The sequence below is a fragment of the Heterodontus francisci genome, chromosome 28 (genome assembly GCF_036365525.1).
Source record: "Heterodontus francisci isolate sHetFra1 chromosome 28, sHetFra1.hap1, whole genome shotgun sequence".
NCBI lineage: Eukaryota > Metazoa > Chordata > Chondrichthyes > Heterodontiformes > Heterodontidae > Heterodontus > Heterodontus francisci.
This window is the reverse complement of record NC_090398.1, coordinates 27701527-27845705: the sequence shown is the minus strand read 5'-3', so window position 1 is coordinate 27845705 and position 144179 is coordinate 27701527. Positions and strand designations below refer to the sequence as shown.

The following is a 144179-nucleotide window of genomic DNA, read 5'->3' as shown; positions in this document are numbered from 1 at the left end:
TACATTTGTGGGTTCAGCTCAGAACACAAAATCTAGGCTGATGCCACCCAAAAGAAAATCAGCACAGACCAGCGAGACTCAGAAAAGGAAACAATTGATGCTGAACCACTTGCTAATTTTAGAGTTTGAGTAAAATTTTAATATATGCTGATGATACCAAACTTGGAGGAGATGCAAACAGTGAGGATGATACCAATCGACTGCAACAGGACATAGATAGGCCATCAGACTGGGCAGACAAGTGACAGATGGAATTTAATACAGGCAATTGTGAGGTGATGTATTTTTGCAGAAGGGATCGGGAGAGGCAATATAGACTTAATGGCACAGTTCTAGGGAGTGTGCAGGGACAGAGGGACATGTACATAAATCTTTGAAGGTGGCAGGACATATTGAGAGAGTAGTCAGCAAAGTATATGGGATCTTCGGCTTCATAAATAGAGGTGATGAGTACAAAAGCATGGAAGATATGCTGAACCTTTACAAAGCTCTGGTTAGGCTACAACTAGAATATTGCATCCAGTTCTGGTCACCACACATTAGGAAGGATGTGAGGGTCCTTCAGGGGGTCAGAGGAGATGGTAGTTCCAGGGAGGGGAGGGGTTAGCAAAGTGGATTGGGAACAGCTACCTGAAGGTAAATGTGTGTCAGAGCAGTGAGAGTTAGTGAGGGTTGAGGACAAATATTTTCCCACAAAGACAAACAGAGTGAGACTCCCAAATCTAGAGCCCCTTGGATGTCAAGGCTCAAACCGGGTAGCATAAGGCACAGCAGGGAAGCTAATGTCAGATACCGAGAGTTCAATATCACAGAAAGCCGAGAGGAGTGAAGAAAGTTCAGGGATGAAATATAAAAGCAAATTAGGAAAGCAAAGGGAGGGCTGGAAAATAATATTACCAAGTAAAATCAAGGAAAACACAAAGATGTTTTATAAATACATGAAGAGCAAGAGGATAACTAAGGATAGAGTATTAGGGACCATAAAGGGAATGTGTGTATGGAGATGGGAGATGTGGGCATGGTTCTTAATGAATACTTTGTGTCTGTCTTTATAAAAGAGGGGGAACGATGCAGACATTGTAGTTAAAGAGGAGGAGTGTGAAATATTGGATGGGATATTGGATGAGAGAGAGAGAGAGAAACAGGCTGAGGGAGTGGGAGAGGGAGAGAGAGACAGGGTGAGGGAGTGGGTGAGAGAGAGAGAGAGAGAGAGAGAGACAGGGTGAGGGAGGGAGAGAGAGAGAGACAGGGTGAGGGAGAGATAGAGGGAGAGACATGGTGAGGGATAGAGAGGGAGAAAGAGAAAAACAGGGTGAGGGAGTGAAAGAGAGCGAGAGAGAGAGACATGGAGAGAGAGGGAGAGACACAATTGAGGGAGAGAGAGAGAGACAGGGTGAGAATTAGAAAGAGAGAGAGTCAGGCTGAGGGAGAGAATGGGAGAGACAGGGTGAGGGAGGGAGAGAGAGAGAAAAAGAGTGAAAGGATGAGGGAGAGAGAGAGAGAGACTGGGTGAGGGAGAGAATGAGAGTCAGGGTGAGAGAGAGAGAGAGAGAGAGAGAGACAGGGTGAGGGTGAGAGAGAGGGACAGTGTGAGGGGGAGAGATATAGGCAGGGTGAGCGGGGAGAGAGAGAGAGAGAGAGTCTGAGTGAGGGGGAAAGAGAGAGAGAGGGAGACAGGGTGAAAGAGAGAGAGGGAGATTGGGTGAGGGAGAGAGAGAGAGAGAGAGGGAGAGGGTGAGGGAGAGAGAGAGAGAGAGAGGGAGAGGGTGAGGGAGAGAGAGAGAGAGAGAGAGACAGGTTGAGGGAGAGAGAGAGAGAGAGAGACAGAGACAGAGACTGGGTGAGGGAGAGCGAGAGAGAGAGAGGGTGAGGGAGAGAGAGAGAGAGACAGGGTGAAGGAGAGAGAGACAGCGACGGGTAAGGGAGAGAGAGAGTGAGACAGGCTGAGGGAGAGAGAGAGTGAGACAGGCTGAGGGAGAGAGAGAGATACAGGCTGAGGGAGAGAGAGACAGGCTGAGGGAGAGAGAGAGACAAGTTGAGGGAGAGAGAGACAGGGTGAGGGAGGGAGAGACAGGCTGAGGGAGAGAGAGAGAGAGACAGGGTGTGGGACAGAGAGAGAGAGATGGGGTGAGGGAGAAGGTGAGGAATAAAATGTCCCAAAATGCTATGCAGGGTACATTATAAAACAAAATTTGACACCAAACCCACATAAGGAGAGATTAAGACTGATGACCAAAAGCTTGGTCAAAGAGGTTAGTTTTAAGGAAAGTCTTTAAGCAGGAATGAGAGGTAGAGAGGCAGAGAGGTTGAGGGAAGGAATCCCCCAGTGTTAACAGGCAGTGACATTAATTCCTGATTGTCGGGAGAGATTTGTTAGGAAAGGGTATTAATGCTTACGGAGCCGAGACAGCTCGATGTGGATAAGGAGCAAATCAGTCGTGACCTGAGTGAATGGGTGGGACGAGCTGGAGGGGCCGAATGGCCTCCTCCTAAGGGTTTTAGTAATATCACTGCCAATGCATTGATGGTTTTCTGTTCGAAAAAAGCTGACCAGGTCGGGGTTCTCTCTGGTCTCCCCTAAACCCTCCCGCCAGCCTTGGAACGACTCATTGATTCATGTCTAAGGGAACTGGTCAATGGTCCTGGTAGAATTTCCCTCTTTGCTGATGGGTTAATAAAGCAGATCAAATCCTGAGCTTTATAAACAGAGGTCTAGAGTATAATAGACTGCATGTTAACTTTGTGTGTTCCTTGTACAATTACCCCCAAGTCTCTCTGAACATCAATACTTACCAGTTTCACAACTTTTAAAAAATAATCTGCTTTTCGATTTTTATGACCAAGAAGACAGGCAGAGACAGAGATAGAGAGAAAGATAGAGAGAGGGAAAGACAGAGGGATGGACAAAGAGAGAGAGATAGAGAGAGGGAGATCCAGAAAGAGAGAGAGACAGACAGACAGACTGAGAGAGATAGAGACAGGGATTGGGAAGACAGGGATTGAGATAGACCGAGATAGAAGGAGAGACAGAGAGAGACAGACAGAGATAGTGAGAGAAAGGGATTGGAAGAGATAGAGATCGTAGGAGAGACAGAGACAGAGAGTGGGAGAGAGAATGGGAGAGACAGAGGGGGCACAGAGACAGAGAGAGAGGGAGAGACAGAGATAAGGAGAGAATAGGGGGAGAGATGGCGAGATATGTGAAGAGAAAAAGATTAGTGAAGACAAATGTAGGTCCCTTGCATTCAGAAACGGGGGTACCACAGGGATCAGTGCTTGGGCCCCAGCTATTCACAATATATATTAATGACTTGGGTGAGGGAACTAAATGTAACATTTCCAAGTTTGCAGACGACACAAAGCTGGGGAGGTGGGGGGGGGGGGGCGGGGAATGTGAGCTGTGAGGAGGATGCAAAGAGGCTGCAATGTGATTTGGACAAGTTGGGCGAGTGGGCAAATGCATGGCAGATGCAGTATAACATGACAGGTGCAGTATAATGTGCATAAATGTGAGGTTATCCACTTTGGTTGTAAAAACAGAAAGGCAGATTATCTGAATGGTGATAGATTGGGAAAGGGGGAGGTGCAGCAAGACCTGGGTATCCTTGTACACCAGTCGCTGAAAGCAAGCATTCAGGTCTAGTGAGCAGTTAAGGAGGCAAATGGTATGTTGGCTTTCATTGAAAGAGGATTTGAGTACAGGAGCAAGGATGTCTTACTGCAGTTACACAGGGCCTTAGTGAGACCACATCTGGAGTATTGTGTGCAGTTTTGGTCTTATCTGAGGAAGGATGTTCTTGCCATGGAGGGAGTGTAAAGAAGATTTACTAGGCTGATTCCTGGGATGGCAGGATTGACGTCTGAGGAGAGATTGTGTCGACCAGGCCTATATTCACTGAAGTTTAGAAGAATGTGAGGGATCTCATAGTAACCTATAAAATTCTAACAGGACTAGACAGGCTAAATGCAGGGAGGATGTTCCCAATGGCTGGGGAGTCCAGAACCAGGGGTCACAGTCTCAGGATATGGGGTGTGCCATTTAGAACCGAGATAAGGAGAATTTTCTTCACTCAGAGTGTGATGAGAAGGCAGAGGAGGCCAAGTCATTAAATATATTCAAGAAGGAGATAGATATATTTCTTAATGCCAAAGGGATCGAGGGATATGGGGAGAAAGCGGGAACAGGGTACTGAATTAAATGATCAGCCATGATCGTTTTTGAATGGCGGAGCAGGCCTGAAGGGCCGAATAGCCTACTCCTGCTCCTGTTTTGTATGTTTCTATGAGAGAGGCAGGCTGAGAGAGAGGGGAGAGACAGAGAAAGAGGGAGAGATAGAGGGAGAAACAGAGACAGGGAGAGATAGAGATGGAGAGAGGTGGTTCTGAGACTTTGATACAGACACGGACACAGACACATACACACAGACACTCACAGACACGCACAGACAGACACTCAGACACTCACACACAGACACTCACACACACACATAGACACAGATTTTACAAGCCACACTGATGTCAGTAAAAATGGCCAACAGAACCTCAGTAACAATCCCCAGTGTCTGCCCAGTCCTGAGAGACAGAGAGATAGAGAGTGACAGAGAAAGTGACAGTGGAAGAGGGAGGACAAAACAGCTTGTAGGAGAAACTTTACATTTATTTGTGCTCAAAAGATTTTATTAAAAGTTGAAAGGGACTGGACACTGAAAAAGCTGTCAGTGCACAACAACCCTGAGAGACTTTAGAAGTGAGGGAAGGGGAGACACTTGACAATCTACACTGATGTCAGTAAAAATCCCCAAACACAACCTCAGTAACAATCCCCATTATCTGTCCAGTCCTGTGTTGCGGGTTTAGTGTGAGGGTTTTAGGGGTGAGTGTTGGATCAGTGTTTGATATTTTCAAACTGCAGGGAAAGAATTAAAGGTTCAAAATTAACCAAGAAATGGCTGAAAGTCCTGGGATTAACATATCAACGTACAGGAAGACTCAGGAAGATGTCCTGTCCTGGGAATAACATATCAATGGACTGGAAGACTCAGGAAGGTCCTGTCCTGGGATTAATATATCAATGGACTGGAAGACTCAAGAAGGTGTCCTGTCCTGGGATTAACATATCAATGGACTGGAAGACTCAGGAAGGTCCTGTCCCGGGATTAACATATCAATGGACTGGAAGACTCAGGAAGGTCCTGTCCTGGGATTAACATATCAATGGACTGGAAGACTGAGGAATCTGGTTTATAACTGTGATTTGATTGTATTTGAATATTGCTGATTGCCTGTGTACCTGAGAGAGGAAACACTGGGCTCTTGCTGTGCTATTTTGTTTAAAAATGTCCCTGCTTTGAATTTTAATGCAATTTTTTCTCCTTCTTTCCCCTGAGGAAATTTCATTCTGAAAACTGCATCGTGAAGTTGAAAAGGGGGTAAGTTTGGGATGAAGAATCCTTGGAGAGGAGCTTCCTCCAGAGGGGATGGACTGAGGCCTTGTCCGTGAGTTGTGTCCGTTTATTTATTTAATTAATTTTAACAAGGCTTGTTATAATTCCCGACTCATGCTGGTGTTTTGGGCAGTGCCGTGAATTTTAGGGTTAAGTGAAATGTGCAGCAGCCATTTGAATTGAGAGTGAGGTTCTGAGAGTGGATTTCTCTCTCTCTCTCTCCATCTGTCTCTGAATGAGAGTAACAGGAGGGAGAGAGAGGCAGGAGAGTGAGGGAAACATGGAGAGGAGGGGTAGCCACTGTTATCGCACTACTGTTTGTGGGATCTTGCTGTGCACAAATGGCCTGTAGTGTTTCCAAAATTGCAGCAGTGATGACCACTATAAAAATTAACTAATTCAGTGTCAAATGCTTCCGATTCTTTCAATTCATTTTCCTGAAGTTCTGAGTTTCCATTTCTCTCTCTGTCTCTCTCTCTGCAGCTTCCTTTCCTTCTGTCTCTCTATTTAAACCTTTAATAGTTAAAAACACACGCAGTGATTTGTTATTTTTTTAAATGGTGAGCCAGTAATATTTCCGAGCTCATTTCAATAAAGATTACATATGAAATAGAGGGGAAAAACCGATATGGACAGAGAGAGGGACACAGGGGTGACTGAGATAGAAACAGAGAGATACAGAGACAGGGAGAGAGATAAAGAGACAGGGAGAGAGATACAGAGACAGACACACAGAGGTGGAGGGAACTGTCTGAACCCTTTTAGCCTTTGGTTTATTAACTGATTTGTTTGTATGTGGGAGTTGCTGAGAGAGTGTCTATGTCACTGAGGGCAATTCCTGGGCTCTTGCTGTGCTATTTTGTTTAACAATGCCTTTTAATCAATTTGCTCTCTCTCCCTCTTGCCTTAGGAATTTTCATTCTGAAACTGCATCGTGAAGATGAAAGGAGGGAAAGTCTGTGATGAGGAATCCTCGGACAGGAGTTTCCTCCAGAGGGCACGGACTGAGGCCTTGTCTACAGGCTGCACCCAAAGGGCCCACGTGAGTTGTGTCTGTTTATTAGCCCGAGGTTTAATTTCCTCTTTGGGTCCCTGGGTTAACTAGTTCCTGTTGGATTGGGGCCCTGGAGTTGTAAACAGGTTGACAGCCTGGGGTTAAAGGTACAGCCCCAGGAGGGAGTCCCATTTGCCACTTGCTCCTTCCAGCCCGGTCTGTGAGGTTTGGTGTGAGCTGTGGAGGGAATTGATCAGTTTGACTGGGGCCTGTTCTTGTTGCCCAGGTTTAGTGCAGAGCCTGTGAGTGGGGCCAGCATTGTTATATTATCAAACTGCAGGAATGTTCCTCTCTGTTTGGGCAGGGGGAAAGGGGAGGTGTTTAAGAGACACAGGATCTGGAGCTCTCCAGGGTGTAGTTACTGCCCAGCTCCCAGCCTATGGAGTCAATCCTCTCAGTCACACCCTACCACAAGGTCTGATTTACAAAAAAATTAATCCTGGGACCGGAATGTGGAAAAAGAAATGTTTCCCGAAGGAATTTGAAAAGGGAGTTTCGCCCTTGAGGGGGGACTATTGGCTCTTATCGCATTGCTACTTGTGGGATCTTGCTGTGCATCTAGTGCCCTTCAGCATTTCCTACATAACGACAATGAGGACACTTTAAAATTCAGCTTCCCGAGGGTCTGAGTGTGGATTTCTCTGTGTTTTCTCTCCATCTTCGTCTGCTTTTCTCTCCCCCGCACTTTCTCTTTTTTAACCACAATGTGATGTGTAGTTATTTTAAACGGTGATAGAAACAGAGAGAGAGAGAGAGAGAGAAACAGGTGGAGTGTAGGTGAGGGAGTTAAGGCAGAGAAAGATGGAGAAAGACAGAGAGAGAGAGAGAGGTGGAGTGTGGGTGAGGGAGGGAAGGCAGAGAAAGAGAGACAGAGAGAGAGAGAGAGAGAGGTGGAGTGTGGGTGAGGGAGGGAAGGCAGAGAAAGAGAGACAGAGAGAGAGAGAGAGACAGGTGGAGTGTAGGTGAGCTGCTTAAGGCAGAGAAAGATGGAGAAAGACAGAGAGAGAGACAGGTGGAGTGTGGGTGAGGGAGGGAAAGCAGAGAAAGACAGAGAGAGAGAGAGAGACAGGCAGAGTTTGGGTGAGGGAGGGAAGTCAGAGAAAGACAGAGAGAGACAGTTGGAGTGTGGGTGAGGGAGGGAAGGCAGAGAAAGACAGAGAGAGAAAGAGAGAGACAGGCAGAGTTTGGGTGAGGGAGGGAAGGCAGAGAAAGACAGAGAGAGAAAGAGAGAGAGAGAGACAGGTGGAGTGTGAGTATGGGAGGGAAAGCAGAGAAAGACAGAGAGAGAGAGAGAGATTGAGAGAGTCAGGTGGAGTATGGGTAAGGGAGGGAAGGCAGAGAAAGACAGAGAGAGAGAGAGAGAGAGAAAGACAGGTGGAGTGTGGGTGAGGGAGGGAAGGCAGAGAAAGACAGAGAGAGAGACAGGTGGAGTGTGAGTGAGGGAGGGAAGGCAGAGAAAGACAGAGAGAGAAAGAAATCCACACTCAAAACCTTGGGAAAGTGAATTTTGAAGTGTCAGCATTGCTGGGATCTTGCTGTGCACCGCCTGAATGCAGAATTCGCTGCATTGTAACAGTGACTGCATTTTAGAAGTGATTTCATTGTGTGTAAAACTCTCCTGAAGGTCTGGAATTAAAGTCCTGAGCTTGAAGCCGATATAATTCCCGAATAATACTGGTGTTTTAGGTTCTGGGCTGAATTTGACAGTAAAATGTAACACCTGGGAGTGGGGGGGGGGGCATTTAAATTCACATTTTCAGGATGGTAATGTGAATTTATCTCTATCCTTTCTACGGGAGGGGATGGGGGTCACCAGTGTTTGTGTGTTTTTACAAAGAGGCAGAAACAGATATAGAGAGACAGAGAAATAGAGAGAGAGAGAAATAACTGGAAATAACAGGGTAAACACAGAGGCAGACACACAAGCTCTGGGGGGTCTGCAGTGTTTAGTCACTGCCCAGCTCCCAGCCCCTGTCGAGAAGCTCCCCCGTTCCCCAAACCATATTTCCCACCCTCGAGGGTGTCTTGATTTTCAGTTAAATTAAATTCTGGCCCAGTGATTAAGTTTGGTCACATTCATCTCAGTTTAAAGAGAGAATTTCACAGTTTCTGGGAACAGAATGGAGCTGATTGCTGCAAATGTCTGTCTGTAAATTGCAGCAATGTTGTCCACAGTGGGGTTTGAAGTGAAAAGTTTACAGGTTGTTTGGAAGCAGCTCCTTGTCATGTCTCTGCTCAGAGCTGGCTCTGTTACCTGGATTAACAGGACAATGGGCAGGTATTCAGCTCCTAAAACCCTGTCTCACATTCCAATCACTTCCCATTCTCTGGCTCTGTGTCGGGGGATGTGTCTGTAAGATAGGGAGTCATTGAGAGATTGTTTTATGTCAGTGAGTGAGAGAAAGAGCCCAGAGAAAGAGCCCTGGGCTCTTTCTGTTTTACTTCTGTTCACAAATGCTTTGCTTTGTTTGAATCAATTTTATTTCTCTTTATTCCCAAGGAGAATCTTTTCGGAAGCTGCAGTTTTGATGTTGCAGAGGGAGAATCTTTTGGCACGTGGAATTCTCAGAAAAGAGCTTTAACCAGAGAGGAAAATAATAATAAATATATATGTGTCATTGTCAAATTCATTTCTACATACAGAAAAGAAGACTTTGTGTTTTGGGGGCTGATAGAAAAACAAAGTGCTGGAAATGCTCAGTATTACCAGATCCGTTTTTATTTCAGATTCCCAGCATCTGCATTATTTTGATTTTGTGTTTTTGGGTGTCTCTGGTTTTTTTACCGCAAGGGAGGGGGCTGGAGGGAGCTCCGAAGGAAATAGTTTGGGAAGCTCCAGAGCAGTCAATGTAATCCCGTAGATTTCTCTATCTCCATCTCTGGCTGCATTTCTCTCTTTCAGTTCCACATCTCCTTTCCTGCAAGATTATCTCTGCATCTCCCACCCTCTCCCCGAGACACCCCTCTCTATTCTGAATCTACATCTTAATTTGTATCTCTGCCACTCGACATCTTTCAGTCTCTGCATCTCTCTCTTTGTCTGGGATCTTTCTCAATACCTGCTTCTGACTCCCTGACTCTTTCATTCTCCATTTCCCTCTCCATTTGTTTCTCTCTCTCTCTCTCTATTCCTCACTCAGTTCTGTGTTAATCCCTGGCTCTCTGCTTTCTATGTCTCTGTCCCTCTGTCTGGGGGTGGATTTGAACTCGCTGCCTTGGTGTTGCACAGCGTGATTGTGAACGGGGATCCTGCTTTCCATCTCTGCCCAGTTTTGCTCCCATTGAGGTAAAAACAGGGGAGAGATGCTGAACGGGGAGCCGATTCACAACCACCCTCCTCACCTCCACCCTGGTTTGCACCAATGGCACCAAGTCCATGTCCAGCCCAGTGTTTCTTTGCCTCTCTTTGTGTATCTGCTCCCTGACTGTCTCTGCCTGTCTTCTTGTGGCTCAATTGGGCAAGGGACAGATCAGCCATGGTTTAACATGGGTGGGACAGGCTCAAAGGGCTGAATGGCCTCCTCCTGTCCCTGTGCCAGTCAGCGAGTGTGTGTTTGTGTGTGTCTCCCCCTGTTTGATTCCCTGAAGCCGATGGGGAGAACAGGTGAAACACCTTTCTGCAGGGAGGGATGTGTCTAGATCTGGGATCTTGCTGTGTGTTAAAGGCTCAGAATGCCAGTTAGCCTCTGGGGGTCCCTGCTCTATGCCCGGCCCTGTGTTTGGCCGGACAGGAGTTAAAGGTGCCGAGGGCCTGGGAGCCATTTGATAGAATTACAGTGACTTATCCGGACCAGGAATTAAAGTGAATTAAAGACTGTCGGGAGACAGAGTCACACCCAGGAAAGTGATGGAGGTTGGAATTACACAGTGGGGTGACTGGGACGGGAGTTACACAGGGGGGAGGCTGTTCATGGGGGAGATGATACAGGGTGGGAATTAGTGGGAGGGGGCTTTTACAGAACAGGGAGGGTATTTAGAAAGGGGGGAGTGTTTGCAGTGGGGGCAGGGGGAGAATTAGAGGGCGATATTAACAGACGGAATGAGTTATGTTAAAAATGGGAGGGGGGAGGATTCTCCAGTCTGTTTCTGGGGGGGGGTTTAGATGTGAGACTGTTCACTGGGAGGGCGGGGGGCTAATTACATGGGGGTCTGTTGACAGGAGGGGTATTAGATTACGGTCTGTTCCCGGGGGGGGGTGGTATTTAGATGGGAGGCTTCCCGGGGGGTATTTAGATGGAGGTCCATTCCTGGGGGGGGAGGTGGTATTTACATGAGGTCTGTTCATAGTGAGGGTATTAGATGGGGTCAGTTAACTGTGGGGGGGGGGTCCTGTTCACAGGGGGATATTTTTCGGGGGGGGGGGTGGAATTACAGCAGTGGGAAAAATTTACATGGGGCTAACAATTGTGGGGGGGGGAAATTTGGGCAGGGGGGGAATTTCCAGGGGGGAGTAATTGGCAGGGGGCATATTTGTGGGAGGAATCATTTCCGGGGGAGAATTTTGCAGGGGGAATAATTTCTGGAGTGGGGGGTGGAAATAGTTTCCTGGGGGGTCTTTTGTGGGGGTGGGGGGGTGGGATAAATTAGCAGGGGGTATTATTTGCCGGGGGAAATAAATTGAGGGGGAAATTTTGCGGGAAATATTTAACGATGGGGGGGGGGGAAATTTTGCCAGGGGGAATAATTTCAGGGGGGGGGGATCATTTGGTGGGGGGGGGGGAAGAAAATTGAGTGGGATATTTCCCGGGGGGCTAATTTGAGGGGAGAATTTTGCACGTGGGTGGGAGGGAATTTTGCCAGGGGACATTTTTGTGGGGGGAAATAATTTGAGGGGGAATTTTGCGGTATTTAGATGGGTTGTCTTTGAACAGGGGAGGGGATAATTTGATAGGGTCTGTTCATAGTGAGGGTATTTGATGGAGGTCTGTTCACAGGGGGATATTTTCCGGGGGGGGTGAACTGCAGTGGGAAAGATTTGGGGGATAACAATTGTGGGGGGAAATTTCCAGTGGGGAATAATTTGCAGGGGGTGAATGATTTCCGGGGGGGATTAATTTGAGATGGGGTATTATGTGGGAAATATTTTGCGGGGCTGGGGGGGGTGTTAATTTTGTGGGAAATATTTTGCGGGGGGGGGGTAATTTTTGCAGTGTGGGAAATATTTTGCGGAGGTGGGGGGAGGTGTGGTGGGGGGCAATCCAGAAAGAGAGAAAATGCTGCAAAGTGAGAGAAGGCCAGAGAGAACCAAAGAAAGAGAGAGAAGTAGAGAAAAAGACATAAAGAGTCAGAGAGATAGAGAAAAGACTGAAAGAGAGAGAAATAGAGAAAAGACAGAAAGAGAGAGAAGTAGAGAAAAAGGCAGAAAGAGAGAGAAGTAGAGAAAAAGACAGAAAGAGAGAGAAGTAGAGAAAAAACAAAGAGACAAAGAGATAGAGAAAAGACAGAAAGGGATAGAGAAAAGACAGAAAGAGAGAGAAATTCAGAAAAGACAGAATGAGAGAGAAGTAGAGAAAAAGACAGAAAGAGACAGAGAGTCAGAGAAAAGACTGAAAGTCAGAGAAATAGAGAAAAGACAGAAAGTCAGAGAAGTAGAGAAAAAGACAGAAAGAGACAGAGAGATAGAGAAAAGACTGAAAGTCAGAGAAATAGAGAAAAGACAGAAAGTCAGAGAAATAGAGAAAAGACAGAAAGTCAGAGAAGTAGAGAAAAAGACAGAAAGAGACAGAGAGATAGAGAAAAGACTGAAAGTCAGAGAAATAGAGAAAAGACAGAAAGTCAGAGAAGTAGAGAAAAAGACAGAAAGAGACAGAGAGAGAGAGAAAAGACTGAAAGAGACAGAAATAGAGAGAAGACAGAAAGAGAGAGAAGTAGAGAAAAAGACAGAAAGAGACAGAGAAATAGAGAAAAGACTGAAAGAGAGAGAAGTAGAGAAAAAGACAGAAAGAGACAGAGAGAGAGAGAAAAGACTGAAAGAGACAGAAATAGAGAGAAGACAGAAAGAGAGAGAAGTAGAGAAAAGACAGAAAGAGAGAGAAGTAGAGAAAAAACAAAGAGACAAAGAGATAGAGAAAAGACAGAAAGAGAGAGAAGTAGAGAAAAAGACAGAAAGAGAGAGAAGCAGAGAAAAAGACAGAAAGAGAGAGAAGTAGAGAAAAAGCAAAGAGACAGAGAGATAGAGAAAAGACAGAAAGTCAGAGAAATCGAGAAAAGACAGAAAGAGAGAGAAGTAGAGAAAAAGACAGAAAGAGACAGAGAGATAGAGAAAAGACTGAAAGAGACAGAACTAGAGAGAAGACAGAAAGAGTCAAAGAAATGGAGAAAAGACACAAAGTCAGAAATAGAGAAGACAGAAAGAGACAGAGAAATAGAGAAAAGACAGAAAGAGACAGAGAAATAGAGTTTTCTAGGGCTGCTTGATGCCATATTCTGTCAAATGCTGCCTTGATACCAAGGGCAGTCACTCTCACCTCACCTCTTTAGTTTAGCTATTTTGTCCATGTTTGAAACAAGGCTGTCATGGGGGTCAGGAACTAGGTGGCTCTGGCAGAACCCAAACTTATCAGTGAGGGGGTCATTGCTAAGCAAATGCTGCTTGATAGCATGTTCGACAACACCTTCCATCACTTTACTGATAATTGAGGGTAGACTGATGGGGCAGTAATTGGCTCGATTGTACTTGTCCTGCTTTTTGCATACACGACATACCTGGGCAATTTCCACATTGCTGGGTAGATGCCATTGTTGTGGTTATACTGGAACAGCTTGGCTAGGGGCACGGCAAGTTCGGGATCATAGGTCTATGGCAGAATGTTGTCAGGGCCCTTAGCCTTTTCAATATCCAGTGCCGTCAGTCATTTCTTGATATCACGCACACATCAACAGCATTGCCCTCATCAACCCTCGCTGATACCTCTTTAACAATCTTCAGCAAGTTAGTTAAACACGATTTTCCCTTGTCAAATTCACGCTGCCTTTCTTTAATTATCCTGCATTTGTCCATGTGGCGATTACTTTTGTCCTGAATTATTGTTTCTAGAAGTTTCCTCACCATCGAATTTCAACTTATTGGCCTATAGTTGCTGGGCTTATCTTTATATGCTTTTCTGAACAAGCCTGTGACACTTGCAATTCTCCAGTCCTCTGGCACCAGCCCTGATTCTAAGGAAGACTGGAAAATTATGGCCTATACATCCACAGTTTCCACTCCCACTTTCCTCAGTATCCTTGGATTTTTCTTGAATGAACTGCAGGTATAGACAGCCTATACAATACCTCATTAAATTTAAATCGTTCTAGTGCATTAATTACCTCCTCTTTCACCATGGCCTGGGCAGCATCTTCCTGCTTGGTAAAGACAGACACAAAGTATTCATTTAATACCTCAGCTATTTCCCTGCCTCCGTGTATAAATCTTCTTTTCATCCCTAATAGGCTCTACCTCTCTTTTTACAACATTTTTACCATATATATGCCTTTTGAGGACTTTTAGATTCCATTTTATATCAGCTGCCAGTCTCTCTTGATTCTCCCTCTTTGCTTCTCTTAGCTGCTTTTTTGCTTCCCCTCTGAACCTGCTACATTCAGCCTGGTTCTCCATTGTATTATCCACCTTGACATCTATCATAAGCACATCTTTTCTTCTTTATCTTCATCTCTATCTCTTTTGTCATTCATGGAGCTCTGAGTTTGTTTACTCCACCTTTCTGCTTCGAGGAATATACCTTGACTGTGCCTGAACTATGTCTTCTTTAAAGGTAGCCCATTGTTCAAGTACCGTTTTTCTTGCCAACCATTGATTACAGTTTATTCAGCCCAGATCCATTCTTACCCCATTGAAGCTGGCTTTCCACCAGTTAATTATTCTTACTCTAGATTGTTCTTTGTTCTTTTCCATAGCCGACCTAAACCTTATGTGACTGACTCCGAAATGGTCTCCTATTGATATTTGATCCACTTGGCCCACCTCATTCCAAAGAATCAAGTCCAGCAGTGCCTCCTTTCTGGTTTAACTGGGAACATACTGCTGTAGAAAATTTTCCTGAACAAATTCTAGGATTTCTTACCCATCTCTACCCTTTATACCACTACTATATTTGGATAACTAAAGTTCCCTATTATAAATACTCCATAATTCTTGCACTTCTCTTAATTTCTTTGCAAATTTCTTCCTCTACAACCTTTCCACTCTATTGTCACCTATCGACTACACCAGGCAATACAACTGCACATTTTTGTTCCTTAGCTCTTGCCAAATATATTCTGTCCTTGACCCCTCTGGGATATTCCTTCAGCACGGTAATGATCTCCTTAATCAAAATCACACCTCTTCTCACTTTTCTTCCTTTCCTATCTTTCCTGAACACCTTCTATCTAGGAATATTTAACACCCAGCCCTGCCATTCTTTGAGCCAGGTTTCTGTTATTGCTACAACATCATACTTTCACATGTCAATCTGCACCTTTGATGCCCGTCAGAATTCACCAGGTAGTTTAACGGTACTGTTATTGCTTCTTAACTCTAACCAAATGAACTCTGTCCTTGACACCTTGAGGACAGCCTCTTTCCATTTCACTGCTACATTCTCCTTAATACTCCCACGCCATCTGAATGTGTTTCCTTCTATATCTTCATTTTAGTACTCAGTCCTGCCCTTTTTTCAACAAGTCTCCGTTATCACCACAACATCATTTTCCCACATAGAGATCTTCGCCTGCAGCTCACCAATCTATTTACCATGCTCAATGAATTCATATACATGCATATTAAACCTAATTTGGTCAGTGTTACATTGTCTGTTACTCTGACCCCACTAATACCTTAATATTCTACTGCTGTTTGTAAGTCCAAATTTCTTGTTTCCCTCCCCCACCAATTTATTTCAAACCCTCCCCAACAGCACTAGCAAACTGCACCACAAAGACATTGGTCCCAGCTCTGGTCCGGTGCAATTGTCTGGCCTTTACAGGAACTGGTCCCAATGTACGAGGAATCTAAAGATTCCCCTCCTGCACCAGCTCTCCAGTAATACATTCTTCAGCACTGCCCTCCTATTTCTATACTCACCAGGGCCTGACACCTGGGTAGTTGGAGACTGCTACCTTTGAGGTCTTGCTTTCTGGTTTCTTTCCTTGCTCCCTGAAATCTGTGTGTTGGACATCATCCCTTTCAAACCTGTCTTCACGGCCTTATCGCTCTTTAAACAGGCGCGACGAGCTGAATGGCCTACTCCTGCTCCTATTTCATATGTTCCTCTGATCCTCAGCTCAGTGTCAACTGCTATCTTGGTGCCAACAGGTGTGGAGATAGACTGGTCTCAGACACCTGATTTGATCCCAATTTAAATGCAATTGAAAGATCATGTCTGTTCAAAGCATCAACTATAAAATACATGCTTGATTTTCATGTAGTCACCAAAAACTAATCTACAATTCCTAAATTTGCGGATGAAATCAATTTTGGGGGAGGGGGAGTCAATACCGAGGAGGTTTGCAACAAATTACAGGAGGACATTAATAAACTTGCAGAATGGGTGAATAATTGACAAATGAAGTTTAAAGCAGATAAATGTGAAGTGATACATTTTGGTAGGAAGAATCGGGAAGTCACCTATTACTTAGAAGGTGCAAATCTCGGTTGGGCAGAAGAAAAGGCAACTTGGAGAACAAATACACCAATGGCTAAATGTTGTCCTACAGGTCAGCTACACTATTAAAAAGCAAAGCAACAAAGGTTCATTTCCTGAGGGATAGCTTTGTCAATTTATGCTAAACTTGTATGGAACCTCGATTAGACCACACAGCTCCAAATTGGTCCCCTCATCCAGTACAGATCCATGATGAACTTCTAAGTACCCTGCCATAACCTCCTTGATAATGGATTCTAGTAATTCCCCTGTGACAGATGTTAGACTAACTGGCCTATAGTTTCCTGCTTTCAGTCTCCCTCTTTTCTTGAATAAAGATGTCCCTGAATCTAAAGAATTTTGTAAGATTATAACCAAAGCCTTGACTATCACTGCAACCATTTATTTTAAGACCATAGGATGAAGGCCATCTGGTCCTGGGGACTTGGTAACCTTTAAGTCTAATAGTTCTCCCACCACCTTTTCCGTGGTAATGGTGATTGTTTTAAGTTTCTCCTTCCTATTCACCTCTTGATTTTCAAGTATCTTAGGCAGGTTTTTTAAAAACTTTTCTCTTGTACTCTACTTTCTACCCCTTATTTTATTTATTTTTTTGTCATTCTTTGCTGGTTCTTAAAATCTGTCCAATCCAGCTCATCTGCTCTGAGCTGAAGCTCCTCGAGCCATAAACATTTACTGCAGACGTGTTTGCCGTGGATCACATTGGTGTACATGAGCTCCCATGTACTGCAGCTGCACCACATCACCATCTCTGCCATCCTGATTGTGCTTTAAATATGATTTTTTTTAAATTAATGCCTCTCCTCACCAGCATTTGCTGTACTGATCCAAATCTTAGTAATACAATAAACCTTACTGCTCAAAATCGAAACAAAACAGTACTCACTTCCCTTCTGTTTGTGTGGCTTAATTAATTACAAAGTAGCAACTGAAATTTTACATTTTTCTAATTTGCAGCAATTAGCAAACACACATGAACAACAGTGCAGGAACCTCGCTATTTACAGACACTCCCTAAGAGCAGTTACTCACCAACCAACCAGCTTACAAGTTTTCTGTGGTGTCACTGCCTCAAGGTTGCCCTCTATTTCTGGGAAGCAACTTGTATCTTCTGCAGGTACTGGAGGGTAAAAAAAGGACCTCTTTCCCCCTTTCACTGAATTCCCACATGAACCAAATTCCCACCTTCACATTCTGACTGCATCTCACTCAGGCAACGTCTTCTTTCCCTTCATCCTTTACTCCTTGTGGTTTGAAAACCTGATTGTTTTTCTACAGCCTCTGATGAGTCACTGGCTCGCTGCTACAGCAATTAACACCTATTGAAACAACTACTGTCAGCTGATTGACAGGTGACTGCCACTACCAGGCAGCTGTCTGTTTAACAAAGCAATTTAACTAACTTGAAGTTTGAAAGTTCTATATCAAAGCTCGACTCTAAATCTAAAGTGAACTTGAGAAAGTCTTACCAGTACTTACCACGTGATGTAAGTTCCCACCTTCACACTCTACGGCTCACGCAGGGAAAGCCTCCTCTTCATGCGTTCCTTGCTCCATCAGTGAGCATGTTATTGCTGAGTAATGCCATTTGATAGTACTGTCGACGACACCGTCCAACATTTTGTTGATGATTTACGTTGATGGGGCTGTAATTGGCCAATAAAAACAAGAAATGCTTGAAATACTCAGCAGGTCTGGCAGCATCTGTGGAGAGAGAAGCAGAGTTAACGCTTCAGGTCAGTGACCCTTCTTCAGAACTGGCAAATACTAGAAATGTAAAAGGTTATAAGCAAGTAAAGTGGGAGTGGGGGCAAGAGATTATAAAGGAGAAAGTGTAAATAGGACAAGGTCACAGAATAGCTGACCAGAAGGTCGTGGAGCAAAGGCAAACAATATGTTAATGATGCGTTGAAAGACAAAGCATTCGTACAGATAGGGTGTTAATGGACTGAAAATTGAACAGCCGCAAGTACAAACATGAAAAAAACAGTGGGTATGCAAAGTGAACAAACTAGGATAAAATAAAATAAACAGAAAAGAATATATATAAAAAAAGGAAAAAGAAAAAAAATAACTAAAAATAAAAGTAAAATGGGGGGCCCGTCATGCTCTGAAATTATTGAACTCAACTTTCAGTCCGGCAGGCTGTGGTGTGCCTAATCGGTAAATGAGATGCTGTTCCTCGAGCTTGCGTTGATGTTCACTGGAACACTGCAACAATCCCAGGACAGAGATGTGAGCAGGGGGGAGTGTTGAAATGGCAAGCAACCGGAAGCTCGGGGTCTTGCTTGCAGACTGAGCGGAGGTGTTCCGCAAAGCGGTCACCCAGTCTGCGTTTGGTCTCCCTAATGTATAGGACACCACATTGTGAGCAGCGAATAATTGGCGAATGTACTTTGTCCTGTGTTCTGTGAATGGGACACACGTGGGCAATTTTTCACATCGGTGCGTAGATGCCAGTGTTGTTACTGGACTGGAACACTTGGCTAAAGTTTAGGGCTAGGTTTGCAGTTAGCTTTAGTCTTAGAGTTGGGGTTAGCATGACAGTTAGTGTTCAGCTACAATATAGTTCAGCGTTATGTTTACAGCTACTTTCAGGCTTATGGATAGTGTTAGGTTTAGCATTACAGTTAGTGTTAGTCATACCAATAGGATTAGGGTTAGGTTTGCAGTTTTGTTTCGGATTCGGGGTAGTGTTACAGTTAGAGTTCAGGTTAGTGTTACATTTAGGTTTCGGGCTAGTGTTAGTGTATGGGTTAGTGTTACATTTAGTGTTAAGGTTAGTGTTAAGAATTGGGTTAGTGTTGCAGTGGAGGTTAGGGTCAGGCTTACAGTTAGGATAAGAGTTCAGGTGATATTTGCGATTTGTAAGAGCCATCCCTCATGCTGCAATCCAAATCCGCAGACATTACATTTTTAAGTGCAAGCCAAGTCTGTAAGACGTTACACATTTAAGTGCAAGACACATTTACAGGTTTCTGGGTTTGGATCCCTATTTGCGATGAACAACACCAGATACAGTTTCAGGGCAAACTCCTGACCTTTACTAAGCACAAAGCTTAATCAAAGGCAAGTTACAGGCTACATTACAGTACAACGCTCAAAACTCCTGCATCATTCTTTAACACAATTTAAATCAAGGACAAGTTACAGAGAACGTTACAACACAAAATAAAAAAGAGTAGGTTACACGAGCAGTCACACCAGCAATTGATCAGCTTGGTGGCTGGTGGAGGTGTTGCTTTCCATATGGCTGCTCAGGTCGGCTGACTCATTGTTGCAGAAGAGTGACAGTTCTTATACCCATTTTCTTCAAGACGTGTATGTACCCCAAGCCACATCAGTTATTATCCGCTGTAGGTATATCTTACCCTTATTGGCGATCAATAGACCCCATGTTTACTGAAGTAATATCTGAGGGGTTTTGCAGAGTTTGCAACAGTTCGATAATTCTGGACAGCTGGATGCTTGTTTTCACAGAAATCTCGAGACCCATATCTTTATTTTGGTTGCAGATATCTCAAATATAGCATTGTGGCCCCATTCAATCTGATATAATTGCCTGGTTTTTGTAAGCAGGTCGAAAAGCAATGTCACCCAATAAATGCTTTAGATCAGCAAATTGTAAAGAAGTTTACCAATTGAAAGCATTCTCAGCTTCTCAAGGTATATTTTTCATCAAGCTTTAGAATGAACTCATTAATCTCTTCGAAAAACTCTACTGTCTTATCGTTTATGTTTAATGTTTGGGTTAGTGTTACAATCAGGGTTAGGATGAAGTTTACAGTTCGGATTAAGTTTGCAGAAAGGGTTTGTGTTAGGGCTTGTATTACATTTACAGTTAAGTTGAGTGTCAGTGTTAGGATTAGGATTAAGGTTCCAGAAAGAGTAGATCTTGGATTAGGGTTATAGTTAACTTTAGGACTAGGGTTAGGGAGAGGGTAACAGTTTTAGGACTAGAGTTAGGGTTGCAGTTGCAGTAAGGGGTAGGATTAGCGTTTGGGTGAGTGTAGCAGTTGCTAATAGAGGTAGGGTTGTAGTTGCAGTTAGGGATAGGGTTGGGATTGAAGTAAGGTTAGTGTTCGGGTTATTTATAGTTATAGTTTAAGGGTTAGAGTTAGTTTTGGGACTGAGAAAGAAAGGCAACAAACGTGCCTGAGAGGGAGACACAGACATAACGAGATAGATAGATAGATAGATAGATAGATAGATAGATAGATAGATAGATAGATAGATCGATAGATAGATAGATAGAGAGCAACAACAACATATATTTGCATAGTGCCTTTCGCACAATAAAACATCTCAAGACACTTCACTGGAGCATTGCAAAATTTGTCATCAAGCCAGGTAAGAATAAATCAGCTCAAGTGACCAAAAAGCTTGGTGTTAAGATTTTAGTTCTTAGTATTGTCTTATAGCAGGAGAGAGAGAGAGAGAGAGAGAGAGAGGCAGTGAGGTTTAGGGAGGGTATTCCAGAGCTTAGGGCCTAGGCAGCTGAAGGCACTGCCACCACTGGTGGAGAATATTAAATCAGTGATGTGCATGAGGCTGAAATCAGAGGATTGTGGAGATCTCTGATGGTTATAGACGCTGCAGGAGGCTTCACATAAAGGAAGATTGTTGGGGCTGGAGGAGTTTACAGAGAGAGAGGGCAGTAGGGCAGGAGGAGATTACAGAAACAGGGAGCAGTGAGGCCATGGAGGGATTTCAAAACAAGAAGGAAAATTTTTAAATCGAGGCATTCGATGACAGGGAGACAATGTCGGTTAGGTGAGAGAGGTGAATGGAACTTGGTGTGAGGTCAGACATGGCCACAGGGGTTTGGGTTTCCTCAAGATTGTAGAGGGTAGAGTGTGGAAGACCAGCCAGGAGTGAGGTGGAATTGGCAGGTCTAGAGGGAACAAAAACATGGATGAGGGTTTCAGCAGAAGATCAGCTGAGGTAGGGAGGGAGTTGGCCGATGTTACAGAGATGGAAATAGGTGATATTTGTGATGGTGTGGATATGTGGTCAGAAGCAGATCTCGGCAGAAAATATGACATCAAGGTTGAGAATTCTGACAGTTGCCAGGGAGAGAGATGGAGTGGGTGGCTATCACAGGGATTGTTGGAGGAAATTTCTGTTCATCCGGTACCGGATGTCAGACAAGCAGTCTGATAATTTAGAGATGGTGAAGGTGTTGAGAGAGTTGCACTGAGGTAGAGCTGGGTGTGGTCAGTGTACATTTGGAAACTAATGCTGTGTTGTCATATGATGTCACCGAGTGGCAGCATAGAGATGACAAATAGGAGGTGGTGACAGATAAATCCTTGGGGACACAAGAAGTAATGTAGTGGGAGTGGGGAGAGAAGAAATTTTCAGCAATCTTCTGACAATAGAGAAATGAGGAGGGATAGATTACATTTGTCACAGTCGGATGACAGTGGAGAGATGTTAGAGGATGATGGAGTGTTCAACAGTGACAAAGGCTGCAGACAGTTCGAGAAGGACGAGAAAGGATTGGTTATATTTGCTACAGTCACAAGGATGACATTTGTGAATTAGTTAATAACATTTTTGGTACTGTAGCAGGGCTGGAATCCTGATTGAATGATTCAAACATGAACCTCTGGGAAAATGGGCAGGGATCTGGCAGAAAACAACACTTTTAAGGCATTTGGAGAGGAAAGAGAGGTTGGAGTGCTTTTTTATTCGTTATGTTGGATGTGGATGTCGCTGGCTGGGCCAGTATTTATTACCCATCCCTAATTGCCCTTGAACTGAGTGGTTTGCTCAGATATTACAGAGGTGAAGTTAGTGTCAACAACATTTCTGTGGGTCTGGTATCACATGTAGGTCATCAGATTTCCATCCTGAAAGAATATTCCAGAAAAAGATGGGTTTTTACAAAATTCAATAATGGTTTCGTGGCCACCCTTAAACTAGCTTTTAAATTCCAGATTTTAATTAATTGAATTTAAATTGCACCATTTGCTGTGGTGCGATTCGAACCCATGTCTACAGAGCATGGAAGCAACTTTGCTTCCAATTTCCACCCTTCTCTCACCTTTACATGGTCCATCTCTGACACTTCCCTTCCCTTCCTCGACTTCTCTGTCTCCATCTCTGGGGATAGGTTGTCTACCAATATCCATTATAAGCCCACTGACTCCCACAGCTACCTCGACTACACTTCTTCACACCCTACCTCCTGTAAGGACTCCATTCCATTCTCCCAGTTTCTCCGTCTCCGACGCATCTGCTCTGATGATGCTACCTTCCATGACGGTGCTTCTGATATGACCTCCTTTTTCCTCAACCGAGGATTTCCCCCCACTGTGGTTGACAGGGCCCTCAACCGTGTCCGACCCATTCCCCGCACCTCTACCCTCACCCCTTCCCCTCCCTCCCAGAACCGTGACAGGGTTCCCCTTGTCCTCACTTTTCATCCCACCAGCCTCCATATCCAAAGGATCATCCTCCGCCATTTTCGCCACCTCCAGCGTGATGCCACAACCTGTCGCATCTTCCCCTCCCTTCCCCTGTCAGCATTCCGAAGGGATCGTTCCCTCCGCGACACCCTGGTCCACTCCTCCATTACCCCCACCACCTCGTCCCCGTCCCAGGGCACCTTCCCTTGCAATCGCAGGAGGTGTAATACCTGCCCATTTACCTCCTCTCTCCTCACTATCCCAGGCCCCAAACACTCCTTTCAGGTGAAGCAGCGATTTACTTGTACTTCTTTCAATGTAGTGTACTGTATTCGCTGCTCACAGTGTGGTCTCCTCTACATTGGGGAGACCAAGCGCAGACTGGGTGACCGCTTTGCGGAACATCTCCGCTCAGTCCGCAAGCAGGACCCTGAGCTTCCGGTTGCTTGCCATTTCAACACTCCCCCCTGCTCTCATGCTCACATCTCTGTCCTGGGATTGCTGCAGTGTTCCAGTGAACATCAACGCAAACTCGAGGAACAGCATCTCATCTACCGATTAGGCACACTACAGCCTGCCGGACTGAACATTGAGTTCAATAATTTCAGAGCATGACAGCCCCCCACTTTACTTTCATTTTTAGTTATTTTTTCTTCCTTTTTTTTTGCATTCCTTTTTACATTTTTTGCATTTATTTCATTTCATCTTAGTTTGTTCAGTTTGCTTACCCACTGTTTTTTTCAGGTTGTTTTTCTTCAGGTTCGCACTTGCTGATGTTCTATATTCAGTATATTCACACCTAATCTGTACTAATGCTTTGTCTTTCAAAACACCATTAACATATTGTTTGCCTTTGCTCCGTGACGTTTTGGTCAGCTATGTGGCCTGGTCCAATCTGCACCTTCTCCTTTGTTATCTCTTTCCCCAACCCCCACCTCACTTGTTTATAATCTGTGACTTTTCGAATATTTGTCAGTTCCGAAGAAGGGTCACTGACCCGAAACGTTAACTCTGCTTCTCTTTCCACAGATGCTGCCAGACCTGCTGAGTGAATCCAGCATTTCTTGTTTTTGTCTACAGAGCATTAGCCTGGGCTCTGGATGATTAGTCTACTGACATTACCACTATGGCATTGCCTCTCAAGCAGAGCAGTCACCAAGCTGAGGCACCAGGGCTGCTGGCCCTTCAGCTGAACCCTGCCATGTTCCCTCACCCAAGGTGCCGTTTACAATGCCAAGCACCTCGGCTGGGTTTGCCCAGATGCAAGCATATCACCATGTCCCCCACCCCTGCCCACTCCCACCGATGTATTTCGGGTCATCCAGCTGTCAGTCACCTCTTGCCTGCTGCCCCACTGCTCTTTGGTGTGTGTGATCCCCCACCCCACCAGTGTACTTCTGGTCATCCAGCTGTCAGTCACCTCTTGCCTGCTGCCCCACTGCTCTTTGGTGTGTGATTCCCCCACCCCACCAGTGTACTTCTGGTCATCCCGCTTTCGGTCACCTCTTGCCCATTGGGGATAAACTTTACATTAATGGAGTGCAAACACTGGGATCCGCCTCTAGGTTGTTCTCAGTTGTTTTATTTATTCATTAATTGAATAATTGATGCAATGGGATATTTCACCGCGCTCTTGAACTGCTCTCTGAACTTACACTGAGTCGCCCCATAAATAAATGTCTTTGTGCAACAATTTAAAGTCCGCAGCATTAATCCAGCTCGTCGAAATATATGTTCGGAATCACTGTAATCTGTGGGAACTCTTCCTGTAATATTCTAATATAAGAATTGTACAACATATACCAACCACAGAAGTATGAAGCTGCCAGATATGCTGAACAGTAAAATCACAGACTTCCTTCTGCTCTCCATCTCTGGGTCACTGCAATTCTCTCCCTTCCTCTCCCCCCTCAGTCCTTTACGGACTCGACTGGCCACGAAAATATGTCGGACTGTCAGAGCATTGAGGAACAGAATTAATGCGAATGGGAGTAATGGGATTAAAATCTTATCAAACCTGTCAAATCCCACCCATCCGGGCTCAGTAAAATATGCTGTAATTAGATAACAGCCCAATGGAACATTGTCAATTATGTCTCCATGTTCAAATACAAAGTAATAGGGGACATTTTCTAAACAGAGCAGAATGCAGGTTGTTACTAAAACCACACCTGCCGTTTTCTCAGTGCAATATTTTGTTTTCAGCTTCTGACAACAAATGGCTACAAATCGATCAAAGGAGAAAGTGACGGTGAACCAGACAGAACACTCTGTGGCTGTCCGACTCAGGACAATAATAACACTACACACAGGAGTGATGTGCAGGAAACATCGCAGGGAATGATAATAACCGATCCTGAACAGTATCACCTCAGTTATAATGAACAGTAGATCCGCTGTTGCCATGGCCACCAGGTAGCGAGTGGTACAGGTGGAGAGGCCGCATTTTCCCTGGGACAGGATCACAATCGCCAACAAATTAACTGTGAGAGAGAGAGAAGGGAAAAGAGACTGGAAATTACTGATCAAACATTCTCCGTGTCTGAATCAGAGATAAAAGGCAGGATTTTAGCGATAAAAACAGGTGAGTTAGGGCGGGTCAGAGATTAAATTTTTTAAAATATCAACACTGAACCCAACGGACCTCCACTCGCCCACTTCCGTGTTTAATGGAGTCGGGACAGGAGTCGAGCAGACAGTCACTCCCAGGAGGCGGCTTGGCAATTGAAAGAGTTTAATGAGGGGGCAAGTCTCTCATTTCATCTGTCTTACAGGTCTAACTCTGGCCGGCCTGGTTTCCACATGAGAGCCCACACCACATACAAAGACGCCTGGGTTTGGCAATTGGAACAGTTCCCTGATCCAGGATCGGACTGCGCCTCGGGAATAGGTGCCCCCAATCTCAGATCACACCCCACTTTCCCTGGAATCGGACCACAGCACCACCAGGATCAGAGCCCCCCCCCCCCCCACCTCTTATTGGACTCTGCTCCCTGGATCAACCCTCCCCCCCCTGCCCACACCCACCCCTCTGGCTCGGACCCATCTCCTGGGATCAGACCAGCCTCCTGGGTTCGGGCGCACTGGGAATCAGGTTCCCACCCATTGTGTCTTGGATCAGAGGCTCCCCCACGCCCGCTCCCCCGAACTGAACTTGAACAATCTCGAGGATGGGAGACCTCACCCTGGGGTTGTGATCAAACACTACTCCTCCACTAACCCGGTCCGCATTCCACGAAAGGAGACTCCTTCACGGGATTGGGGATCAGACTTTCCCTCTTACCCTCCCCACACTCAGCACACACTACAGGATAGTAGACCCCTCCTGGAGTTTGGGATCGACAGCCCAGCGATCCGAGAAGTCACCACTCTTTCCCCGTCTGGAGTTGGGGAATGAACATTTCCCCAATAACAGGCAGCTTTCCCCCAAATACCTCAGGGCCCGCACTTTGACCGTCCTGGTCCTGTAGCCTATTCCAGTGTCCTGCCTGTCCGACTGGACGCCAAACCTGTCAGTCAGGTGGATTTTAGGGAGGAGAACATGTCAAAGATTAGATTAGAAGTGAGATGAGGATTTTCTTTCCACCCAGAGGGTGGTGGGGGTCTGGAAATCACTACCAGAAAGGGTAGTAGAGGCAGAAACCTCAAGGGATTAGGCTGGTTGACAATGGGCCAAGTGACCTCTTTCTGTGCCGTAAACTTTCTATGATTCCATTCTATTTAAGATAAAACAGGACTCAGTACTGGAGTGAAAACAAAATACTTTTACTGCTGTAAAACTGATAAAAATAGACGAATGTTGAAGACATTCAGGAGGTCAGGCAGCATCTGTGGGGAGCAAAACAGAGTTAACATTTCAGGCTGGTAGCCTATCATCAGAACTGGAAGATATCAGACATTAACAGGTTTAAAACAATGATAGAGGCAGTGAAAAGTGGGGTATCGTGTCAGGAAAGAACAAAGGGGAAGATATGTGATTGGGTGGAGGGCAGGAATGATTGGATGACAAAAGGAATGACGGTGAAAGGCGAATGGGACAATTAAAGAAATAGAGGATGGGCCCAGAGGAGGCATAAATGGTGACATCAGGGGAACACGGACTCACTGCATTCCACAAACAAAGTGATTCCTGACAACGCTGACCACCACTGACATCATCAGGCTGCGCCGCGGTGTGCACATGCACAGACGGTCTCCTGCTCTCTGCGCATGCGCTGCGTTCCGGCTTGCCAGGACTGGTTAGCGTATGCACCGATGGTGTCATCGCGTGACGTCTGCATCTTCGGGCAACGCGCCTGGTCGGCCTCTGCGCATGTGCTTTATGCAACACCAACGGGTATTCACGCATGTGTCAAGCTTCGGTGCGAGTTTCTGAAAGTGGAAGGAGGAGAGGTTTTGTCGGGCATTTTCTCGCAATTATTTAGTCGTTTTGAAGATTTCAGTCTGCTTCATTTTAATCAGAAAGAGGAGATTGCTCCAAGGTAAGTTGTTCTGAAAACACATACCAAAATTCGGGAGGAGCTGGGGAATGTAGATTGGGAGCAGCTGTTTGAAGGTAAATCCACATTTGATATGTGGGAGTCTTTTAAAGAGAGGTTGATTAGCGTGCAGGAGAGACATGTTCCTGTGAAAATGAGGGATAGAAATGGCAAGATTAGGGAACCATGGATGACAGGTGAAATTGTGAAACTAGCTAAGAGGAAAAAGGAAGCAAACATAAGGTCTGGGCGGCTGAAGAAAGACGAAGCTTTGGAAGAATATCGGGAATGTCGGACCAATCTGAAACGAGGAATTAAGAGGGCTAAAAGGGGCCATGAAATATCTTTAGCAAACAGGGTTAAGGAAAATCCCAAAGCCTTTTATTCATATATAAGGAGCAAGAGGGTAACTAGAGAAAGGATTGGCCCACTCAAGGACAAAGGAGGAAAATTATGCGTGGAGTCAGAGAAAATGGGTGAGATTCTAAACGAGTACTTTGCATCGGTATTCACCGAGGAGAGGGACATGACGGATGTTGAGGTTAGGGACAGATGTTTGATTACTCTAGGTCAAGTCGGCATAAGGAGGGAGGAAGTGTTGGGTATTCTAAAAGGCATTAAGGTGGACAAGTCCCCAGGTTCGGATGGGATCTATCCCAGGTTACTGAGGGAAGCGAGAGAGGAAATAGCTGGGGCCTTAACAGATATCTTTGCAGCATCCTTAAACACGGGTGAGGTCCCGGAGGACTGGAGAATTGCTAATGTTGTCCCCTTGTTTAAGAAGGGTAGCAGGGATAATCCAGGTAATTATAGACCGGTGAGCCTGATGTCAGTGGTAGGGAAGCTGCTGGAGAAGATACTGAGGGATAGGATCTATTCCCATTTGGAAGAAAATGGGCTTATCAGTGATAGGCAACATGGTTTTGTGCAGGGAAGGTCATGTCTTACCAACTTAATAGAATTCTTTGAGGACAGGTTTAGATGGAGGATCTGGATCGGCCTAGGCTTGGAGGGCCGAAGGGCCTGTTCCTGTGCTGTAATTTTCTTTGTTCTTTGTTCTAAGTGACAAAGTTGATTGATGAGGGAAGGGCTGTAGATGTCATATACATGGACTTCAGTAAGGCGTTTGATAAGGTTCCACATGGTAGGCTGATGGAAAAAGTGAAGTCGCATGGGGTCCAGGGTGTACTAGCTCGATGGATAAAGAACTGGCTGGGCAACAGGAGACAGAGAGTAGGAGTGGAAGGGAGTTTCTCAAAATGGAGACGTGTGACCAGTGGTGTTCCACAGGGATCCGTGCTGGGACCACTGTTGTTTGTAATATACATAAATGATTTGGAGGAAAGTATAGGTGGTCTGATTAGCAAGTTTGCAGATGATACTAAGATTGGTGGAGTAGCAGATAGTGAAGGGGACTGTCAGAGAATACAGCAGAATATAGATAGATTGGAGATTTGGGCAGAGAAATGGCAGATGGAGTTCAATCCGGGCAAATGCGAGGTGATGCATTTTGGAAGAACCAATTCAAGAGTGAACTATACAATAAATGGAAAAGTCCTGGGGAAAATTGATGTACAGAGAGATTTGGGTGTTCAGGTCCATTGTTCCCTGAAGGTGGCAATGCAGGTCAATAGAGTGGTCAAGAAGGCATACGGCATGCTTTCCTTCATCGGACGGGGTATTGAGTACAAGAGTTGGCAGGTCATGTCACAGTTGTATAAGACTTTGGTTTGGCCACATTTGGAATACTGCGTGCAGTTCTGGTCGCCACATTACCAAAAGGATGCAGGTGCTTTGGAGAGGGTGCAGAGGAGGTTCACCAGGATGTTGCCTGGTATGGAGGGCGCTAGCTATGAAGTGAGGTTGAGTAGATTAGGATTATTTTCATTAGAAAGACGGAGATTGAGGGGGGACCTGATCGAGGTGTACAAAATCATGAGAGGTATAGACAGGGTGGATAGCAAGAAGCTTTCTCCCAGAGTGGGGGATTCAATTACTAGGGGTCACGAGTTCAAAGTGAGAGGGGAAAAGTTTAGGGGGGATATGCGTGGAAAGTTCTTGACGCAGAGGGTGGTGGGTGCCTGGAACGCGTTGCCAGCGGAGGTGGTAGACGCGGGCACGATAGCGTCTTTTAACATGTATCTAGACAGATACATGAATGGGGAGGAAGAAAAGAAATACAGACCCTTAGAAAATAGGCGACAGGTTTAGATAGAGGATCTGGATCGGCGCAGCCTTGGAGGGCCGAAGGGCCTGTTCCTGTGCTGTAATTTTCTTTGTTTTTTGTTCTTTGTCTGGGCCACTGCATGTGCTCCAGTCCCTGTTGTAAGTTGCTCTGTTCCTGCACCCATCCGAGCAGTGCACATGGACACACAGCCACCTGTTCCTGCACCCATCAGAGCAGTGCACATGGACACACAGCCACCTGCTCCTGCACCCATCAGAGCAGTGCACAAGGACACACAGCCACCTGCTCCTGCACCCATCAGAGCAGTGCACAAGGAGACACAGCCACCTGCTCCTGCACCCATCAGAGCAGTGCACATGGACACACAGCCACCTGCTCCTGCACCCATCAGAGCAGTGCACAAGCACACACAGCCACCTGCTCCTGCACCCATCAGAGCAGTGCACAAGGACACACAGCCACCTGCTCCTGCACCCATCAGAGCAGTGCACATGGACACACAGCCACCTGCTCCTGCACCCATCAGAGCAGTGCACATGGATACACAACCACCTGCTCCTGCACCCATCAGAGCAGTGCACAAGGACACACAGCCACCTGTTTCTGCACCCATCAGAGCAGTGCACATGGACACACAGCCACTTGCTCCTGCACCCATCAGAGCAGTGCACATGGACACACAGCCACCTGCTCCTGCACCCATCAGAGCAGTGCACAAGGACACACAGCCACCTGTTTCTGCACCCATTGGAGCAGTGCACAAGGACACACAGCCACCTGTTTCCCCATCCGCCCTTGAAACAACCATGGGGAGCCTTGTGAGCCTCCGCAATTGCCAGCTGCTGCCTGTCAAGCAGAGAGGGCATCAAAAGGGGTCAAGCACTTGGGGAACATTCAGCAAGCAGAGACTGAGCACTAAAAGAAACAAGCATGCTGTGTCTCGTGGTCACACAAATGTGAATGCTCTTGCTGTGTACACAACTGGTGAGGTGAGAGTGCAGCCACACCGTTCTCCATCCTCAATGTTGCTTTAAGGCAAAGGTAGATAAGAGCGAAAGAAATGGGTGGGGGTGTAGTGGGAGGGAGTTAAATTCAGAAGTTCCTGAAGAGGGGGATGCAAAAGGCAGAGACCAGACAGCTGCAATGCCTGTTGAGAAGTAAGAGAGAAAGCTGCTGGATGGGGGATCTGCAGCTGGAGAGAACGGCTGGCTGGAGAGGGCCGGAAGTGAGCAGCCGTAGAGAGCCGCGGGGAGAGAGCGGCCGAAGACCTTGGTGTTGCCAGGTGCGGGGACCGGCCGGTGCAAGTTTATGGCGCATGCGCAGAAAACGCAGTCCACCTCCCTTTCCGCTCCCTCCCCTCCCCCTGCTGTCTCCGGCTCCGCTCCCTGCGCCCCAGCCGCCTCCCTCGACCTCTCACTCCACCATTGTGTGCTGACATGTGTTTAGGTTCGGTTGTCTCCGTGTGATTATTTGAACAGCGCCATCTTTAGTCTTGGCAGCTGCCGAAAGTCGCAGTCGATGACGTTTTAGTGGCACATGCTGCATTTGCGCATGTGCTACAGCAGCGCCACCTGGCGGTCGCGTTGTCTGCAAATGCAGCTTTTTTTGAACAGTCGGAATTCTCGGTTCTTCCGCTGCCGCGCAGGCGCAGTCAGAACCCTGCGACACTGCAGGTTGAGCCTTGCCACTGCGCAAGCGCACAATAAAGCCTTTCTTCCGGGTTTTCTCCGCGGCTGGTCTGTGAGTGACGGTGAGGAAGAGATAGAACATTGTATAGTATTAATACCGAGTAAAATAGCATCAATATAGAGAGATAGAGTATTAATATAGTAATAATACAGTGATATAGTATTAATATAGTATTAATACAGTGTTAATAGAGGGTTTGGTCTGATTGTGTTAATCTACAGTTTGTAGAGAAGGACCACTGACCACCTCCAGGCGCGTATCCATTGTCTCTCGAGATAAGGAGGCCCAAAAAAAAGAAAAAAAAAAGAAAAAAGAAAGAGAAGATGGAGAATTTCCGGCTCCACCGATGAAAACCCGGAAATAAAATAAAATAAAATAAAATAAATTAATAAACTGACAGGTTTTAACCAAAATCTGGGTTTTACTAATCACTTATTTCCCATTGTTACATCTGTTTCTCAATTTAACACAATATTGGATGTAATGATTGATCATTAACTGGTGATAAAATTATAATCATGTTATTTTTACAGGATATATTTTTAAACTTGATTTAAATGTAATTACTTTGTGTTCTGTCAGAATAAAGAGTTCTCAATGGTCACCTGATCCAGCTCCCAGCCTCGACCGAGGGTTTTTATTAAACTGAGAACAGTGTTTGTTCTGCTGCATTGTAGATTCATTGCTGTACTCGTTCAACACAAATCACCTGGTTATTGTTGGGACCTGATTTCAACAGGAAATGAAACGACCATGTTTCAGCCCTTTAAACACTCACTGGAGTTTTATTCAAGGAATGTTTCGACTCCTGGACTCCTGAAATGTATGTTGTGATACTCACAATCCTGTCACTTCTGAAATATTAGATGCTTTGGAATTGAATTCAGTATGTTCGCAATAACTTAAATAGCAACTGCTACCAATTCGAAGGTTAGATGCACCCAGTGAGATCAGACAGTGTGTAACACGGGGAGGATGGACCCAGTGAGACCAGACAGTGTGTAACACGGGGAGGATTGTTCCAGTGAGACCAGACAGTGTGTAACATGGGGAGGATGGACCCAGTGAGACCAGACAGTGTGTAACCTGGGGAGGATGGACCCAGTGAGACCAGACAGTGTGTAACCTGGGGAGCATGGACCCAGTGAGACCAGACAGTGTGTAACACGGGGAGGATTGTTCCAGTGAGACCAGACAGTGTGTAACACGGGGAGGATGGACCCAGTGAGACCAGACAGTGTGTAACACGGGGAGGATTGTTCCAGTGAGACCAGACAGTGTGTAACACGGGGAGGATGGACCCAGTGAGACCAGACAGTGTGTAACCTGGGGAGGATGGACCCAGTGAGACCAGACAGTGTGTAACCTGGGGAGCATGGACCCAGTGAGACCAGACAGTGTGTAACCTGGGCAGGATGGACCCAGTGAGACCAGACAGTGTGTAACACGGGGAGGATGGACCCAGTGTGATCAGACAGTGTGCAACCCAGGGAGGATGGACCCAGTGTGATCAGACAATGTGTAACCTGGGGAGGATGGACCCAGTGAGACCAGACAGTGTGTAACCTGGGGAGGATGGACCCAGTGAGACGAGACAATGTGTAACCCGGGGAGGATGGACCCAGTGAGACCAGACAGTGTGTAACCCAGGGAGGATGGACCCAGTGAGACCAGACAATGTGTAACCCGGGGAGGATGGACCCAGTGTGATCAGACAGTGTGTAACCCAGGGAGGATGGACCCAGTGAGACCAGACAGTGTGTAACATGGGGAGGATGGACCCAGTGAGACCAGACAGTGTGTAACATGGGGAGGATGGACCCAGTGAGACCAGACAGTGTGTAACATGGGGAGGATGGACCCAGTGAGACCAGACAGTGTGTAACCCAGGGAGGATGGACCCAGTGAGATCAGACATTGTGTAACCTGGGGAGGATGGACCCAGTGTGATCAGACAGTGTGTAACCCAGGGAGGATGGACCCAGTGTGATCAGACAGTGAGTAACCCGGGGAGGATGGACCCAGTGAGATCAGACAGTGTGTAACACGGGGAGGATTGTTCCAGTGAGACCAGACAGTGTTTAACCTGGGGAGGATGGACCCAGTGTGATCAGACAGTGAGTAACCTGGGGAGGATGGACCCAGTGTGATCAGACAGTGTGTAACCAGGAGAGGATAGACCCAGTGAGATCAGACAGTGAATAACCCGGGGAGGATGGACCCAGTGAGATCAGACAGTGTGTAACCCGGGGAGGTTGGACCCAGTGTGATCAGACACTGTGTAACCCGGGGAGGATGGACCCAGTGAGATCAGATAGTGTGTAAGCTAGGGAGGATGGACCCAGTGTGATCAGACAGTGTGTAACCTAGGGAGGATGGACCCAGAGCGATCAGACAGTGTGTAACCCGGGGAGGATGGACCCAGTGTGATCAGACAGTGTGTAACCCGGGGAGGATGGACCCACTGTGATCAGACAGTGTGTAACCCGGGGAGGATGGACCCAGTGTGATCAGACAGTGTGTAACCCGGGGAGGATGGACCCAGTGTGATCAGACAGTGTGTAACCCGGGGAGGATGGACCCAGTGTGATCAGTCAATGTGTAACCCGGGGAGGATGGACCCAGTGTGATCAGACAGTGTGTAACCCGGGGAGGATGGACCCAGTGTGATCAGACAGTGTGTAACCCGGGGAGGATGGACCCAGTGTGATCAGACAGTGTGTAACCCGGGGAGGATGGACCCAGTGTGATCAGACAGTGTGTAACCCGGGGAGGATGGACCCAGTGTGATCAGACAGTGTGTAACCCGGGGAGGATGGACCCAGTGTGATCAGACAGTGTGTAACCCGGGGAGGATGGACCCAGTGTGATCAGTCAATGTGTAACCCGGGGAGGATGGACCCAGTGTGATCAGACAGTGTGTAACCCGGGGAGGATGGACCCAGTGTGATCAGACAGTGTGTAACCCGGGGAGGATGGACCCAGTGTGATCAGACATTTGCCTCAAACACAGAGGGAAACTGCCACATTTCCATGTTAAATTGTGAAGGTTTGTGGGAATTCCAGGTGGGTGATCTGGGGATCTGAGGTTGGGACTAAATTCACCAGACACACGTGGCCCTGATCCTGAAGACCTGGAGGATCCCGGCAGCTATTGGTCCTTCTGTTACCTCAGCAATCCAAGAGACAGTTTCTGATACAGTGTCAGTTTGTCCACGGTGCTGAGAAAATAGGCTCATTTCTGCCGCAAACACGGGTTGTTTTCCTGTAGCCCAGGCGGATGGACCGGGGATCTGTGGAAAGGAACAAAATCAAACAGAAATATTTGTCCCTTAAATTTCACTTTGATGGTTAAAAGACAAGTGTACATTACATTACCTCACACCGCCTACATCCTTCTCATTTTCTGCCCTGCTGTAGTTAGATCTCCTGGTGAATGACGGAGTGATGAGAAAGGTCCACAGCTGGAAGTAAACAGGGATTGTAGACTGAGGAACAACAGCAGGTGAACCAGCGCAGGATTGTGAGAGCACCAACCAGAGAGAACCCTTCCCATTCAAAGAGCTGTCATAGATCGACTGGGGAGAAAGGTAAGAGAAAGTCCCATTTACTCTGAGAGACACTGGTCCTGTGGACAGTACACAAAGGTGACAGGGTGAGGCAGGAAATGGTGAGAATGAGACTGGGAGTGTCTGACCACCGAGAACAATTAACCAGAATGAGGCCGTGCAGTGGAATGTGAAGTGAGATCAGTTTCTGTCTCAAAACACACAAAACCCAGAAGCAGCTTCATAACAACACAGAGGTCCAAGTCAACTTTGTGTTCAATTTTGAGTAAAGGGATTTGATCTGAGGGGTGACTCCAGTCTGCGTCAGAGCCCAGCAGATGGACAGTTGTCTGTTTATTAGGTGGGGCTGAAATCACACCAAGTGTTAAAATGTCTCAGATTTGGGGACAAATCAAATGGGAGATTTGAAGTGAAAAGTAATTCCTGTCAATTCACTGAACACGATGCAGAGATGAACCTCAAAGATCCCAAACCAATAAAAACACAGAATATAGTCTGAAATGGGGATGAGTCATCATATTAGAAATAAAGCAGAAAATGCTGGAAATACTCAGTGGATCAGTCAGTTTCTGTGGAGAGAGGAAAGTGAGGTTAATGTTTCAGATCCTGATCCTGTTCTCAGGAATCGTCATCAACCTGAACCATTAACCTCACCGTCCTCTCCCCACAGACTGTCTGATCCACTGAGGATTTCCAGTATCTCTGAGGTGCAGAGAGATCTGGGTGTCCTGGTGCGTGAATCGCAAAATGTTAGAATGCAGGTTCAGCAAGTAATTAGGAAATCTAATAGAATGTTATTGTTTATTGTGAGGGGAATTGTATATGAAATTAGGGAGGTTTTGCTTCAGTTATACTGGCTATTGGTGAGACCACATCTGGAGTATTATAAAAGCAAAATACTGCGGATGCTGGAAATCTGAAATAAAAACCAGAAATGCTGGAACCACTCAGCAGGTCTGGCAGCATCTGTGGAAAGAGAAGCAGAGTTAACGTTTTGGGTCAGTGACCCTTCTTCGGAACGAGCAAATATTAGAAATGTCAAAGGTAAAAAGCAAGTGAGCCGGGGGTGGGGCAAGAGATAACAAAGGAGAAGGCGTAGATTGGACAAGGCCACATAGCTGACCAAGAGGTCATGGAGCAAAGGCAAACAATATGTTAATGGTTTGTTGAAAGACAAAGCATTAGTATAGATAGGGTGTTAACGGACTGAAGATTAAGCAGCAGCAAGTACAAATATGAAAAAAAACAGTGGGTAAGCAAACTGAACAAACTACAATGAAATGAAATAAACAAAAGAAAAAAAATTGTAAAAAGCGTAAAAAAAGAAAAAGAAAAAATAACTAAAAATAAAAGTAAAATGAAAGGTCCATCATGCTCTGAAATTATTGAACTCAATGTTCAGTCCGGCAGGCTGTAGTGTGCCGAATCGGTAAATGAGATGCTGTTCCTCGAGCTTGCGTTGATGTTCACTGGAACACTGCAGCAATCCCAGGACAGAGATGTGAGTATGAGAGCAGTGGGGAGTGTTGAAATGGCAAGCAACCGGAAGCTCAGGGTCCTGCTTGCGGACTGAGCGGAGGTGTTCTGCAAAGCGATCACCCAGTCTGCGTTTGGACTCCCCAATGTACAGGAGACCACATTGTGAGCAGCGAATACAGTATACTACATTGAAAGAAGTACAAGCAAATCGCTGCTTCACCTGAAAGGAGTGTTTGGGGCCTGGGATAGTGAGGAAAGAGGAGGTAAATGGGAAGGTATTACACCTCCTGCGATTGCAGGGGAAGGTGCCATGGGACGGGGACGAGGTGGTGGGGGTAATGGCGGAGTGGACCAGGGTGTCGCGGAAGGAACGATCCCTTCAGAATGCTGACAGGGGAAGGGAGGGAAAGATGCGTTTGGTAGTGGCATCACGCTGGAGGTGTCGGAAATGGCAGAGGATGATCCTTTGGATATGGAGGCTGATGGGGTGGAAAGTGAGGACAAGGGGAACCCTGTCACGGTTCTGGGAGGGAGGGGAAGGGGTAAAGGTGGAGGTGTGGAAAATGGGCCGGACACGGTTGAGGGCCCTGTCAACCACAGTGGGGGGAATCCTCGGTTGAGGAAAAAGGAGGTCATATCAGAAGCTCCGTCATGGAAGGTAGCATCATCAGAGCAGATGGAGAAACTGGGAGAATGGAATGGAGTCCTTACAGTAGGCAAGGTGTGAAGAAGTGTAGTCGAGGTAGCTGTGAGAGTTTGTGGGCTTATAATGGATATTAGTAGGCAACCTATCCTCAGAGATGGAGACAGAAAAGTCGAGGAAGGGAAGTGTCAGAGATGGACCATGTGAGAGAAGGGTGGAAATTGGAAGCAAAGTTGATAAAGTTTTCCAGTTCAGGGCGGGAGCAGGAAACGGCACCGATACAGACATCAATGTACCGGAAAAAGAGTTGGGGGAGGGGGCTTGAATAGGACTGGAACAAAGAATAAAAACAAGAAATGCTGGAACCACTCAGCAGGTCGGTTCCGAAGAAGGGTCACTGACCCGAAACATTAACTCTGCTTCTCTTTCCACAGACGCTGCCAAACCTGCTGAGTGGTTCCAGCATTTCTTGTTTTTATTACAGATTTCCAGCATCTGCAGTATTTTGCTTTTATTTTACTGGAACAAAGAATGTTCGACATATCCCACAAAAAGACAATCATAACTAGGACCCATGCGGGTACCCATAGCAGCACCTTTTACTTGAAGGAAATGAGCAGAGTTGAAGGAGAAGTTGTTCAATGTGAGAACAAGTTCAGCCAGACAGAGGAGGGTGGTGGTGGATGGGGACTGGTTGTGCCTCTGTTCCAGGAAGAAGCGGAGAGCCCTCAAACCATCCTGGTGGGGGATGGAGGTGTCGAGAGATTGGACGTCCATAGTGAAGAGGAGGCGTTTGGGACCAGGAAACTGGAAATTGTCAAAATGACGTAGGGCGTCAGAAGAGTCACGGATGTAGGTGGGAAGAGACTGGACCAGCGGGGAAAAGATAGAGTTAAGATAGGAAGAAATAAGTTCAGTGAGGCAGGAGCAGGCTGGAGTATTATGTACATTATTGGTCTCCTTATTTAAGGAAGGATGTAAATGCATTGGAAGCAGTTCAGAGAAGGTTTACTGGATTAATAGCTGGAATGGGTGAGTTGTCTTTTGAGGAAAGGTTGGACAGGCTAGGCTTGTATCTGCTGAAGTTCAGAAGAGTAAGAGGCAACTTGATTGAAACATATAAGATTCTGAAGGGTCAGGACAGGGTGGATGTGGAAAGGATGTTTCCTCTTGTGGGAGAATCTAGGACTAAGATTCACTGTTTAAAAATAAGGGGTCGCCCATTTAAGACAGAGATGAGGAGAATTATTTCTCTGAGGGTCATGAGTTTTTGGAACTCTCTTCCTCAAAAGGCAGTGGAAGCAAGACTTTGAATATTTTTAAGGCAGAGGTCGATATTCTTGATAAGCAAGGAGGTGAAAGGTTATCGGGGTAGGTGGAATGTGGAGTTAGAATCAGATCAGCCCCTTGATCTTGTTGAATGGTGGAGCAGGCTCGAGGGCTCTTGGGTAATTTGTATGTCCATGTAGTTATCAATGACATAGGACTAGGAAAGAGCTTCTACATAGAGAGTATGAGGAGGTAGGCACTAACTTAAAAAGCAGAACCTCAAAGGTAATAATTTCTAGACTATTAATCGAGCCACGTAAGATAAATAAGATTGGAGAGTTAAAATAAAAACAAGAAATGCTGGAAATACTCAGCAGGTCTGGAGCATATGTGGAGAGCAAAGCAAAGTTAATGTTTCAGGTCAGTGATCCTTCATCAGAACTGGCAAATATTAGAAATGTAATAGGTTTTAAGCAAGTAAATCGGGGGTGGGGGAAGAGCTAACCAAAAAGAAAGTGTTGATAGAACAAGGTCACCGAGAATAACTGACCAGAAGGTCATGGAGCAAAGGCAAACAGTATGTTAATGGTGTGGTGAAAGACAAAGCATTAGTACAGAGAGGGTGTTTATTGACAGAAAAATGAACAGCCCTGGCCCAAAGCACAAACATGAAAAAAAACAGTGGGTTGGCACAGTAGAAACATAAAGTAAACAATCCTAAACAAAGAAAAAGAAGAAAAATAACTAAAAATAAATAGGGGGGCCATCATGCTCTGAAATTATTGAATTCAATGTTTAGTCCGGCAGGCTGTAGTGTGCCTAATCGGTAAATGAGATGCTGCTCCTCGAGCTTGCGTTGATGTTCACTGGAACACTGCAGCAATCCCAGGACAGAGATGTGAGCATGAGAGCAGTGGGGTGTGCTGAAATGGCAAGCAACCAGAATCTCAGGGTCCTGCTTTCGGACTGAGCGGAGATGTTCCGCAAAGCGGTCACCCAGTCTGTGTTTGGTCTCTCCAATGTAGAGGAGACCACATTGTGAGCAGCAAATATAGTATACTAAATTGAAAGAAGTACAAGTAAATCACTGCTTCACCTGAAAGGAGTGTTTGGGGCCTTGGATAGTGAGGAAAGAGGAGGTAAAAGGGCAGGTATTACACCTCCTGCGATTGCAGGGGAAGGTGCTGTGGGAAGGGGACAAAGTGGTTGGGGTAATGAAGGAGCGGACCATGGTGTCACGGGGGGAAAAATCCCTTCGGAATGCTGTCAGGGAAGGGAAGGGAAGATGCGTTTGGTAGTGGCATCACGCTGGACGTGATGGAAATGGCGGAGGATGATCCTTTGGATGTGGAGGCTGGTGGGGTGGAAAGTGAGGACAAGAGGAACCCTGTCGCAGGGAGGGAGGGGAATGGGTGAGGATAGAGGTGCGGGAAATGGACCGGACATGTTTGAGGGCCCTGACAACCACAGTGGGGGGTAATCCTCGGTTGAGCAAAAAGGAAAACATATCAGAAACGCTGTCGAGGAAGGTTGCATCATCAGAGCAGATGCGTCGAAGACAGAGAGACTGGGCGACTGGAATAGAGTCCTTACAGGAGGCAGGGTGTGAGGAAGTGTAGTCGAGGTAGGTGTGGGAGTCGGTGGGCTTATAATGAATATTAGTAGATAACCTATACCCAGAGATGGAACAGAGAAGTCGAGGAAGGGAAGGGAAGTGTCGGAGATGGACCATGTAAAAGTGAGAGTTAGGTGGAAATTGGAAGCAAAGCTCATTTTAAAGTTTTCCAGTTTGGGGCGGGAGCAGGAAATGCCACCTATACAGTCATCAATGTACCGGAAAAAGTCGGGGGAGGGGCCTGAGTAGGACTGGAACAAGGAATGTTTGATATATCCCACAAAAAACAGGCATAACTAGGACCCATGTGGGTACCCATAGCGACACCTTTTACTTGAAGGAAGTGAGTGGAGTTGAAGGAGAAGTTGTTCAATGTGAGAACAAGTTTAGCCAGGCAGAGGATGGTAGTGGTGGATGGGGACTAGTTGGGCCTCTTCAGGAAGAAGCGGAGAGCCCTCAAACCATCCTGCTGGGGGATGGAGGTGTAGAGAGATTGGATGTCCATAGTAAAGAGGAGGTGGTTAGGGCCAGGAAACTGGAAATTGTCAAAATGCCGTATGTGTCAGAAGAGTCACGGATGTAGATGGGAAGAGACTGGACCAGAGGAGAAAAGATAGAGTCAAGATAGGAAGAAATAAGTTCAGTGGGGCAGGAGCAGGCTGACACAATGGGTCTGCTGGGACAGTCCTGTTTGTGGATTTTGGGAAGGAGGTAGAAGCAGGCTGTCCGGGGTTGTGGGATGAGGAGGTTGGAAGCTGCAGAGGGAAGATCTTCGGAGGTGATGAGGTCAGTGACGGTCCTGTGGACAATAGCTTGATGTTCGATGGTGGGATCATGGTCCAGGGGAAGTAGGAAGAAGTGTCTGAGAGTAGGCGCTAAGCCTCTACAAGGTAGAGATTGGTACGCCAGACAACAGCACCACCCTTATCTGCAGATTTTATGACAATGTTGGGATTAGACCTGAGAGAACGGAGTGCAGCAAGTTCAAAGGGAGACAGGTTAGAGTGAGTGAAGGGAGGGTGAAGGGTGGGCAGAGAAATTGAGATGGCTGATATCTCGCCGACAGTTTTCAATGAAAAGATCAAGAGCAGGTAAGAGGCCAGAGGGAGGGTTCCAGGTGGTGGGTGAATGATGGAGGTGGGTGAATAGGTCTACTGGTCAGTGGGAGGACTCCTGGTCAAAGAAGTGAGCCCGGAGGCGAACGAAGAAAATTACAGCACAGGAACAGGCCCTTCGGCCCTCCAAGCCTGCGCCGATCCAGATCCTCTATCTAAACCTGTCGCCTATTTTCTAAGGGTCTGTATCTCTTTGCTTCCTGCCCATTCATGTATCTGTCTAGATACATCTTAAAAGACGCTATCGTGCCCGCGTCTACCACCTCCACTGGCAACGCGTTCCAGGCACCCACCACCCTCTGCGTAAAGAACTTTCCACGCATATCCCCCCTAAACTTTTCCCCTCTCACTTTGAACTCGTGACCCCTAGTAATTGAATCCCCCACTCTGGGAAAAAGCTTCTTGCTATCCACCCTGTCTATACCTCTCATGATTTTGTACACCTCAATCGGGTCCCCCGTCAACCTCCGTCTTTCTGATGAAAATAATCCTAATCTACTCAACCTCTCTTCATAGCTAGCGCCCTCCATACCAGGCAACATCCTGGTGAAGGCGACAGAAGAAGAGCTCAACGACGTGCCGAGAGCGAAATTCATTGAGGTGGCGACGTACGGGGATAAAACCCAGTCCTTTGCTGAGTACAGAACGTTCCGCATCAGAGAGGGGAAGGTCAGAGGGTATAGTGAATGCACGGCAAGGGATCAGATCAGAAAGGTTGGGGTCAGAGGGAAGTGAAGGGGAAGAAGGATCTGGGGGGGGGCATTTGTCCCCATCAGCTACCGGAGCTTGCCTTCCTTAATATTTAAAAGGAAGAGGTTTTTTGTTAATGCTTCGGCTAAGACGAAGGATGAGATGAAAATGCAAAGTAGAACAGCTTTGAGTTAAGGTGAGGCGGTGCTTCTGGAGAGAGAGGTTCAGTGTGTACATGTGGCGGCACATAGCACTGAGTGTGGATCTCAGGATGTGGCGAGAACAGCAGTCTGAGGAACGTTGTATTTCTCGGAGCTACCTGTAATCCTGGGTGGATTCAAAACATTCGATCCTGGGTGGATGAAACTTCAGTTGGAATCCACATGGAATAAGTCAGAGCCGGAGACAGTCACTGAGGAAGGAGATGTGGCTGTGAAAATGAGTTTTGGTCGACACTTTATCAAACACCAGGAGGGAAATGGAAAGCAATGAAGGTGAACAAGGTAAAAGAGACAAACAAAAATCCCGTCAGAGCGAAGAGCAGAACTTCTTCAAGGTGGGCATTCCTGGAGAAGTGGCAGTGAATTAAACACTAAAATAAAAGCAAAATACTGCAGATGTTGTAAATCTGAAATAAAAACAAGAAATGCTGGAAATCTTCAGCATGTCTGGCAGCATCTGTGGAGAGAGAGAAGCAGAGTTAATGTTTCAGGTCAGTGATCCTGTATTTTATTTTGTTTGTTTTAGTCCAGCAGCTGTTGGTGTTGACTCTCCATGTTCCCATTGACATTTCCTCCACAACATCCAACTTTGTTTTCAACTTTCTTTTGGAATTCCAGATTCTTTCACAGCCTCCTCTGTCGCGCAGGCGCAGTCAGAGCCCGACGACGACAGCGACGCAAGTGTAGCCTTGCCACTGCGCAGGCGCACAGGAAAGCCTTTCTTCCGGGTTTTCTCCGCGGCTGGTCTGTGAGTGACGGTGAGGAAGAGTTAGAACATTGTATAGTATTAATACCGAGTAAAATAGCATCAATATAGAGAGATAGAGTATTAATATAGTAATAATACAGTGATATAGTATTAATACAGTGTTAATAGAGGGTTTGTTCCGAATGTTTTGGCATTGAATTCAGTTTGTTCGCAGCAAGTTAAACAGTTACTGCAAACAATTCGAGGGTTAGATGGACCCAGTGTGATCAGACAGTGTGTAACCCGGGGAGGATGGACCCAGTGAGATCAGACAGTGTGTAACCCGGGGAGGATGGACCCAGTGAGATCAGACAGTGTGTAACCCGGGGAGGATGGACCCAGTGTGATCAGACAGTGTGTAACCCGGGGTGATGGACCCAGTGAGATCAGACAGTGTGTAACCCGGGGAGGATGGACCCAGTGTGATCAGACAGTGTGTAACCCGGGGAGGATGGACCCAGTGAGATCAGACAGTGTGTAACCCGGGGAGGATGGACCCAGTGAGATCAGACAGTGTGTAACCCGGGGAGGATGGACCCAGTGTGATCAGACAGTGTGTAACCCGGGGAGGATGGACCCAGTGAGATCAGACAGTGTGTAACCCGGGGAGGATGGACCCAGTGTGATCAGACAGTGTGTAACCCGGGGAGGATGGACCCAGTGAGATCAGACAGTGTGTAACCCGGGGAGGATGGACCCAGTGAGATCAGACAGTGTGTAACCCGGGGAGGATGGACCCAGTGTGATCAGACAGTGTGTAACCCGGGGAGGATGGACCCAGTGAGATCAGACAGTGTTTTAACTTTGGGGAAACTTCTAGAAACAGTAATTCGGGACAAAGTTAATCGATGGACAAATTTGGGTTAATTACAGGAAAAAAACAGGCTGAATTCGTTCAGATAAAATCATGTTTAACTGACTTGCTGGAGTTGTTGAAGTGGAAACTGAGATGGTTCATGAGGGATCATAGGAAATAGGAGCAGGAGTAGGCCATTCGGCCCGTCGAGTCTATTCTGCCATTGAAATGGATCATGGCTGATCATCTACCTCTCTGCCATTTTCCCCATTATCCCCATTTACCTTGCTGTTAGTATTCAGAAATCTATCGATTTGTGTATTGAACATGTTCAATGACTGAGCTTCCACAGCCTGCTGGAGTAGAGAAGTCCATAGATTCACCACCCTCTGAGTAAAGAAATTCCTCCTCATCTCAGTCTTAAATAGCCAGCCCCTTATTCTGAAACTGTATCCCCTTGTTCTAGACTCACCAGCCAGGGGAAACATCCTATCCACATCTACCCTGCCACGTCCCGTAAGAATTTTGTCATTTTCAATGCGATCACCTCTCATTCTTCGAAGCTCGAGAGAATACAGGCCCAGTTTCTGCAATCTTTCCTCGTCAGACAATCCCACTGTCCCAGAGATTAGTCTGGTGAATCCCCATTGCACTCCCTCTATGGCAAGTATATCCTTACATGAGGAGACCAAAATTGTACACAATACTCCAGGTGCATTCTCACCAAGGGTTTATACAAGTGAATCAATACATCTTTACTCCTGTACTCAAATCCACTTGCAATGAAGGCCAATGTACCATTTGTCTCAGTCGCTTGCAGCACCTGCATACTAGCTTTTAGTGACTTGTGAACAAGGGCACCCAGGTCTCTTTGGACATCAACATTTCCCAACCTTTCACCATTTAAGAAATGCTCTGCAATTGATCCCCATATCCAAATCATTTATGTAGATTATATAGAGGGTAATTCTGTTGATGTAGTCTACATCGACTTCCAAAAGGCCATTGATACAGTGCCACACAACAGACTTGTGAGCAAAGTTATATCTTGTGGAATAAATCGATACAGAATTGGCTGAGTGACAGTTGTAGTTAATGGATATAAAAACAAGAAATGCTGGAAATACTCCGCAGGTCTGGCAGCATCTGTGGAGAGAGAAGCAGAGTTAACGTTTCAGTTAACATTCTGAAGAAAGGCTACTGACCTGAAACGTTAACTCTGCTTCTCTCTCCGCAGATGCTGCCAGACCTGTGGTGTATTTCCACAACTTTCTGCTTTTATTTCAGAATTCCAGCATCTGCAGTATTTTGCTTTTATTTTAGTGTTTAATGGATGTTTTTGTCGTGGAGTTCCACAGGAGTCAGTGTCGGGACCCTTGATCTTCCTGATGTCTATTAATGATTTACACCTTGGTGTACAGGGCACAATTTCAAAATTTGCGAATGATGGAAAACTTGGAAGCATTGTGAACTGTGAGGAGGATAGTGTAGAGCTTCAACAGGACATAAGCTGGTGGAATGGGGCACAAGTAACAGATGAAGTTCAATGTGGAGAAAAGTGAAGTGGTTCGTTTTAGCAGGAAGAAAATGGCGAGAGAATATAAAATAAAAAGTACAACTCTAAAGGCGGTGCAGGAACAGAGGTACCCAGGTGTCCATGTGCTTATGTTATTGAAGGTGGCAGGATAGGTTGAGAATGAGTAATAAAGCAAACAGAATGCTTGGCTTTATGAATAGGGGAAGAGAGTACAAGAGCAAGGAGGTTATGTTGAACTTGTATAATATACTAGTTTGGCCTCAACTGGTTTATTGCTTCAGGTTCTGGGCGCTGCATTACAGGAAAGATGTGAATACGTTGGAGAGAGTGCAGAAAAGATTCATGAGAATGGTTCCGGGGATGAGGAACTTCATTTACATGGGAGCAGGAGTAGGCCATTCAGCCCAACGAGCCTGCCCCGCCATTCAATACGATCATGGCTGATCACCCATTTTAATGCCTTTTTCCCACACTATCCTGATATTCCTTTCTGTCATTGGTATTTAGAAATCTGTCAATCTCAGCTTTAAACATACTCAATGAACGAGCATCTACATCCCTCTGGGTTAGAGAATTCCAAAGGTTCACAACTCTCTGAGTAAAGAAATTTCTCCTCATCTCTGTCCTAAGTGGCTTCCCCCTTATTTTAAAATTGTGTCCCCTGGTTCTAGACTCCCCAACCAGGGGAAACATTTTAGCTGCATCTACCATGTCTATCCCTTTAAGTATTTTGTAGGTTTCAATGAGATCACCTCTCATTCTTCAAATCTCGAGAGAATACAGGCCCAGTTTCCCCACTTTCTCTTCATAGGACTGTTCTGCCATCCCAGGGAACAAGTCTGGTGAACCTTCATTGCACTCCCTGTATGGCAATAATATCCTTCCTAAGGTAAGGAGACCAAAACTGCACACAGTACTCCAGGTGTGGTCTAACCAAGGTTCGATACAATTGAAGCAAGATTGCACTACTCCTGTACTCAAATCCTCTTGCGATAAAGACTAATATACCATTAGCCTTCTTACTTGCTTGCTGCACCTGCATGTTAGCTTTCAGTGACTGATTGACCAGGGCACCCAGGTCCCTTTGTACATCTACATTTTCTAATCTCATACTATTTAAGAAATACTCTGTACATCTTTTCCTCCTACCAAAGTGGATAACCTCACATTTTTCCACATTATATTCCATCTGCCACGTTCTTGCCCATTCACTAAGTCTGTCCACATTCCCTTGAAGCTGCTTTGCATTTTTATCATAACACACATTCCCACCTAGTTTTGTGTCATCCACAAACTTGAAAATATTACATTTGATCCCGACATCCAAATCTTTGATATATTTTGTGAACAACTGGGGCCCAAGTACTGATCCTCGTGCTACCCCACTAGTCACAGCCCGCCAACGCGAGAATGGCGCGTTTATTCCCACTCTCTATTTTCTGCCTGTTAACCAATCCTTAATCTATGCCAGTATATTACCTCCTATCCCATGTGCTTTAATTTTGCTAACCAACCTCCTGAGGGGGAATTCATCAAAAGCCTTCTGAAAATTCTGCAAATATTACGTCCACCGACTCCCCTTTATCAATTCTGTTAGTAACAGCCTCATAAAACTTCAGCAGATCCGTCAAACATGGTTTCCCTTTCATAAATCCATATTGACTATGCCCAATCAGATCATTGCCTATGTACTGTCATACCTTTTAATGAATTTTCCCAATCCACCTTATCGAATTTGTCCCTCATGCCTTCTTAATTTCCATTGTCAATTTAAACCCTGGCTTCAGATTCAAATACCTCACTTTCAAACATAATGTAAAATTCTAGCATATTATGGTCGCTCATCCCTAAAGGTTCTTTTACTACAAGATTATTAATTAGCCCTTTCTCATTGCATAATATTAGATCTAAAATAGCCTGTTCTCTCATCAGTTCCTCAACATACTGCTCTAGAAAACCATCCCAAACGTGCTCCAGGACCTCGTCCTCCACAGCATTAGTGCTCATTAGGTTTACCCAGTCTATGTGCAGATTGAAGTCACCCATGATTACTGTATTACCCATACCATATGCTTCTCTAATCTCCTGATTAATACCTTACCCCACACTACCGCTACTGTTTGGCCTGTCAACAACTCCTACCAATATTTGCTGTACCTTGCTGTTTCTTAGCTCCACCCAAACAGATTCCACATTTGTTCTTCCGATCTGAGATCCTCACTTACTAATGTACTAATCCCATCCCTGATTATCAGCGCAACACCACCTCCTTTTCCTTTTTGCCTGTTATTCCTAAAAGTTGAATATCTTTGAATATTCAGTTCCAATCTTGGTCACCCTGTAATCACATTTCCGTTATGGTGATTATTGCCTCTATTTGGGCCTTTAAATCATCTATCTTGTTGTGATTGCTGCATGCATTCAAGTAGAGTGCCCTTAAGCTTGTCTTCTTGACATTATTCTGCATTCTAAGCAAAGTTGACGCTTGCCTTTGTTTTGCCTGCCTTCTGATGTCACTTGCTATTTTTCTACCTCCTGTTACCAGCTTTACTTCCTTCCTACGAAGAGGGATTGGAGAAGTTGGGACTGTTTTCTTTGGAGAACAGAAGGCTGAAAGGAGATTTGATAGAGGTATTCCGAATCGTGAGAGGTCTGGGCAGAGTTGATGGGGAGAAACTGTTCCCACTCCTGAAAGAATCAAGAACGAGAGGGCACAGACCTAAGGTAATTGGCAAAAATAAACAATGGTGACACGAGGGAAAACTTTTTCATGCAGCAAGTGGTTATGATCTGGAATGCACTGCCAGAGAGTGCGATGGAGGCAGGTTCAATTGAAACATTCAAAAGGGAATTATATAGTTATCTGAAAAGGAAGAATGTGCAGGGTTATGGCGAGAAGGCAGGGGAATGACACAAAATGAATTGTTTACTCGGAGAGCCAGTGCAAATGTGATGGGCTGAATCCTTCAGTGCTGGACTAATTCTGTGGTTATTGGGCAAAGGCAGTTTGTATAGAGTGAAGTCACAGATCAGCCATGATCATATTGCATGGCAGAAAGGGCTCTCGAGCTGGAATGGCCGACTGTAGGTGAGATCAGGGAGGGAGATTGTGATATACTTGAACTAATTAGCATTGAAAGGGAGGAGGTTTTAATGGGCTTAAAAGTGGATAAATCGCCAGGCCCAGATGAGATGTATCCCAGGCTGTTATGTGAGGCAAGGGAGGAGATAGCAGAGGCTCTGACACAAATTTTAAAATCCAATCTGGCCACAGGAGAAGTGCCAGAGGACTGGAGGACAGTGAATGTGGTACCATTATTCAAGAAGGGTAGTAGGGATAAGCCAGGTAGTTACAGGTCAGTGAGTCTAACTTCAGTGGTAGGGACACTATTGGAAAAAATTCTGAGGGACAGGATTAATCTCCACTTGAAGAGGCAGGGATTAATCAAGGATAGTCAGCATGGCTTTGCCAGGGGAAGATCATGTCTAACAAATTTGATTGAATTTTTCGAGGAGGTGACTACATGTGTCAATGAGGGTAAAGCAGTTGATGTAGTCTACATGGACTTCAGTAAGGCTTTTGATAAAGTCCCACATGGGAGATTGGTCAAGAAGGTAAGAGCCCATGGGATCCAGAGCAAGTTGGCAAATTGGATCCAAAATTGGCTTAGTGGCAGGAGGCAGAGGGTTGTGGTTGAGGGTTGTTTTTGCGAATGGAAGCCTGTGACCAGTGGTGTACCACAGGGATCGGTGCTGGGACCCTTGCTGTTTGTAGTGTACGTTAATGATTTAGACATGAATATAGGAGGTGTGATCAGTAAGTTTGCAGATTACACGAAAATTGGCGGTGTCGTAAATAGTGAGGAGGAAAGCATTAGATTACAGGACGCGATAGATGGGTTGGTAAGATGGGCGGAGCAGTGGCAAATGGAATTTAATCCTGAGAAGTGTGAGGTGATGCATTTTGGGAGGAATAACAAGTCAAGGTAACATACAATGAATGGTAGGACTCTAGGAGGTATAGAGGGTCAGAGGGACCTTGGTGTACTTGTCCATAGATCACTGAAGGCAGCAGCACAGGTAGATAAGGTAGTTAGGAAGGCATATGGGATACTTGCCTTTATTAGCGGAGGCATGGAACATAAGAGCAGGGAGGTTATGATGGAGCTGTATAAAACGCTAGTTAGGCCACAGCTGGAGTACTGTTTACAGTTCTGGGCACCACACAATAGGAAGGATGTGATTGCACTGGAGAGGGTAAAGAGGAGATTCACCAGGATGTTGCCTTGGCTGGAGCATTTCATCTATGAAGGGAGACTGAAAAGGCTAGGGTTGTTTTCCTTAGAGCAGAGAAGGCTGAGGGGGGACATGATTGAGGTGTAGAAAATTATGAGGAGCATTGATGGGGTAGATAGGAAGAAACTTTCTCCCTTGGCCGAGGGATCAATAACCAGGGGGGCAGGAGGTTTAGAGGGGATTTGAGGAAAAATGTTTCCACCCAGAGGGTGGTTGGAATCTGGAACACACTGCCTGAAGGGTGGGTAGAGGCAGGAACCCTCTCAACATTGAAGAAGTATTCAGATGAGCACTTGAAATGCCATAGCATACAAGGCTACGGGCCAAGTGCTGGAAAATGGGATTAGAATAGGTAGGCTTGATGGCCGGCATGGACACAGTGGGCCGAAGGGCCTGTTTCTGTCTATGACTCTAATGCTGTTCCTATGAGTTCCAGATACCCTGGGTATAGTTTCTTGACTAATATTTGCTGAGTTTGGAGCAGAGATTGTAGTGAATGAGGAACAATTTTATTCCACAGGAACGTTCCGAGGAGCGGACAGTATAGACAGTGACATATGGCTGGAAGAGATTAAAGAGATAGGGAGGATATCAGGCAAGAAGGATTTGTAATCGGCAGGGAAAAATCTTCAAACCAATTTACTGGCAGATTGGGAGCCAGCGGGTCTTGGCACAAAGGCAATGAACAGGTATGAGGGACTTTATCCAGGTCAGTCATTGCAATGTGACACTGAGAATCATTTCCAAAATTGGCTCAGTGACAGGAAACAAAGGGTAATGGTCGACGGATGTTTTTGTGAGTGCGAAGCAGTTTCCAGTAGCATTCCGCAGGGCTCAGTGTTGGTCACTTGCTGTTTGTGGTACATATTAGTGATTTGCACTTTAATGTGGGAGGCATGATTGGGAAAATTGCAGGTGACAGAAAAATTGGCCATGTAGTTGATAGTGAAGAGGATAGCTGTAGACTCCAGAATGATATCAATGGTTTGGTTGAGTGGGCAGAAAAGTGGCAAATGGAATTCAATCCGGAGAAGTGTGAGGTAATGCATTTGGGGAAGACACATAAAACAAGGAAGGATATTGAAAGGGGTAGAAGAAGTGAGAGACCTTGGAGTGCATGTCCACAGGTCCCTGAAGGTGGCAGGACAGGTAGACTGGTGAAGAGGGCACATGGAATGATTTCCTATATTGGCTGAGGTATAAAATACAAACGCAGGGATGTAATGCTGGAACTGTATAAAACGCTGGTTAGGCCACAGCTGGAATATTGCGTACAGTTTTGGTCACATTACAGGAAGGACATAATTGCTCTGAAGAGAGTACAGAGGAGATTTACAAGAATGTTGCCAGGGCTTGTAAGTTGCAGCTATGAGGAAAGATTGGATAGGGTAGGGTCGTTTTCCTGAGAACAGAGTGACTTAATTGTGCTGTACAAAATTATGAGGGGCCTAGATAGAGTAGACAGGAAGGACCTGTTTCCCCTGGTGGAGAGGTCAATTACCAGGGGGCTCAGATTTAATGTGATTGGTAGAAGGATTAGAGGGGACATGAGGAAAAACTTTTTCACCCAGAGGGTGGTGGGTATCTGGAATTCACTGCCCGGATCAGTGGTGGAGGCAGAAACCCTCAACTCATTTAAAAGGTACCTGGACCTGCACATGAAGTGCTGCTGTCACCCACAAGGCTGTGGAGCAGGTGCTGGAAGGTGGGATTAGATTGGAGGCTAGTTTTTTTTCAGCCAGTGCAGTCATGATGGGCTGAATAGCTTCTTTCTGTGCCTTACCCTTTCTCTGGTTCTGTGGTTTTATGGGAGAATTAGGATTGTAGGAGGTGAGGGAAGAATGAAAACTTCGGAAGTTAGGACCATAATAGGTAGACAAACCTGGAAGGAGTAACACGGAGACAGAGGAAAGGGAATTAGACATGGGGGAGTCAGGAGAAATATAATTTTAAGTAAGAAATTAATTTTCAAATTCCTTGAGATTCTAAATTGAATCATCCGTCAGATTTTTAAAAATGAAATTAAATTATAAATTTACAGTCACACAAATAATAAGGAATTAGTCAATGTTACAGTTGTTTCACTTATTTATGACACACATTTGCTGATTCAGTTGCAGTAAGTGAGACTTGGAGTATAATATTCATGGGGGTGAACATCCTGATCAAGGCTGATCAATAAACTGAAGACTGTCTGATGAATTTTATAATCATTGCTCTATTGCTAATAAATTACAATGATTGGTTGACGGTGCATTTTATTCTGGTGTTTGATTCCAACAATCGCGACCTTTGTCCCTTGCGATCTGTGCCCTTTTATAGTCCAATAATAATCAGACTTTGTGCTGAACAATGAAATTGGAAACATCCTTTTTCTGTGGCGTTTTCTGAACCACAGATCACAGAATCGTTACAGTGCCGAACGAGGCCATTCGGCCCATCGTGCCTGCAGCAGCTCTCTCAACGAACAATTCACCTGATACCGTCCCCATGCCTTCTACCTGTAACCCTGCACATTCTTCCTATTCAAATAACAGTCTAGTTCTGGTTTGAATGCCTTGATTGAATCATCTTCCACCACACTCTCAGATAGAAGAGTTGAGGGAGAATTTAGTCATTGTTACCATACATAGAATCCATGACATTGGATAAAAGCTCAGTAATTCAGTTCGAATTTGACTGAGACCGTGTGGGATTCAGATTCTCCTTGCTCCAAACAACAGGGCGTGTTGTGTTGTGATGAAAAGTCTGAAGGTCGTGTTTATGACTGGAATGTGGGATTAATCTTTAACTAGGGTGTGTGCAGAACACACAACTCTAACCCACCAGGCATTCTGCAACCAGAATCCAGAGACACAGCACAAGGTAAGGACCCTGAATTTACTGAACACAATTATAGACTTTTTATGTACCCGAATGGACTCCTCGCCTTTTCTCTGCGTAGTTGTTCAATGTTATTGATAAGTTGTAATATCCATAATGGATCGAGTTACAAAGAATTGTTTTATTCGGAAATTAACTTACTGGAAACAGTACCATTTAACAAAATAAAACTGCCAAATATAGTCTCGCTCGCTAAAATTCTACTGTTGTAAATAATGTTTAAATATATTTCTAGTGTTTGAACAGTGTAAGTCTATAATTGTGCAAAGATGGGAGGCAGGTCAGAAGATTGGACAGAATATTAAAAAAAAGCAAAGTATGACTAAAAGATTGATAAGGAAGGTAAAATTAACATACGAGAGAAAACTAGCTGGAAATATAAAGAAAAATTGTAAGAGCTTCTATAGATATTAAAGATTTAACAAAGTGAGTGTTGGTCCTATCGAAAGTGAGTCTGGGGAACTAATAATGGATAGTAAGGAAATGGCAGATGAACTGAACAGGTATTTTGCATTGGTCTTCACTATTGATGATACAAGTAACATTCCAGAATTAGTTATGTTAGGAAATAGAAGGGAGGGAGGAACTTAAGAAAATTACAATCACCAGGGAAGTGATACTGAACAAATTGTTGGAGCTGCAGGCTGACAAGTTCCTGGGTCCTGATGGACTTCATCCTAGGATGATAAAAGAAGTGGCTAGTGAGATAGTTGATGTGTTAGTTTTAATTTTCCCAAATTCCTTAGGTTCGGGGAAGGTTCTGTTAGATTGGAAAATAGTGAATGCAACTCCTTTATTCAAAAAGGGAGGGAGACAGAAAGCAGGACACTACAGGCCAGTTAGCATAACATCTGTCTTCGAGAAAATGTTAGAAGCTATTATCAAAGATGTTATAGCAGGGCACTGAGAAAAATTCAAGGTAATCAGGCAGAGTCAACATGGTTTTGTGAGAGGGAAATCATGTTTAACCAATTTATTGGAGTTCTTTGAGGGAGTAATGTGTGCTGTGGATGAAGGGGAACCGGTGGATGTACCGTACTTCGATTTCCAGAAGACATTTGATAAGGTGCCACTTCACAGGTTATTGCAGAAAATAAAAACTCATGGTGTTAGGGGCCAACAAATTGGCATGGATAGAAGATTGGTTAGCTGACAGGAAACAGAGAGTAGGCATAAATGGGTAATTTTCTGGTCGGTAAGAAGTAACGGGTAGTGTGCCGCAGGAATCAGTGCTGGGGCCTCAACTTTTTACAATTTATATAAATGACTTAGATGAAGGGACCAAAGATATTGTTGCTAAATTTGCTGATGAAACAAAGATAGGTAGGAAAGTAAGTTGTGACGAGGTCATAAGGAGGCTACAGACGGATATAGATAGTTTAAATGAGTGGGCAAAGACCTGGCAAATGGAGTACAATGTGGAAAAATGTGAAATTGTCCATTTTGGCAGGAAGAATTAAAAAAACAAGCACATTATCTAAATGGTGAGAGGATGCAGAGGGATCTGGGTGTCCTAGTGCATGAATCACTAAAGGTTAGTATGCAGATAAAGCAGGAAATTAGGAAAGCAAATAGAATGTTATTGTTTATAATGAGGGGAATTGAATACAAAAGTAGGGAGGTTGTGCGTCAGTTATACAGGGCATTGGTGAGACCACATCTGGAATACTGTGTACAGTACTGGTCTCCTTATTTAAGGAAGGATGTAAATGCGTTGGAGGCAGTACAGAGAAGGTTTACTGGACTGATATCTGGAATGGGCAGACTGTCTTATGAGGAAAGATTGGACAGCCTATGCTTGTACCCGCTGGAAATTAGAAGAGGAAGAGTCGACTTGATTGAATCATATAAGATCCTGAGAGGTCTTGACCGGGTGGATGTGGAAAGGATGTTTAGGATGTTTCCTCTTGTGGGAGAATCGAGAACTAGTGGGTCACTGTTTAAAAATAAGGTGTTGCCCATTTAAGACAGAGATGAGAATTTTTTTCTCTGAGGGTCGTGAATCTTTGGAACTCTCTTCCTCAAAAGGCGGTGGAAGCAGAGTCTTTGAATATTTTTAAGGCAGAGGTAGGTGGATTCTTGATAAGCAAAGGGGTGGAAGATTATCGGGGGTAGGTGGAAATGTGGAGTTGCAGTTTAGCCATGAACATATTGGATGGCGGAGCAGGCTCGAACGGTCGAGTGGCCTACTCCTGCTCCTAATACACGTTCGTAAACGGTAATGACCGCAAAGCTAGAGTTCGGGACTCTTCAACATAATCCCTAACTATCACTGAAATTTAAAGTTTCCAGCCCTGAGTTTGGGGGAGGGGGTATGGGGTGGTGGGAGTGGAGAGGTTGATGGTTATGGGGTTGCGGTTGGGGGTATTCTTTTATCCGTATTGAGTTCAGGATTCTTCGGTCCCAAAGTGAGTGAAATGCTGCCTTGTTAAAGGGGAGTCGCGATCAGCACTTCTCCAGAATTTAACTCTTGCATTTGTGAATAAGTCTGAAGATTTCAGGTACAATATGAACTGAACACCCATAAACAGGTTATTGTTGGGTCAATGCTGACATTTGATGGCACTATTGATGAGTCCATCTATCACTTTGCTGACCATTGTGAGGTGGCTGATAGGTGATAAGTTTAGACTTTGTGGATAAGATGCTGCTGGTCAATGTTTTATATTGTCCAATATGTCAGTGTCAGATGCTTTGGAATTGCTTGGCTCAGACAGCTTGTTATGGTGCTCAGCTCTTCAGCTGCTACTGGTGGAATGTAGTCACAACCCGGAGTATTCACTGTGTTCCACCATTTCAGCATCATCTTAATATCAAGTACAGTGAACTGAATTGGAGGGACAGTGACTCTGTAAGTGTAGCAATCTCTTACAATTCTCTTTTAAACTCATGTGTTGTTGCCCCTTTATTTCAGGATAAGCATGTTCATGGATCCACAGAATCAGGGCTAGTTCCTTGGCTTGCAGGAATTGAAGAACTGGGCAGGAAGACGACAGATTATGTGGGAAAGATTATAAACAGCAGCAGGTTTCATGGCGAGCATTTAAATTGAATTGATGACACAGAAATTATTCAGGCAAGGGAACCGGATTTCCCTTCTGAACAACAAACAGAAAGAACTGGGAGAAATGCAGTCACTGTTACCACGGTTAAAAGATCAGTAATTTCAGTGCTATTTAACATTATTAGGACAGTGTTGTACAGGGCGGGGAATGTAGGGACGATGGATCAAAACAATCGAGTCATGTGATAAGTAAAAGAGATATGTAAGCTTAAAGAAAGAAATATTGAAGAGGAACATTAGCCAATTTCTAGTCCAGTATTGTAGGTACCATTTTCCCAAACAGGTAACTGCATTCAGTGATGATATAAGATAGACTGTAAGTTACAGAGGATCATGCATGGACTTGGTGTTACGCTGGAGTTCTTTAAATAGCTTTGATGTATCCTTTACAATGGATGGGAAGTCAAGCATGCAGCAAGATGGAGAGGGAAGCAGGGACAGTGATCAGACTTGGGAAAGGGAATCAGATAAAGAGCTGGAGAGCAAACGTATACAGGGGCAGAATCAGTAACAGTGTAAGAGGAAAGGAAGACAAAGTGGGGAATTAAGATTGTTGTAGGTGGGGGTGTGTAGGTAAAATCAGGGGTGAGAAACAGAATAGGTGGGGAATCAGACAGCAAACACTGGAGAGAGCAACAAGGAGAAGGAGGAAATGGAATCAAACACAGAGGACCTGGGAACCATATTATAAAGTTTTATTATTTATCAAATGTAAATTTGAGTATTGCTGAAAATAGAGACATATTGTTGAAGCTTTTCATCTTGCACTCATTGCATTCGTCAGGATTATCTGCAAGAATACCTATGTAAGGGGAAGCGAGTGCTGGTTGCTTGGCAACTGAACTCTGTTTGGTCGAGCCATTGCCATGGAGGATGCACCAGTTTACAGTGACAAACAGTAAACTGCCAGGCGTTGTTTGAAAGTTAAACCAAACAGCTTGACACTGGTCAAGGCATTGCCCTGAGGAATTAGAATTAGAATATTACAGCGCAGTACAGGCCCTTCGGCCCTCGATGTTGCGCCGATCATCTGACCTACACTATTCCATTTACATCCATATGTCTATCCAATGACCACTTAAATGCCCTTAAAGTTGGCGAGTCTACTACTGTTGCAGGCAGGGCGTTCCACGCCCCTACTACTCTCTGCGTAAAGAAACTACCTCTGACATCTGTCCTATATCTTTCACCCCTCAACTTAAAGCTATGTCCCCTCGTGTTTGCCATCCTCATCCGAGGAAAAAGACTCTCACTATCCACCCTATCTAACCCTCTGATTATCTTGTATGTCTCTATTAAGTCACCTCTCCTCCTCCTTCTCTCTAACGAAAACAACCCCAAGTCCCTCAGCCTTTCCTCGTAAGACCTTCCTTCCATACCAGGCAACATCCTAGTAAATCTCCTCTGCACCCTTTCCAAAGCTTCGACATCCTTCCTATAATGCGGTGACCAGAACTCCACGCAATACTCCAGGTGCGGCCTCACCAGAGTTTTGTACAGCTGCATCATGACCCCGTGGCTCTGAAACTCGATCCCCCTACTAATAAAGGCTAACACACCATATGCCTTCTTAACAGCCCTATTAACCTGGGTAGCAACTTTCAGGGATTTATGTACCTGGATACCAAGATCTCTCTGCTCATCTACACTACCAAGAATCTTCCCATTAGCCCAGTACTCTGCATTGCTGTTACTCCTTCCAAAGTGAATCACCTCACACTTCTCCGCATTAAACTCCATTTGCCATCTCTCAGCCCAGCTCTGCAGCCTATCTATGTCCCTCTGTACCCTACAACACCCTTCGACACTATCCACAACTCCACCGACCTTCGTGTCATCCGCAAATTTACTAACCCACCCTTCTACACCCTCATCCAGGTCGTTTATAAAAATGACAAACAGCAGTGGCCCCAAAACAGAACCTTGCGGTACACCACTAGTAACTAAACTCCAGGATGAACATTTGCCATCAACCACCACCCTCTGTCTTCTTTCAGCTAGCCAATTTCTGATCCAAAGCTCTAAATCACCTTCAACCCCAAAACTTGCGTATTTTCTGCAATAGCCTACCGTGGGGAACCTTATCAAACGCCTTACTGAAATCCATATACACCACATCCACGGCTTTACCCTCATCCACCTGTTTGGTCACCTTCTCGAAAAACTCAATAAGGTTTGTGAGGCACGACCTACCTTTCACAAAACCGTGCTGACTATCGCAAATGAACTTATTCTTTTCAAGATGATTATAAATCCTGTCTCTTATAACCTTTTCCAACATGAACGTCACTTATTTTGTTCAACTGGAACAGGCGCAATGCGTGTACATGTTCTTTCTGTCTGCAAATAACAGGGCCCTGTGGGTTAATATATGCAGTGTAGAGTACACACAAATGCACCACACTGTGAGCCCTACTGACCATCTTGAATTGGTTGTCTGCGTAATTCTTAGCACACTGAGGATTATTTAGCAAACGTTGCCCAATCACGGAATCACATCTAATGTTGGACCATGTGTTTTGAGTTTTGCAAGCATGGGCTGGTTGGGTATGGCTTGTACCTTTATGGACAGCAGAAGGCACATGTTGTTGGATACGCTCTGCCAGTCTTTGGGATGTACAGCCGATATATCTAGCATCACACTGGCATTGAAATTCATCTGTCAAGTTACTCATTTGTATGATAGGCAGGACGTCTTTTCGGTTTGACGGCAGCATCCTGTTAGTGGCAAGCACCACATGCGTTGGTACGACATAGTAGCAGTGTGAAACAGCTAGCTTCACCTGTCTATCACACAAATGAGTAATGTGATATATGAATTTCAATGCTAATGTGATGCTAGGTATATAGGCCATACATCACAAAGAGTGGTGGATCGGATCAAACAACATGTCCCTTCCACTGTTCGCAACAGTCAAGGTACGGGCTAGCCTGTGCTTTCAAAATTTAAAACACAGTATCCAACATTGGATGTGATTCTACGATTCAACAACATTTGCTAAATAATCCTCAGTGTGCTAAGAATTACACTGACAACCAGTTTGAGATTGTCAGTAAGGCTCGCGGTGTGGCGCATTTGCATGTACTGGAAGCTATATACATTAATACACAGAGCCCTGTTCTTTGCAGACAGAAAGAACATGTGCACACATTGCGCCTGTTTCAGCTGAACAAAGTAAGTGACAGCCATTCGCTGGTTCATTTCTTGGGGCAATCCCTTGACTAATCAGAGTTAAGCTGCCTGGTTTACATTTCAAACAAAGTTTGGCAGTTAACTGTCAGTCACCATAAACTGGTGCATTCTCGGTGGCAACAACTTTAACAATCGGAGTTCATTTGCCAACAAATAAGAACTCTCTTCTCATACAGTATAAAGTTGTTGCTTCCCTTTACAATGGTATTCTTTCAGATTGTCTTGATGAGAGAAAGACGTAAAGCTTCGATAACATGGTTCTATTTTCAGTAATACTAAATGTAAATTATGATTCTGAAATTCATTAGCATTTCAGTTTCACAGTCTCATAATGAATTGAATCTGCTGCCAAATCTTTCTTTAAATGAAATGAAATAGGTAAATTTGCGATACCACCAATAAAAGTTAGCCAGCCAATGATACAAAGGATTTGCTTGTTTACCACATACATTTGCAGATTAATTTCCAGTAAGTGAAACCTGGAACCTGATAATGGTGGGTGTGAACATCCTGATCAGGGCCAAGACTATTACTTATTAACTGGAGATTGTCTCTCTGATTTTATGATCATTGCTCTCTTGCTAATAACTGACCAGCTTTATAAACTAACTGTAATGATGGAGAAGGGGATTGAAGTACTCCATGGCAATCCAGATCAGGGGAACATTGTAAAAAGCCTGATACTGAGATTAATAGAGCTGGGATTCGAAAGACTTGCATTTATGGTGAATTAGAATCAGCTCCAAGAAACAGCTCAAGATCTAAAGGGGAGATAATTCCAAATAAATACCGTGTTAAATCAGATGGTTCACTTTACCCTTCTCTCTGATGTGTGATCCCAATAAACTAACCACAATCTTTGCCCCTTCCTCTCTCTGCCCATTTATAGTTTGGTAATAGACAATTTATGGTGAGCAGTGAAACTGATTTCAGGATAAAGATTTGATTCCAGCTACAGAACCTGGCTTCAGTGTGGGGTCTTCGGAACAGTTTGGGGGCAGTTCAGTCATTGTGTATGCAAGTAATTTTAATGACTGGTTAAAGGATCAGGACAATCTAATCTGAATGAGACGGTGTGCGATTCAGATTCAGCCCTGTGCCAGAGAATAGGGCGGGGGAGGATTGAACTGATCAAGCTGAAGGTTGTGTTTATGACTGCATTGTACAACTGATCTTTACCCAGGGTGTGTTCATTACCTGCAGAACCCACAACACTGACTTACCCGGCGACTCTGGGGCTAGAATCAGGATAGTGACCAGACCAGCAATATGCTGAGAACAGTCATTGTGCTTTACTGAAGAGAAATGGACACATCACATTTTATGTAGATTTCCCCTCATATTTTCCATCTGGGATTCAGATGAGCCGACGAGCTGCAGCTACTTCTGTAATTATTTAAATACTTCTCCCATTATATTTAAATAACCACCCCCTTCCCTTCCTGGTCCCCATGTTAGTTGATATTGTGAATGGCTTCCTCTCTTCAGGAACTCTCCTCCTCCGCTTCTGTTGTCATTAGCCTCTCCTCAATATAAACACCCTTGAACCCTCTGTCGTTGCAAACTACCATCCTCTCTCCAAACTCTCGTTGCTGGAATTATGGGCATACATTGTGGATAAGCCCCCCAACTCTGGAATCAATCTAGTGAACCTCCTCTGAACTGCCTCCAATGCAACTACGTCCTTTGTCAAGTAAGGTGACCAAAACTGTACGCAATACTCCAGGTGCTGTCTCACTAATGCCTTGTACCGTTGTAGCAACACTTCCCTACTTTTATACTCTATTCCTTTAGCAATAAATGCCAAAATTCCATTTGCCTTCCTTATCACCTGCTGTACCTGCAAACTAGTTTTCTGCGATTCATGCATGAGGACACCTAAATCTCTCTGCACCTAAGCACGTTGAAGTTTCTCTCCACTTAGATAATAATTTGCCTTTCCGACCAAAATGGTTAACCTCACACTTATCCACGTTAAAACCCATCTGCCAAATTTTGGCCCATTTATCTAATCTATCCATATCCATTTGTAGATTTCTTATTTCTTTATTGCAACTTACTGTCTCACCTATTTTAGTGTCATCTGCAAATTTGGCTATAGTACCTTCTATCCCTGCATCCAAGTTATTAATATAGATTGTAAATAGTTGGGGCCCGAGGACTTAACCCTGTGGCACCCCACTAGTTACATCCTGCCAACCAGAAAAAGACCCATTTATCCCGACTCTTTGTTTTCTGTTGGCTAGCCAATCCTCCATCCAAGCTAATAAATTGCCCCGAACCCCATCTGATCTTACCTCCTGTATTAACCTTTTGTGCGGCACCTTATCAAATGCCTTCTGGAAGTCCAGATAAACGACATCTACAGAATCCCCATTATCCACTTTGCTTGTTACAGCTTTGAAGAACTCTAGCAAATTAGTAAAACTTGATATACCCTTCTTAAAACCATGCTGACTCTGATGGATTGCGTTTTGACTTTCCAGATGTCCTGTTATTACTTCCTTAATAATGAATTCTAACCATTTCCCAACGAAAGATGTTACACTAACTGGTCTATAGTTTCCTACTTTCTGCCTCCCTCCCTTTTTGAATAAAGGCGTTACATTAGCTTTTTTCCAATCCACTGGAACCTTTCCCGCATCCCAGAGAATTTTGGAATATTATAACCAATAGGTCCACTATCTCCGCTGCCTCTTCCTTTAAGACCCTAGGATGTAGGCCATCAGGCCTTGGGGACTTGTCTGCCTTCTATCTCAATAGTTTGCTCAGTACCTTTTCCCTCGTGGTGGTGATTGTTCTAAGTTCCTCCCTTTCTATAACCTCTACATTACCTGTACCATTGGGATGGTACTAGTGTCTTCCACCGTAAAAACTGAAGCAAAATATTGATTTAGTATCTCTGCCATTTCTGTGTTCCCTTCTATTAACTCCCCAGTCTCATCCTCCAAAGGATCATCATTCACTTTAGCTACTCTCTTCCCTTTTATATCCTTATATAAGCTTTTGTTATCCGTTTTTATATTTTGCGCTAGTTTTCTTTCATAATTTACCTTTGCTCTTTTTATTACATTTTTGGGAACCCTTTGTTGATCTTTAAAAATTTCCCAGTCTTCCAGCCTGTCACTGGCCTTTGCAATATGGTATGCCTTAGTTTTTGTCTTTATGTTATCCTTAACTTCCTTGCTTAGCCATGGATGTTTCTCCCCCTCTTAGAATCTTACTTCCTCTCTGGAAAATATTTTAGTTGGGATAAATTGAATATCTCCTTAAACATCTGCCGCTGCTCGTCAACTGTCCTACCTTGTAGTCTTCCTGTCCAGTCCACTAGGGCCAAATCTGTCCTCATACCTTTATAATTACCTTTGTTTAACTCCAGAACGCTCGTGTGAGACTCCAGCTTCTCGCCCTCAAACTGAATTTGAAATTCTAGCATGCTATGATCACTTTTCCGTGGAGGATCCATAACAATGAGATCATTAATTAATCCCACCTCATTACACAACACCAAATCTAGAATAGCTTGCTCTCTGGGTGGTTCCACAACATATTGCTCCAAAAAACTTGTGCAGATAAGCAACAAAAACTGTAACTGGACTTGAAAGGTTGTTTGAAAAGTACATTAAGATTGGAACCACGTACTGGAGGTGGTGAGCCTGAGATTGTTACAATAGAAGTTAGTGATTGTTTGGTCACTAGTTAAACAGAAACCCATGGAGTTGTGTCCAGACAGGTTGTCCCACACTGTACCAGTATCTGTATTGCTTAAAATAAACATAGCATTACCCGAAGGCTCAGAAAATATCATTATACATTACCTAGACTCCTGCTTTACAGGTTGAAATGCTTGCTGCAAATTTATCCAGTGAGCAGCTGAGATGCAGAGACAACAAAGGTCCTAAGTGATTAAATATTATAAAATATATATTCCTATATTAAAGAGGTTGTGCTGTACCTTCGATGGAATCACTCACTGCAGACTAGCGCAGAGTGTTTGGCTGTCACTGGATCATGAGTCCAGGCCTCTGTATTATTAGTTCAGTAATCTTTGAAATGTCTCTCCTTGATATAATATTTTAATCCGGTAGATCAGATTTTGCAAAAAAAATTAACTGATTTACAACAGCTTCGTATTTAGCGGCATCTAATGAAATAAGAAATTAAAATATATTCAAAATTATCTTTCAACTGTTAAGTACCAATGCCCAGATTTGTATATGAGAAATGCCTCTTAATTTCATTAATTATCCATAAACACTGAGGCCACATTAAACTAAAAACAACGATTTATCAGGTCTGACAATTCATTAAATATATTCCAAATTCAAAGCCTAATTAGTTGTCTTTCCCCTTTAAATCTCTTAATTTACCTGACAAGCCTCCTTTATTTTCTTTATTCAATACAATATGTTTTGAGGCAGGCACGAGAAGTCTTTCCAACCCCTAACGAGATGCAGTCAATTCATTTGAAAACTGTGCAATTAAAGAAAAGGGCCAAGTTCCTATTAATGCAGATTGAAGCTGGTAAGCTGCTTTTGTCACCAAGTATTCGAAGCACGAAGGAAAACCAAGAGATAAACCAAAACACAAAAAGGTTAAATTTGTGTCAATGAAAAATAGAACTCATTAAAAACATCTTATTACATAACAGTGCAGCAACTGATTACATTGTAAATATTTCATTAAGATTAAAACGGCAAAGACTTTCAACACCCCTAGAATCAGGAAAGGGCAAGAAAGGGCGAACCGGATAATTATGAGCCTGGGGCTGAGTTCTACTACAATGTAGGTAAGAACCGTTTATTTATTAGTACACAGTAAGTTGAAATACCAAGCAGAGTAGGAAGCACACTTCAAAAGATCTGCAGTTTCCAGTGTTTCACAAGCACAATTGTAACACAAGGCTGTTAGAGTGTGTCTGACCTGGCCCGACCCCACCCCATCCGAACCCAACACATGTCGAGAAATAAAAACAAGAAATGCTGGAAATTCTCAGCAGGTCTGGCAGCATCTGTGGAGAGAGAAGCAGAGTTAACGTTTCAGGGCAGTGACCCTTCTTCAGAACTGGCAAATATTAGAAATGTGAAAGGTTTTAAGCAAGTAAAGTGGGGGTGGGGCAAGAGATAACAAAGGAGAAGGTGTAGATAGGACAAGGTCACAGAATAGCTGACCAGAAGGCCGTGGAGCAAAGGCAAACAATATGTTACTGGTGTGTTGAAAGACAAAGCATTAGCACAGATAGGGTGTCAATGGACTGAAAACTGAACAGCCGCAAGAATAAACATGAAAAAAAAACAGTGGGTAAGCAAACTGAACAAACTAAGATAAAATAAAATAAACACACGAAAAAAGAAAAAAGAACTAAAAATAAAAGTAAAATGGGGGGCCTGTCATGCTCTGAAATTATTGATCTCAGTGCGCAGACCGGCAGGCTGTAGTGTGCCCTAATCGGTAAATGAGATGCTGTTCCTCAAGCATGCGTTGATGTTCACTGGAACACTGCAGTAATCCCAGAACAGAAATCTGAGCATGAGAGCAGTGGGGAGTGTTGAAATGTTGTCGAGTCCCGTCAGGTTGGGTCGTGTAGCCATGCTGTCCGGACAAATAACATTCGTGCCACACAAGTGCAAGGCAAAGAGCATCTCCAGGAAGAGAGAAACTAACCATCTCCCCTTGACATTTAATGGCATTATCATTGCTGCATCCCCCACCGAGCTAGACATACAAAATTAGAGCAGGAGTAGGTCACTTGGCCCCTCAAACCCGCTCTGCCATTCAACAAGATCATGGCAGATCGGACTGTAACCTCAACTCCATATTCCCATCTACCACCGATAACCTTTCATTCCCTTGTTTATCAAGAATCTATGTACCTCTGTCTTAAAAATATTCGGAGACATTGCTTCCACCGCCTTTTGAGGAAGAGAGTTCCAAAGATTCACGACCCTCTCCTCATCTCTGTCTGAAATGGGTGAGCTCTTATTTCTAAACAGTGACCCTTAGTTCTAGATTCTTCCACAAGAGGAAACATCCTTCCTCCATCTACCCTATTGAGACCCCTCAATACTACTTTTGTATTCAATTCCCCTCGCAATAAATGATAACATTCTATTAGCTTTCCTAATTACATACTGTACCTGCATACTAACCTTTTGCGATTCATGCACGAGGACACCCAGGTCCCACTGCATCTCAGAGCTCTTCAATCTTTCACCATCTAGTTAATATCCTTTTTTATTCTTCCTGCCAAAATGGGTAATTTCAGTTTTTTCTCCATTTGTCAGATCTTTAGCCAGTCACGTAACCTATCTCTATCCCTTTGTTAGTCTCCTTATGTCCTCTTCACAACTTATTTTCCTACCTTCCTTTCTGTTATCGGCAAATTTGGTAACCATACCTTCGGTCCTTTCATCCAAGTTGTTTATATAATTACAAAACGTTGTGGCTCCAGTGCTGATCCTGTGGCACACCACTCATTACATCTTGCCAACTAGAAAATGACCAATTTCTGCCTACTTTCTGTTTCCTGTTAGCAAGCCAATCTTCTATCCATGCCATTATGTTATCACATGCCTTCTGGAAATCTACGTACAGTATATCCATCGATTTTCCCTTTATCCACAACACCTTACTTCTTCAAAGCACTCCAGTAAATTGGTGAAACATGATTTCCCTTTCTCAAAACCATGTTGACTCTGCCTGGTTACCTTGAATGTTTCTAAGTGCCCTGCTAAAACATTTTTAATAATAGCTTCAAACTTTTTTCCTGTGGAAGATGTTAAGCTCCGCAGACTGCAGCTCCAACAACACCCAAGAAGCTCGACACCATACAGGACAAAGCAGCCTGATTCATCAGCACCACATCCACCACTTTAAGCATTCACTCCCTCCACCACTGGCACGCAGTGGTAGCGGTGTGTACCATCTACAAGATGCATTGCAACAACTTGCCAAGGCTGCTTTGACGGTACCTTCTGGACCCATTACCTCTACCACCGACAAGGCCAAAGGAAGCAGATGCATGAGAACACCACCATCTACAAGTGTCCCTCCAAGTCACACATCATTATGACTTGGAACTCTATCGCTGTTCCTTCACTGTCGCTGGGTCAACGTCCTGGAACTCCCTGCCTCACAGCACTGTGGGTGTACCTACACCACATGGCCTGCAGTGGTTTATCAAGAGGCTCATCACCACCTTCTCAAAGGCAATTAGGGATGTGAAATAATTGCTGGCCATAACCGCGATGACCGCATCCCATGAAAGAATTAAAAAAGAGCTGCGTAATGCAGTGCTGGTCAAAAGTGTGAGCGGGGCTTTAGGCTCCCTGTTTGCAGATTGATGGGAGGAGCTGTCAATCTCCTGATCATAGGCAGTGGGAGGAGCGGACTAACTGAGGATCATTAATTGATGCAGAGCTCTGGCTCAGTGGTGACAGTGAGCATGCTCCACCTCAGTCACCAATTGTACACAGCTTCAGTTAAATATCTGTTTAGGTAAATTAAATGTCCCGGAATTTATCTCCAAATAATTCATCATGGATCAGTAAAGAAAGTTTCTGCAGATGAAATCGGTCAGTAACTTATTGATTTATACTGACTTATTTATATAAACACCCAAAGATTGAAGGGATTCTATCTGCATCAATAATTTATTACGCGATTGAATCTTCGAACTCCAATTCCCCAATTACATCTATTGTATCTCGAGAGTGATCCCGAAAAATCCTCAAACTCCAATTCCCCAATCACATCTATTGTATCTCGAGAGTGATCCCGATAAATCCTCAAACTCCAATTCCCCAATCACATCTATTGTATCTCGAGAGTGATCCCGAAAAATCCTCAAACTCCAATTCCCCAATCACATCTAATGTATCTCGAGAGTGATCCTGATAAATCCTCAAACTCCAATTCCCCAATCACATCTATTGTATCTCGAGAATGATCCCGATAAATCCTCAAACTCCAATTCCCCAATCACATCTATTGTACCTGGAGAGTGATCCCGATAAATCCTCAAACTCCAATTCCCCAATCACATCTATTGTATCTCGAGAATGATTCTGATAAATCCTCAATCTCCAATTCCCCAATCACATCTATTGTACCTCGAGAGTGATCCCGATAAATCCTCAAACTCCAATTCCCCAATCACATCTATTGTATCTCGAGAGTGATCCCAATAAATCCTCAAACTCCAATTCCCCAATCGCATCTATTGTATCTCGAGAATGATTCTGATAAATCCTCAAACTCCAATTCCCCAATCACATCTATTGTATCTCGAGAGTGATCCCAATAAATCCTCAAACTCCAATTCCCCAATCGCATCTATTGTATCTCGAGAATGATTCTGATAAATCCTCAAACTCCAATTCCCCAATCGCATCTATTGTATCTCGAGAGTGAACCTGATAAATCCTCAAACTCCAATTCCCCAATCGCATCTATTGTATCTCGAGAGTGATCCCGATAAATCCTCAAACTCCAATTCCCCAATCACATCTATTGTATCTCGAGAGTGATCCCAATAAATCCTCAAACTCCAATTCCCCAATCGCATCTATTGTATCTCGAGAATGATTCTGATAAATCCTCAAACTCCAATTCCCCAATCGCATCTATTGTATCTCGAGAGTGATCCCGATAAATCCTCAAACTCCAATTCCCCAATCACAACTATTGTATCTCGAGAGTGATCCTGATAAATCCTCAAACTCCAATTCCCCAATCACATCTATTGTATCTCGAGAGTGAACCCGATAAATCCTCAAACTCCAATTCCCCAATCACAACTATTGTATCTCGAGAATGATTCTGATAAATCCTCAATCTCCAATTCCCCAATCACATCTATTGTATCTCGAGAGTGATCCCGATAAATCCTCAAACTCCAATTCCCCAATCACATCTATTGTATCTCGAGAGTGATCCCGATAAATCCTCAAACTCCAATTCCCCAATCACATCTATTGTATCTCGAGAGTGATCCCGATAAATCCTCAAACTCCAATTCCCCAATCACATCTATTGTATCTCGAGAGTGATCCCAATAAATCCTCAAACTCCAATTCCCCAATCACATCTATTGTATCTCGAGAGTGATCCCGATAAATCCTCAAACTCCAATTCCCCAATCACATCTATTGTATCTCGAGAGTGATCCCGATAAATCCTCAAACTCCAATTCCCCAATCACATCTATTGTATCTCGAGAATGATCCTGATAAATCCTCAAACTCCAATTCCCCAATCACATCTATTGTATCTCGAGAGTGATCCCGATAAATCCTCAAACTCCAATTCCCCAATCACATCTATTGTATCTCGAGAGTGATCCCGATAAATCCTCAAACTCCAATTCCCCAATCACATCTATTGTATCTCGAGAGTGATCCCGAAAAATCCTCAAACTCCAATTCCCCAATCACATCTATTGTATCTCGAGAGTGATCCCGATAAATCCTCAAACTCCAATTCCCCAATCACATCTATTGTATCTCGAGAGTGATCCCGATAAATCCTCAAACTCCAATTCCCCAATCACATCTATTGTATCTCGAGAATGATTCTGATAAATCCTCAATCTCCAATTCCCCAATCACATCTATTGTATCTCGAGAATGATTCTGATAAATCCTCAATCTCCAATTCCCCAGTCACATCTATTGTATCTCGAGAGTGATCCCGATAAATCCTCAAACTCCAATTCCCCAATCACATCTATTGTATCTCGAGAGTGATCCCGATAAATCCTCAAACTCCAATTCCCCAATCAAATCTATTGTATCTCGACAGTGATCCCGATAAATCCTCAAACTCCAATTCCCCAATCACATCTATTGTATCTCGAGAATGATTCTGATAAATCCTCAATCTCCAATTCCCCAATCACATCTATTGTATCTCGAGAGTGATCCCGATAAATCCTCAAACTCCAATTCCCCAATCACATCTATTGTATCTCGAGAGTGATCCTGATAAATCCTCAAACTCCAATTCCCCAATCACATCTATTGTATCTCGAGAGTGATCCCGATAAATCCTCAAACTCCAATTCCCCAATCACATCTATTGTATCCCGAGAGTGATCCTGATAAATCCTCAAACTCCAATTCCCCAATCACATCTATTGTATCTCGAGAGTGATCCCGATAAATCCTCAAACTCCAATTCCCCAATCACATCTATTGTATCTCGAGAGTGATTCTGATAAATCCTCAATCTCCAATTCCCCAATCACATCTATTGTATCTCGAGAGTGATCCTGATAAATCCTCAAACTCCAATTCCTCAATCACATCTATTGTATCTCGAGAGTGATCCCGATAAATCCTCAACCTCCAATTCTCCAATCACATCTATTGTATCTCGAGAGTGATCCCGATAAATCCTCAAACTCCAATTCCCCAATCACATCTATTGTATCTCGAGAGTGATTCTGATAAATCCTCAAACTCCAATTCCCCAATCACATCTATTGTATCTCGAGAGTGATCCCGATAAATCCTCAAACTCCAATTCCCCAATCACATCTGTTGTATCTCGAGAGTGATCCCGATAAATCCTCAAACTCCAATTCCCCAATCACATCTATTGTATCTCGAGAGTGATTCTGATAAATCCTCAAACTCCAATTCCCCAATCACATCTATTGTATCTCGAGAGTGATTCTGATAAATCCTCAAACTCCAATTCCCCAATCACATCTATTGTATCTCGAGAGTGATCCCGATAAATCCTCAAACTCCAATTCCCCAATCGCATCTATTGTATCTCGAGAGTGATCCCGATAAATCCTCAAACTCCAATTCCCCAATCACATCTATTGTATCTCGAGAGTGATCCCGATAAATCCTCAAACTCCAATTCCCCAATCACATCTATTGTATCTCGAGAGTGATCCTGATAAATCCTCAAACTCCAATTCCCCAATCACATCTATTGTATCTCGAGAGTGATCCTGATAAATCCTCAATCTCCAATTCCCCAATCACATCTATTTTATCTCGAGAGTGATCCCGATAAATCCACAAACTCCAATTCCCCAATCACATCCATTGTATCTCGAGAGTGATCCCGATAAATCCTCAAACTCCAATTCCCCAATCACATCTATTGTATCTCGATAATGATCCTGATAAATCCTCAAACTCCAATTCCCCAATCACATCTATTTATCTCGAGAGTGATCCCGATAAATCCTCAAACTCCAATTCCCCAGTCACATCTATTGTATCTCGATAATGATCCCGATAAATCCTCAAACTCCAATTCCCCAATCACATCTATTGTATCTCGAGAATGATTCTGATAAATCCTCAAACTCCAATTCCCCAATCACATCTATTGTATCTCCAGAGTGATCCCGATAAATCCTCAAACTCCAATTCCCCAATCACATCTATTGTATCTCGAGAGTGATCCCGATAAATCCTCAAACTCCAATTCCCCAATCACATCTATTGTATCTCGAGAGTGATCCCGATAAATCCTCAAACTCCAATTCCCCAATCACATCTATTGTATCTCGAGAGTGATCCCGATAAATCCTCAAACTCCAATTCCCCAATCACATCTATTGTATCTCGAGAGTGATCCCGATAAATCCTCAAACTCCAATTTCCCAATCACATCTATTGTATCTCGAGAGTGATCCCGATAAATCCTCAAACTCCAATTCCCCAATCACATCTATTGTATCTCGAGAGTGATCCCGATAAATCCTCAAACTCCAATTCCCCAATCACATCTATTGTATCTCGAGAGTGATCCCGATAAATCCTCAAACTCCAATTCCCCAATCACATCTATTGTATCTCGAGAATGATTCTGATAAATCCTCAAACTCCAATTCCCCAATCACATCTATTGTATCTCGAGAGTGATCCCGATAAATCCTCAAACTCCAATTCCCCAATCACATCTATTGTATCTCGAGAGTGATCCCGATAAATCCTCAAACTCCAATTCCCCAATCACATCTATTTATCTCGAGAGTGATCCCAATAAATCCTCAAACTCCAATTCCCCAATCACATCTATTGTATCTCGAGAGTGATCCCGATAAATCCTCAATCTCCAATTCCTCAATCACATCTATTGTATCTCGATAATGATCCTGATAAATCCTCAAACTCCAATTCCCCAATCACATCTATTGTATCTCGATAATGATCCTGATAAATCCTCAAACTCCAATTCCCCAATCACATCTATTGTATCTCGATAATGATCCTGATAAATCCTCAAACTCCAATTCCCCAATCACATCTATTGTATCTCGGAAGTGACCCCAATAAAATAAATTCTCAACCTCCAATCCCCAAGTCCTGTTCTAATTCTAGAGATAGTGATTTGATTTCACTTCAGACTAAAAGTAGGCTGTATTTAATTATGCAATCTACTGTAAATTATTCAGTTACTGATTCTAATTTTCACTCATAGATACTTTATTACATACATGTAAATGTATATTGTCCGGGTGTGCCTGTAAATTACCATTCATATTAAAAGAAAAGCAAGTTCATTGCTGATGGTATCTAACTTTATAATTCATTGCATGCACTGTCTTTAAATGGGAACTGAAGACAGAGACATGGGGAATGAACTGTATCTAACCAGGGACTGAAGATCAAGACATGGGGAATGAACTGTTACGAACTGGGGACTGAACCGAGAGTCATGGAGAATGAACTGCCTCTAACCAGGGACTGACTATCGGGAGATGTGGAATGCACGATCTCCTCGAACCAGTGACTGAAGAATTAGTTTCTCACATGTTGTGGCTGCAGCTTTAAAGAGACATAGAATGTTGGAGCACAGATACTTGAGGCTGTTTATTCAATTCAATATTGTATTTAAGTTTGTTACTTTTGTTATTATACATTAGGGAACAAATGAACATTGCATTAATCTTGAAGGAAGCGATGTTATTCTAATTTTCTGCCCTGCTATAATTAGATCTCCTGGTGAATGGTGGAGTGATGAGAAAGGTCCACAGCTGGAAGTAAACAGGGATTGTAGACTGAGGAACAACAGCAGGTGAACCAGCACAGGATTCTGAGAGCACCAACCAGAGAGAACCCTTCCCATTCAAAGAGCTTCCATAGATCGACTGGGGAGAAAGGTAAGAGAAAGTCCAATTTACTCTGAGAAACACTGGTCCTGTAGACAGTACACAAAGGTTACAAGGTGAGGCAGGAAATGGTGAGAATGAGATTGGCAGAGTCTGACCACCGAGACAATTCTCCAGCATGAGGCCGTGCAATGGATTGTGAAGTGAGATCAGTTTCTGTTTCAAAACACAGGATTGAGTGAATTTTGGTTGTATTTTAGATTTCAGATCTTTCCCATCTAGTGGTATCTAGAACTAGGGGGCACAGTTTAAAAATAAGTGGTTTCCCATTTAAGATGGAGTTGAGGAGCAATTTCTTCTCTGAGGGTTGTTTATCTTTAGAATTCTCTACCCCAGAGAGCAGCGGAGGCTGGGTCATAGAATATATTCATGGCTGAGTTAGACTGATTTTTGATCTACAAGTGAGTCGAGAGTTATGGAGGACCAGCAGGAAAGTGAAGTTAATGTCACAATCAGATCAGCTCTGATCTTACTGATTGGCGGAACCGGCTCCAGGGGCCCAATGACCTACTCCTACTCCTGTTTATTATGTTCAGGGATTGTTTAATTCAGCAGTTAAATGGTTAATGTGCTCATGTACAGAAACAGCCTTTCCCTCAGCTCACAGACAAGACACTAGTCCCTGGCTCAACCCGCAAACCTCAGGAATTCAATTGGGATTTAAGCAACCAGTCTCTCAGAGGGAAATGTAACAATTTATTTCTCACTATTTGTCTGTTTCATTGCATTTCCCTGGAAGAAGAAGAGATAAAATAAATTGAACGTTGTTCACAGCTGAATTGGCCACAAGTTGTCTGACTGATTGGATTCGGTTTCACTAGAAAGACCTTTCCCTGTTCTGAAGCAAATGAGGAATAGTTGAGTTGAAATCCATCCTGAGGACAGGAAGCATCTTTCACACCGAGGCTGGAGCTCGGAATCTCACAGAGTAAGGATCAGATCAAATTCACAGTTTGTAATTTGTTAAAATCAAACAAGGAACTTCTACCTGATTGGTTAATTCAGTATAACTAGGATAGAGCTTTCAACATCCACATGTAAATAAAGAGATATAAACTCCCTGCTTCATCAAGGTGAGGTTCATGTAGCAGCAAAGCCTCATTTGTGTGTTTACTCTTTCATTTCTCTCTCGTTTCTTCCTCTCTGAAGCCTGTTGCATTGCCCGGCTGCCGGGGATGCAGCTATTCTGCAGCTGTGGGCTCACAGCATGCCTGAGGCAGTACATTTTAAACCAGGGATGTCAGGGTTAAACCCTACTGGGCTCCAGCTGTCACAGACACATTTGAAGGGCAGTTGTGAACCAGAAAGCAGGAAAAAGAACTCTGGGGATTTACCCCATTCTGGTCCAGAGGCGCCTCATTCCTACTGTTGGTATTCACAGTTCAGACAGACAGTGTTGGGAACCTTGTCCTTCCAACTTGGTACATTTTCTTTTATCTTTTTGACTCACTGAACTGTTCATTACCCGGTACGTTTTAATTTAACTGATCAAAGGCGGGATCAGAAGTTCAGACCCACCACAATTTTCAGCTCAGTAAACTATTAACACATTTGCACTGGCAAATTATCCCTCTCTGCCAAGCACCTGGAAAATCAGCCTATAGTTACTTGAGGCCGGAATGAACACAATCCAGTCACAGAATAGGAGTAACTTCCGAGAGAGAACTTGTTCCCAATTCATTATTACAATGAATTATTGTTTAACACAGCAATGTTTGTCAGTTTCAGACAGTTAGGAATGGATGTGAATGAGCTGAGAATGGAGCAGGGACTTGTGTTTTTACTGAAATAAGTTCATGTTAATGAGATCATTTGTCAAACTGACTGAATAAAAACAGACGCCAGAGACAAACAAACTTCAGGAATGTTTTAGATGCCAAGTGGTTCAGGGCTGAAAAACCGTCTTTCACACAGATAGGAGGATCCTGATGATTAAACTTCAAACAATGAACTGCCCAAATTACTAATGGGTAGGGGGTCCCATCACTGATCTTTTTATACAAAAACAGAAAATGCTGGAAATACTCAGCAGGTCAGGCAGCATCTGTGGAGACAAAAGTGGCGCAGTGTTAGCACTGCAGCCTCACAGCTCCAGCGACCTGGGTTTGGTTCTGGGTACTGCCTGTGTGGAGTTTGCAAGTTCTCCCTGTGACTGTGTAGGTTTCTGCCGGGTGCCCTCGTTTTCTCCCACAGCCAAAGACTTGCAGGTTGATAGGTAAATTGGCCATTGCAAATTGCCCCTAGTATAGGTAGGTGGTAGGAGAATGGTGGGGATGTGGTAGGGAATATGGGATTAATATAGGATTAGTATAAATGGGTGGTTGTTGGTCAGTACAGACTCGGTGGGCCGAAGGGCCTGTTTCAGTGCTGTATCTCTTTAAAAAAAAAAGGGTCACAGAGCTGAAACGTTAACTCTGATTTTCTCTTCAGAAATGCTGCCTGACCTGCTGAGCATTTCCAGCATTTTCTGATTTATTTCAGATTTCCAGCATCTGCACTATTTTGCTTTTGTACTAATCGTTCTGTTTAACTCCTTTCATGGTCTCCTTCCTCCTCCAGCTCAGCAAGACGCCCTCTGAGAACACTCCATTTCTCAAATTCTGGTCTCTTGTATATTTCACCCTCTCTTCACTCCAACTATGGTGGTCGCACCTTCTGCTGGTCCTGATCTCTGCTCTACAATTCCCACCTAAACCTCTCCACCTCCCTCTCCTCAATTTGGACACTGCTTAAAAATGACTAACTTGACCAATCTTTTGGCCACCCCTCGTTCTACATCCTTTATTCAGCGCCCATCTTTTGTCTGATTTGGCTTCTGTGAAGCGCTTTGGGATGGTTTCTGATGTTTAAAGTGCTGTGAAAATATAATTTGTTGTTAAGTGTTTATTATCCCAGTGTTGGTGAATGAAACAGTAGGTAACTGAATTTTACAAGGTCTCAAATTTGGTTATAAATTATTGCCGGAAGATAACTTCAGCTATAGTTTGGAGAAATTACTGATGTGACCGAGTCACTTTTAGCTTTCCACAGTGGGTAAAGAAAAGTACGCTGACTGATAGTTTTAATTGAACACATGGGTGAGGGCAGACAAACAGTGAGACACACATATAGTTGGAGAATTATGATTGCATATAATTGTCAATGTGTAATTACACATTATTGGTGTTTTCTGAGATTGGAAAACCCGTTAAGATATTCCACATATCAATGGTCTCGTTATCTCACTGTTTAAAAAGGGACGATTACAAACTTAGCGAGACTGTTAATGTTAAAAATATGAGATATAAGCGCCCAAACCAATTTCAAGAATTACAAGACAAAATTTCACATTCTAAGACTTTTTGTATACAACTAAACTAAAAGAAATCCCCATTAACTAAATAGTACTTTGAAAGTAGCTGATACCCCAGAATACAAATGATGACATTTTCATTACTTATTAAAATACTTGAAAACCTCACAACACACTTAGGCATTACACATTCCTCTTTGATGGTGAAATATTTGTTATTAAAAGTCTCAACCTCCTCCCACCTGCAAAGGGTTGTATCTCCCAGACCTCTTCAATATCAGTCTCCTCTTAGAGTACTTCTCCGAGCTGGGCACCTGTGAATAAGATGATTCCTGGTGATCCATCACAAAATCAGTAAAATTTAATGGGAACCTCACATCAACAGTAAATTCTCCTTTTGAAATAAAGATATTACAGAAGTATGATTTTCAGCAGAGATAACGATGTAACAGGGGAGGATGGTCCCAGTGTGATCAAGCAGTGCGTAACCCGGGGAAGATGGACCCAGTGTGATCAGACAGTGCGTAACCCAGGGAGGCTGGACCCAGTGTGATCAGGCAATGCGTATCCTGGGGAGGATGGACCCAGTGTGATCAGGCAGTGCGTATCCTGGGGAGGATGGACCCAGTGTGATCAGACAGTGTGTAACCCGGGGAGGATGGACCCAGTGTGATCAGACAGTGTGTAACCCGGGGAGGATGGACCCAGTGTGATCAGACAGTGTGTAACCTGGGGAGGATGGACCCAGTATGATCAGACAGTGCGTATCCTGGGGAGGATGGACCCAGTGATTTAAAAAAAAAAAATCTTTCACCTAACTCCATACAGCTGCCTTTGCCCGATATCCCTTTAAATGAGATTAGAGAACAAATATGCATTAATTTGAGGTGTAAGTCTATCATTTGGCCCAGCATCAATTGCTGTTTGCAGCAGAGTGTTCCAAATTTCTGCCACCCTTCACATGTCGAAGTGTTACTACACACCTCATTCTCTAATTTGTAGACTCTTTCCCCTCATCCTAAATTCCCCAACCAACAGAAATGGCTTCTTTCTATTTACCATAACCATTCCCATAATATGTTGAAAATTTCACTCAAATCACCTTCTTAATTCCAGGGGATGCAACCCAAACCTCTGGAATCTCTCTTTGAAATTTAACCCTTGAAGTTCCAGTATCACTCCAGTAAATCTGTGCTGCACTCTCTCCAAGGCCAATATATCCTTCCTAAGATGCCCAGAACTAACCACAGTACTCCAGGTTAATGTGTGTCTGGAGAAATGGTGCAGGAGAGAGTTTCAGATTCTGGGGCAATGGGATAAGGTCTGGGGCAGGATAGACCTGGAGAAGATGGAGAGGTGACACCTGAACACAGCTGGGATCAGTGTCCTCACTGTCTAGTTAACTGGTACTTTGGGAGATGGTTTAAGTTAATTGGGCAGTGGGGTGAGCACCAGAATAAAATGTCGTGAGGGGAAACTAGATGCACAGAGGACTGGGAGAAGCAAATGGAACTAGTGTAAATAATAGTGCAATAATACAAGGGAATGGACAGCAGCCAAATGTGAAGCAGTCTAAGATGTGTTTGGAGTGCAGATACCTGAATACATGTGGCATGGTAAATAAGGTCGGTGAGATACAGGCGCAAGTCGCCACATGGAAGAATGATACAATGGCAGTAGCAGAGATACTCCAAGAAGGAGCAAATTGGGAACTTAATATTCCTGATTACAAGGTATTAGGGAACGTTAAGAAGGGATGTGTTTGCTGTATCGATCAAAAAACTATTGTAGCTCTGGAGAGGGTTGATGTTGTTGAGTGGAGAAGGACAAGAATGTATTCGATGACAATTAAACAACAATAGAGGAGCTATTGCATTACTGAGTAATATAGACCACCAAATAATGGAAAAGTGATTGAGGAGCAAATTGCAGGCAATTTATAGGAAGATGTAAGAACTGCAGTGTAGTGATGAAGGGAAATTTCAATCATCCTAATATAGACTGGGATAATAACAGTGTAACATGCCAAAAGAAAAAGAAAGAAAGAAAGAAACATGCAAAGAGTGGGAGAAATTCCTAAAATGTATACAAGAGAACTTCTTTTATCAGTGTTTCCAGCCCAACAAGGAAGGAAGTTTTGCTGAATCTAGTTCTATGAAGATAAGAACATAAGAAATAGGAACAGGAGGCCCCTTGAGTCTGTTCCAGCATTCAGTACGATCATGGCTGATCTTCTGCCTCAACTCCACTTTCCCGCCCACTCCCCATATCTCTCGATTCCCTGAGAGATAAAAAATCTATCTATCTCGGATTTAAATATTCTTAATGAGGGAACATCCACAACTCTCTGGGGTAGAGAATTCTCAAGATTCCCTCTGGGGAATAAAGTGGAGAAATGTAGCATGTTTTAGTGGGAGAGCATTTGTGGAACTGTGATCATAATCTCATCCAGCTTCGAATAATAATAGTAATGGGAAAGGACAAGGTACAATCAAACATAAAAATACTTCAGTACAGGAGGACTCACTTTACTGAGTTGAAAAGGGATCTGGCTCAGATGGATTGGAATCAAAAATTGTCCAGCAAAACAATAATGAAAAATGGGAGGACGTCAAACAGGAGATGCTTCATCCAGAGTAGACACATTCCTATTGGAGCACGGGAAGAAGGAAGGAACGGCATTCACACCTGGAGCAGCCTGGGTAATAAACGATATACAGGTCAAAATGAGATGGAAAAATACAGTACATGGGAATTGTAAAGTTCATACTACAGTAGAGAACAAAACTGAATATAACAAATGCAGAGGAGATCTTAAAGGGAATATGAAGGGCCAAGAGAGCATATGAGAATAGATTAGTGGCAAACATAAAAGGGAATCCAGAATTGTTTTATAAATACATAATAATGAAAGGGTAGTCAGAGGAATAGTGGACCTGATTAGGGACCAAAAAATGAGAATTTGTGGAGGCAGAGGGCATGGCTGAGGTACTAAATGAGTAATTTACATGTGTTTTCACTCGGGAAGAGGATGCTGTCAATGCAGCATGAAAGGAGGAGGCAGGAGTGATATTGAGTAGAATAAAAATAGACGAAGAGAATGTCCTTAAAAGGTTGGCAGTCCTTTAAAGTAGAAAAGTCATCAGGTCTGATTGGGATGTATCCTGAATTACTGAGGGAAGGAAGGGTGGAAATTGTGGAGACTGTGACCACAATCTTCTCATCCTCCTCGGATGAGGGCTGGTGCCAGCGGACTGGAGGATTGCAAATGTTACATCCCTGTTCAAAAAAGGGAAGAGGGATACACCTGCCAGCAACAGGCCAACCAGCCGAATGTCAATGATGGGGAATCTTTTGGAAACAATAATCCGAATAAAAATTAATTGGCACTTGTAAACTTATGGGCCAATAAATGAAAGTCAGTCCGGATCTGTTAAAGGCAAATTAAGTTTGCCTAAAGTCATCAACTTCTTCAATGAAGTCATGGAGTGGGTTAATGAGGGTGGAGTGTTGATTTTGTACACATGGACTTTCAAATGCTGCTTGACAAAGTACCATATAATAGACTTGTTAGCAAAATGAAAGGCCATAGGATACAAAATTGTCGAAGGGACGGAAAGCGGGGAACGGTGGTGAGATGATGTTTTTCAGACTGGAGAAAAAAATATAATGGTGCTCCCAGGGGTTGGTATCAGGACCACTGCACTATTGTGTGTATATTAATGACCTGAACTTGGGTATACAGGACACAAAACCCAGTAAACAGTTTGGGGAATAATGACATGCTTCTGGAGGACATTGACAGACAGGTAAATTGGGCAAACACATGGCAGATGAAATTTAGCAGAAAAGTGTGCATGGTAAATTTTGGCAGGAAGAATAAGGAGAGGCAATATGTATGTAGTGAGGTACAATTTTAAACAAGTGCAGCAACAGAGACATGTTGGTGTACCTGAAGGGCTGGAGGCAGATCACGTTGAGAAGGATGTTTAAAAATCATATTTGTGATCCTTGGCTTTCTTCATAGAGGATTAGATTAAAATAAAACAAGGAGTTTATGCTAAACCTTTACAAAACACTGGTTAGTACTCAGCTGGAATATTGTGTTCAATTCTGGCACCACAATATAAGAAGGATATCAAGGCCTTGCAGAGGATGTGGAAGAGACTTACGAGAATAGGAGAAAGGATGAGGGACGTCATACTCTGCTGTAACCTGGAATACAATGTTTTGCAGATAACATATCAACTGAAATGGAGAATTCATCAAGTAATCAACGTCAGATTCAACACCCTGCTACAAGGGAAGGTGATCAGGACACAGGAACCAGTACCAGTGAACAAAGTCAGATTCAACACCCTGCTACAAGGGAAGGTGATCAGGACACAGGAACCGGTACCAGTGAACAAAGTCAGATTCAACACCCTGCGACAAGGGAAGGTGATCAGGACACAGGAACCAGTACCAGTGAACAAAGTCAGATTCAACACCCTGCTACAAGGGAAGGTGATCAGGACACAGGAACCAGTACCAGGGAAGCGACTCATTCTCCCAGAGATGTAATACTTGAGAATAATACAAGTATTGAACGAAATACAGGTTAGTAGAATTAAACTCATTACAGTTGTTCCAAGAATATCTGATACCTCAATTACTACAGCAAAACTCTCCATTCCTTTACTGACCAACAAAAAATATGTCATTGACATGGAACAGTAGTTCACAGCTGTACTTGGTGCATATTCTGGATTCTCTTTGCTGCACCTGTCTTTTATTATTTCATTTTGTTAAGGAAGAAGTGCTAATGAGGTAGTAATTTCTTTTAACGTGCAAAATAGGCACTGCCCCGATCCTCCCGCGCTCGCACCCCAATCCGCCCCCGCTCGCACCCCGATCCTCCCGCGCTCGCACCCCAATCCGCCCCCGCTCGCACCCCGATCCTCCCGCGCTCGCACCCCAATCCGCCCCCGCTCGCACCCCGATCCTCCCGCGCTCGCACCCCAATCCGCCCCCGCTCGCACCCCGATCCTCCCGCGCTCGCACCCCGATCCGCCCCCGCTCGCACCCGGATCCTCCCGCGCTCGCACCCCGATCAGCCCCCGCTCGCACACCGATCCTCCCGCGCTCGCACCCGGATCCTCCCCCGCTCGCACCCCGATCCGCCCCCGCTCGCACCCCGATCCTCCCGCGCTCGCACCCCGATCCGCCCCCGCTCGCACCCGGATCCTCCCGCGCTCGCACCCCGATCAGCCCCCGCTCGCACACCGATCCTCCCGCGCTCGCACCCGGATCCTCCCGCGCTCGCACCCCGATCAGCCCCCGCTCGCACACCGATCCTCCCGCGCTCGCACCCGGATCCTCCCCCGCTCGCACCCCGATCAGCCCCCGCTCGCACACCGATCCTCCCGCGCTCGCACCCGGATCCTCCCCCGCTCGCACCCCGATCAGCCCCCGCTCGCACACCGATCCTCCCGCGCTCGCACCCGGATCCTCCCCCGCTCGCACCCCGATCAGCCCCCGCTCGCACCCCGATCGGCCCCCGCTCGCACCCCGATCCGCCCCCGCTCGCACACCGATCCTCCCGCGCTCGCACCCGGATCCTCCCCCGCTCGCACCCCGATCCGCCCCCGCTCGCCCCCCGATCCGCCCCCGCTCGCCCCCCGATCCGCCCCCGCTCGCACCCCGATCCGCCCCCGCTCGCACCCCGATCCTCCCGCGCTCGCACCCCGATCCTCCCGCGCTCGCACCCCGATCCTCCCGCGCTCGCCCCCCGATCCGCCCCCGCTCGCCCCCCGATCCGCCCCCGCTCGCACACCGATCCTCCCGCGCTCGCACCCCGATCCTCCCGCGCTCGCCCCCCGATCCGCCCCCGCTCGCCCCCCGATCCGCCCCCGCTCGCACCCCGATCCGCCCCCGCTCGCACCCCGATCCGCCCCCGCTCGCACCCCGATCCTCCCGCGCTCGCACCCCGATCCTCCCGCGCTCGCCCCCCGATCCGCCCCCGCTCGCCCCCGCTCGCACACCGATCCTCCCGCGCTCGCACCCCGATCCGAGTTCCAGGATTTTGACACAGCGACAGTGAAGGAACGGCGATATAGTTCTAAGTCAGGATGGCGTGTGGCTTGGAGGGGAACTTGCCGGTGGTGGTATTCCCATGTGTCCCATGTCCCTGTTCATCTTGGTGGTAGAGGTTGTGGTTTTCGAAGGTGCTGTTGAAGGTGGCTTTGTAAGTTACTGTAGTGCATCTTTTAGATGGTACACACTGCTGCCACTGTACACTGGTGGAGGGAGTGAATGTTTAAACTGGTGGATGGGGTGTTGATCTAGCTGACTGCTTTGTCTTAGATGGTATCGAGCTTCTTGAGTGTTGTCAGAGCTGCACTCATCCTGGCAAGTGGAGAGTATTCCATCAGATTCCTGACTGTAGACAGTGAACAGGCTTTGGGGTGTCAGGAGGTGGGTTACTCACTGCAGAATTCTCAGCCTCCGACCTGCTCTTGTAGCTACAGTATTTATAGAGCTGCTCCTGTTCAGTTTCTGGTCAGTGGTAACTCCCAGGATGTTGATGGTGGTGGGGTGGGTGTGGGGATGGGGTGCTCAGTGATGGTAATACCGTTGAACATCAATGGATGGTGGTTAGATTCTCTCTTGTTGGAGATGGCCATTGCCTGGTGCTTGCCTGGTGTGAATGTTACTTGCCATTTACAGCCTAAGCCTGAATGTTGTCCAGGTCTCGCCTGCAGACACGGACTGCTTCAGTATCTGAGGAGTTGTGAATGGTACTGAAAACAGTGCAATCATCAGCGAACATCCCCACTCCTGACCTTATAATGGAGGAAGGGTCATTGATGAGGAGTTGAAGATGGTTGGGCCTGGGACACTTCCCTGAGGAAGTCCTGCAGCCTCTGGTGCAACCTAACAGTGCGTGAACATTTATGTAATAGTGATAATATGATTGAGTTTAATTCGTGTTTTGAAAGGGAGAAACGCGAAGCAGCTGCTAAGATTCCAGATTTAGGTAAGGCTGACTTCAATATGATGAGACAAAGACTGTCAACAGTAAACTAGGCAAAGCTGTTAATGGGTAAAATGATAGCGAATCAGTGGGAGGTGTTAAAAGAAGAATTTGTGATGCAGAACCAGTTTATATCCCTAAGACTGCAATCGATCAAATGCTGCCTTGATGTCAAGGCCAGTCACACTCTCATCTCACCTCTGGAGTTCAGCTCATCTGTCCATATTTGGATCACGGCTGTGATGAGGTCAGGAGCCGAGCGGCTCTGGTGGAACCCAAACTGAACATCAGAACTGTCAATGATACCTTCAATAACTTTGCTGATGATTGGGAGCAGACTGATGGGGCAATAATTGACTGGATTATATTTGTCCTGCTTTTGTCACAGGACATACTTGGGCAATTTTCCACTTTGTCGGGTAGGTGCCAGTGTTGTAGCTGTACTGGAACAGTTTGTCTAAGCTAGTCTTGGAGGACAGGTCTTCAGTACTACTGTCAGCATATTGTCAGGGCCCATAGCCTTTGCTGTATCCAGTGCCTTTGGACGTTTCTTGCTGTCACTTGGACTGACTCTAATTGCAGATATCCTAACTATAATCTTCCAAAGTTCTCTCGAGTCGGGAACCATTCTTTTAGATTTGAATATTATGCTGCTATTTAAGAAAGGTGAGAGAGTGAAACCAGGGAATTAGAGACCAGTTAGCCGAACATCTGTTATCAGGAAATTACTAAAGTCTGTCATAAAGAAAGAGTGACTGAACACCTTGGAAAATTTTCAGCTGATCAGATAGAGCCTTCAGAGATCTGTAAAGGGTAAGGTGTCATGCTTTCGAGAATTGTGACAATGAAAAATTACAGACTGCAGCAGAAGAGTTATAAAAATTGACTTTGCCTTTCAAGAAAATGGATAATCCTGCAAATGATGGCCACACATGCATTCGGATAGTGGCACATTGTCTGTTTAGAACAAAGAATATCTTCAAAGCTAAGAGCTGTCAATTGTTCCCATCCTACACCCATCCTGAAACATTCCTGAGTTGAATGGAATAAAAACAATAAAGGCCTGAAATACTCGGCAGGTCTGGCAGCATCTGTGGAGAGAGAAGCAGAGTTAATGTTTCAGGTCAGTGACCATCAGAAATGGCAAAGGCTGGAAATAATGCGGGGTTGGGCAAGAGATAAGCAAAGAGAAGTCCCCCTCTGAACTGTCTGCACTCCGTTCTCTCAGGTCTAACCCCGACAGTGCCATCAAACCTGCAGACAAGGGTGGTGCTGTTATTGACTGGTGTACCAACCTCTACCTTGCAGAGGCTTAGCACCAACTCTCAGACACTTCTTCCTACTTCCCCCTGGACCATGACCCCACCACCGAACATCAAGCTACTGTCTACAGGACTGTCACTGACCTCATCTCCTCTGCAGATCTTCCCTTTACAGGTTCCAACCTCATAGTCCTGCAACCCTGGACAGCCCGCTTCTACCTCCTTCCCAAAATCCACAAACAGGACTGTCCCGGCAGACTCATTGTTTCAGCCTGTTCCTGCCCCACTGAACTTATTTCTTCCTATCTTGACAATAACTTTTCACCCCTGGTCCAGTCTCTTCCCACCTGTGGTGGTGCAGTGATAATGTCACTAGACTAGTAATTCAGAACCCAGTTCTGGGGACATGGGTTTGGATCCCACCACCACAGATGGTGAACTTTGAATTCAATTAATAAATCTGGAATTAAAAGCTGGTCTAATGATGACCAGGAAATCACTGTCGACTGCTGTAAAAATCCATTTGGGTCACTAATGTCCTTCAGGGTAAGAAATCTTTTCCTGGTCTGGCCTACATGTGACTCCAAACCCACAGCAATGTGGTTGACTTTTAAAAATGCCTTCTGAAATGGCCAAGCAATCTGCTCAGTCCAAGGGCAGTTAGGGATGGACAACAAATGCTGGCCTCGCCAGCGACACCCACATCCCACAAACAGATAAAAAAACATCCGTGACTCTTCTGACACCCTACATCATTTTGACAATTTTCAGTTTCCTGGCCCTAACCGCCTCCTCTTCAGTATGGACGTCTAATCTTTCTACACCTCAATTCTCCACCAGGACGGTTTGAGGGCTCTCTGCTTCTTCCTTGAACAGAGGCCCAACCAGTCACCATCCACCATCACCACTCCTCCACCTGGCTGAACTTGTTCTCACATTGAACAACTTTTCCTTCAACTCCACTCACTTCCTTCAAGTAAAAGGTGTTGCTATCGATACCCGCACGGGTCCTAGTTATGCCTGTCTTTTTGTGGGATATGTCGAACATTCCTTGTTCCAGTCCCACTCAGGCCCCCTCCCCCAACTCTTTTTCTGGTAAATTGATGACTGTGTTGGTGCCGTTTCATGCTCCCGCCCTGAACTGGAAATCTTTCTCAACATTGCTTCTAATTTCCACTCTTCTCTCACCTTTACATGGTCCATCTCTGTCACTTCTTCCTTTCCTCAACTTCTCTATCTCCATCTCTGGGGATAGGCTGTCTACTAATATTCATAAGCCCACTGACTCCCACGACTACCTTGACTACAATTCTTCACACCCTGCCTCCTGTAAGGACTCCATTCTATTCTCCCAGTTTCTGTGTCTCCGATGCATCTGCTCTGCTGATGCAACCTTCCACGACAGTGCGTCTGATATATCTTCCTTTTTCCTCAACCGAGGATTCCCCCCCCACTGTGGTTGACAGGGCCCTCAACCGTGTCCAGCCCATTTTCTGCACTTCGACCCTCGCCCTGAAGAACGGCGACAGGGTTCCCTCGTCCTCACTTTCCACCCACCAGCCTCCACATCCAAAGGATCATCCCCCGCCATTTCCACCACATCCAGCATGATGCCACTACCAAATGCATCTTCCCCTCCCTTCCCCTGTCAGCATTCTGAAGGGATCGTTAGCTCCGCGACACCCTGGTCCACTCTTCCATTACTCCCGACACCTCGTCCCCTTCCCACGGCACCTTCCCATGCAAATCACAGGAGGTGTATTACCTGCCCATTTACCTCCTCTCTCCTCACTATCCATGGCCCCAAACACACCTTTCAGGTGAAGCAGCGATTTACTTGTACTTCTTTCAATGTAGTATACTGTATTCGCTGCTCACAATGTGGTCTCCTCTGCACTGGGGAGACCAAACGCAGACTGGGTGACAGCTTTGCGGAACACCTCCGCTCAGTTCGAAAGCAGGACCCCGAGCTTCCGGTTGCTTGCCATTTCAACACACCCCCCTGCTCTCATGCCCACATCTCTGTCCTGGGATTGCTGCAGTGTTCCAGTGAACATCAACACAAGCTCGAGGAACAGCATCTCATTCCCCGATTAGGCATGCTGCATCCTGCCGGATTGAACATTGCATTTAATAATTTCAGAGCACGAAGGGTTAGTTATTTTTTCTTTTTTACTTTTTATTTGCTTGTTTTATTTTGTTTCATCATTCATTTTTTTTAACCATGTGCCTACCCACTGCTTTTTTCATGTTTGTGCTTTGGGCCAGGCTGTTCTATTGTTCTGTCAATTAACACCCTCTGCTTTGTCTTTTACCACACCATTAACGTACCATTTGTCTTTGCCCCATGATCTTCTGGTCAGTTATTCTCTGTGACCTTGTCCTATCATCACCTTCTCTTTGGTTATCTCTTGCCCCACCCCCACTTTATTTGTTTGGTAATGCTCACAGGAGGTTTCAGCTGTTTGATATCAGAGGAAATGTAACAGTCTGGATAGAATACCGACAATGTGTTTAGTTTTCTCCATTTGTGTTCACAGATCCGAACTCCACAATCACTGATTTCCTGACAAAGTGCGACGATTACCAGCTGTTCAAGTTGATGAAATTCTACCGGGACAGACTAGAACAGGCGATTGAAGAAGGAGTGGAGGGACTCAGTCTCATATTAAAAGAGGAGGACCATTTCACTGGACAAGAGCATCAAGTAAGTGGGAGGGATACAGAATGAGGTTAATTTGTTCTAATGTCACAGAACTGTTAGAATATAGTCACATGGGAGCAAAGGAAATGCTGGGTAAAAAATGACCAAGGTCTGACTCGCCTTCTAACATTTGGGCAGTCACATACTGCACTGATAATGGAGTTGTTAATTGTTAACTGATCTTTATCAGCTAGTCTACAACAGACCCAGGTATGTGGAAAAGCCCAGAGGTGGAGAGCTTTGGGAACCAGAGGTCTAAAGTCACCTGTTCCTTCCAAGCGTGTTACACTCACCACGTTTGGGTCCAGTGACATAGTGATCATGTTACTGGATTGTTATACCAGAGATCTGGACCAATAATCCAGACACCTGAGATCAAATCTCACTGTGGCAGTTTGTGAGTTTGAATTCATTAAATAATATTGGATATTTGTCAAAACCCAGCTGGTTCAGTAACATCCTTTAGGGAAGGAAACCTGCCATCCTTATCCAGTCTGGCTTATCTGTGACTCCAGACAAAGTGGCGTGGTTGACTCTTAATTGCCCTTTGAAATGGCCTAGAAAGCCACTCAAACTGCTACAAAAAGTATAATAGTAAAACCAGGTGGACTGACCAGAATCGTATTCAGTCACACAGCCAGTTGACCCTCCAAATTCCTCAGTAACATCTGCAGACTTGGAAAAAAAATTGAAAGAACTTATCCCACAGCTCAGTTAAGCAACAGCCTGACCTAGGTATGATCAAGTCTAACCATCAATCAATATCCCAGACTCCTCCATCACTATTCCTAGGTATGTCTTTTCCCACCAGACAGAACGATGGGAGATGGTGGCCCAGTGATATACAGTAAACAGGGTTGGCCACGAGAGTCCTCAACATTGACTCTGAATCCCGTGAAATCTCATGACCTGAGGTCAGACATGGGCGAGGAAACCACTTTCTGATTATTGTCCTCCCTCAGTTGAGGAATCTGTATTCTTTCATGTCACGTGGAAGAAGCAAGGGCCCAGAATTTACTCTGGAGGGGGTGAGGGTGGAGAATCTGTAATGTCCATCAAGAGTGGCTCAGTAGAACCACTCCTGACCGAGCTGGCCAATCCTGAAGGACATATCTGGCAGACTGGGCATGCAGAGGATGGCGAGAGAACCAACACAAGGGAAAAAATCTACTTGTCCTCACCCATCTATCTGTCGCAGATGTATCTGTCCATGACCGTATTGGTAGGAGTGATCACCACACAGTCCCTGTGGAGACTAAGTCACGTTTGGGAACTGAAGACTCCTCCATCATGTTGTGTGCACTACCACCGTTCTAAATGTGATGATACAGAATAGATCTATCATCCAAAACTGAGCATCCATGAGGTGCTGGGAGCCACGAGCAGCAGCAGAATGATATTTCACTACATTCTGTGACCTCGTGGCCTGTCGTATCCTTCACTCTACCATTATCATCAAGCCAGGGGACCAACTCTGGTTCAATGAGGAGAGTAGGAGAGCATGTCAGGAGCAGCACCAGGCAAACTGAAATTGAGGTGCCAACATAGTGAAGCTACATCATAGGACTACATGCTGAACAGCAGAAGTGGCATGCTGTAAACAGACAAGCGATCCCACAACCAACAAATCATAAAACTTTACAGTCCTGTCACACCCAGTCATATAGTGCTGGACAATTAAACAACTAACTGAAGAGGACGTTCCGCAAACATCTGCATCGTCCATAATGGCGAAGCCCAGAGTGCAGAAAACAAAGCTGAAGCATTCGCAGCCATCTTCAGCCAGAAGTTTCAAGTAGATGATCCATCTCTGCCTCCTCCTGAGGTCCACACCTTCACAGATGCCGGTCTTCAGCCGGTTTGATTTACCCTACGTGATAAAAGGAATGGCTGAGTGCACTGGACACAGCAACTTCTATGGGCCCCGGCGATATCACATCTGCAGTGATGAAGTAACCACATCTCTAGGAAGCTGTTCCAACACTGGCAGCTGCCTGACAAATTGGAAGAATTGCCAATGTATGTCCTGCTCCACAAAACGCAGGACAAATCCATCACCCAATCAATTACTGCCCCATAGGCTACTCACAATCATCAGCAAAGTGATAGAAGGTGTCGTCAACAATGCTCTCAAGAGGCACTTACCAATAATCTGCTCATCGATGCTCAGTTTGGGTTCCACCACAGACACCCAGCTCCAGACCTCATTATGGCCTTGGTCCAACTCTGGATAAAAGAACCAAATTCTGGAGGAAAGGAGAGAGTGTTGGCCCTTGACATCAAGACAACATTTGACCGAATGTGACATCAAGAAGCCCTAGTACAATTGAAGTCAATGGGAATCGAGGAAAACTCTCCACTGGCTGGAGTCATGTCTAGCACAAAGGAAGATGGTTATGGTTGTTGGAGGCCAATCATCTCAGCCCCAGGACATCACTACAGGAATTCCTCAGGGCAGTGTCCTTGGCCCAAAGATCTTAAGCTGCTTCAGCGATGACCTTCTCTCCATCATATGGTCAGAAATGGGGATGAAGATTGCACCGTGTTCAGTTCCATTTGCAACTCCTCAGATAATGAAGCAGTCTGTGCACACATAGAGAAAGACCTGGACAACATTCAGGCTTGAGCTCACAAATGGCAAATAACATTCGTGCCATGCAAGTACCAAGGTACAAATCAGGAGTGTGATGGAATATTCTCCACTTGCCTGGATGAGTGCGGCTCCAGCAACACTCAAGAAACACAGCACCATCCAAAACAAAACAGCCTGCTTGATTGGCACCCCATCCACCACCTTAAACATTCGCTCTCTCCACCATCGACGCACAGTGGCAGCAGTATGCACCATCTACAAGATGCACTGCAGTAACTCATCAAGGCTCCTTCGACAGCACCTTTCAAACCCATGACCTCTACCACCTAGAAGTACAAGGGAAGCAGGTGCATGGGAACATCACCACCTCCAAATTCCCCTCCAAGTCACACACCATCCTGACTTGGAAATATATTGTCATTCCTTCATTGTCACTGGGTCAGAATCCTGGAACTCTAACAGCAGTGTGGGTGTACCTTCAACACATGGACTGCAGCGGTTCAGGAAGGCAGCTCACCCCCACCTTCTCATGGGTAATAAATGCTGGCCAGGCCAGAGGCATCCACATCCCATGAATGAATAAATAAAAACTGTCATATCTTAAATTACACTAATAGTGCATCTCAAAATGTTATTTTCTGAAATATATCTGTCTAATTCACAGTTGAATGAATCAATACTAACTCCAACTTCCCTAGGAAGTGTGTCCGACAGATTAACTGTTCACTCACTGAAATATTGTTACGAGAGATTAGTTGTGAATTTACCCCCCTTGATGCTCAGGCTGTGTCCTCTGTTTCTACTGTACTGGACAAAGTGAAACAGCAATCATATCACCTCTCAACATTCTCTTTTCCAATGAGGACATTCCCAGATTACACAATAGTTCCTCAATTCCAACCACTCCCTTCTCTCAGTTATTCTCGTTCCTCTTTTCAGTAGCAACATTAACGTTTTGTACTGAGGCAATCAGAATTATACACAGTCATCTAAGTGCAGTCACATGAATGATTTTCGGAAGTGACAGGATTATCTCATTCTTTCAGCTCAATCTTGCACTGTTAATACACCCTAACATGTAATTTGCTTCCCGGCTGCCACTGAGAATTGTTGCAATGTTAGATCTTCAAATTGCAGATTGTTACAGGATAGAAACCGGGAAATAGGAAAGAAAGGATAAAATGGCAAATACCATGAATCTGAAACAATGTTCTGAAGAGGTGAAAATATCAGTGGATCCATCAGTATCTGTACAAAGAACAGGGTAGTGGTTCGAGTGTAACTGGAGTCTGGACTGAAAACAAAGGGAAAGAGTTTTAGTCGGATTGGAAAAAAGGAGAGAAGAGAGGCAACAGGCAGGAATTGGCGGGAAGGCAATGAACCAGCCAGGAAACTGCTTAATAGTAAATTGGGGAACTTTAGATGACAAAAATAGCCTGTGGGTTAAACAAAAGCCATTTAAACACAAAGAGCTGAAATTATGAAAATGTGAGAAATACAAAACGGGAAAACAACCCAAAAAGAAACTGAAGGGACAGAATAACCTGGTTTCCCAGTAATGCTGTGCATTTAATTCATCACATACTTACAGTTTTGAAGACTTCCATCAACTCATCCCTTAATTTTCTCACCTTGAGGGAATGATTGCTAAATTCTCAAATCCCACATTAACTCCTTAGTCTCTGGTAACATCCTGATGAATCTGCAGGACAGTGTCTCGATTGTTTTATTTCATTCCAAAACTGTCCACAACTTGCTCAGTTACTTTCCCCTGTGCCCTTGGTGTGCAGCGTCACTTCCCAGGTGGAATATCAGGAAATTGAACTCATTCAGTGTGTAATCTTCTGCCCTTGTGCTCTTGGTGTGGAATGTCGCTCTCCATGTTCTCCATTAGATATTGGGAAGATTGACACCACAAACTCCATCTCTTCACCTCTTGATTTTTTCCCCCTGCCAGACAACCAGGGATATTCACCAACATGTTGCAGCACAGACATTTGACAAAATTATTGACTCAGCCATGGACATGGGGACAGTTAATCTGCATATAAAGTCTATAGCCAACCTAATGTCATCAAAACAGAGTAAATTTAAAATACATTTCTCCCGATGAATAAAGTAGCTAAACATCACTGGAAAGCAGTACAACTGTATTCGCTAACAAGCAAGTAAAACAGTATGTGATGCCAGTGTGAATTACTTTTGTTGACAGAATAGAGCTAGCTGCACCATGTACTAACATTACATTTGCATATAGGCAGCGAGCTAAACTATTATGTGATAAAAACCAGACTGCGAGAAGTAACAGTCTCTTTCCCAAGCTGGGTTGAATAATCTCTCATTTCGAATTTAACACCACGTTTTTTTAATGGGTAAGAACAAAAGCAGGAAAAAACTTTAACATAGAATGAAAATTCACAGCTACTTCCCAAGTCCCTCCTTGGTCATTGAGGACACTTAATACATGTTAGACTTTATAAAATATGTTCCAGTCCAAAACTTGAATGAGATGTGACTGTGCAGTTTGATGTCCTTCGCAAAGTTAACACCAGAACCTGCGCAATATTGCTGTGGTCTTTGTGAAACGGTTCATTTACTCAACTTCCCATTCTTCTCCTTTCTCTAATGCTAAACTAGTATTTTTGGGGGAGTTTCTAGTTTGTTTCGGTCAGAGGTGTTTTTTTTAATGAAAGGAATTGTTGTCATTCTGCATCACTTGTTCTCCCTCTTTCCAGCAGGTTTTCTCTAACACACACACCCCACCTGTGCTGTGTCTCAAATCGTTCTTCCCTCCCCTCCCCCTCCCCCAGGCCCCTTTATAACTGAAATAAGTTTCTTTCAAGTTTTGGGGTTTGATGTTACAGTTTATTAATCTTTACTTCCTCCAAAACAGCTGGAACGCTGATGGCCGTTAACCTGGACCTGTCACCAGGAGAAGCTCCGCACTTGCCATCCCGTGGGACCGGGAGCTTCTTATTGGGGGTGTTTCTGAAGCATTACCGCCCACCCACCAGCACTGTCCCCCCAGACCCACACCCCCCGGCTCTGTCCCTCCATTCCTCCACCCTCCAGCTCCAGTACTTTGCTGCATTCTGCCGACCCCCTCTCTCCATCTCCAGCACCTGCTCCAGTCATACACCAGCACCATGCCTGTTCCCATCACAGTCGGTGATCTGCCCCACCCGGAGAGGCCCTGATGCTTTTTAATTACTTTCGCTCCTGATATTTTAAAATATCTTGCTCCAAGCCTTTAAACTTGTGTTTTCAAATAACCGAGCGGCTAAGGTTATTTTAAAACACAAGTTTAAAGGCTTGGAGCAAGACATTTACAATTACCACGGACTTCAACATTTTTAACCACGGACCACTGGTGTCCGTGTGCAGACACATTGTCAACTCCTGCTGGCCACTGCCTGAGGCTAAGTCAGACTGTCTGTGATTTCAGCATCCACCCTCAAGCTGAACTCCATATCCGACATTCTCTCCATCACGATGATCCCCTACTTCTATCTATGTAACATTGCCAGTCTCTACCCCTACTTCAGCTCATCTCCTACTGAGCACTCGTCCATGCTTCCAGACACGACTATTCCAATGTTCTCCTGCCCAGCCTCCCACCTTACACACTCTGTAATCTTCAGCTACTCAGAGTCTTCTGCCTGTACCCTGTCCCCTCCAGGTCCCATTTCTGATATCACATGTGTGTTCACACACCTAGAATGGCTTCCAACCCTCAGGCCTTCAATTTAAAATTCCTGTCCTTCTATTTAAATAGTTTGGTGACCCCATTGCTTCCTTTCGCAGTTCCCTTCTTCAGTTCTCATCCCACTGGAATTTTCCATTGCTCTGACACTGTCCTTTTGTACAGCCCTTCCTTCACATCACCACTGGTGCTCAAACTTTCAGTTATCTTGGGCCTCACACTCTGAAATTCACTACTGAAACCGATCCCCATCCCATTCCTTCTTAAAACTTACCTTTTCTTTAGGTTTTGGTCACCTGTGCCAATTTATCCTGCTCTGTCTCGGGCCCGCTGTCTGATTCAGCCTCTGTGAAACATCTTGGGTTGTTTCTTGACATTAAAAGTCCTATATTAAATATAAGTTGGCGATGGAAGTCCTGACTATCCATTGCTGGATATGTTCTCCCGGTTACTGAGGTTTCATACTGGCAGTGGGTGTACAAAACATTGCGTATCTGACATTTCAATTACTGAGGGGAATATATATGGAGTGATTGGATTTTCAGTATTGTTATTATTGGTTGATTCTCCTGACTGATAAATCAACAGGGGTTGTTTCGATTGGTTGGTGATAATTTCTCAGATGGTTTTCTCGCTGCTTCCCTCAGTTCAGAATCGTCCTTCCCTGTCACTTGAGTTCTGATTCGCTGCTGTTTTATTTCTGAGTAAATCACAAAGTGTGACCGCAGGAAATAAGTGTGAGAAACAAGTGGATCATATTGTCAATCAGTATCTGATGTCATGTTGGATACTGAAGGACAGAGAAAACTAATCCCATTAAAATACTGCAGATTCTCAGTGATTCCTCACTCTCCTAGAACAATACATCTGATTTTGAATTTAGTTTAATCACATTTATTTGCCATTAATGTCTGAATCAGGATGTTTACAGAATATTCAGCCCATGTTCAGAATGTATCAGTACCTGGCCCAGTGACTGCTTTCTGTGCTCAAAACTGAGAATTCAGATATTCATTATTATTCTTTACAGAAAGTCACTGAGCTCGTGGAGAAGGGAAACCGGACAGACAGTTCCAAACTTCTCCTAAATCTGGTGATGGAGAAAGACTCTCGGGTCCAAAGGCTGATGTGGAAATCCTTTGTGAAAATGTGCCACAGGTTACCAAAGTTGTACAAAATGCTGAAAGAAATACAGGAACTCGGTACGGTAAAATCACACACTGAATTCAACTTCAGATTCAAACACTGCAGAATTTACTATAATATTACACAAATCTGATTTCATGGAAATTAATTGATTTTAACAGGTTGTGATTCATTTGATTATATGGACATCGCACGAGGTTTATCTGAAATACCCAGTGACCTGAAAGGTAAGTGATGACATGGAGATTTCAAACTGTTTATTTCACTTCCCAGAATCAGAATGATTGACTGTAGTCGTTTGTTTAAGAGATTGACAGAATCTGGGAATCAGAAAATCAAAGGCTGGAGAAACAAGATTGAACATTGTTTGGATTTGTTGTCAATTCTCAATTATTCGGCATAGATTCAAGTTACAATTCATATGATTTCTGTCATATCCTGTAAATATGTGAACATTGTATTTCACTTAATCCAGCTGCTGATCATTATTATTTCTGAAATCTTACACACATCTGGCAGGATCCTGATAAGCTGTGAATCTTAATACAAACCTCCTGTGTGCTGCACGGATGCTCTGGGCTCACAGTAAAGAGCAGTGCCTTGACCCAGATGTTAAGGGTTCCCTGCACCCCGAGCAATATGTCCCACCAAAATGATGAGCAGGAAGAGACCAGATGGTCCATCAAACCCACCCCATTCCACGAAGGCTCGAGCATTATAGCTAAACACTTCATCCCTCCCTTACCCCTTACCCCCACAAGACACCACTCCCACAGTCAAGCAAAAAACATGGAAACAACGAGAGTCAATATGGGAAAATGTGCTTGGTAATATTCCTCTCTGACTGCCCCCCCCCCCACCGCCCCCGCACCCATCCCCGTGCAATCCAGGAGATCACACGGACCACATTTTACCTATAAAGACACTTACCTTCTACATGATGAGATCTCTGTCCCAGTCAGGAATTGGTCCAGCTCCCTCTTGAAGGTAAACAGAGAGTCAGCAGCCAGCAGCACATTCCAGAGGATCACAATTCTCTGGGAAAGAAGAACCATCGAACATCCAGTTTATTCCTACAATTACATAGTTTAAATGTGTGTTTGCTGGTCCTCCCAATCTGATAAACTAGAATAATCTATCAACAGAGACTCTATCCAGCCATTCAGTTATTTAATAGACCTCTATCAGGTTGCCTGTAAGTCTGTGCTGCTCTAAAATAAATAGACCAAGGTCCTTGACCTTGTCTCAGTAGCTCAGGTTCCCTAAGATAGGAATCATTCCTGAAGATTTCCTCTGTACCTTTTCCAATGGCACTATATCATCCACCATGTGGGGGAACCAAGACTGGGCACAGTATCCAGATGTGGTCTGACCAGTGACCTGTACAGTGTCAAAGTGGAACCTTGTCTTTTATACTGAGTGGTTCGATTAATATAACCCAGTACTTTGGTAACTTTAGCAATGATTTTTTTACATTGGTCATTAACCTTCAGTGATCTGTGTACAGTAACACCAAGATCTTTTTTCCCTCTCACACTCTCTCACTATTGATGCCTCCGAATGATTCCTGTGTTCTCTGATTGCCCGATCAATATGTGTGGCACTACATTTAACTAAATTAAATGCCATTTCCCATGTTTGCTTCACTCTCCTGGCACATCTACAATGTTTTTGGATTTGATTGCCCTCCTCAACCGTTTTAACCATTGCACATATGTTAGTGTCATTTGCAAACCTACTTCCCATCCTCCCAACGCCACTGTCCAGGTCACTAATACAGACTGTGAAGAGTAGCAGGTCTAGGACCAGTCACTTGTAACTTGTCTTCAAGCTGAACCACATCTGTTAATTATAACATTTTGGCTGCAGGATTGAAGACAATTCCCAATCCAGAGTTTCAAATTTCTACTGATACATCAAGTTTCCATCTTCTGAAGTAACCTAGTGTGAGAAACCTTATCAAAGACTTTCTGAAAGTCCAAGTAGACAATGTGCACAGGATTTCCCTCATCCACCATCCCAATGACTTTCTCAAAAAAAAACTCTGCAAAATTTGTTGGGCAGAAGCTATTTTCTCAGAAGCTCAGTTATAAATTTCTATTGGTCCTTCCCTTTCCCTGTAAACATAAAAGACATTTCTTCTGATCCCATTAGCATCTTCCCAATAAGGGATGTCAGCATGATAGGCCTGTAGTTCCCTGGCTCTGATTTGTCTCCTTTTAAACTGTAGGGAAAGAGGTGGAGAAATGTGAAATATTGAAACGTTATCATTTCACAGCAAAGAATGAGACATCAGAGTGTGTTTGATCCAAACTGAGAATATATGTTAATGTTCACACAATAGAACATTAATCTGTGGAGAAATGTGAGGAAAAGACAATGTTCAGAGTGACTGGAAAGTTAGTTATTGGCCAACTTCCTAATGACAGTGAAAGAGAGAATCTCATTCTACTCAAAGAATAATCCTTTAACTCTGGAGTTGTTTTTGAACCCAATGTAATGACTAACAGAAACATATTTTTAATTTCCCAAACCTGCATTATAGGAAATCAAGACCAAAACAAAGCAATGCAGTATAATTATTGGTAGAACAGTTCAGATGAACTGTGAATGTTTTCTGCTCTAACATTACACTGAGAGGTGGGCTGTTGTTCAATTTCTAATTCTAATCAGTAACATGACCGGACTGTTATAAAACCACAATCAATGAATGTATGTGTAAAACTGCTGAATAATTGTTAGCTTCCAGTCGCCTGTAATTTTAATTAGGAGCATAGGAACAAAGGAGCAGGAGTAGGTCATTCTGCCCATTGAGCCTGCTCCACCATTCACTTTAGATCATGGCCGATCATTTACCTCAATGCCACTACCCTACGTTATCTCCATATCTCTTGATGTTATTAGCATCCAGATAGCTATCAATTTCTGTCTTGAACATGCTCAATGATTGAACTTTCACAGCCCTCTGGAGTAGAGAATTCCAAAGATTCCCTACCCTCTGCGTGAAGAAATTCCTCCTCATCTCAGTCTTAAATGGCCTATCCCTTATTCTGAGACCAGGTCCCCCGGTTCTAGACTCACAAGCCAGGAGACATATCCTAGCTACATCCACCCTGTCACACCCTGTAAGAATTTTGTATGTTTCAATGAGATCACCTCTCATTTTTTTGAAAATCTGGAGAATACAAACCCAGTTTCCTCAATCTCTTCTCATAAGACAGTGTCCCAGGGACAAGTCTGGTGAATCTGCATTGTACTCCCTCTATGGCAAGTTTATCCTTCCTTAAATGAGGATACAAAAACTGTACACAATATTCCAGGGTTGGTCTCACCAAGGCCCTATACAATTGCAGCAAGACATTTTTACTCTTGTATTCTCATCCTCTTACAATGAAGGCCAACATACCTTTTATCTTCCTAATTGCTTGCTGCACCTGCACGCTCGCTTTTAATGACTCATGAACAAGGACACCAGGTCCTTTTCGACATGAACATTTCCCAACCTCTCACCATTTAAGAAATACTCTGTTGTACTGTTTTTTCTACGAAAGTGGATAACTTCATACCTATTCACATTGTAGTCACCAAGGTGGGAGTAATGCAGTGCTAATTCAGTCCCACTACTTCGCAGGTCACAACATACCAGTAAAGTATCCCTCCTACTGAAAATTAGCCAAATTAAACACTTTATTTATCCCCCAGAATAAAGTACACCAAACCAGGTTTCTTTAAACAACAACAAAATTAACTATTTACTATTAAACTAAATCTTAAACAGTAATGGGTTAAATCTGTATATAGAAAAAGATTTCATAGCTTCTTATTCTTCCTAGCCCTCATGCACACACACATGCATTCAAAAATCGGTTAACTGGGGGAAAAAGCTTTTTTGTGTTCAACTATTTCTTAGCAATAATGAGATAGTTGGTGGTCATGGGCTGGTAGGATATTTCTAGATCGGAGAGGGATCCCAGAGTCGAATAGTCAGATGCTACTCGAAGTCTCTCCTGGCGGGTTTGATGAACAGTCTGTGATGGGTAGGCGTTCAAGGTAATTCATCTGCAGCAGGCGTCAAACGGGTCTTTCAGCAAAGGATGCAGCAACAGCTCTATCTAAATTTTAAAGTAACAGTCCAGCAATAGAAGCTTTCTCGAAATTTCAAGATCTCCCAAAACACAAACGACAGGAATCACTCTTGAGGCAGAGATTTTCCAGAGAATGGCGACAATAGCAATTTGCTACCTTTAACAATGCAGGGCTTCCTCTTAGCAAAGGAGCCTTTCTCCATAGAGAGCAGCAACTCCTCTTTCTCTGGATCTTTTCCTCTCCAGGGCTGTTTTTCTCTCTCCAGGTAGAACACAGCCACAACTCAGATGTAGGATTCCCTTTCTTAAGAGAGACAAGTCTTCTTTTCAGGAAGAGATCTTTTCCTGGTCTGCAAAAAGAAAAACGAATGAAAAAAAACAACTGCCTGCCTGTTTGTTCTGCCTCCTGCCTTTCCAGCACTGGTCTTTCACAAAGCAAAATTGAAACTGAACTCTTAACAGTAAGTCAGGTGACCTGTCATTTCCCTTGCTGTTGTTTGGAAACAGGTTGCCTTGCAATCTATACCCACCCAGTTCAGCATTCAGTGTTCTCAGAGAGAAATCCCCTTTTCTCCTAGTCTTTCAAAACACAAAACTCCAAGTTTTCTTCTGAAAAATAAAACACTTGTAACACCTCCGCCCTTGGTGAAATGAAACGCCAACTGTATAAACACATTTTCGCATTCATACCCATCATTCATTCTACTGGTAGTTAACACGATTTTTCTTTGTAGCATTTTCTATGTTCTATCAAACGGCTTTTAGATAGGTATATGGATAAAGGAGAATGATGGGGTATAGATTAAATTGTCCTTGACAGAGGACAAAGGATCGGCACAACATCGTGGGCCGAAGGGCCTGTTCTGTGCTGTATTTTCTATGTTCTATTGTTGCTCCTGGAACTGAAATAAGGTTAAATTTGTGACAAAGCATTGGCGATAACATTGTTTTTTTTTCCCGAAATGTGTCCAATCTTCAAATGATAAGGCTGTAACAATAATCTTTATCTTTATATTCTAGCATTTTGGTTTAAACATTTTTTTTTACAAAGATTGTTTCCATCAGCCAATTGCAACCTTCCAAACATAGTCTCCTGGTTTTTTCATGTGTTGTTTCCAAGTATTCCTAAAGACCAGCACCTCAGCAAGATGACCTTCATCGTTAGGAACAATGGCCACTACTGGGTTCACTCGTCTCTGAATTTTTTTTTTTGAGTCATTAATCTGTGTGGTAATACTTGACACTGGAAAACCCCGTCCATTGTAACAAAAACAGTTTCTTTCTGAGCTTGGGGTGTCAAAGGAATTTGCCAGGATCTCTCGAACCAAATTTACCTCTCAGACAAATGGCACTGCCCACTCTGTAAATATTCTTCCAAGCGAGAAATTGAGCAAGTCTGCCTTCATTACTGCATTGACTTTTCTGTAGCCTGAGCAAAGTTGGGTTGACCTGTCAGGTTTAAACACTAATAACTATTGGTGAACTCCAGCTGCTTTGACTCCATTCAGTTACGTTGTTTTCCAGCATGGATTTCTGCTTTTACTTGAGCCTGGACTTAAGCAAAAAGGTTGGTGTTTTATAGGATAAAATAAAAGCAAAATACTGCAGATGCTAGAAATCTGAAATAAAAGCAAGAAATGCTGGAAATACTCAGCAGGTCTGGCAGCATCTGTGGAGAGAGAAGCAGAGTTCATGTTTCAGGTCAGTGACCTTTCCTCAGAACTAGCAAAGGTAAGAAACAGGTTTTAAGCAAATAAAGCAGGGGTGGGGCAAGAGATAACAAGTTTTATAGGAATGGATTCCACTATATCCACATCATGTATGGCTAAGGTTGTACATCCTGGCTTATCCCGACGGACTCTTAAACGCTGTGAAAAGTCTTGTTAGGTCTTCACGTTGTTCTGTCTGTAAGTACAAAAGCATGTTGTCCAATTTTCCTTGCCATTCTGTATTAGCTAACTTGACAGTAGGAGGTTCAATCTGAAAATTGTCTAGGCCTGCTTCTACCTCATCCTCACTATCCTTTTCCTTCTCAATAGTCCCCATGACCTAGCATACCTGTACTGGTTTATCCTCCTCCCTGTGGTAATATTGCATCAACATATTGATATCAAACAGCCAATTCTTTTCCCAGTGATCACGGGTTTCAATCAAGTAATTTACCGTACCCACTCTTTACACCACTTTATACTGAACCTGCTTTTAATAGTTCACCCTGTAAAGGTAATAATACTAATACTTCATCCCCTAGTTGAAAATTTTGGGTCTTTGCATTCTTGTCCGCCCATTTTTTTCATATTGGCTTGGGATGATTTAAGATGTTCCTGAGCGACGTTACAAGCTTTTGTGAGCCTTTCCTGGAACACAGATACATCGTCGCGTATCGAAGGTTCATTCCTTTGTTCTAAGAATCTGTCTTCGATGAGTCTTATTTCTTGTCTGCGGGGAGGCAGTGGTGTAGTGGTATTGTCACTGGACTAGTAACCCAGAGACTCGGTATTTTTCTGGGGACATGGGTTCAAATCCCATCAGAGCAGAAGGTGAAATGGGAATTCAATTAATAAATCTGGAATTAAAAGCTAGTCTAATGATGGCCATGAAACAATTGTCGATCGTTGTAAAAACCCATCTGGTTCACTAATGTCCTTTAGGGAAGGAAATCTGCTGTCCTTACCTGGTCTGGTCTACATGTGACTCCAGACCCACAGCAATGTGGTTAACTCTTACATGCCCTCTGAAATGGCCTAGCAAGCCACTCAGTTGTACCTATTGTACGAAGTCAATAAAACAGAATGAAACCGGAAAGACCACCCGGCATTGACCTAGGCATTGGAAATTACAACAGCAAACCCAGCCCTGTCGACCCTGCAAAGTTCTCCTTAATAACATCTGGGGGCTTGTGCCAAAGTTGGGAGAGCTGTCTCAAAGACAAGTCGAGCAACTACCTGATATAGTCAAACTCACGGAATCATACCTGCCAGATACTGCCATCACCATCCCCGGGTATGTCCTGTCCTACTGGCAGGACAGACCCAGCAGAGGTGGTGGCACAGTAGAATACAGTCTGAAGGGAGTTTCCCTGGGAGTCCTCAAGATCGACTGCGGACCTGATGAAGTTTCATGGCATCAGGTCAAACTTGGGTAAGGAGCGTTCTTGCTGATTACCACCTCCCGCCCTCCCTCAACTGTGAATCAGTACTCTTCCATGTTGAACAGCACTTGGAGGAAACACTGAGGGTGGCAAGGGCACAGAATGTACTCCGGGTGGGGGACTTCAATGTCCATCACCAAGAGTGGCTCGGTTACACCACTACTGACCGAACTGGCCGAGTCCTAAAAGACATAGCTGCTAGACTGGGTATGCGGCAGGTTGTGAGGGAACCAACAAGAGGGAAAAACATTCTTGACCTTGTCCTCACCAATCTGCCTGCCACAGATGCACCTGTCCATGACAGTGTTGGTAGGAGTGACCTCCGCACAGTCCTTGGAGAGATAAAGTTCCGCCTTCACATTGAGGGTACCCTCCATCGTGTTGTGTGGCACTACCACTGTGCTAAATGGGATAGTTTTTGAACAGATCTAGTAATGTAAAACTGGGCATCCATGAGGTGCTGTGGGCCATCAGCAGCAGTAGAATTATACTCAACCTCAATCTGTAACCTCAAGGCCCGGCATATTCACCACTCTACCATTACCATCAAGCCAGGAGACAAAACCTGGTTCAATGAAGAGTGCAGGAGAGCAGGCCAGGAGCAGCACCAGGCATACCTCAAAATGAGGTGTCAACCTGGTGACGCTACAAATGATTCTGTGATTATGAATATCTTAGCCTGTTGCCTGACTAGTCTGTGAGACAGCTCTCTGAATTTTGGCACAAGATGTTGGTGAAGAGGAGTTTACAGGGTTAAGATCATAAGAACTAGGAGCAGGAGTAGGCCGTCCGGCTGGTTATGCATGTGGTGTCAGGAGCCTCCGTCAACACCAGGTGGTTTGTCTGGTTTTATACTGCTTACACTTTTTTTTAACCAATATGATAGAACTGAGTAACTTGCCAGGCCATTTCAGCCAGCAGTTCACAGTCAGCCACATTGTTGTGTGTCTGTAGTCACCGAGAACCAGACTGGATGGACGGCAGATTTCTTTCCCTAAACGACATTAGTGAACCAGGTGGATTTTCATGACCATCTGGTAGTTTTCCTGTACAACATTCTTGATACTAGCTTTATTCCAGATTTATTTACTGAACAGAATTTACATTCCCCAGCTCCCATGGTTGTATATAAACTCATATCTCTGGATCAGTGATCCAGGCCTCTGCCTTACTAGTCCAGTGACGTAACTGTGTTACTCTACCCTTGGTGGAACACAGAGACCTCAGAGTTTTGTCAGGCTGGAGGTGGTTACAGCGATAGGGAGGGTCCAGGCCCTGGAGGGATTTGAAAATAATGAGAATTTTTTAATTAATATGTTGCTGAACTGAGAGCCAATGTCCAGCCAGATAAACTGCTCATTGTCTGATACAATAACAGTGGGATTACTGACAATTCACAGTATAACCCACTTGTGTCCGATGTCAAATTTCCCATTTCTGCAGAAGGTAAACACTGCTGATGGTTTTAAAAATGAATCCAATGTAATGTCTACTGTTGTAAAACCAGGATCACGTGTGGATTTGTAATGAGATTTCTAATTGTACAGGGCAGGACAGATCATGTTAACCATCAGAGGGAAAATATCACCTGTGTCGGCATCTCCATGTTCAGTAAATGTTAGAATCAAATCAGGATTTAAAACTTCTTTTCACCATTCTTCACTTTCAGGTGAAGTTTTCATTAACTGAGTTTTAATTTATACACACACCTCTATTGAAGCTGTGAATTAAATCTTGCAACTTTATTGAATAATAAAATGTTTATCAGAAGTTGTTTTTATATCAATACAGCTAACATTGAAAACCACTTTCTGTCTGTTCTAATTGAAGATGTTCAACAGAAACACAAGGAAACACTCCGGGTACAAACTGAAACACTGAGAGTGAACACTATCCTAATAAAGGAGAAGGTTAAGATTTTCCAGCTGGTTGATCGATACGCTGAGCTAACGGTCATTCCTACTGTTCGAGATCGGACACTTGTAGAACATGAACTGCTGGTAAGCGGCCGAGACCATGAAGAGTGGAGAGAGAAACATCTCCGGAAAGAACTGGAAAAAATTCGAACTGATCAATTGTTCCAGAGCAGTTTTTCCTGGGGAAAATCCAAATCTGGGAGTTCAGCAGCAGTGAGTGGAGCCCCGGGGATTGGAAAAACAACAATGGTACAAAAGATTGTTCATGACTGGGCCACTGGGAAAATATACCCAAACTTTCAATTTGTTTTCAGTTTTAAATTCCGGGATTTGAATACTATTAACTGCAGAATAAACCTGAGGAATCTGATACTGGATCTGTATCCTTACTTTGGGAATGTTCTGGGAGAGCTCTGGAAGAATCCAGAGGGATTGCTGTTTATATTTGATGGCTTGGATGAATTCAAGGACATGATGGATTTTGGTGATGATCGGAGAAATACAGAACCTCAGTACATGTGCACAGATCCCGAATGCTGGTGTGAAGTGTCTGACATTGTGTACAGTTTAATACAACACAAGCTGCTCCCAGGATGTTCAGTGTTAGTGACCAGTCGTCCCACTGCATTGCATTTATTGGAAAAGGCTGAGATCAGTGTCTGGGCTGAAATCCTGGGATTTGTTGGTGATGAACGGAAGGAATATTTCAACAAGTTTTTTGAAGATCAGACGGTGGCAGCAGCTGTTTTCAAACACGTGGAGGAGAACGAGATCCTGTACACCATGTGTTACAACCCTTCCTACTGCTGGATCCTCTGTCTGTCACTGGGTCCCTTCTTTACACAAAGAGACAGGAAACAGCAGCAAGTTCCCAAGACCATCACCCAGCTATATTCCTACTATATTTACAACATTCTGAAAAACCATAGCCGAGAGATTGAAAACCCCCGTGATGTGTTACTGAAGGTCGGTGAGATGGCCTTCACAGGAGTCTCCAGGAAGAAGATTGTGTTTAGAAATGGAGATTTGATCGAGTACAATCTGCAACCTTCCCAGTTCCTGTCTGGATTCCTGATGGAACTTTTGGAGAGAGATGATTCTGTCCAGAATGTGGTTTACACATTCCCGCACCTCACCATCCAAGAGTTTGTAGCTGCACTTGCACAATTCCTGACTGCAGGTCGCGGGGACATCCGGAATCTCCTCAGTGAAGCTCACAGTGAGGAAGATGGGAGATTTGAGATATTTCTGCGTTTTGTCGTTGGTCTCTCCTCCCCACAGGCAGCTCGACCCCTGGAGGAGTTTCTGGGTCCATTTCCTCATCAAACGACCTGTCAAGTGATTGACTGGGTGAAGGAGACAGTTAAAGGACAGATTGGAAAAAACACGAATGTAACTGGTAAAAGGAAGCTCCTGAACACATTGCACTACCTGTTTGAGTCTCAGAATAAAGCACTGGTTCAGGACACAGTGGGATCTATGGACACACTTAAATTTAGTGGATTGCGACTAACCCCAATTGACTATGCCGTCCTGTCACACGTTATTGGTCTCTGTGATACCATAAAAAACATTAATCTATATCGCTGCGACATTCAGTGTGAAGGATTCCAGCGGCTGAGTCCCGTACTGCACAAATTCCAGGTGTTGAGGTAACTGTTTATTTGTCTCTAACTGTTGAAATGTTGAACAGTCACAGATTGTGTTGTTGCTCTGTAATGAAGGGAAAGAAACAGTTCTGTTGACCCTCAAACTTGGGTGTCAACTGACGTGGCAGACAAAAGACACCTGCACGAGATACTTCATATAAACACCTTTATTGATACTTAAATCACTTAGCTACTCATTATTTCACTTGTTAAACTACAATAAATCACAAGACTCACGGCTTGGACTTCAATTCGACCCGTTGTGAGGTGAGGTGATCAGTCTCCCTCTGATGGGTTCTCTTCACTGAACTGGACTCAGGTTCCCTTTCCGTGATGGTCCTGCAGGTCTTCTCCTTTCGGGGCTCCGAGCCTCCCCTTCTTATCCAGTTTCTCCCAGCATTGCGAATGTTCTTTGTCACGTACACTCAGGACCTGGAGTCGTCTGTCTGCTTAGTTTTAAAATCAAAATACGTCTGCTGGCCTTCCTTCTTATCTGTAACCTTGCCTCACAGCATCCCACAGTCTCATTGAATGTTTTATCACCCACTGCCTAGCAGGCTGGAAAAGACTTTACCTGCTTCACAGCTCCGTCTCCTTGTGTAAAGCTGGCAACTTTTACCTTCATGCCTTGCACAGTTTTAGTTGTTAACCTTCGGCTGCAGTTCAGTTGAACCAGAGAGAAACAGATTTGACACAACAATGATAAATAATAAGAGGATTGTTTAGTTTTACCATCAGGACTGGAAAATCTAAAATGAATCCTTGTGAACCATCAGGGATTTTACAATCTGTATGGAATCAGTAAATACAGGTCACTGAAAGGGTCTGATAATTTAATTACAATAAATCATCATTAATAAGGCTGGACAGCGGAATGTAAATATAAAATATAAACCAGCAGTACAGAAAATTAATGTCAAATATTTTCCACATCCAGCATTTTAACTCGAAACAGGACAGAAAACCCAAGTTTAAATAATTAACATTAGCTATTTAATCCAATCCCATGCAGGATGTGTATGTCGAGTGAGATGTTCCCTGGATTGGGAGTATTGGGAAACAGGAATTATTTTAGCTGTAAATGTTTAGGATTATTCACAGTCCTGAACATTTAAGAGTGATTTTTGGGAGGTTAAACTTGCTGATAAAAAGGCTCCAATCTAACATGTTGTGGGGTATTAACCCCGGAGTACAGACACACACCGGTCAGCGGTGGGGCCTCACAGCAGCAGCTCCTGGGAAAAACCTGGGCCTGAACCCAGGGATTTCCCATAATCTGTCCCTTGTGCGTGAGGCCCCAATCGGGAAGGGAACTCCCAAAGATTCCCCAAAAACTGTCGGGCCAGTTAACGTTTGAAATAAATGCAGCACCAGTTTAATGGGGAATAAAGTGAGAGACTCCCCTCCCCTGTAAAATAGGAGCACAGGCACATTTAAAACTTGCAACTGAGGCCATTCGGCCCATCATGTCCTCACTGGCTCTCTGAAAGAGAAACTCCCTCAATTCCATTCCCCTGCCTTCTCCCCATAACACAGCCCATTCCTTCTTTTCATATAACTCTCTAATTTTCTTTTTGAATACTTCAATTGAACCTGCTGCAACCACATTCTCAAGCAGCGCATTCCAGACCTTAACCACTCGCTGTGTGAAAATGTTTTTCCTCATGTTGCTTTTGCTTCTCTTACCAAACACTTTAAATCTGTGCCCTCTCATTCTAGATCCTTTCACAAATGGGAACAGTTTCTCTCTATCTACTGTGTCCAGATCCCTCATGATTTTGAGTACCTCTATCAAATCACCTCTCAGCCTTCTCTTCTCCAAGGAAAACAGTCCTAACTTCCCCAGTCTATCTTCATAACTGAAGTTCCTCATCCCTGGAACCATTCTTTTTCTTCATTTCTGTACTTTCTCCAAAGCCCTCACGTCTTCCTTCAAGTGTGGTGCCCAGAATTGGACACAATACTCCAGCGGAGGCTGAAGTCTTATACAAGTCTTACACAGTCATTTGCTGTGATCTGGATTGCACTGCCTGAAATGACAGTGAAGCAGATTTAATCATAACTTTCAAAAGGGAATACTTGAAAGGAAAGATTTGCAGGTGGATGGCATTAGGTGAATTGCTCATTCAGAGGGCTGGTACAGACACGATGGGCTGAATGGCCTCCTTCTGCACTGTAACAATTCTGTGATTCTGAAATTGTCCATTTTGGAAGGAAGAATAAAAGAAGCATATTATCTAAATAGTGAGAGATTGCAGATGCAGAGGGATCTGGGTGTCCTAGTGCATGAATCACAAAAAGTTAGTATAGAGGTTCAGCAAGTAATTCGGAAAGCTAATAGAAAGTTATCCTTTATTGTGAGGGGAATTGAATACAAAAGTAGGGAGGTTGTGCTTCAGTTATACAGGGTATTGTTGAGACCACATCTGGAGTAATGTGTACAGTGTTGGTCTCCTTATTTAAGGAAGGATGGAAATGTATTGGAAGCAGTTCAAAGAAGGTTTACTAGAGTAATTCCTGAAATGGGTGGGTTGTCCTCTGAGGAAAGGTTGGACAGGCTGGACTTGTATCCACTGGAAGTTTAGAAGAGTAAGAGGTAACTTGATTGAAACATATAAGATTCTGATGGGTCTTGACAAGGTGGATGTGGAAAGGATGTTTCCTTTTGAGGGAGAATCTAGAATCAGGGGTCACTGTTTAAAAATAAGGAGTCGCCCATTTAAGACCGAGATGAGAATTTTTTTTCTCTCAGGTTTGTGAGTCTTTGGAACTTCCTTCCTCAAAAGGCAGTGGAAGCAGAGTCTTTGAATGTTTTTAAGTCAGAGGTAGATAGATTCTTCATTCGCAAGGGGGTGAAAGGTTATTGTGGATAGGCAGGAGATCAGCCTTGATCATGTTGAATGGTGGAGCAGACTCAAGGGGCTGAGTGGCCTACTCCTGCTCCTAATTCATATGTAAGGAGAACAACCCCAGATTTTCCAATCTAACCTTGTCGCTAAAATCCTCCATCCCTGGAATTGTTCTGTTAAATCTCTACTGCACCCTCTCAGTGACCCTCACATCCTTCCTAATGTGTGGTGACCAAATCTGGACGTAATACTCCAATTGTGGCCTAACCAGAGCTTTATAAAGATGCTGCATAACTTCCCTGCTTTTGTACTCAATACTTCTATTTATGAAGCCCAAGATCTCATAAACTTTGCTAACTACTCTCCCAATATGTCCTCCCCTGTTCAAAGACCCATGCACATGAACCCCCAGGTCTCTCTGTTCCTGCACACTCTTGAACTGTGCCATTAAGTCTATGTTGCCTCTTCCTATCTCTTCTGCCAAATGCATCACCTCACACTTCTCTGTATGGCATTCCATCTGTTATTTGTCTGCCCATTCTGATAGCCTATCAATGTCCTGATGCAGGCGATTGGTATCATCCTCATAAGAACATTAGAAATAGGAGCAGGAGTAGGCCATTCAGCCCCTCGAGTCTGTTCTGTCATTCAATAAGATCATGACTGATCTAGTTGTGGCCTTAACTCCACTTTCCTGCCTGTCCCCAATAAACCTTGACTCCCTTGTCAATCAGAAACCTGTCTAACTCAGCCTTGAATATATTCAATGATCCAGCCTCCACTGCTCTCCGGGGAAGAGAATTCCAAACACTAACAACCCTCAGAGAAGAAGTTCCTCCTCATCTCCGTCTTAAATGGGAGGCCCCTTAGTTTGAACCTGTGCTCCCCCCCCACTCCCCCGCCCCCCCAGTTCTACATTCCCCACCAGGGGAAACATCCCCTCAGCATCTACCCTGTCATGTCCCCACAGAATCTTATATTTTTCAATTCGATCACATCTCAATCTTCTAAACTCCAATGAGTATACGTCCAACTTGCTCAACCTTTCCTCATCAGACAAACCCCTTGTTGACCCTTTTTCTCTGTCGGGTATCAACTGATGTGACAGACAAAGATACACTAAAACCAAAGTATCGCATCACTTCACTTTATTAGTACTAGAATCACTTAAACCATACAAAAGCTTACAACAGTTTTATTTAGACACCAAATAAGTACAAGTCTCTCTTCTTGTACGAGATAGTACCCGTCAACACAGCACGTCTTGTCACGGTTGATCACTGAGCCTCCAGACTCAGGGTCCTGTCTTCGAGAGTTGTTCCCGGCTTCTCGCCGAGAATACCCTCCAGTTTTAACCCTTATATATTCTTTGAAGGCTCCTTGTTCAACCCATGACTCACATGATCTTGTTTTGCACAAATCTTCAAGCATTATCTCATCTTTGGACAACATTAGCCATTTAGCCATCTGAACAGAAGTCCAGACTTGTTTACAATAACCACCGTTCATTCCCCTATATCTGTTCCTCTTTTATCTGTTCTTGTTCAACACTCTAGTCTCATGGTCACATATCCCGAACCACAAGCTTCGACATGTCTGTTAGCTTACCAGCCAAAGACCTGCAGGTTGATAGGTAAATTGGCCATTGTAAATTGCCCCTAGTGTTGGTAGGTGGTAGGAGAATGGTGGGGATGTGGTAGGGAATATGGGATTAATGTAGGATTAGTATAAATGGGTGGTTGTTGGTCGGCACAGACTCGGTGGGCCGAAGGGCCTGTTTCTGTGCTGTATCTCTCTATGACTCTTCAGTTCTGCACTTATGTTTAGCTGCCTTCGAGCATGCCGGGTACAAAGCGTTACTTGACCAACTTTTCAGGGCCTACATTCGGGAATCAGCCGAGTGACCTCTGAACTACTTCCAATGCAAATGTGTCCTCCCCCTCCCTTAAATAAGGTGACCAAAACTGTACAGAGTACTGCGGATGTGGACACAACAATGCCCTGTACTGTTGCAGCAAGACTTGCCTATTTTTATACGCCATCCCCTTTGCAATGAAGGCCAACATTCATTTGCCTTCCTAATTACTTGGTGTTCCTGCATGCTGAGTGTTTGTGAGTCATGTACAAGGTCACCCAGGTCCTTCTGGACCACAGCATTCTGCAGTCTCTCTCCATGTAAATAATTGTATTCCTGCTGGCAGATGGAGTATAATGCGAAAAATGTGAGGTTGTCCACTTAAGCAGGAGTAAGCTTATTTACGTGGAGAGAGACTGCAGAATGCTGTGGTCCAGAGGGACCTGGGGTAGCCTTGTACATGACTCACAAACAGTTTTGTCCACCTACTTAACTTATTGATATCCCTTTGCAGACTCCTCACAACTTACTTTCATACCTATCTTCATACTGTTTCCAAATTTGGCTACAATACATTTGGTCTCTTCATCAAAATAATTCGTGTAGATTGTAAGTAGTTACAGTTTGCTGTCCTGAAAATGACCCATTTATCCCGACTCTCTATTTCCTGTCAGTTAGCCAGTCCTCTATCCATGTTAATATATCACCCCCAATACCAGGAGCTCTTATCTTGTGCAGTAACCTTTTATGAGCGATCTTATCGAAGACCTTTTGGAAATCCACATACACTACATCTACTGGTTCCCCTTTATCCACCCTGCTTGATGCATCCTCAAAGAACTCGAAGAACTTTGTGAAACATGATTTCCCTTTCACAAAACCATGTTGACTCTGCCTGACTGTATTGTGATTTTTCCAGATATCCTGCTGCTACCTCTTTAAAAAATGGATTCTAGCATTTTCCCAACGATAGATGTTAGGCTAACTGGCCTGTAGTTTCCTGCTTTCTGTCTCTCTCCTTTCTTGAACAGAGGTGTTATACTTGTGATTTTTCCAATCCACTGGGACCTTTCCAGAATCTAGGGAATTTTGGAAGATTAAAACCAATGCATCCACTATTTCTGCAGCCACTTCCTTTAAGACCCTCGGGTGCAGGCCATCAGGTCCATGGGATTTGTCAGCCTTTAGTCCCATTAGTATTCCCATTACTTTTTCTCCAGTGAGAGTGATTGTTTTAAATTCCTCCCTGCCTTTTGCCTCCTGATTTTCACTGTTTTCCACATCTCCAAGTTTAGTATCATTGGCAATTTCTGAAATTTGACTCTGTATTCCAATATCCAAGTCATTTGTATATATCAAAAAAGCAGTGGTCCCAGTATTGACTACTGTCTACCATCCTCCACTCTGAAAAACAACACGACTCATCGATTTTACAAATCTATGCTGGCTCTCCGTAATTAACATAAACCTCTCCAAGTGCCTGTTATTTTTTTTCCCTGATTATTGTTTCTAAAACCTTACCCACCACTGATGTTAAACTGCCCGTCCTGTAGTTACTACGAATGTCCTTGCAGCCTATTTTGAGTCAGTGTGTCATATTTACCACTTTCCAATCCTCTGGCACCTCCCCTCTATCGAGGGAAGATTGGAAGATTATAACAAGCCCTTCTGCTATCTCCATCCCACTTCCCTGAGCAACCTGGGATGCAAGCCATCCGGACCAGACGACCCATCCACTCCAAGCAAAGCCAGCTTTTCCAGTCCATCCGGCCGAGCAATTTTCATCTGTCCATTACTTCCAGCATCTCCACTTCTGCTATTTTGTCAGCATCATCTTCCTTAGCAGACACCAATACAAAGTACTGATTAGGTATTTTAACCTTACCCTGTGTCTCTGAATATATATCACCTTCTTAGTTACTAATAGACACCACCCTGCCTCTGACTATCCACTTACCATTTACATGCTGGTGGAAGATTTTTGGATTCCCTTTTATATTAACTGCCATTCTATTCTCATATTCTTTCTTTGCCAGTCTTATTTTGCTCTTCACTTCCCCTTTCAGCTTATTGTATTTGTCCTGGTTCTCTCATGACGAATCCAGCTGACATGAATCATACACCCTTTTCTTGTTTCAGTATATTCTCTATCTCGTTCATCATCCCAGGAGTCCTGGCTTTGGTTCCACTAACTTTTACCCTTGTTGGAATGGACTGAACCTGTACCTGAAACATCTCCTCCCATTGGAGACTGCTGAAAATGACAACACATTGGAGAGCAGTCCAGACCATGGCACCAATGAGCAAGAGACTGCACAGGGGGAACAGCAAAATGTAGAGTGGTTATAGGAGATTCGATAGTCAGGCATTTCTGTAACCCTCATTGTGAGTCCCACATGGTGTGTTGTCTCCCTAATGCTGGGGTAAAGGAGAGAGTGTAGAATAGTTTGCAGGGGGAAGGAAGTGATCCAGAAGTTGTGGTACACATCAGTACCAATGACATAGAGAGGGCAGTTATTGAGGTCCTATAGTCTGATTTTCAGGAGCTCGGGAGAAAGTTAAAAAGTTAGACCTCAAAGATAATCATCTCTGGATTAGTCCCAGTGTCACACGCCAGTGAGAGTAGAAATCGGAAGATAAGGAGCATCAATACGTGGCTTGAAGCATGGTGCAGGAGGGAGGGCTTCAGATTCTTGGGGCATAAGGACCCGTTCTGGGGCTGAAGGCACCTATTCAAAAGGGACAGGTTCCACCATAACAGGACTGGGACCAATGGCCGTGTGGGGATGTTCACTCGTGCGGTTGTGGAGGGTTTAAATTAAAGTGGCAGGAGGATGGTCACCAGCATATAGAAGTAGAATAGAGGAATAAGATACATAAAGGAGTGAGTGTATTGGATAATACTAGAGAAGGAAGGAGTACCATATTAGATACGAACATACACCATAGCAGGTGGAGTCGGCCATTCGGCCCTTCGAGTCTGTTCCACCATTTGATAAGATCATGACTGATCTGATTGCGGCCCCAACTCTACTTTCCTGTCCAGCTGCTATAACTTTTGACATCCCGTCAATCAAGAATCTGTCGAACTCAGCCTTAAAAATATTCAATGACCCTGCCTCCACTGCTCTCTGGAGAAGAGAATTCCACAGACTAACAACCTTATGAGAGAAAACATTTCTCATCATCTCTGTCTGAAATGGGAGACCCTTTATTTTTAAACTGTGTTCCATAATTTTAGTCTCTCCCACAAGGGGAAACATCTTTTCAGCATCCACCTGTCAAGTCCCCTCAGGATTTTATATGTTTCAATAAGATCACCTCCCATTCTTTGAAACTCCAATGAATACAGATCCAACCTTTCCACATATGATAACCCCTTCATCCCAGGAATCAGTCGCGTGAATCTTCTCTGAACTGCTTCGAATGCAATTCTATCCTTTAAGTAAGGGGACAAAAACTGAATGCAGTACCTCAGATGTGGTCTCACCAACACCCTGTCCAATTGTAACTAAGCTTCCCTATTTTTACATTCTATTCCCCTTGCATTAAACAACAACATTCCATTTCCTTCCTAATCACTCACTGTACCTGCGGACTAACTTTATGAATCATGTACCAGGACACCCAGATCCCTCTGTACTGCAGAGTTCTGCAATCTCTCCGTTTAAATAATATACTGCTTTTCAATTCTTCCTGCCAAAGTGGATAAGTACACACTTTCCCATATTATACTCCATCTGCCAAAATTTTGCCTCCTCACTTAACCTATCTATATCTCTATGTAGACTCTTTATTTACTTCATTGGCTGTAAAGTGCTTTGAGATGTTCGGTGGTTGTAAAAAGCGATACAGAAATGCAAGTCTTTTTCTTTATATGGAGATATTAGATCAGGTGACCAAAAGCTTGGTCAAAAGTAGGTTTTAAGGAGTGTCTTATTGGAGGAAAGTGATCTGGGGAGGGTTTTCCAGAGCTTGGGGCCTGGAAAACTGAAGGTCACCAATGGTGGAGTGATTAAAATCAGGGATGTACAAGAGGCCAGAATTAGAGGAGCACAGATATCTCGGAGGGTTGTGGGGCTGGAGAAGATTACAGAGATAGAGAGATTAAGAAGGATTACAAGGAATACAAAGGCATGTTTAGCCATGTGTGTATAAACACAAAGTGTGGTGAATAAGTTTGTTGAGCTACAAGCACAAACAGCATGTGGGAATATGAAATAAAAACAAAGTGCAGTCAATACTCAGCAGGTCAGGCAGCATCTGTGGAGAGAGAAGCAGAGTTAATGTTTCAGGTCTGTGACCTTTCATCAGAACTGATGTAAAGATAGGGAAGGATAAAAGGGAAGTGTGGTGACAGTACTGATTAGGGAAGACATTGTCCCTCTGTCCCTCCACACTCTTTAGAACTATGACATTAAGTCTATATTGCCTCTGCCTCCCCATTCTGCCAAAATACATCACCTCACCCTTCACTGTTTTAAATTCCATCTGCCACTTGTCTGCCTATATTATTAGTCTATCTCTGCCCTGTTACAGTCGATTGGTGACATCCTCACAGTCTGCTACATCTCCGAGTTTGGTATCACCAGTAAATTTTGAAATTTTACTCTGTTCCAACATCCAAGTCATTTAGAAATGTCACAAATAAAATCAGTGCACCAGCACTGACCCTTGCGGAATATCAATGTCTATCATCCAGTAGTCTGATAAACAACCATTTACCACCACTCACTGGTTTCCATCCTTAAACCAGTTTTTTGTTTTTGTCTAAGCTGACACTGACCTTTCTGTTCGATGCACCTTGATGTTTTTTTATTAACCAGCCTTTTATGTGGAACTTTGTCAAAAGCTATTTTAAAATCCATATCGAGAACGTCCACCAAATTCCCCTCATCAACCTTCTCTCTTACATCATTAAAAACATTCAGTTAGATTAGTCAAACATGATCTGCCTTTTACAAATCCGTACTGACTCTCCTTAATTAACTCAAACCTCTCCAAATACCTGTTCACTTTTTTCCTGATCATTGTTTCCAAAATCTTACCCAACACAGTTAAACTGTCTGGTCTGCAGTTACTACACATGTTCTTACAAACTTTCTTGAACAAGGGTGTCACATTTGTCACTCTCCAATCCTCGAGCACCTTCCCCATATCTGGGGAAGATTGGAAGTTTATGACAAGCCCTTCCATATCTCCACCCCCACTTCCTTAAGCAACCTGGATGCAAGACATCCAGACCAGGTGACATATACACTCGAAGCAGAGACGGCCTTTCCAGTACACCCTGCCGATCAATTTTCACCCCATCCATTACCCCTACCATCTCCACTTCAACCGGGATTTTGTCAGATTCCACTTTCTTAGTAAACACCGATATAAAATACTCATTTCATGTTCTAGCCTTGCCCTGCACCTCTCAGCATATATCACCCTCTTTGACCCTAAGAGGCCTCACGCCACATCTTACTACCCCCTTAAGCCCTTAAGGTGATTGGTAGAAGGATTAGAGGGGACATGAGGGGAAACGTTTTCACCCAGAGGGTGGTGGGTGTCTGGAATTCACTGTCAGGAATGGTGGTTGAGGCAGAAACTCTCAATTCTTTAAAATGGTACCTGGACATGTACCGAGGGTGCTGTAACCTGCGGGGCTGTGGACCAGGTGCTGGAAGGTGGGATTATTTTGGGTGGATGGCTTGTTTGACCAGGGCAGATACGATGGGCTGAATGGCCTCCTTTTGTGCTGGACAGTTTCTATGTTTCTTACTATTTACATGCTGTCAGGGTAGGCGGTGGCGGAGTGGTATTATCACTGGACTAGTAACCCAGAGACCCAGGGTATTCCTCTGGGGACATAGGTTCGAATCCCACCACAGCAGAAGGTGGAATTTGAACTTAATAAAAAATCTGGAATTAAAAGCTAGTCTAATGATGGCCATGAAACCATTGTCGATTGTTGTAAAAACCCATCTGGTTCACTAATGTCCTTTAGGGAAGGAAATCTGCTGTCCTTACCTGGTCTGGCCTACATGTGACTCCAGACCCACAGCAATGTGGTTAACTCTTACTTGCCCTCTGAAATGGCCTAGCAAGCCACTCAGTTGTAACTAACCGCTACAAAGTCCATAAAAAGGAACGAAACCTGACAGACCACCCGGCATCGACCAAGGCACCGGAAACGACTACGGCAAATACAGCCCTGTCGACCCTGCCAAGTCCTCCTTACTAACATCTGGGGCTTGTGCCAAAGTTGGGAGAGCTGTCCCACAGACTAGTCAAGCAACAGCCTGACATAGTCGTACTCACGGAATCATACCTAACAGACAATGTCCCAGACACTGCCATCACCATCCCCGGGTCCATCCTGTCCCACCGGCAGGACGGACCCAGCAGAGGTGGTGGCACAGTGGTATACAGTAGAGAGGGAATTGCTCTGGGAGTCCTCAACATCGACTCCGGACCTCATGAAGTCTCATGGTATCAGGTCAAATATGGGCAAAGTAACGTCCTACTGATTACCACCTACCGTCCTCCCTCAGCTGATGACTCAGTACTCCTCCACGTTGAACAGCACTTGGAGGAAGCACTGAGGGTGGAAAGGGTACAAAATGTACTCTGGGTGGGGGACTTCAATGGCCATCACCATGAGTGGCTCGGTAGCACCACTACTGACCGAGCTGGCCGAGTCCTAAAGGACATAGCTGCTAGACTGGGTCTGCGGCAGGTGGTGGGGGAATCAACACGAGGGAACAACATACTCGACCTCATCCTCACCAGTCTGCCTGCTGCAGATGCATCTGTCCATGACAGTATTGGTAGGAGTGACCACCGCACAGTCCTTGTGGAAACGAAGTCCCACCTTCACATTGAGGATACCGTCCATCGTGTTGTGTGGCACTATCACCGTGTTGAATGGGATAGATTTCGAACGGATCTAGCAATGCAAAACTGGGAATCCATGAGGCGCTGTGGGCCATCAGCAGCAGCAGAATTGTACTCAACCACAATCTGTAACCTCATGGCCCGGCATATCCCCCACTCTACCATTTCCATCAAGCCAGGAGACCAACCCTGGTGCATTGAAGAGTGCAGGAGGGCATGCCAGGAGCAGCACCAGGCATACCTCAAAATGAGGTGTCAACCTGGTGAAGCTACAGCCCAGGACTACTTGCATGTCAAACTGCGTAAGCAGCATGCGATAGACAGAGCTAAGCGATCCCATAACCAACAGATCAGATCTAAGCTCTGCAGTCCTGCCACATCCAGCCGTGAATGGTGGTGGACAATTGAACAACTAACTGGAGGAGGTGGCTCCACAAATATCCCCATCCTCAATGATGGGGGAGCCCAGCAGATCAGTGCGAAAGATAAGGCTGAAGCATTTGCAACAATCTTCAGCCAGAACTGCCGAGTTGATGATCCATCTCGGCCTCCTCCAGAAGTCCCCAGCATCACAGATGCCAAACTTCAGCCAATTCGATTCACTCCACGTGATATCAAGAAACGACTGAAGGCACTGGATACTGCAAACGCTATGGGGCCTGACAACATTCCGGCAATAGTACTGAAGGCCTGTGCTCCAGAACTTGCCGCGCCCCTAGCCAAGCTGTTCCAGTACAGCTACAACACTGGCATCTACCCTGCATTGTGGAAAATTGCCCAGGTATGTCCTGTACACAAAAAGCAGGACAAATCCAACCTGGCCAACTACCGCCCCATTTGCCTCCTCTCAATCATCTGTAAAGTGATGGAAGGTGTCATCAACAGTGCCATCAAGTGGCACTTGCTTAGCAACAACCTGCTCAGTGATGCTCAGTTTGGGTTCCGCCAGGGCCATTCAGCTCCTGACCTCATTACAGCCTTGGTTCAAACATGGACAAAAGAGCTGAACTCAAGAGGTGCGGTGAGAGTGACTGCCCTTGACATCAAGGCAGCATTTGACCGAGTATGGCATCAAGGAGCCCTAGCAAAACTGAGGTCAATGGGAATCAGGGGGAAAACCCTCCGCTGGCTGGTGTCATATCTAGCGCAAAGGAAGATGGTTGTGGTTGTTGGAGGTCAATCATCTGAGCTCCAGGACATCACTGCAGGAGTTCCTCAGGGTGGTGTCCTTGGCCCAACCATCTTTAGCTGCTTCATCAATGACCTTCCTTCAGTCATAAGGTCAGAAGTGGGGATGTTCGCTGATGATTGCACAATGTTCAGCACCATTGACGACTCCTCAGATACTGAAGCAGCCTGTGTAGAAATGCAGCAAGACCTGGACAATATCCAGGCTTGGGCTGATAAGTGGCAAGTAACATTCGCGCCACACAAGTGCCAGGCAATGACCATCTCCAACAAGAGAGAATCTAACCATCTCCCCTTGACATTCAACGGCATTGCCATCGCTGAATCCCCCACTATCAACATCCTGGGGGCTACCATTGACCGAAAACTGAACTGGAGTAGCCATATAAATACCATGGCTCCAAGAGCAGGTCAGAGGCTAGGAATCTTGAGGCGAGTAACTCACCTCCTGACTCCCCAAAGCTTGTCCACAATCTACAAGGCACAAGTCAGGAGAGTGATGGAATACTCTCCACTTGCCTGGATGGGTGCAGCTCCAACAATACTCAAGAAGCTCGACACTATCCAGGACAAAGCAGTCCGCTTGATTGGCACCCCATCTACAAACATTCACTCCCTCCACCACCGACGCACAGTGGCAGCAGTGTGTATCATCTACAAGATGCACTGCAGCAATGCACCAAGGCTCCTTAGACAGCACCTTCCAAACCCGCGACCTCTACCAACTGGAAGGACAAGGGCAGCAAATACATGGGAACACCACCATCTGCAAGTTCCCCTCCAAGTCACACACCATCCTGACTTGGAACTATATCGCCGTTGCTTCACTGTCACTGGGTCAAAATCCTGGAACTCCCTTCCTAACAGCACTGTGAGTGTACCTACCCCACATGGACTGCAGTGGTTCAAGAAGGCCGCTCATCACCACCTTCTCAAGGGCAATTAGGGATGGGCAATAAATGCTGGCCTGGCCAGCGTCGCCCACATCCCATGAATGAATTTTTAAAAAATGGATTTTTGGGTTCCCTTTTACGTTAACTGCCATTCCATTCTCAGATGACCTCACACATCAGAGCTGCAACAATCTCCCACACGGCAGCTCAGTTAAATAGCCGGCATGGCCTCCCCCGACAAAGTGGAGGGGACGGGCTGTCTGACATCTGCAATGGTGTCAGATGTCTGTGTGCAGGAGCTGGTGCCATTTTTCAAGGGCAGCCAGTGCTGCCCCCAAAATTTACCAAACAAAATAGTAACGGCCCTTTCCCACCCCCCATAACAATTACATTAAGTATTTTCCCTTTCCCCCCACAAAACACTTACCTTTGAAACGTGACCTTTGGTTCCCCCAGACTGTACAAAGTTTAAAGTTCATCCCTTCCCACAATCCCCTATACAGATGATGATTGTTTGACCCCCGTCCCCCCCATCACCGCTCCCCCCACCCCCCCCAACGCCACACAAAAAATCTTAATTCCCCCCCCACCCCGCACCAGTGTCCTGCCTGCTTTTCCCAGACGGGGAAGTGAAGGTGTGGGAGTGCCGGCTGCTGCACTGGAGATCGTGGTGGGCCCGGAAGATTCGAGGTAAGTTTATTTAAATCTATTCATTAAAATATTTCAATGCAGGTCCCGTCGCCCAGCGGCAGGGGTGCCGTCACAGAGCCTTGTCACCACCAGGAGGATCAGGCCGGACCCTCCCGGAGTCGGGCTCCATGGTGAGCCTCTGCCAGAAGCATCTTCCACCTCCCCCACCATGGAGCCTGAAATCAGGGGCTCGGTAAAATCCAGCCCATTGTGTTTGGCCTGGTTCGTGCTTGAAGAATTCACCTGACATGCTCCATACACTGTTTTTTTATTTTGTCATATTCTCTATCTCCCTCATTATCCAAGGAGCCCTGGCTTTGATTCCCCGACCTTTCCAGCTTGTTGGAATGTACTTAGCCCATTCTCCGTGATATCCTTTACCCCAGCACCAGGGAGGTAACACATCATACAGGACTGACCAATCTGAATTCACTGTTTGATTTGTGGGTGACTATCTAACATTGATGGTCTCTAGTTTTGCTTTTCCCCACAAGTGGAAACATTCTCTCTGTGTCTCCTCTATTGAAACCTTTCATACTTTTAAACACCTCTGTTAGATCACCCCTCAGCCTGCTCTTTTTTTTTTAAAGAAAAGAGACCAGCCTGTTCATTCCCTCCTGATCGGTATTCCCTACATTTCTGGTATCATCCTTGTAAATATTTTTCACCCTCTCCAGTGCCTCCATATCTTTTTTATAATATGGTGAACAGAATTGTCTGCAGTATTCCAGGTGTGGTCCAACCAGGGTTTGACACAAGTTTAGCATAACTTCTATACTTTTCAATTCTACCCCCTAGGAATAAACCTTAGTGCTTGGTTAACTGTTAACCTGTGTAATTACTTTTAGTGATTTGTGTATTTGTACTCCCAGATCCCTTACCTCCTCTGCCCCATTTAGATTCTTATTTTGTAAGTAATATGTAACCTCTTTGCTTTTCTTTCCAAAAATGTAATACCTCACATTTATCTATGTTGATATTAATTTTTCAATTACATGTCCATTCTGCAAGTTTGTGAATATCTTCATGTAATTTGTTGCTATCCTCCTCAGATTAACTATCCCCACAACCCCAAGTTTGGTGCCATCTGAAGATTTAGAAATTGTGTTTTTGATTCCAAAGTCTAAATCATTAATATAAATTGTAAAACAGTGATCCCAGCACTGATCCTTGTGGAACATCACTTTCCACCTTCTGCCATTCTGAGTAACTACTCTTTATCCCTATTCTCTGCTTTCTGTTTTGAAGCCAGCTTGCTGTCCATTCTGCTTGATCCCTGATCCTGCAATCTCTGACCTTATTCATTAGTCTGTTCTGTGATACCTTATCAAAGACTTTTTGAAAATCTGGATAAATTGCATCTACTGCATTAGCATTGTTTACTTTCTCTGTCACCTCTTCAAAAAATTCAACAAGGCTGGTTAAGCAAGACTTTCTCTTTAAATCCATGCTGACTTTTCATTATTATATCTTTGGTTTCTAGATATTCTTCTCTTCCCACCTTTAGTAGAGATTCCATTATTTTTTACCACTGATGTTAAGCCAACTGGTCTATAGTTCCCTGTACATGTTCTATCTCCTTTCTTAAATATAGATATAATGTAAGCGATCTGTCAGTCTTCTGGCACGACACCTTTCTCTAAAGAATGATTAGAAATGTGTAGTAATGTCTCTGCTATCTCTTCCCGAGATTTTTTTAAAATGTGTGGATGTAATCCATTTGGACCAGGGGTTTTTATCCTCTGAGTTTGATTAGTTTATTTAAAACTTCACCTTTTTATTTTCAATGCTGTTATCTGATTTCTAATCTGTCCACCTATCCTGTTTTCCTGGTAAATATTGAAGCAAGGTCATTATTTAATATTTCTGTCATTTCTCTATCATTGTCTGTTGTGATATAATCCTGACCATCAATAATTGACCCTTTTCCATCATGATTTTCCTTTTTTTATTTATGTGCCTATAAAATATTTTACTATTTGCTCCTTGATAATTTAATTGTTCCTTTTTGTCCTTTTTGAAAATTTCTAATCTCTTTGTCATGCTCTCCCCTGCTGCTCATGTGTTTAGTGTCTGTCTTTTTCCAAGACCTCATTTTTCTTTATCTGATGTCTTTATTCATGCATGGTAACTCATTAGTGTTTCACTTGTTCTTGTCTTTTTAGCAGAATATATTTTTCCTGGAATATGTCCAACATGGTTTTAAATGTTTCCCATTGCTGTTCGACATCACTGTTTGACAATATTGTTGTCAGTTTTATTTTCCTCGGCTCTATTCTCAGACCCTCAAAATCCACTTTTCTCCAATCTATTCCCTGGTCTTCGTCATACTTACCTCCTTCTCAATTATTATCTTTAAGTATATAATATTAATGTTCACTATTGTCTGGATGTTCCCCTACTTTTACTTTTATCTGCTCTGGCTCATTGCCCATTACTCGATCCAGTTGGGAATCCTCCCTTGTTGAGCTTCTTACATATTGGGTTAGAAAGGAGTCTTGTACACATTGTTGGAACTCCATTCCCTTATTTCCTTTACATGTCTCTTCTGGCCAATTAATCTCATGTTAGTTGAAATTCCCCATGATTATTATTCCATGTGTTTTTATTAATTTCCCTAATTTCTTTGTATACTTCTCCCTCACCTTCCTTCCACTATTCGGTGATCCGTAGACTATCCCTGTGAATGTGGTTGATCCTTTATTATCTTTTATCTTTATCCATGTGGATTCTATTTCTCTCTTGCTGATGGCCGTGTCACTTTTTGCTCCTGCCATTGTTTTCAGTATTAAGTACAGCTACTCCACCTCCCCAATTTCCTCTCTCTCTTTTCTAAGTAGTTTATATCCTGCAATGTTTAATGCTCAGTCCAGATTTTTCCATAGCGATGTCTCAGTAATCCCTAATATGGATCCTCACAATGTAGTATTGCCTCCAGTTCCCCTGTTTTATTACTGACACTGTGTGTATTGCTGTATAAAAAGTTTAAATCATTTGTATTCGCAGTTCCTCTTACTTTATTTTTTAACCAGCTTTTTACAATCATACTCCATAATTCTATTTACCTCCTTTCCATCGAAGTCCTCACTTTTTTTTCTGTCCAATGAGTACTACTAAAGAGTGTTTTTTTAAAATTCAGTGTAGCTTATTAAGGACTTTATATTGTAGTGGGTAGAACAAGGCCCCGAGTGTAATTAGTATTTTTAACGGGAGTATCTAAATTAATTTAAAGGTAAGTCATGGCAGGAGAGCTCAGCCCTGTGGTATACTCCTCCTGCACTATGTGAGAAATCAGGGGCGCTTCCAGTATCCCTGATGACCATGTGTGCAGGAAGTGTATCCATCTGCAGCTACTGGCTACCTGCATTACAGAACTGGAGCTGTGGGTGGATTCACTGTGGAGCATCCGCGATGCTGAGGACGTCGTGGATAGCACGTTTAGTGAGGTGGTCACACCGCAGGTAATGGCTGCACAGGCAGAAAAGGGATCGGTGACCACCAGATGGACTAGTAGACGTAGGCAGGTAGTGCAGGAGTCCCCTGTGGTCATCCCCCTCTCAAACACATATACCGCTTTGGATACTGTTGGGGGGAATGAGCTCCCAGGGGAAAGCAGCAACAGCCAGGTCTGTGGCACCACGGAGGGCTCTGCTGCACAGCAGGGGAGGAAAAGGGGTGGAAGAGCTATAGTGATAGGAGGATTCTATCGTAAGGGGAGCAGATAGGCGTTTCTGTGGCCACAAATGAGACTCCAGGATGGTATGTTGCCTCCCTGGTGCTTGGGTCAAGGATGTCTCGGAGCGGCTGCAGGACATTCTGAAAGGGGAGGTTGAGCAGTCAGAGGTCATGGTGCATATTGGCACTAACGACATAGGCAAGAAGAGAGATGACGTCCTGCAAAGTGAATATAGCGAGCTCGACAGAAGGTTAAAAAGCAGGACCTCTGGGGTTGTAATCTCAGGATTGCTCCCTGTGCCACATGCTAATGAGGGTAGGAATAGGAGGATAAGGTAAATGAATGCGTGGCTGAAGAGCTGGTGTTGGCGGGAGGGCTTCAGCTACTTGCATCATTGGGATCTCTTCTGGTGCAGAGGTGACCTGTACAAGGGGGGCAGGTTGCACCTAAACTGGAAGGGGACCAATATCCTTACGGGAAGGTTTGCTCGTACTACTTGGGAGGATTTAAACTGGGAGGGAGGTGGGACCCAAAGTAGTAGCCTCTCCGATGAGATAGTTGAGATAAATGTAGAGGTTAAAGCAAGCAAGTCCAGGAGGCAGGACAGGGAGCGTGGATGGTCTGGTTGGCTAAACTGCATTTACTTTAATGCAAGAAGCCTTACAAGTAAGGCAGATGAACTCAGAGCATGGATCAGTACATGGGATTGTGATATTGTAGCTATTATGGAAACATGGTTGAGGGATGGGCAGGACTGGCAGCTCAATGTTCCGGGGTACCGAAGCTTCTGGTGTGACAGAGGTGAAGGTCAGAGAGGAGGGGGAGCTGCACTATTGATTAGGGAGGACATCACGGCAGTACTGAGAGAGGATATCCCGGGGGGAACGTCCAGTGAGGCCATATGGGTAGAACTTAGAAAATAAGAAAGGGGTGATCGCTTTGATGGGATTATACTATAGGCCCCCCAATAGTCAGAGGGAATTGGAGGAGCACATATATAGGGAAATCACAGATAGGTGTAGGAATTATAGGGTTGTAATAGTAGGTGATTTTAACTTCCCCAATATTGACTGGGACTGCCTTAGTGCTAAGAGATCAGATGGGGAAGAATTTGTTAAGTGTGTCCAGGATAGTTTTCTGAAGCAGTGTGTGGATGGCTCTCCTTGAAAAGGGGCTCGACCTCCTCTTGGGAAATGAGGCTGGGCAGGTGGTTGATGTGTCAGTGGGGGAGCACTTTGGGACCAGTGACCATAACTTTATTAGCTTCAAGATAGTTATGGAAAAGGATAGGACTAGTCCTCAGGTTGAAGTCTTAAATTGGGGCAAGGCGAATTTCGATGGCATCAGACAGGAACTCTCAGAAGGAGGCATATGTCAGGTGTAGGCAGCTGGGATAAAGCAAGTCCCTCGAGGACTATAGGGGATGCAGGAGTACACTTAAGAAGGAAATTAGGAGGGCGAAAAGGGGCCATGAGATTTCCCTGGCCGATAAGATAGAGGATAATCTTCAAAGATTCTATAAGTATATTAAGAGTAAAAGGGTAGCTAGGGAGAAAGTAGTTTCCTTTAAAGATCAGTGTGGCAATCTATGTGTGGAACCATGGGAAATGGGTGAGGTCTTAAAGTGAATACTTCTCGTCTGTATTTACTGTGGAGAAGGTCATGGAAGCTAGTGAGTTCAAGGGAGGGAACAGCGATATCCTGGAGCATATCAACATTACAAAGGAGGAGGTGTTGAAGGTTTTGAAGCGCATTAAGGTGGATAATTCCCCAGGGCCAGACCAGGTGTATCCTAGGATGCTATGGGAAGCAAGGGAGGAGATTGCTGGGGCCCTGGCAGAGATTTTTGTATCATCGTTAGTCACAGGTGAGGTACCGGAAGACTGGAGTATAGCTAATGTTGTGCCTTTATTTAAGAAGGGCAGCAGGGATAAGCCAGGGAACTACAGGCCGGTGAGCCTTACATCAGTGGTGGGAAAGTTATTGGAAAGGATTCTGAGAGACAGGATTTCTATGCATCTGGAAAGGCATAGTCTGATTAGGGATAGTCAGCATGGCTTTGTGCGTGGGAAATCATGTCTCATGAATTTGATTGAGTTTTTTGAGGAGATGACCAAGAGGATTGACGAGGGCAGGGTGATGGACGTTGTCTACATGGACTTTAGCAAGGCCTTTGACAAGGTCCCGCATTGTAGGCTGGTCCAGAAGGTTCGAACACATGGGATCCAGGGTGAGCCAGCAAATTGGATACAAAATTTGGCTTGGTGGTAGTGGGGGGTTGTTTTTCAGATTGGAGGCCGGTAACCAGTGATGTGCCGCAGGGATCAGTGCGGGGACCTCTGTTGTTTGTCATATATATTAATGACTAGGATGTGAATGTAAGGGGCATGATTAGTACGTTTGCAGATGACACCAAAATTGGAGGTAGAGTGGACAGTGAAGAATGTCGTCTAAGGTTGCAAAAGGATATAGATCAACTGGGAAAGTGGGCAAGGGATTGGCAAATGGAATTTAATGCAGACAAGTGTGAAGTGATGCATTTTGGGAAATTAAACCAGGGCAGGGCATAGACAGTGAATGGCAGGGAGTGTTGTTGAGCAGAGAGGCCTTGGGGTGCAAGTACATTGTTCCCTGAAAGTAGCAACACAGGTAGACAGTGTGGTGAAGAAGGCATATGGCATGCTTGCCTTCATCGGCCAAGGCATTGAGTACAAGAGTTGGGATGTCATGTTACAGTTGTACATAACGTTGGTTCGGCCACACTTGGAGTACTGTGTGCAGTTCTGGTCATCGTACTGCAGGAAAGATGTGATTAAGCTAGAGAGGGTGCAGAAAAGATTCACAAGGATGTTACCTGGTTTGGAGGGCCTGAGTTATAAAGAGAGATTGGATAGGCTGGGTCTGTTTTCCCTGGAGCAAAGGAAGCTGAGAGGGGACATGATACAAGTATATAAATTTATGAGAGGCATAGAGAGGGTAGATAGCCAAAGTCTGTTTCCCATGGTGGGGGTGACTAAAACTAGAGGGCATAGATTTAAGGTGAGAGGGAGGAGTTTTAAAGGGGATCAAAGGGGTAAATTTTTCACACAAAGAATAGTGGGTATCTGGAATGAGCTGCCAGAGGAGGTGGTGGAGGTAGGAACAGTAGCGACATTTAAGAGGCATCTGGACAGGTACTTGAATGAGAGAGTCATAGAGGCATATGGAATTAATGCAGGCAGGTGGGATTCGGCATGGATGCAGTGGGCCGAAGGGCCTGTTTCTATGCTGTACGACTCTATGAGAATGCTCCACTTACCTGTATTGTTTCTATTCAGGCTGAATTCATTTTCTGTTCGTCCCTCCCCATCTCCCCCACACCCCCTCACCCCCACCTTGCCCCGTCTTATTAGTTTAAAGCCTTTACCACCTCCCTATTTACCCTTTCCACTTGGACACAGGTCCCATCCCGGTTCAGGTGGAGTCTGTAAACTCAGTATAACTCCTTCCTGTGCCAGTACCGGTGCCAGTGTTTCATTTAAAGGAACCCCTCTTTCCCACACCAGTTCTTTAGCCACACTTTAATTCTCCTGATCTGACTGTTTCTTTGCCAATTTGCATGTGGCTTGGGAAATAATCCAGTGATTATTGCCCTTGAGATCCTGCTTTTTAATTTAGCTCCGAACACCTGATATTCCCTCAGCAGGATCTCCTCCCGGTTCCTACATATGTCGTTTGTTCCAACATCGACCACAACAACTGGATTATTCCCTCCCCTTCCAAATTGCTCTCCTGTCACCATAAGATATCCCTTACTCTGGCACCTTGTAGACAACGCACCCGACAGGATTCTCATTCATGGCTGCAGAGGACACTATCCATCCCTCTAATTAGAGAAACCCTTATCACTACCACATTCTATTCTGCTCTTTCCCCCTTGGACAGTCTTCTGAGCCACAGTACCTTGGTCTACATTGTGACTGTCCTCCCCACAGTCTTTCTCCTTGTCCTCACAGGTAACAAGTACATTGTATCTTTTGGACAGGACCTGCGTTTGAGGAACCTCCTTCTCAATCTCTCCTCAGTCCTCACCATGCTGCTCCCGAATGTTTACACCCTTTTCTTGAACCTGTGATTTTCTTTGAGCTGTGACTGTGTTCTGGATAAAACTGTGAAGAAATTCCTCCCCCTCCCTTATGTTTGGGAATGTCTCGAACTCACATTCCAGCCCATTGACTCTGAGCTGGAATGACTGAAGACGGAGACATTTCCTGCTGGTGTGGGAATGTGGGACAGTCTCACTATCCTCAAACTCCCACATCCTACAGTCCCAACACGTAGCCTGCCCTGTCATCGCTAGTCTTTTATAATTAATTTCCTTATTGATAACATGAATAAATGTAATTAGGTCTTTTAAAACAATTCATAATAAATGTATTAATTAGTTCATTTATCTGATTAATTTAATAAAGTAATAGATTTATTTCCCCAAGCAATACTTTATTCAAATGCTGTCACTTAGAGAGACAAAAACACACTGTAATACTCACCAACCAATCACCTACCTTCTGTCCCGTTACTTCCCTCTTTGATGTTTATTGACAGCTCCTGAATATATGAGGAGTTCTACAGTGTGAGATTCATTGTCAGTGATGGGAAAATCTGATTGTTAATTTCCTCAAGTCTTTTTCAGTGTTTCCTGTAACATTCAACAGAAAGTGAATTGTATCCGGTCCAGGGTTTGATTCAATTTGTTTCTCACTCTCTGTCTGTTTGTGTTTAGACTGAATTCCAATAATCTGGGAGATTCAGGAGTGAAATTACTGTCTGCGGCTTTGAGGAACCCGGACTGTAAAATACAGAAACTGGAGTAAGTACCAGACTGTGTGAGATTGTGTTTATAATAACTGGATGTCTGACAATGTGCATCATTATTACTAATATCAGTAATAGTGTTATTAATAAACACTGGGAATTTACTCTAATTCCCGTTATTGATTCCAGTCTGGGAGCAAACAATCTCACAGATTCTTGTATCGAAGATCTCGCCTCCGCTCTCAGTACAAACCGATCACTGACTGCTCTGGACCTGAGTGATAATAATCTGGGAGATTCAGGAGTGAAACTACGGTCTGAAGCTCTGAGGAACCCAGACTGTAAAATACAGGAACTGTGGTAAGTACCAGACTGTGTGAGATTGTGTTTATAATAACTGGATGTCTGACAATGTGCATCATTATTACTAATATCAGTAATAGCGTTATTAATAAACACTGGGGATTTGCTCTGATTCCTGTTATTTCTCCATCTTTGATCCCAGGCTGGGAGGAAACAATCTCTCAGATTCTTGTATCGAAGATTTCGCCTCCGCTCTCAGTACAAACCAATCACTGACGGATCTGAACCTGTGTGGTAATAATCTGGGAGATTCAAGAGTGAAACTACTGTCTGAAGCTCTGAGGAACTCGGACTGTAAAATACAGAAACTGTGGTAAGTACCAGACTGTGTGAGATTGTGTTTATAATAACTGGGTATCTGACAATGTGAATTGTTATTAATATCAGTAATGATGTTATTAATAAACATTGGGAATTTGCTCTGATTCCTTTTACTTCTCTATCTTTGATCCCAGTCTGGGAGAAAACGATCTCACATCTTATTGTATCAAAGATCTCGCATCTGCTCTCAATACAAACCAGTCATTGACAGAGCTGGACCTGAGTTGTAATAAACTGGGAGATTCAGGAGTGAAACTACTGTCTGAGGCTCTGAGGAGCCCAGACTGTAAAATACAGGAACTGTGGTAAGTACCAGACTGTGTGAGATTGTGTTTATAATATCTGGGTATCTGACACTGTATGTTACTATTAATATCAGTAATAGTGTTATTAATAAACACTGTGCATTATTATTAGTATCAGCAATGGTGTTATTACTAAGCACTGCATATTACTCTAGTAGTAACACCATCAGTAATAATGTTATTAATAAACACTGGGAATTTAGTCTGATTCCTGTTAATTCTCCATCTTTGATGCCAGGCTGGTAGAAAACAATCTCACAGCTTCTTGTATCGAAGATCTCGCATCTGCTCTCAATACAAACCGATCATTGACGGATCTGTACCTGAATTATAATGAACTGGGAGGTTCAGGAGTGAAACTACTGTCTGAGGCTCTGAGGAACCCAGACTGTAAAATACAGAAATTGGGGTAAGTGCCAATTGTGTGCAGGTAGTGGGCAGTAACTGGGGTTTCAGTTGAGCACAAATAAAGAGCCACTTATTGATACTGTGGTGTGATTGAGTGAGGAGGTGTATGTTTGTAATGCTAAACTCTAAATTAATGTAAGACTGAGTAAAGATTAGCTCCAGTAATATTCTTCACCAACTGCATTTCCAGAGTAGAATATGGTAACAGAGAATGGTCGCCTCATGGTGAAGGTCGAAGGTTATGAAAAAAAGGCTGCGTTTGCTGACAATGTAACCACCAGGTGGCACTGCACTGGCACACGTGTAAATGCAGCCTGCTGCACTGAAACGTCACTGTCTGCGGTGTTCGGGTAGCTGCCAAGACTAAAGATGGCGTTGCTCAAATAATCACAGAAAGGCAACCTAAACCCATGGCAGCCCACAATCGCTGGACAGGGAGCGGGGTGTGTGGGGGGGAGCGGAGAGAGGGAGGGCTGGGGCAGCAGGCGGCCAGAGTGAGGATGGTGGGTGGGGAGTGGGGATGGAGAACGAAGAGGGGTGGGGAGCGAGCAGTGGGGGGAGTGAGCGGGAGGAAGCAGGGAGTGAGTGGCCTGCAGTCAGTGGCTGGGGGCTGGGGAGGAAGAGTGCACACTCACACCCGCCGCCACCAAGTTCTTCAGGCTGCTCCCCCCCCCCCCCCGCTTCACCCCCTCGCTCTCCACCCTCTTCCCCCCTCGCTCTCTGCCTGCTTCCCACCCTCGCTCTCTGCCCGCTTCCCCCCCTCGCTCTCTGCCCGCTTCCCCCCTCGCTCTCTGCCCGCTTCCCCCCTCGCTCTCTGCCCGCTTCCCCCCTCGCTCTCTGCCCGCTTCCCCCCCTCGCTTTCTGCCCGCTTCCCCCCCTCGCTCTCTGCCCGCTTCCCCCCCTCGCTCTCTGCCCGCTTCCCCCCCTCACTCTCTGCCTCCTTCCCCCCCTCGCTCTCTGCCTGTTTTTCCCCCCCCTCGCTCTCTGCCTGTTTTTCCCCCCCCCCCCGCTCTCTGCCTGCTTCCCCACCCTCGCTCCCTGCCCGCTTCCCCACCCTCGCTCCCTGCCCGCTTCCCCCCCCTTATAATAACTGGGTATCTGACACTGTATACTATTAATATCAGTAATAGTGTTATTACTAAACACTGTGCATTATTATTAGTATCAGCAATGGTGTTATTACTAAGCACTGCATATTACTCTAGTAATAACACCATCAGTAATAATGTTATTAACAAACACTGGGGATTTACTCTAATTCCTGTTATTTCTCCATCTTTGATACCAGGCTGGTAGAAAACAATCTCTCAGATTCTTGTATCGAAGATCTCGCCTCCGCTCTCAGTACAAACCGGTCACTGACGGATCTGGACCTGAGTTTTAATAAACTGGGAGATTCAGGAGTGAAACTACTGTCTGAGGGTCTGAGGAACCCGGACTGTAAAATACAGAAACTGCAGTAAGTGCTACTTGTATATTAATTGTGTGCAGATAGTGGGCATTGACTAGGGTTTCAGTTGAGCACATAAAAAGAAACACTTATCAATACTGTGGTGTGATTGAGTGAGGGGGTGTATGTTTGTAATGCTAAACTCTAAATTAATGTAAGACTGAGTAAAGATTATCTCCAGTAATATTCTTCACCAACTGGATTTCCAGAGTAGAATATGGTAACAGAGAACGGTCGCCTCATGGTGAAGTTCGAAGGCTCTCAAAAAAAGGCTGCGTTTGCTGACAATTTAACCACTAGGTGGCGCTGCACTGACACGTGTAAATGCAGCCTGCTGCACTAAAACGTCACTGTCTGCGGTATTCGGGTAGCTGCCAGGACCAAAGATGGCGCTGCTCAAATAATCACAGAAAGGCAACCCAAACCCATGGCAGCACACAATCGCTGGACAGGGAGCGGGGTGGGTGCGGGGGGTCTGGGGGGGAGCGGAGAGAGGGAGGGGTGGGGCAGCGGGCGACCAGAGTGAGGATGGTGGGTGAGGAGCAGGGGGGAGTGTGGATGGAGAACGAAGAGGGGTGGGGAGAGGGGGGTGGGGAGCGAGTGGTGGGGGGAGAGAGCGGGAGGAAGCAGGGAGTGAGTGGCCTGCAGTCAGTGGCCGGGGGCTGGGGAGGAGGAGTGCACACTCGCACCCACCGCCCCCAAGTTCTTCAGGCTGCTCTCCCCCTAGTTCCCGCCTTGCTCTCCACCCGCTTTCCCCCCCCCTTGCTCTCCACCCGCTTTCCCCCCCCCTTGCTCTCCACCCGCTTTCCCCCCCCTTGCTCTCCACCCGCTTCCCCCCCCCTTGCTCTCCACCCGCTTTCCCCCCTTACTCTCCACCCGCTTTCCCCCCCCTTGCTCTCCGCCCGCTTCCCCCCCTTGCTCTCCGCCCGCTTCCCCCCCCTTGCTCTCCGCCCGCTTCCCCCCCCTTGCTCTCCGCCCACTTCCCCCCCCCCTTGCTCTCTGCCCGCTTGCCCCCCCGTTCTCTGCCCACTTCCCCCCCTCGCTCTCTGCCCGCTTCCCCCCCTCGCTCTCTGCCCGCTTCCCCCCCTCGCTCTCTGCCCGCTTCCCCCCCTCGCTCTCTGCCCGCTTCCCCCCCTCGCTCTCTGCCCGCTTCCCCCCCTCGCTCCGCCCGCTTCCCCCCTCGCTCTCTGCCCGCTTCCCCCCCTCGCTGTCTGCCCGCTTCCCCCCCTCGCTGTCTGCCCGCTTCCCCCCCTCGCTCTCTGCCCGCTTCCCCCCCTCGCTCTCTGCCCGCTTCCCCCCCTCGCTCTCTGCCCGCTTCCCCCCCTCGCTCTCTGCCCGCTTCCCCCCCTCGCTCTCTGCCCGCTTCCCCCCCTCTCGCTCTCTGCCCGCTTCCCCCCCTCTCGCTCTCTGCCCGCTTCCCCCCCTCTCGCTCTCTGTCCGCTTCCCCCCCCTCGCTCTCTGCCCGCTTCCCCCCCTCGCTCTCTGCCCGCTTCCCCCCCTCGCTCTCTGCCCGCTTCCCCCCCTCGCTCTCTGCCCGCTTCCCCCCCTCGCTCTCTGCCCGCTTCCCCCCCTCGCTCTCTGCCCGTTTCCCCCCCTCGCTCTCTGCCCGCTTCCCCCCCCTCGCTCTCTGCCCGCTTCCCCCCCTCGCTCTCTGCCCGCTTCCCCCCCTCGCTCTCTGCCCGCTTCCCCCCCTCGCTCTCTGCCCGCTTCCCCCCCCTCGCTCTCTGCCCGCTTCCCCCCCCTCGCTCTCTGCCCGCTTCCCCCCCCTCGCTCTCTGCCCGCTTCCCCCCCCCTCGCTCTCTGCCCGCTTCCCCCCCCTCGCTCTCTGCCTGCTTCCCCCCCTCGCTCTCTGCCTGCTTCCCCCCCTCGCTCTCTGCCCGCTTCTCCCCCCTCGCTCTCTGCCCGCTTCTCCCCCCTCGCTCTCTGCCCGCTTCTCCGCCCCCTCGCTCTCTGCCCGATTCCCCCCCTCGCTCTCTGCCCGATTCCCCCCCTCGCTCTCTGCCCGCTTCCCCCCCCTCGCTCTCTGCCCGCTTCCCCCCCCTCGCTCTCTGCCCGCTTCCCCCCCCTCGCTCTCTGCCCGCTTCCCCCCCTCGCTCTCTGCCCGCTTCCCCCCCTCGCTCTCTGCCCGCTTCTCCCCCCCTCGCTCTCTGCCCGATTCTCCCCCCCCTCGCTCTCTGCCCGATTCTCCCCCCCCTCGCTCTCTGCCCGCTTCTTCCCCCCTCGCTCTCTGCCCGCTTCTCCCCCTCCTTGCTCTCTGCCCGCTTCTCCCCCTCCTCGCTCTCTGCCCGCTTCTCCCCCCTCGCTCTCTGCCCGCTTCTCCCCCTCCTCGCTCTCTGCCCGCTTCTCCCCCCCCTCGCTCTCTGCCCGCTTCTCCCCCCCCTCGCTCTCTGCCCGCTTCTCCCCCCTTGTAATAACTGGGTATCTGACACTGTATATTATTAATATCAGTAATAGTGTTATTAATAAACACTGTGCATTATTATTAGTATCAGCAATGGTGTTATTACTAAGCACTGCATATTACTCTAGTAATAACACCATCAGTAATAATGTTATTAATAAACACTGGGGATTTACTCTAATTCCTGTTATTTCTCCATCTTTGTTACCAGGCTGGTAGAAAACAATCTCTCAGATTCTTGTATCGAAGATCTCGCCTCTGCTCTCAGTACAAACCGGTCACTGACGGATCTGGACCTGAGTTATAATAAACTGGGAGATTCAGGAGTGAAACTACTGTCTGAGGCTCTGAGGAACCCGGACTGTAAAATACAGAAACTGCAGTAAGTGCTAGTTGTATATTAATTGTGTGCAGATAGTGGGCATTGACTAGGGTTTCAGTTGAGCACATAAAAAGAAACACTTATCAATACTGTGGTGTGATTGAGTGAGGGGGTGTATGTTTGTAATGCTAAACTCTAAATTAATGTAAGACTGAGTAAAGATTATCTCCAGTAATATTCTTCACCAACTGGATTTCCAGAGTAGAATATGGTAACAGAGAACGGTCGCCTCATGGTGAAGTTCGAAGGCTCTCAAAAAAAGGCTGCGTTTGCTGACACTGTAACCACTAGGTGGCGCTGCACTGAGACATGTGTAAATGCAGCCTGCTGCACTAAAACGTCACTGTCTGCGGTGTTCGGGTAGCTGCCAGGACCAAAATGGCGCTGCTCAAATAATCACAGAAAGGCAACCCAAACCCATGGCAGCACACAATCGCTGGACAGGGAGCGGGGTGGGTGCAGGAGGTCTGGGGGGGAGCGGAGAGAGGGAGGGGTGGGGCAGCGGGCGACCAGAGTGAGGATGGTGGGTGAGGAGCAGTGGGGAGTGTGGATGGAGAACGAAGAGGGGTGGGGAGAGTGGGGTGGGGAGAGAGCGGGAGGAAGCAGGGAGTGAGTGGCCTGCAGTCAGTGGCCGGGGGCTGGGGAGGAGGAGTGCACACTCGCACCCACCGCCCCCAAGTTCTTCAGGCTGCTCTCCCCCCAGTTCCCGCCCTTGCTCTCCCCCCGCTTCCCCCCCCTTTGCTCCCCCCCGCTTCCCCCCCTTGCTCTCCACCCGCTTTCCCCTCCCCTTGCTCTCCACCCGCTTCCCCCCCCTTGCTCTCCACCCGCTTCCCCCCCCCCTTGCTCTCCACCCGCTTCCCGCCCACTTACTCTCCACCCGCTTCCCCCCTTGCTCTCCACCTGCTTTCCCCCCTTGCTCTCCACCCACTTCCCCCTCCTCGCTCTCTTCCTGCTTCCCTCCCCTCGCTCTCTTCCCGCTTCCCCCCCCTCGCTCTCTTCCCGCTTCCCCCCTTTATAATAACTGGGTATCTGACACTACGTTAGTATTAATATCAGTAATAGTGTCATTAATAATCACTGTGCATTATTAATAGTATCAGCCTTGGTGTTATTACTGAGCACTACATATTACTCGAGTAATAACACCATCAGTGATAATGTTATTAATAAACACTGGGGATTTACTCTAATTCCTGTTATTTCTCCATCTTTGATCCCAGGCTGGAAAATAACAAACTCACAGATTCTTGTATCAAAGATCTCGCCTCCGCTCTCAGTACAAACCAGTCACTGACAGATCTGGACCTGAATGATAATGAACTGGGAGATTCAGGAGTGAAACTACTGTCTGAGGCTCTGAGGAACCCGGACTGTAAAATACTGGAACTGGAGTAAGTGCTAGTTGTATATTAATTACGTTCAGGTAGTGGGCAGTAACTGGGGTTTCACTTGAGCACATAGAAAGAGGAACTTATCGATACTGTGGTGTGGTTGAGTGAGGAGGTGTATGTTTGTAATGCTAAACTCTAAATTAATGTAAGACTGAGTAAAGATTAGCTCCAGCAATATTCTTCACCAACTGGATTTCCAGAGTAGAATATGGTAACAGAGAATGGTCACCTCAAGGTGAAGGTCGAAGGTTATGAAAAAAAGGCTGTGTTTGCTGACAATGTAACCACTAGGTGGCGCTGCACTGACACGTGTAAATACAGCCTGCTGCACTGAAAAGTCACTGTCTGCGGTATTCGGGTAGCTGCCAGGAATAAAGATGGCGTTGCTCAAATAATCACAGAAAGGCAACCTAAACCCTTGGCAGCACACAATCGCTGGACAGGGAGCGGGGTGGGTGCGGGGGGGGTGTAGGGGGGAGCGGATAGAGCAGAGAGAGGGAGGGGTGGGGCAGCGGGCGACCAGAGTGAGGATGGTGGGTGAAGAGCGGGGGGGAGTGGGGATGGAGAACGAAGAGGGGTTGGGAGAGGGGAGCAAAGAGGGGGGTGGGGAGCGAGCGGTGGGGGAAGACAGCAGGAGGAAGCAGGGAGTGAGTGGCCTGCAGTCAGTGGCCGGGGGCTGGGGAGCAGGAGTGCACACTCGCACCAGCCGCCCCCAAGTTCTTAAGGCTGCTCTCCCCCCACTTCCCCCCTCGTTCTCTCCCCGCTTTCCCACCTCGCTCTCTCCCCGCTCTGTCATCGCTTCCCCCCTCACGCTCTCCCCGCTTCCCCCCCTCGCTCTCCCCCCGCTCTGTCATCGCTTCCCCCCCCCCCTCGCTCTCTCCCAGCTCTGTCACCGCCTTCCCACCTCGCTCTCTCCCCGCTTACCCCCCCCACGCGCTCTCCCCGCTTCCCCCCCTCGCTCTCTCCCCGCTCTGTCACCGCCTTCCCCACTCGCTCTCTCCCTGATTCCCCCCCTCGCTGTCTTCCCTGCTCTCTCCCTGCTTCTCTCCCACTGCTCTGTGCCCACTTCCCCTATGCTCTATGCTGACTTACCCCCACGCTTTCTCCCCAATTCCCCACATCGCTCTCTCCCCACTCACCCCCGTCGCGCTCTCCCCGCTTTCCCCCCGTCGCGCTCTCCCCGCTTTCCCCCCGTCGCGCTCTCCCCGCTTTCCCCCCGTCGCTCTCCCCCCGCTTTCCCCCCGTCGCGCTCCCCCCGCTTTCCCCCCGTCGCGCTCCCCCCGCTTTCCCCCCGTCGCTCTCCCCCCGCTTTCCCCCCGTCGCGCTCTCCCCGCTTTCCCCCCGTCGCGCTCTCCCCGCTTTCCCCCCGTCGCGCTCTCCCCGCCTTCCCCCCGTCGCTCTCTCCCCGCCTTCCCCCCGTCGCGCTCTCCCCGCCTTCCCCCCGTCGCTCTCTCCCCGCCTTCCCCCCGTCGCTCTCTCCCCGCCTTCCCCCCCTCGCTCTCTCCCCGCCATCCCCCCCTCGCTCTCTCCCCGCTTTCCCCCCCTCGCTCTCTCCCCGCTTTCCCCCCCTCGCTCTCTCCCCGCTTTCCCCCCCTCGCTCTCTCCCCGCTTTCCCCCCCTCGCTCTCTCCCCGCTTTCCCCCCCTCGCTCTCTCTCCGCTTTCCCCCCCTCGCTCTCTCTCCGCTTTCCCCCCCTCGCTCTCTCCCCGCTTTCCCCCCCTCGCTCTCTCCCCGCTTTCCCCCCCTCGTTCTCTCCCCGCTTTCCCCCCCTCGCTCTCTCCCCGCTTTCCCCCCCTCGCTCTCTCCCCGCTTTCCCCCCCTCGCTCTCTCCCCGCTTTCCCCCCCTCGCTCTCTCCCCGCTTTCCCCCCCTCGCTCTCTCCCCGCTTTCCCCCCCCTCGCTCTCTCCCCGCTTTCCCCCCTCGCTCTCTCCCCGCTTTCCCCCCCTCACTCTCTCCCCGCTTTCCCCCCCTCGCTCTCTCCCCGCTTTCCCCCCCTCGCTCTCTCCCCGCTTTCCCCCCCTCGCTCTCTCCCCGCTTTCCCCCCCTCGCTCTCTCCCCGCTTTCCCCCCCTCGCTCTCTCCCCGCTTTCCCCCCTCCCTCTCTCCCCGCTTTCCCCCCCTCCCTCTCTCCCCGCTTTCCCCCCCTCCCTCTCTCCCCGCTTTCCCCCCCTCCCTCTCTCCCCGCTTTCCCCCCCTCCCTCTCTCCCCGCTTTCCCCCCCTCGCTCTCTCCCCGCTTTCCCCCCCTCGCTCTCTCCCCGCTTTCCCCCCCTCGCTCTCTCCCCGCTTTCCCCCCCTCGCTCTCTCCCCGCTTTCCCCCCCTCGCTCTCTCCCCGCTTTCCCCCCCTCGCTCTCTCCCCGCTTTCCCCCCCTCGCTCTCTCTCCGCTTTCCCCCCCTCGCTCTCTCCCCGCTTTCCCCCCCTCGCTCTCTCCCCGCTTTCCCCCCCTCGCTCTCTCCCCGCTTTCCCCCCCTCGCTCTCTCCCCGCTTTCCCCCCCTCGCTCTCTCCCCGCTTTCCCCCCCTCGCTCTCTCCCCGCTTTCCCCCCCTCGCTCTCTCCCCGCTTTCCCCCCCTCGCTCTCTCCCCGCTTTCCCCCCCTCGCTCTCTCCCCGCTTTCCCCCCCTCGCTCTCTCCCCGCTTTCCCCCCCTCGCTCTCTCCCCGCTTTCCCCCCTCGCTCTCTCCCCGCTTTCCCCCCCTCGCTCTCTCCCCGCTTTTCCCCCCTCGCTCTCTCCCCGCTTTCCCCCCCTCGCTCTCTCCCCGCTTTCCCCCCCTCGCTCTCTCCCCGCTTTCCCTCCCTCGCTCTCTCCCCGCTTTCCCCCCCTCGCTCTCTCCCCGCTTTCCCCCCCTCCCTCTCTCTCCGCTTTCCCCCCCTCCCTCTCTCCCCGCTTTCCCCCCCTCCCTCTCTCCCCGCTTTCCCCCCCTCCCTCTCTCCCCGCTTTCCCCCCCTCCCTCTCTCCCCGCTTTCCCCCCCTCCCTCTCTCCCCGCTTTCCCCCCCTCCCTCTCTCCCCGCTTTCCCCCCCACGCTCTCTCCCCGCTTTCCCCCCCTCGCTCTCTCCCCGCTTTCCCCCCCTCGCTCTCTCCCCGCTTTCCCCCCCTCGCTCTCTCCCCGCTTTCCCCCCCTCGCTCTCTCCCCGCTTTCCCCCCCTCGCTCTCTCCCCGCTTTCCCCCCTCGCTCTCTCCCCGCTTTCCCCCCCTCGCTCTCTCCCCGCTTTCCCCCCCTCGCTTTCTCCCCGCTTTCCCCCCCTCGCTCTCTCCCCGCTTTCCCCCCCTCGCTCTCTCCCCGCTTTCCCCCCCTCGCTCTCTCCCCGCTTTCCCCCCCTCGCTCTCTCCCCGCTTTCCCCCCCTCGCTCTCTCCCCGCTTTCCCCCCCTCGCTCTCTCCCCGCTTTCCCCCCCTCGCTCTCTCCCCGCTTTCCCCCCCTCGCTCTCTCCCCGCTTTCCCCCCCTCGCTCTCTCCCCGCTTTCCCCCCCTCGCTCTCTCCCCGCTTTCCCCCCCTCGCTCTCTCCCCGCTTTCCCCCCCTCGCTCTCTCCCCGCTTTCCCCCCCTCGCTCTCTCCCCGCTTTCCCCCCCTCGCTCTCGCCCCGCTTTCCCCCCCTCGCTCTCGCCCCGCTTTCCCCCCCTCGCTCTCTCCCCGCTTTCCCCCCCTCGCTCTCTCCCCGCTTTCCCCCCCTCGCTCTCTCCCCGCTTGCCCCCCCTCGCTCTCTCCCCGCTTGCCCCCCCTCGCTCTCTCCCCGCTTGCCCCCCCTCGCTCTCTCCCCGCTTGCCCCCCCTCGCTCTCTCCCCGCTTCCTCCCCGCTTTCTCCCCGTCGCTCTCTCCCTGCTTCCCCCCAGTCACAGCGAGTAGTCCACCCCCTGACTCCCCAAACCTGTCCACCATCTGCAAGGCACAAATCAAGAGTGTGATAGAATACTCTCCACTTGCCTGAATGAGGGCAGCTCCAACAACACTCAGGAAGTTCAACACCATCCAGGATAAATGCAGCCCACTTGATCAACACCCCATTCACCACCTTAAACATTCACTCCCTCTACCAGGGACGGACAATAGCAGCAGAGTGTACCAGATACAAGATGCACTACAGCAACTCACCAGGCCTCCTTCAACAGCACCTTCCAAACCCACGACCTCTTCCACCTCGAAGGAAAAGGCAGCAGATGCGTGGGAAGTTTTCCTCCAGGCCACACACCATCCTGACTTGGGAATATATCACCGTTCCTTCACTGTTGCTGGATCAACATCCTGGAATTCCCTCTCCAACAGCATTGTGGATATACCTACACCAGATAGACTGCAGAGGTTCAAGAAGGCAGCTCACCACCACCTTCCCAAGGGCAATTAGGGATGGACAACAAATACTGGTCTTTCCAGTGACGCCCACATCCCACAAAACAAATAAGTATAAAAAATAACCAGTGGAAGAATGAAGTGGAGATGTGGACATGGGTTGTGTCCCGATGAGAAATCTGGAGAAATGTGTGTTTAAGTTCCCATCCCTAGGTGACCCAAAGAACATGAAACTAGTCATTTTTAGCGATGGTTCACATGCTAATCTTCCTGATGGGTATTCTAGTGCAGCTGGTTTCATAATATTACTGATGGGTGAAAATGGGAGATACTGTCCTTCAGCTTGGGAAGCTCAGAAAATAAAAAGGATTGTTAAAAGTACTTCAGCTGATTGACACACTGGCCCTTGTGGAGACAGTGGATATGGGATTCTATTTGTCAAATATTGTAAGTGAGATTCTATACAAGGGGTTTACTGAAGATCACATACTCATTGAATGTTATGTAGATAATTGTTCATTGTTGGCTGATGCACATTCTACTAAAAGTGTCAGAAAAGGTTCCAGATCGATCTTGCTGGCTTGAAAGAAATGCCGGTTTCGTATGAAAGAACGAGTTTGTGATGCAGAGGTTATGATTTGATACACAACTCCAGCAGTCTCTGTCCATTCTAATTCATCCTTCCAATGCCATAGCGCCCGAGGCAGGAGGGCCACGAGTCATGGTCGGCCCCAACCCTGGCGTTAAAGTCCCCCAGCAGGAACAAATGGTCGGTATTAGGAATGCTACTAATGATATTATGGAGTTCCTCGTAGAACTGGTCTTTAACTTCAGGTGGGGAGCAGAGTGTTAGAGCTTAGATGCTGAGTAGGTGTACTGGACCAGAGGCGGTGAGCAGTCGAATGGACAGTGTGCACTCCGAGTCATTTGAAGGTGGCTCTATCATGCTGAGCAAAGAGTTTCTGATGGCGAAGCCCACTCCATGCTGCCTTGGTTCTTCAGGATCCCTGCCTGCAGAAGGTGTAGTTTTGCTCTCTTCGAGATCTGCTCGCAGGGAGGCATGTCTCCTGAAGTGCTGCAATGAAGTGCTGGCATTGAGTCTACTGAGCTCATTGTTAATGATGGCGGTCTTCCGAGAATCGTTGATTCGTGTATGGTCTTCCAACAGGCCAGGACACACATTCCTGACATTCCAGTTTGCAAATCGAAGGGCTGGTACCTTCTTTCCTTTTTTTGTCGTGCTGTTTGGTGTGGTGTTACAGTCCACTTGTCAGGCAATGACCCTGAGCTCCAAGCACCCATTGAAGCAAGTGGACTGTGGCGGGACAGAACCTTACTGACCGGGGGCTGCCGGGTTTGAGGCAGGTGGTACTTGTCCTGTGAGATGCAATGACCTCTGCCAGTCTTTCCTGTTTAGTTTGTTCAAATCCCATCTACTTTGTGGAAATGGTGAAGAACCTTTCAACATCTTTATTAATTAATATTATTAATTATTATTTATTAATATCAGTAATAGTGTTATTAATGAATGCTGGAGATTTACACTGATTCCTGTTATTTCTCTCTCTGATCCCCAGTCTACGGGATGTCGGTCTCACAGATTCTTGCGCCGAGGATCTTGCCTCTGCTCTCAGTACAAACCAGTCACTGACATTTCTGAACCTGACATTGAACTCCTTCACAGACCGATCTGTCCCCGCTCTCAGCTGCCTCATACTGAACTGCAGGAGTCTGGAGCAGATCTGGTGAGTGTTTGTGTTCATGTTTAATTAATAAATGAAATATAAATGGGATTCAGTCACTCTTATCAGTAATATCTCTAATTATTATTAAAATATTAATCCCAGTCTCCCTGTTATTTACACTATTGTTCAGTCTGTTTATTTCCTGTTTAATCTTTAATCTGTTTCAGTTTAGGGGGGCATCAGTTCAGTTCAAATGGAGAGAATCAGCTGAAGTCGCTGCAGGGTACGAGACCCGGACTGGATGTGTTTGTGTGAACATTTCAATTTGTAAACATCACTGGTTTCTCCATATAAACATTTTTGGCCAATTTTCTGTCCTTCCCCTTTAATTGGCCGCGCTCCAGGTTTAAATCCTATTGGCTGTTTCACTGTTTCTAGTTCGAGCTGAGCGAGTGTCATCTCCCATTGTGACATCAGAGGCCCAGCAACATGGTCACGTGACTCAGCCGCCCGGCCCCACAGCGCTGCTTCTGCAGGATATCCGGGACTGAATGTTCCCCAATGGGGCACTGGGGAAATGTACAGACAGGAAGGGTCCAGGGTGGGGCTCAGTCTGGGCTGCAGTGGGACACTGGTAATTACACTCAATATCCCTGGGTTTGGGAATTACGTTATCCAGGGTTCACACTCAGTATCAGTACCCAGTGACCCTGCTGGGAAGTGAACCTGTGTGTGTTCAGGATGGAGACAGGCTCTGTTCAGCTTGGATAGATCCCACCGTCCAATAGATACCAATACCCAGTGTCTGGGGTCACCCAGAGGGAGTATCCTATTGTGGAGGTTCCTGAAACTGGTGCACCCAGGATGGGTCAGCACTGCGAGAGGAGAAATGGGGAAAGTGCCAGTCAGGAATCCCACTGTTCTGTCTGGGTGATCGTGAGCATTTATAGTGTTTAAGGATCCTGAACTTAACGTGTTTCTGGCACCAGCATGGGAGCAGGTACTGGTGTTACCATGGAAATTAAACATTGTGTACTTACTGTGGACTGAATTTTCAAACGGAATCACCTGAGACTGTAAACCATGAGATTGTGAAAAGGTGCAATGACCCTGTGAAACATCCTGAGGAAACTGAGGGGTCGATGAACGGACTTGTTACCTGTACTCACCTGGATTTGTATAATGACTTCCACTTGGAAATGTTTTATTAAACTTCACCTCTGTATCACTGCCTCCTGGATGATGTAACAGTACTGATGAGAATTGTTATTGTGTGATGTTGAATTAAATGATACATTATCTTAACAAGTACATCTCAGGACTTCTTACCAACTTCAAATTTGAGAATAGTTTCAGAGAGTTTTGACCATGGAATCCCTTCTTATATTTTCTGGTGATAGAAAAGCCTCTGGAGACTGAGTTCATTCAATCGTGACCTCACTATTGTTTGAATTGTCCAATTAGGAAACGATCTGTCCACCCAAACCAGGTCAGAATCTCAAAATCTCTGACTTCCCACACTCGGACTCCTATCAGCTCGAATGTGAACGCCTGGTAAAAGCAAGTAGAAATGATGTGGCCTTAACATCCAGCTAATTTGCCTCGGCACAACCAATATCTGAGCCTCTGAGATTCTGCTACGGTGTTTATCTTTTACTTCTCACACAGCAGGTCACCTGTTTTCACACTCTACTGCATCTCTGTTGAAGTTTACTTTTAACCAGGGTTATAAAGTTACAATCAGATCTAGGCTGATCAGGGTGATGTCAGGAAGCACTTCCCCCAGTAAGAAAAGTGGAAATCTGGATCCTCACTGAAACGACTGTGGATGCTGAGGGTGTATTTGAAAAGTGAAAACATATTGATGGACCTGACTGATGAATTAGACAATGTGTAAAGGCCGGTCAATGGGTTTAAGACACAGAGGGATTGAATGACCTCCTTGTAGTCATGTTTGAGTTGTTATAATCACAGAGGTGAGATTAATATACTGTTCATTTATGCCCCAGGAGGATTTATACAACGGAAGGTCTCGGGCCTTTCAGAATTGTTGATTTCAGACACATTTATTCACTGTTAGCTAGAGGGAGAATTTTTTTTTTAATTCATTCATGGGATGTGGGCGTCACTGGCCAGGCTAGCATTTATTGCCCATCCCTAATTGCCCTTGAGAAGGTGGTGGTGAGCTGCCTTCTTGAACCGCTGCAGTCCATTTGGGGTAGGTACACTCACAGTGCTGTTCGGAAGGGAGTTCCAGGATTTTGACCTAGCGACCGTGAAGGAACGGGGATATAGTTCCAAGTCAGGATGGTGTGTGACTTGGAGGGGAACTTGCAGGTGGTGGTGTTCCCATGTATTTGCTGCCCTTGTCCTTCTAGTTGGTAGAGGTCGTGGGTTTGGAAGGTGCTGTCTAAGGAGCCTTGGTGCATTGCTGCAGTGCATATTGTAGATGGTACACACTGCTGCCACTGTGCATCGGTGGTGGAGGGAGTGAATGTTTGTGAATGGTGTGCCAATCAAGCGGGCTACTTTGTCCTGGATGGTGTTGAGCTTCTTGAGTGTTGTTGGAGCTACACCCATCCAGGCAAGTGGAGAGTATTCCATCACACTCCTGACTTGTGCCTTGTAGATGGTGGACAGGCTTTGGGGAGTCAGGAGGTGAGTTACTCACCGCAAGATTGCTAGCTCTGACCGGATCTTGTCGCCACGGTATTTATATGGCTACTCCAGTTTTTGGTCAATGGTAGCCCCTAGGATGTTGATAGTAGGGGATTCAGTGATGGTAATGCCATTGAATGTCAAGGGGAGATGGTTAGATTCTCTCCTGTTGGAGATGGTAATTGCCTGGCACTTGTGTGGTGCGAATGTTACTTGCCACTTCGCCCAAGCCTGGATATTGTGCAGGTCTTGCTGCATTTTTACAGGAACTTCTTCAGTATCTGAGGGGTCACGAATCTTGCTGAACATTGTGCAATCATCAGCGAACATCCCCACTTCTGACCTTATGATTGAAGAAAGGTCATTGATGAAGCAGCTGAAGATGGTTGGGCCGAGGACACTACCCTGAGGAACTCCTGCAGTGATGTCCTGGAGCTGAGATGATTGACCTCCAACAACCACAACCATCTTCCTTTGTACTGGGTATGATTCCAACCAGCGAAGAATTTTCCCCCCGATTCCAATTGACTTCAGTTTTTCTAGGGCTCCTTGATGCCATACTCGGTCAAATGCTGCCTTGATGTCAAGGGTAGTCACTCTCTCCTTACCTCTTGAGTTCAGTTCTTTTGTCCATGTTTGAACCAAGGCTGTAATGAGGTCAGGAGCTGAGTGGCCCTGGCGGAACCCAAACTGAGCGTCACTGAGCAGGTTATTGCTAAGCAAGTGCCGCTTGATGGCACTGTTGATGACGCCTTCCATCACTTTACTGATGATTGAGAGTAGGCTGATGGGGCGGTAATTGGCCGGTTTGGACTTGTCCTGCTTTTGGTGTCACAGGACATTCCTGGGCAATTTTCCACATTGCAGGGTAGATGCCAGTGTTGTAGCTGTACTGGAACAGCTTGGCTAAGGGCGCGGCAAGTTCTGGAGGACAGGTCTTCAGTACTATTGCCGGAATATTGTCAGGGCCCATAGCTTTTGCAGTATCCTGTGCCTTCAGTCGTTTCTTGATATCACATGGAGTGAATCGAATGGGCTGAAGTCTGGCATCTGTAATGCTGAGGACCTCAGGAGGAGGCCGAGATGGATCATCAACTCGGCACTTCTGGCTGAAGATTGTTGCAATTGCTTCACCCTTATCTTTCGCACTGATATGCTGGGCTCTCCCGTCATTGAAGATGGGGATATTTGTGGAGCCACCTCCTCCAGTTAGTTGCTGAATTGTCCACCACCATTCATGGCTGGATGTGGCAGGACTGCAGAGCTTAGATCTGATCCGTTGGTTGTGGGATCGCTTAGCTCTGTCCATCACATGCTGCTTACGCAGTTTGGCACGCAGATAGTCCTGTGTTTGATATTGAACCTCCTGAGTCAGACACATTAACAGATATTCACTGGACCCAGTAACCTTCAGTGTGACAGGGCGAATGGATCAAATTCAAAGTATCAGATCTCTCTCTCACACACACACATGGGCACTCTCTTGCTGCCTCTTGCTTTCTCTATCTCCCAGCCTACATCTGTCTCTCTCCTTATATCTCTTTCTCACTATTGCCCCATTGCTCTGTCACTCTGCTTCTCAACACCAATGACAACTTACATTGATCTGGCGCGTTCAACATAGTGAAACATCACAGACCACTTTACGAGAGGGATAGCATACACAATTTAGCACATAAGGAGAGATTCAGACAAGTGACTGAAAGCTTGGTCAAAGAGTTAGATGAGAAAGCTCCATCTTGAATGAGGAGAGAGAGCTGAAGTGGTGAAGAGGTTTATGGAGGGAATTCCAGAGCTTGGGATCTAGACAGCTGAAGGCACGGCCACCAATGGTGTCACAAAGGAAGTCAGTGGTTTGGAAGATGGCAGAAACTGAGAAATGCAGAATTCTTGCAGGGTTGTTGGGCTGCAGGAGATTACAGAGACAGGGCAGGGCAATCCATGGATGGATCTGAACACAAAATTTAAACTGAGTTGATGCTGAACTGGGAACCAATGTAGGTCAGTGAGCACATGGGT

The 144179-nt window shown here is 45.6% G+C and overlaps 1 protein-coding gene across 17 annotated transcripts; it reads left to right on the top strand.

Annotated features, from left to right (window-relative positions):
- Positions 1-42211: 42211 nt before the first annotated feature.
- Positions 42212-140700, top strand: LOC137385157 (NACHT, LRR and PYD domains-containing protein 12-like). Of its 17 annotated transcripts, XM_068060105.1 has the most exons (20): positions 42237-42269; positions 47138-47316; positions 51612-51753; positions 62716-62817; positions 70995-71160; positions 78698-79060; positions 85279-85445; positions 92769-92940; positions 93046-93111; positions 101912-103688; positions 126484-126570; positions 126705-126875; positions 127021-127191; positions 127334-127504; positions 127743-127913; positions 129201-129371; positions 131975-132145; positions 133366-133536; positions 139395-139562; positions 139735-140690. In XM_068060105.1, the coding sequence occupies exons 6-20, from the start codon at positions 78715-78717 to the stop codon at positions 139889-139891; spliced, it is 4137 nt and encodes a 1378-aa protein (XP_067916206.1). In that variant the 5' UTR covers positions 42237-42269; positions 47138-47316; positions 51612-51753; positions 62716-62817; positions 70995-71160; positions 78698-78714; the 3' UTR covers positions 139892-140690. The 17 variants fall into 17 exon arrangements, with proteins under 17 accessions (XP_067916209.1, XP_067916206.1, XP_067916207.1 ...); XM_068060106.1 differs by lacking the exon at positions 51612-51753; XM_068060104.1 differs by lacking the exon at positions 62716-62817.
- Positions 140701-144179: the final 3479 nt, after the last annotated feature.

What these genes read in the sequence shown, in the direction of transcription:
- LOC137385157 (XM_068060109.1), top strand. Translation starts at nt 78,715, where the DNA reads ATGGAGAATTCATCAAGTAATCAACGTCAGATTCAACACCCTGCTACA. An exon ending in AAGTATTGAACGAAATACAG is followed by an intron (nt 79,061 to 85,278) that starts GTTAGTAGAATT and finishes TTGTGTTCACAG; the next exon opens with ATCCGAACTCCACAATCACT. An exon ending in AATACCCAGTGACCTGAAAG is followed by an intron (nt 93,112 to 101,911) that starts GTAAGTGATGAC and finishes ATATCAATACAG; the next exon opens with CTAACATTGAAAACCACTTT.